Source organism: Opisthocomus hoazin, chromosome 8 (genome assembly GCF_030867145.1).
Source record: "Opisthocomus hoazin isolate bOpiHoa1 chromosome 8, bOpiHoa1.hap1, whole genome shotgun sequence".
Lineage (NCBI taxonomy): Eukaryota > Metazoa > Chordata > Aves > Opisthocomiformes > Opisthocomidae > Opisthocomus > Opisthocomus hoazin.
In genome coordinates this window covers 24,491,857-24,615,913 of record NC_134421.1, presented here as the reverse complement: position 1 = coordinate 24,615,913, position 124,057 = coordinate 24,491,857, and the positions used below count along the sequence as shown (strand labels likewise).

At 40.6% G+C, this 124,057-nt stretch overlaps 1 protein-coding gene and 1 long non-coding RNA gene across 11 annotated transcripts; one reads left to right on the top strand and one right to left on the bottom strand.

Annotated features, from left to right (window-relative positions):
• Window positions 1–5,185: 5,185 nt before the first annotated feature.
• Window positions 5,186–69,032, bottom strand: ATP2B1 (ATPase plasma membrane Ca2+ transporting 1). Of its 10 annotated transcripts, none has more exons than XM_075429330.1 (22): window positions 68,298–68,415; window positions 39,810–40,220; window positions 34,709–34,906; window positions 33,531–33,785; window positions 33,325–33,450; window positions 32,816–32,959; window positions 29,799–29,837; window positions 28,700–28,861; window positions 26,892–27,106; window positions 25,462–25,704; window positions 22,806–23,047; window positions 20,119–20,356; window positions 18,984–19,163; window positions 18,814–18,901; window positions 18,430–18,536; window positions 16,148–16,339; window positions 15,733–15,946; window positions 15,391–15,602; window positions 13,385–13,492; window positions 11,266–11,448; window positions 10,819–10,932; window positions 5,186–6,624 (listed from the first exon to the last, which is right to left on the bottom strand). In XM_075429330.1, exons 2-22 carry the CDS (start codon window positions 40,012–40,014, stop codon window positions 6,313–6,315), a joined length of 3,777 nt encoding a protein of 1,258 aa, XP_075285445.1. In that variant the 5' UTR covers window positions 40,015–40,220; window positions 68,298–68,415; the 3' UTR covers window positions 5,186–6,312. The 10 variants fall into 10 exon arrangements, with proteins under 10 accessions (XP_075285445.1, XP_075285439.1, XP_075285437.1 ...); XM_075429329.1 differs by having other exon boundaries at window positions 6,510–6,624; window positions 10,781–10,932; XM_075429324.1 differs by lacking the exons at window positions 10,819–10,932; window positions 68,298–68,415 and adding an exon at window positions 68,928–69,032.
• A 1,396-nt stretch (window positions 69,033–70,428) lies between these two features.
• LOC142362303 (uncharacterized) lies at window positions 70,429–75,549 on the top strand. The gene is made up of 3 exons (XR_012764934.1): window positions 70,429–70,628; window positions 72,470–73,107; window positions 75,483–75,549. It is a non-coding gene; the product is annotated as an uncharacterized LOC142362303 (long non-coding RNA).
• Window positions 75,550–124,057: the final 48,508 nt, after the last annotated feature.

Sequence of the window (124,057 nt, the reverse complement as noted above, 5' to 3'; positions counted from 1 at the left end):
TATATAGCTACCTTACGTTGTCTTTGCATTTATTTTCCCTATTAAGTCCTCATAGGCTTTTTGTGTGTACTGTCAAAGTCCTGTCCTTAAGACTTTTTACTAGAAGTGGGTCTTCAAGATATACCTGACAGAAGTCTACTGGAAAGGCATAATAGTTTTGAAGTTTCCTGCCCAAGACCCAAATTTAAAAGTGTTGTCCTAATTCTCAGCACCTGTGCATCTGCAAGCATGACCACAGTCCCACTATGTGTAGAGGTGGAACCTTGTCTATATAGCAAGGTGCTTTCATACAAGCAGGCACAGAGGCACGAAAGAACATTGAGGGCTCAGCTAGGTAAGTGGTTTTCATGAACTACCTGGGAGAAACATTTGGTCTTAAATGTTCATTCTCTGCTGTGCATTCTTATGTTCATTCACTGTTCATTCCTAGTCTAAAACCTAATTCTTCAAGCCTTCACATCAATTATAAAGTGGAAGGAACACATTAAGGGCTGTGGCACACCAACAGCGATGTTGCACAGCGGTTTTCTGGTGTGTTTACTGATAGTGGGTGAAGAAGAAGGCAGAAGAGAAAATTGTCAGGCAGAGTAGAAGGATGATAAAGGATACAAATGCACAATTACACCTCTTACTCTATCTGTCCTTCATTGATTCCCTACAATAGTCCTTGACAGACTGGAAGGGAGAAGAGGAGGAAGAGAGAAGATACCAAGTCGTAGGTCATATCCATACTACTGCCAGATTTATTAGAAGACAGCCTAGCTGATTTGGTAAAAGGAAAAATGCTATTCATTCAATCCTTTTGAATGAGGAAATTACTCATTCAAAAAGGAGTAAGCCATCTTTTTGGAAATTAAAATACATCAGAAAGTACTTTTTCTAGAGTATTTTTTTTTTAATTTAAAAACACTAGAGTGCTTTTTGAATGATGGTACTTAATGAATTAGACTGTTACACTGATCAGAATATTAATGACCAATACATGGCAAGTGAGTAAAGACATACCTTCCTATCTTTAAAAGTAGTGTTGTCAAAAGGCAAATCCTATTGCTTCTTACAAAAAAATATTAATTCTAAGAGCTCCCAATTTCATGTAACCTATGTCTGACCCATGTATCCTTTGACAGGTCCTATGATAAAGATCTGAATGTTCCAAATTGATAGTTTTGCAGGTTCCTTCCTAAAATGACACAAAACACTATGCAGTAGCTGCCACCACAGTATCAAAATAAGCTCTGTACTTCCCTGCATTCATCAGCCAAATAGTGGTTGATCTTCAGGAGATCCAAGACTAGATTAGGTCATAATTGAAGATGCTTTATACCTACAGCCATCAGAGCAACCAACTTGTGGAAGAGGGAAAACGTCAAGTTAAATCCTGTATTTGTAAAACTGAAATTGTCCAAGACAATTAGGGTTTTTTTTGTAGAGTGTTTTGGGGTGTTTTTTTATTGTAGTATCTTAAATCAGAATTTTTGGGAGGCTGTTCACATGAATTTTAGAAGCATTTGAACTGTACACTCTGATTCTCTACAGGAGGCTCTGAAAGCTTGTGAACAGAAAAAGCTAGTATTCGCTTTGTGCCTTAGCAACTGTCATATAGCAACGCCAAGATCACGTCTTTGCTAAAGAAGAAGACGTAGAAAGTCTTCCATATGATTGTACTTACGGTCTTCCAGCATACTTCCGCTTCATACCCTGTAAGAGAGGCAGCCTAGGAAAGCAGGTGAACTTGTTCAGAATACTGTTAGATACTGCTAGCTTTGCAATGAATCAGAGGGATACAGAATGCATACTTGCATTTCAGCAAGCAACTGCTGCTTCATAGTTGGATTGACACTTGTCACTACACCAGAGTTCAAGATGCCAGTTGATGTTCCAGTATTCCCGAATATACATTCCCATCAACCAAAAGCTGTTAGTTCTCAGAAATCCCCTTGCTTCTCCTTTTTCCAAGCTTGAATTTCCACCATCTTCCAGCTGGGGCAAGCCAAGTAACCCTCTTCAGCCTAACAATTTTATAGATTTTTTGAAAACTAGGAGATGTCAGGTGCACATAATAGTTGTAAAGAGTTATAGAGGAATTCATTAAATCTTGAAGATCGGATATGGCTGAAGCAAGCTACTGCCCATCTTCTGCAATGCTAGGTGTCCTTATCTATCTTTTAAAGGAATACACCCAGAATCCTAAGAAGAGCTGAAGTGGTTGTATGTGGACACCAAACAGTTGTATGTGGACACCAAACAAAGTCCTCTACCTGCTCCATACAGTGCAGGAGAAACCTGCTTGCTTCCTTGCAGCTGTGCATGTTTTGGACATAAACTATGCCAATCTCTTCTTCTTTTATATATAATCTCCTATTAATGCTGCTGAATTACTATGAAAGTGTAATAGCCACATCCAATTTGTTTCCCCTACTGAGGAATACTCCCCGGTTTGTTAAATTTGCAGTGTAAGCATCAACTCTAGGCTTTATGTTTTGCAACTAGGAAGGTGCTGCTGCTGTCTAGTGAGCTACCTTTTTCATGACATCTTCTTTCAGGTGTTTAAGCCCATCTCATAGTTTTCTAAGCAAATCCTCATCCTAGACCTCACTTTGAACAAAAAGGACAAGTAGTACCTGTAGGAGGCTTTTGGTTTAGACACTGTGTAAGCCATATCTCCTTGATGGATGCTGCAATCTCTTGAAGACGGTGGTTAGGTAATTCTGTATCCAGTCCCCAGAAGAAGATAAGAAGGAACAGCTCTAAGTCTCTTGATTCTGGCCCAGAATATCTCATGGCATGGTCCTGAATATCAGGCCAGTTCAGGCTGGAGATAAGTCGGAGTTGGACCCTCCATGCTGGCCAGGCTCATCCAACAAAGTTAAGGTATTTCAGTGAGGGCTTGAAATCTGTAAGATCAGAAGATATGCACTGCATGGGGAGAGGGTGGAGGTAGAAAAAAAGCAGGAGCTCTTTAGAACCAAGTATTTGCATCAGAAAAGCAATATGGACAATAAGACATTCTATTTTAATTTATGCAAGGCTTAATACGAGCTGGATTCTTCCAGGGCTCTGCAGAGGCTGGCACTACTGGCAGTAGAAACTGAACTTAGCAGGCCTTTGAAATATAGCTTCCCAATACAGTAGGCTCTGCATGAGTTATCCTTCTATGAATATTGCATTTGCTTGCTTACTTTGAAACACGTTGGACAACTTCCTGCTATTTTAAGAAAGTCTGAGAGCATTAGTTCATATTTTTTGGCTGCTTACACTTGCTGCAGAGCCCTACATTTACCCATTGGTTTGGCATTAAGGCATTTGTTTCCATTATTCTCTTCAGACTACTCCATGAGGCAGCATTTTCCTCTCCCTGTTAAAACCAACACAGAAAAATGAGTCCTCTTATACAGCAATTTTCACCCCTCCCTCAAAGCCAAAATTAGGTGTCCTAACATTTTTCTTATGCACAAGTATAATAGACATCCTACCCAGGATACTGAATTTTAAGCCACTTCAAATAGTAGTCAGTCTAAACCTGCATTTATGTTAAAGTTACTATTGCTTGATCATAACACCATGTACGCCATGACCTTCTGAAAGGCAATGAGCCTAAAGTCGTAGGAAGAGCTATTTTATAAAATGGGCATGCATTTTGGGTTTAAATCAGTACTGTACTGACATTCAAGAATTTCAGTCCCCATACAGACTGAGATGAACAGCACTTTTATTGATTTCAGTTACAAGAAGAAAGACAAGTAAACCTTACAACCAGAAAGGCAATGAAGGCCTCATGAGCTTAATAACCACTTCATAATCTACGCAACATGTTATGACTTCTTGAAATCACAAAGAAAGCATACTCCCCTCTTAAACAACTTTTCCTTATTTCTGTATGGACATTTCCTGTAAGAACAGCACGCCAAGGTTAACAGAATCAGGAGGGACCACCGATGTACAAAGCCTACATTCACCCTCTCCCACTCCCCCTCAAAAGGCTTAAGTGCAGACTTTATTCCAAAAAATATAACACGCAGTCATTAGCACAGCTAAAAGAGAGGGGGAAATATTAAAGTCTGTTTTCAGATGAAGTCAAATGATGATGCGTTAATGAAGTTAAATGAAGATACTTTATCACATGGCAGTGTACATGGGTAAAGAAACTCTCCTCATTTTTAGCCAGCGCTTATCTGACTTTTGTAGTAGGGAGAAAACAGATCGCATAAAAACTGATCCCCCTACCAAGCACTCTAGGCAAGAACCATGACGTAAGGGAAGTGCTAGAAACGTGGGAGAAATTGCTATACAGTGTCAAGTGCAAAACCCCCTTGCCTAGAATTCAGTGTATTTACTTAAGTACAATGGTAAAGATTGAATTCAGGAGTGGTTGACAGCGGGATACAGTGCTACAGGTCGAACACTAGCCACTAAAGGACAAACCCAAGCATGCCTGTATCCCACCACAAGGGAGAGATATGCTTGAGCTTCCTAACCTGCTAGTTTCTGCAGTTTGCTCTAGTATTATCTCTCCCTCATTACCAGCTTAATTCCTGCACTCCTTTGAAGGGACCCCTTTAAAAAATCTCCAAAAGTCTGGACTATTTGGCAAAAAAATTCACTTGCTATTTTGAAGAATACAGAGCTGGAAAATAAAGAAAAAAAAAAGTTTACAACTCATCTCTTCAGTTGCTCTTCTAAGCAGTATTGGACCTAGAAAACGTGAGGAAGTACCAGATCAAGTACTGTTCCAGCATCCTTTGCTGTTTAAACAATACAGTTGAGGTGAAGTGGACCATAACTTCTTCAGTCAATCACTAGCAGGTCAGTTTTGGTGCATAAGATATTAATCAACTGAAAAATGTATTTTCACCCATGCTATATGTTAGTTCTCAGTTTCCCCTCACTTAAGTGGTCAGGGATATATTTATTACACAGTACTCACAGTAAGTCTTGGAATTTCAGTCAGACCTATTCAATCCCAAGGAGCATCCTTTTGGCTTAGTGAAGACTTTTGATTACCTTAGCTTACATTCATTTTCGAGGCAGCCACCATGATTCAATTTACCCAAAGTACTATATTTAGTGGGGCTGTTACCATCTTGAAATTGCAGTTTAAAGTTAACCAGTAATGCAAAAGAGTACTTTTCAGTGTTTCCAGTGAAGGAGCTGAGAAAAAAAAATCTGTAAGAAACCATTGCTGCAATTTTATTTTAACAAAAGGGCAGATTTATTCATGTTTACAAACAAGTTTCAAAAACAAAAAGGAGAACATGTATGCTACCCACTAACAACCTTTCAAAATGCCAACAGCCCTCATGCTGCATGAAGGATTCTATAGATTAGAAAAAAATCACAGTTCCACTCACAGTTCACCAAGACAGCACTAAACTAACATGTTTAGACAAAAACAAAGGACTAAGATTCTGATGTATTTCAATTTAATCCATTTTGCCCGATAACAGAATTATTTCAAGCAAGTTCCATCACATATTGATGTCCTGCATTAAACAATCCTACTAAGTTCTGAACAAAAGTTATTAAGTTTCTCAAAATTTTTAAAAATTAAACAGTTGTTTCAAAACCATTAAGTAGTAAATGTATTTAAGAAACTAATTAGGACAGAGGCCATAACTTCATTAGAACACCACTGCTCATGTTTTTACAAAGCATTAGTGTTATCTATTTGGCTATTAGTATTAGCAATTTATCTACAATATTTAACAAGGTAAATTGCAGGCAAAATTTAGTACAGTTTCAATAGAAACACCCTTTTCCTGAAAATACAGCAGTATTTGAAGGACTAGTTTTTTCGTTTTTTTTGTTTTTTTCCTCTGCATCATTTATAAGGAAGCTTCCCATCTATGAACAGGAACAAAAAAAAGTATCTACAAACCTTGTAAACAGATCTGTATCATTTATAAACATAAATAATCCAAATTATTAACAGCCAACAGCAGAAATTAAAGTATCAATTCAATGATCCAGGGCCTCCTTGCCCTTCCCAGCCTTCCCCTCAGAAAAGGATCATGATAAACTAAAGCTCTGCTAACACACTGTTCAGGACCATTCATAAGTACAACAGATGATCCACAGGTCACTTATGCCGAGTTACTGTTTATCTGTCAGAGTTCATTATTACTCCCACCCCCAGAAAAGCACCCTCCAGTCTGGCAGAAAGCTTTTTTTTTAAAAAAATAAATCTACATTCGTACAAGTGTGTCTTCTGTTGAAGTCCAAGACAAGAATACCATCTTGTCCATCATAATGTGTGAAAAGACCCAGTTTCAATTTCTTTACAATGCAGCTAGTGTGTTAACATTCAGCTTACAATCAGAGTGATGTTTCCAAACTATGTAGCGGGCTCCCTGGGGATGAAGAGGTAGCAGACTTGTTCATGTCTGTTGTAAGGTGAATTCCACTGTCAACCGCATTGTTATTTTTATTGGGAGAGGGTGGGGGACTAGAGTTGCGTTTTGTTGGAGCATCATCTTCAGCATCAGTATCATCAATAAGGGGAATATGAGGCTCGGAGTCTTCTATTCTAAACTCAGGATGCGTCATAAAATTGTGAATTGAACTTCGTGTCTCAGGTTTCTCTAGCCCCTCGTACAAGGAGCTACGAAATGCATTCACCACTCGGATCTGTAAACAAAGAAAAAAAGGTGGTGTAAGTGCTGCAGATTTACTGGTAATGGCATGGTTCTTATGAGTTTGAATCCACAAACAGGTAGACATGAGTGAATCGAATTTGTATGTGATGCAGTGGAAGTTGCAATAAACTGTAAAAAATGAAGAGCATTTCAGGAGAGCACTGCCAGTCTACACAGCAGGAATAAAAATTGTAGAAGTACTGCAAAAAGCTGAAGGGCCTAAAAATTCAGACATGGCACTAGAATTGTTCAATTATTTAACATGGGCTAAGCATTTTTCAGAAGTGAGGCCAACGATTATTTACTTATTCACAAATTAAATAAATCTCAATGAGTGTTTTATTGAATACTTGGGGTATGGGGGGAGGGGAGAGGCTGAAAATAAGTTAGAGGATAAAAGGGTTACTAATTCTCATGCTAGGAATTGGGATGTCAACTGACTATGAAAAAGCCAAGCAAGTGTAAGCCAATGTCACAATGACTGGACATTTACAAAGAGTCATGCAAAAAAGGATACCACTGTAACAGCTGTAAATATTCGAGTATATACCCATTTACCACACTAGAGAAAGTTTCTTACTGAAGAGTGCTTTGGAAACTTAAGACCAGAACTAGGAAATCAAATACTGTATTGTACAACTAAGTAGCCATGACAGGTTGTAATTTTGAAGAGGCTATTCAAGTAGCACAAAGTATGAGAAAAGCAGGTGATCAGCCTTTGCTTGAGTCTTCAATTTACATAGAATTCATGGACAAAATTCCCAGGCTGAGTATTATTTCAAGTCCCTCCATTTTTCAAATCAGAAAACTAAGTTTACAGAATTCATAAATAGATGTTTTGGAATGAAATTAAGACAGAATAAAGTACAGCTTCATTTTGCAAATTGTGCATGTCCAGGTTGATTTGAATTTAAGCTTTCCAAATTGTAACTTGAATGATGAAACCACTTGCCCACACCCCTTTTCTCCTCCCATGTCCCACGTTTCCCTGACCAACTACAGGAATTCAGGATTCATTTGTGAACTGATAAAACAAATAAGGTTAGGCAGAAGTCAGGGACCACTTCATCCAACATTTTCCTCAAGATACAGTTTCTCCCTTCTATTAGCTCTCTCTTCAGGTCTCAACATCTCTGTTCTGAGTAAGTCTCCGGCAAAGCACAGTTTCATTCCTAAAGCTCCTCTGCCGTATAGCAAGCACCAGAGCAATGCTGTAGTAAACAAGAACTTACTGTTACAAACAGCAAGTCCCATTTAAAAAAAAATGTTGTGTTTTTTTTTAGCACATCCAAGATTACTAGTTTCAAGCTAAGAAATATGTCATGACTAGTGCTTCCGTAGAGTTGCTCAACAGTAAAAATAAAGTGACTTCCAGGTGAAGGAATGAAGCTGGAAGATCAAGCAGACCAGGGGCAGAGACTTCAAAACAGCTAAGACACATCAAACCACCTCACTATTAACACAGTGAAGGGCTCCCAAAAAGTGATGCTTTATCAGAGTTGTTACCACAGAGTCACTGCATATGATAAAGTCTTAGGTCCTGACCATGTTCTTTGACCTCCAGAAATAGTGTTGTTCCCCCACCCCTACCACCTCAGAGCACTTGCACAAAGAATTTTACTCAAAAGCTATCATGTCCCCATTTTTATACTGCAGGTACATGGCTGAGCCCCGTTAACCATGGAGACCACGGCGGGGGCACGTGCACGCACAGGGGAGGACATAACTACCAATAAAGGGAGGACAGGGAATAGTGTGAATGTGCTTGAGAAGTACAAAGATTAGAACAGCAGCTAGCACTTTATTGTTCGTCATAAGATAAAACTGAGCACGCTGTTAAGGAGTTGGCTGTTACAAGAGCTTTAAACAAGTCCAGCAAGCTGTCTAAACTCTCTCAGCACTTACCAAGAAAATCAGCGGTGACAATGCCAGACAAAGTTTGCAACGCCTTTATTTGGCATGTTGCGTCCCACTGTGCCACTGATTTGTGTAGCGAAATGAAATATGACTGCCTCGTGGGACTGGTTTTTCATGACTTACAGATGGTAACTTAGAACATAAGCAGTAATGGAAAACAATTTTTGGCTTAACAGGACAGCTGTAATTATCATAAGAATACAAGCATACCCACAATAAAGGCTTGATTCCCATGCAAAATGCATACTAAACAAGTGGTCTAGACAATCCTATGAACCCATGACCCTCAGAGTCCAGCCATGAATGCAGAAAGCAGACTATCAGCATGCTAAGTTATACTTAAAAAGGGAAAATCTAGCGTTTCAAAGGCTTTATGCTCAACTACTCAGGATAATTAGATGAGAGATGTAGCTATAAATAAATTGCATAAGTGAGGACAAAACAAGACAAATTTGTTATATGTAATTTATACTGTCATCAGGCCTTCCTCATATTAGTACCAGAATAGCAAGGAATGCAGTAAGCACTCCAAATCCTCCTAGCCAGATGGCTGCTTAAGAGTTGCAACCTCACTTCATAGGAGGAGCTGAACTGTTTTCCAAACAGCTCCAAAAGAGACACACGATGAAATAACACATCTGCTTCTCGTTAATACATATTAGTTATCAAAAGTTCTTCTACTGGAGGATGTAGCAGAAGACTGTACTACTTAGTGAGGATCAAAAACTAGTTCTCTGCTATTGTAGCTCCATATCTGCATTGGTCATTTGATGCAATGAGATGCTGCAGTGCCCATTAGATTCTGCTCAAATGGCAGCATGGCATGAAGTTGCTCTCTAGAGAATTCTGAATGTCTAATGTTCTTAAGAGTAGTTAGGGATACAGGTTACTAATTAGCATTTTAACAAGGAGATGCAATCCTGGGCATCCTTATTGTTAAATTTACTTTTCATTTCGTGTTCTTGAGGCATGCAAATTTGTGACCTAAGCTTCTCAATACTACTGCAAGGTAGCAAAATACCTGTCTTGCCAAAGGAGAACAAGTACAGAGGTAAATACTTGTGCAAGCTTACGCAAGAATTCTGGCCAAGCCGGAGGGGGGGGGGGGGAATCAGAAGAGAACATTTCATTTAAGACAGTTCCTGAAATGAAGGGTCTTCATCCATCTGGTAATCTGAAAGTTTAAAAAGCACGGGGGGGAAAGAAGCCCTCAGAGTTACTTTAAAAAAACACAACGATTTAACCAGTCTCTAGGAATTTAGAACATGGGAATTTAAACATGTAATATATAATTAAGATGGAAAACTCTTTCAACAATAGATACTAGCTATCAGTATTCAACTACAGCTGTTATGCATCTTCAAGCTCCAGAGTTGAAGCCTGTGTACAGGAGTACTTAAATCTCTAGCCTCTACAGACAGGAAGGCTGAAACTGAAATGCCACTTAGAGCACAATACAAAGAGGGCAAAATTAAGGTGAGACAAAAACTTCACTTTCACTGATGGCTTATGAACTGCTGCCAGAAGAACCTAGAAAGGAAAAAAACCCTTCAAATTTGAATGAACGTTTCACTCTTCAATGCTCAAGCATTTTTTTTCCTTTTTATATTAGCTAATTAAATGATTCTTCTGACTTGTACACATTTTAGAAGCCTTGTTTCGCCACCTGAATCCTGATGTTGAGAAAGTAGTGTTATTCAGTAAAAAAGGGTCCAACAGAAGCAGAGATTCAGAAGTTCCTTACAGGCTACAAAGAAAATGGATTTAGTTCTTCATGTGCTAACTACATTCATATTTTTAACATACCATTTGCTTTTCCATCAGCTTGTTTCCTTAGATATAATTTATGCTGCAGTGCAAGACATCTATTTTTATTGCCCTGGGTCCGTGATTATGCTGTTAATTCACTTATTCAATGTAAGTCACCCTAAGAGGCATATACTCGAAAATTTACAACAGTTTTCCCAGTTATCTTAAACATCCCCCTGTACACGAATGGATGAAGGCACAGGATGTGCAGGCTCACAGCTTTCACATTAAAGTCTTTTGTTGAAACTGTTCCACCTGTTCTCAGCCCTCTAAGAAAAAAAACGTCTTGAGGACTCCACTTTGTGGAAGAGCTCTATAAAAGCCTGAACGATGATTTTAAGTACTAAGGAGAAAATGAGAAACGTTAGGTACATGAATTAGGAAATGTTAATTTCATGCACTTTAGGAACACACACTCACACCCCACAGTAGTAGAAGCAGTAGTAGAGGAAAACACTACATGTGTAGGGGTAGAAATATTTGTTACATCATGGTGCTGGCTGGCGATGGAGGGTTGCCGCCTTAGAGCCCCCTGAATGGTACTTCCACTCTGGAAAGCATTCACTACATCCATCTGCAAGGAATCAGAGATTGTGACAGCTTGCTCAGCAAGAGAAAGAGACAGAGACAGAGAGAGAGAGAACAAGAGAAAGGACCATCCCATCTATAACACACAAAAAGTAAAGAAAAAAGGCACTTTTTTTTTTTTAATGGAGCAGATACACAAGCAAGAGATGCATTTAGAGCTGAAGAAAACAGAGGTTCCCTGAGGGATTACATTTTCATCCGTACCCCCTTTTGATACTCTCAGTCACACCAGTTAGAACTGCCACCTTAGTCAAAGGATTGGAGATGGAGAGATTTCCCTCATAACACCCACTGCATCCTACCTTTTTCAAGACCATACCTGAGTTTGTATCCTGTTTAGGCCCCTAAACCACAAGATCTGACCGCGACGTAATTCTCTCTCAGCATGATCAATCTCCTCTACATCTTCTGCTAGTTCTTCTTCAGGAATCTCTTCCTTTTGTGTTCCATGACCAGCTTCTTTAAGGAATTTCAGGCGGCTGGTTGGAATTGTTGAAATCAACTAACGGTGAATAAAAAATACAAATCAGGATTATTCTTTAAAAAAAAAAAAATATTGTAATACCAGACTTAAGGCTTAACATAATATCCTGCATACAATTAGCAAAGTTGAAAAAACAAATTATGTAAATCGGATGACTGTATTAATGTGGAGCAATCGCTCCAGCTGAATAGCTGCAAAGCTGTGAATATCCTCACCAGCTCAACTGAGGTGTGAAATTAAACTTGGACTACAAACCTAGCAAACAAGATATCCTTGCTAGGGACAAAGAATTCTACTTTAATATTACTTGACTATGCCAGGAAGAAGCAGTACCGAAGCTACGAGAGCCATTCATTCTGTAGATTGCGCTTGTTTCTAGAACTTTCAGAGCTCCATCAGTTTGATGAGCATGATGTACTACCTCAAGCGAGAACTACATCATTTAAAGTAACCACAGATAATTCAGAAATACAAAACAGACATGCATTCTTTTGTGACCTGGAAGGTATCAATCCATTTGCAAGATGAGTGATGTGTCCAAAACCCTTATCCCAAACTGTTACTTTGCTACTTGGTATACAGTAGTTCATCTATCTTAAACTAAACGAAAGCTATGTATGGCTGTTCCAGCTTTCCTCTTCATCCCCACCTTCAGGGCTATTCTGGTGAACTATGTAGTTAAGGGGAGTCATCTTTTGATACGTCCCATCTAGCAGATCCAGATCAGTTCCAAGACTGCTTTCCTTGATCATCACAAACCTAGAAGACCATTTCAGCAGCTGCAGAGGAAAAAAGACTGCTCCAAAAGCAAGATAAAGAGCCTTCATGCTGAAATTGCTACTATGAATGATCCCAGATCACACTTCAGTCTCTACTATTCTCAGAAAACCAAGATCTCTTTGACTTTAATGAGATGCTAGAGCAGCATGAACTGCAGCAGGGAAGCTTTGCCCTTGCAAGACACTTTGTGTCAAAGGTATTTCAAGCCATCTCGATTCTCTTCTAGGGTACTTTTAAACCTCAGAGTGACTCTATTTGATTTTTTTTTTTAAATAATTAATTTTCCAGAGAACCTTATTAAAAAGCTTATACCCCACCTTTAGAATATGCATCTATGTATGTATTTACAACTAAAATTCACCCTACCAATTTTACACTGAAACCTGAAGTGTCCTTTACAAAATGGAAGGAAAGAAACTGTAATGGAAAACTCTTCATGTGGTATGAAAAGTTTAGACAACTATGTCATTGAATAATAGAAAACTCTGTAGGTCTAAAGTTTCATGTAAATAAGCTTGCTGGCTACAAGTGCTATTGTGCATGCAATAGTAATGAAACCCTAAGGGGGGTGGTTGTGGGTGTGTGGGTGTGTGGGGGTGTGTGTGTGTGTGTAAAAATGCAACAGTTTAATAGTTGAGAGAACTTTCCCATTATTTCATAATTATGTAAATGAAGATTAAAGAGAAATTTTTTTTTAGTTTTGCTGCATTTCTTGCTACTCCAGGAATTTTTTATATCAAGAAAATACTAGCACATTTAACAATTCTGGTTTTTCAAGAAAACCATTCAACAATAAGCTATATATATTTCAACATTAACATGTTCATTGCACCTGTATTCTTACAGAACTTCTTCTAGTACTTACCTGGCTAAAGATATAAATTTCATATTCAAAAGGTAACTATGTCTGCTTCTAGTTAAAAGTTACTAAACATATATCAGCCATAGCATCAAGTTATGAAGTGTAACTTATTGACCAAGTCAGATTAAGGAATATCCAACTAAGGAATTTCTAGCTATTGAGAGTCAATTTTAATCAGTATTTACTGTTAATCTCCATCTGTTCATATAATCCACTTCAAAGATCTGAATGTTAAAGACAGCGTATTTTTATTTTCCATGTGAAGTATTCTAGTGCAAGTAGATACTTAGCATTTTGAAAAAGCTAGTTTACCTGGCCCCAGAGTAGTGTTCCCATGCCCAGGAAAATGGACCATAGCCACTGTTCAATTGAGAGTTCTGAGCAACTGAAAGGCTTCCCACCAAACTGCACAATAATTATCTGTCAAGAGCAACATCGTTAAACAACACATTATCAGTGACCTGTTACTAAAAAATTCCCAGACGCTTCAAGATCCCTACATACAACTTTGCATTAGAACATAGGATTTCCCATCTTATTAAGCATATACTTCCACTATCTCAGCCGTTGAGCAAGTTTCCAAACGTAAGCCATCTTTTCTCTTGCTTTTCAGTATTTCAAGAGCTACCCATTTAGCTATTCTTCAGAGGTTACTCACAAAAACCTGTTGACTACTTCTTTGTGCTTGCAGTTCTTCCCCTTCATTTCACATTTACAGCATGTATTCAATGCTACAAATTCATAGTGATTATTTATCCTATGAACACCCATCTCAGAACCAAGTTGATTAATAAACTTCTATTAACACAAGTCACAGATCCACAAGACACGAAACATTTCAGAAATAAATCAGCAGAATATTACTATCTATCCCAGTGTTAAATGTCAGACAAGACATGAAATATTTCAGAAATAAATCAACCGAATATTACTATCTATCCCAGTGTTAAATGTCAGACTTTAAATCCTCATGGTGCGGCACATATGTAGCAAGTCTTGGGGGGAGGGGGCAGAGATCTCAAAAGCTAAATTAAATGAGCTCCTACTGACTTACACATGAAAGTCTGCCCTGGAGAATCAACAATTCAAGTAGCAGGGCAGGCATGAAAAGGAGACAGTATTGACCATTAAGTAGGACACCTGACAGCTGAAAAGCCCAAGTGTATCTTTCTTTTATTAAGACAGAATAAAACACTGAGATGACAACTCAGGAGTTACTTATTTGGGAAAGCATTCAGTCTGCCAAGTTCATAAAGCAAACAGGGCTGCAGTCGGGAGTAATTTCTACATATTTGGATTTGTTGCACAATAACAGTCCGTCTGCTGAATATGCAACCCTGACGATAAAAGTAGCTTCTGACTAAGTGTCATCTAAAGAAACGTAAACCTGGGAGAATACGTGAACTAACTTTACATGAAGTTGAGGTGCATACATTTGCATTGCTTGAACCGCTATGAATCAGGTCAACTTCATGGAATCCCAAGTCTAAGGAGAAGCTTAAGGCGTGCGTTATATCTTAAGTCTGAAATAACTTCAGTCAAAAGGAAAGAATTCTGAAACAAATAGTATACCGATTTGTTGGTTATTTCTTCTGATGAATTAAAAGTGAAGAGCACTTAGAAGGTGAAACTATTTCTTGTGAACTAGTTTATTTGGATTCAATTTTGACTTGGTTTTCTCAACTTCAGTGTGTTAACCCAATCAATTTCAGATAGTTTCATCTGTTAGTATACACTGAGTTAACTAACTAACTTTTACAAATCTGCCTAGATGTACCAACAGAAGTTCCCTAGAAATCAGTGGTTTTCACATAAAAATAACACCTAAAACAGTCTCATCTATACAGGTAACTGATTTCTACATCAGGAAGATAAAAGCTGATCCTGAAGTGTCTGAAGCTTATTTATGTCCTAATCTCCTTAAGAAGATACGAGAAGTTGTAACTTTTCTATAATTGTTTCAATGCAGCTTCGTTCAGATGCGCAGGCAGATACTATGAGGAAAAGTTCTGCCTAGGGAGGAACATACAGCTTCTTAACATTTTGTCAAGAAAGTAGAACACTAAGATCAAATTGAAGGTCTAGAAAATTCAAAAGGTACATACAAGTACTTCAACATTCCAATTTTGCCAGTTTCAAAGATCTTACCCGAAAACCCTATCAAGCAGCACTTTGAAGTGATGTATAGCATTTGACACTGAAGGTTTTGCACATTGCAGAAATTAAATGCCTGGCACTAGTTGATTATCATTCCTAAGTGAGCAAGTAAGTCAGTCTACTAAGTACATTTTCCCCTCACCCCCCAAGAATTTACTTACCTGCACAACAAACGTCCCCAGAACAATAGAACAGAAGATAGCGTTGTTAAAGATTCCCTCAAAAACGTTTCTTTCACCATGAATTTTTCGGGCATTAATTTCGTTAAAAAGCTGCATCATCACAAATGTATTAAATACAATAGTATAATGTTCTGAAGGAGGAGCATGCAGAGGTGCATTTCTTCCACTGTCAATATCAAAAATTCTCTCACCTGTGTATAAAAGGCATTTATCAGCAGCTTAATTGGTGTCTTTACACACACACACTACAATAAAAAAGATAGTTTTAAGATCACATCTCTGTACAATTTTTATAACTTTGTAAAGCCTCAATATTCTTACCAGCAAACAGGAGTGTGAAGACCACTACAAGTTGGTAGAACGCATGACCCAAAATGTTCTTCATCATTGTGCGAGAAATCAAAGGTTTATTTCTACCATAAGGCTTTCGCAAGAGAAGAGCTTCAGTGGGTGGTTCTGTTGCCAGGGCAAGAGAAGCTAATGTGTCCATTATGAGATTTACCCACAGCATCTGCACAGCTTTAAGTGGAGAATCCTATAAAGATAGATACATAAACCCTACAATATGAGTGACCAAATTGAAGCTATTAAAGGCATTTATTATACAACATGGGCATGTTCTGAAGAGCATTGTGTTCTTTGGACTAGTATTTAACTGAAGGCTTGAATTCAAGAGTTAGTCAGTCATGGCATTTTCAACCTTTATTAGCTGAAATAATCCACCACTAGTACGTACTTGTGTAATGCATGCTCCTGTAAAAGCAACAATTACTGCTACTACATTGACAGTAAGCTGGAACTGAAGAAATTTGGAGATGCTGTCATACACGTTCCGTCCCCACATAACTGCTTTAACAATACTTGTGAAGTTGTCGTCTGTAAGGATAATATCAGAAGCTTCTTTAGCTACATCTGTTCCAGCAATACCCTGGTAGAAAAAGAAAAACACTATGAAATATAACAGGATGCACTGACTTACGTAATAGAAGCTTTTATTATATCCTTGGTCAGCCTTCACTTTGATGCACAATGTCTGAAGGACTATTTTAATGTAAGCACCCTAGATTCTACTGAGTCAAGTTCTGCTTGCAAGTTCTACTCAAGCATGGGAAAATGTAAACAAAAAAAGGTAATGTTGTCTTTAAAAGAAACACCTTAATAGTAAAAATCCTCAGGTTGACAACAAAGACACTACTTAAGTTCTCCCAAAGAAATGTTACTGAACCCTGTTCAAGTTAAAGGCCACCAGATGGTGCAGTACTACATTTTAGTCTATGTCCTAATGAATTTGCTGTACGGGTTTCGGCAGTCCGGCAATGCATGTGTTCGTAACACAGTAGCATGGTACACATTACCAAAAGCCTTTTGCAGAAGAGCATTGGCATTAAACAGCAGCACGTGCAATGTCATTTCATACAACACTGCAATGCAATATGACATTCTGAAGTTTTAAGCACTTGGACTCTCTTAACAGTACCCAAACAGTTAAGCTGAGTTCTGTGTAACACCTACTTCAAGGATATTTATTTAGCTTTTGGCATTTCAAAAACACTAACTCAACAGCAAATTCAATGATCGTTATTCTTGCAATATTATTTTGCCAAAGAAATGAGTCACCTGCACAGTTACGTGTACACCTTAAAAGGTATCTTTAAATATCGTAGAGTAGATGGTATATTTTAAGTGCTATTTAGGTAAACAGTTAGAGAAAGCAGTTTCTTACACAGATGAATATTGATGACAACTGCAGGGAACATTTAAGCTCTAGAAGATGAAAATAAATCTGCCCCTGACAGTGCCAACTACAGCAGCTATACAATAGCAGAAAACAGATACTCATTCAAACAAGACTGTTACAGTCCGGAGAACATTTCATATGTAGCTGTCAAATTTGTAAGTTATGCTGTTGAAAAATGCTCCTTGAGAATGACATAAAAGCTCTTCCTCTTTTCATATTTTTCTTCAAGATTAGCATCTGACTCAGTGCATCTGCATGTGGTGTAGGAAGAGCGTGATGATATTTTTTCCTTCAAATGCTTAATAACGAGTTTTTAAAGACAAAAGTGACCTACTAGCATGAAAATGTACCTTTTCAGCTTAAGACCAAGGAGGAATCTTAAGGAAAGAGGATGCTTGAGGAATCCATCTTGCAGTGTTTTGAAAGAGACAAAAGAAAGCTGAAGCCTGCCTACTTAGGGTATGAGTCTATCTAGTATTGGCACTTAAAGATAAGTTTGTTTTAATTGAGAGCCTGCAATAAACTAGTGCTTAACACAAGGTAAATCTAGGATAAGAAGTTCTACCCCGAGCAGTTGATTTTCATGGGTTCTGTCCAAGACTTTGTTTGGCTACCATCTGAAAGGGTGTTTGAGAATTTAAACTGAGACAGCCAAGTAATCTAATGAACCACCCAGATGAATGCAGATCCTAGATTGTCATAAAATGCTCTTACTTCAGTTGTACTAGAGATGTCTTTTAGTATAGCCTCCAAAGCCATTTTAAACATCAACTGCCAGTCTCTCATTATAGTCTCCATATTCCGATGCATCATTTCATGAAAAGCAGATGAATAAGCTCATTCCATATTGCGTATAAGCTTTACTGAAAGTCAACATGTATGCTGTTTACCACCTGAAGTCACTTTGTTATACACTGAACAGATCTCATTTCAGAAATCTTCAGTATCAGTAATTCTGTTCCTACATTTTACAACAAGCCTTTGAGTAAAAAGGTTTTCATTTGCAAGTGGCTGGGGATCTGCGGTTGTTAAGTTTTATTCAATGGGAAATGCCACAAGGACATTTTCCATCAAAGAAAAATATGCTTAAGTTGGAAGACTGAGGGAGGAAGAAAAAGTAATTAGTATTATGTGTGAGAGATATTGACTCCATTAACTTAATTGTATATTAGGCTCATGAAACAAGCAAGGCTGTTTAATCTTCTTTTAAGTGATTTGATAAGCTATTTTATCAAAATAGGTCTCCAAAATACTGAAGATAAAATAAAAATAAATCATACCATAGCAAATCCAACATCTGCCTTCTTCAGAGCTGGACCATCATTGGTACCATCACCAGTTACTGCTACAACTTGCCTCTGTTCAAAGACAGTGCTGTCAATTATACCTAAAATGAAATGACATCTCAGTGTTACAGTTCAAAATTGACAACACAGCACAGGTTAAACCCAAAAGAGAAACACAGTTTTGTCTTCCTGAGAATCATAAAAAATGTCACAGCAGAGTTCTAGTTGGCTCCATTTCTAAAGCAGGGGGTGGAGAGGTGGGGAGCGGAAATTGGTTGGTAAATGAAGACACACTCATAGGTTTTTCCCTCCGCTCAGTCATAGATTTTTTTTTCCCTAGAAGCGCTTTACTTAGAAGCTCAGATAGCTTTTACTTACCTTTTACTAGAGTGTGTTTGTCAGTGGGAGAAGATCTTGCAAGAACACGAAGCTTTGGCCAAATTTTATCTATTCGTTCTTGCTCTATCTGCAAAAGAGAGCACTGGTTATATTTTAGTTAGGAGACTTAAAATATCTGCTGATCTAATTTACGTTGTCAGTATGCTTACCTCTCCTTTTTCATTGCGTATTCTCCTGTTAAAGTCTTTGCCCTCTAAACACAGGAAGTCTTCACCGGGATTCAGAATACCACATTTTAATGCAATAGCACGAGCAGTGTTAATGTTATCGCCAGTGACCATACGCACAGTTATACCTGCACGCTGACACTTTTTTATTGCATCAGGTACCTGTAAGCAAAAAAAAAAAAAACACAACCAAAAAACAACCAAAAAAAACCCCCATCAAAACCCAAAGGCTCAGAGACTATACATTGGCTGAATAAATCTAGACATGTGAGTGAAAGGAATGTTTTTGGCTCAATCCAGAATAACACTTTTATTACAATCAAGACTGTTGCCATGGAACATTTTAAAAAAATTAAGTAGCTTACCAAAATTCTTTTCCTGAAAAACACACAAATGGCAATTCTGGCAAATGGGTTTTGCTGTTGTTATGTCATGTCCCCTGCCTTGCGACACCCCTGCCTTCATTTTTCAAATACTGCAGTATTCAAAAATATACAATAACCCTCATGACATATTAGGCTGTAGTATTCAAAATTACTGAGTGCTGGCTTTTCATTTATGATTATGTGAAATAAAGTACCATACACTACTTCACTCACGACTTTCAGTGTGAAGTGATGTTAGCATAGATCAGACTGGAGTTCTGCTTACATGTGGCATAAAAGCTTTCACCACTGAGAAATACTGCCCTCCTAAGACCTCGACCACAAGCCGGACTCCCTACCTCAGTTCTCAGGTGACAAACCCTCCCTTCCCTCACTCCACATGAGAAGCTGGCAACAAGCACAATGGCTAACATTATCCTGAACAATACTTCCTAATATTTCAAGTGGCAAAAAAATGACAAGTTTTTCCACCTACTGAGACCCTGCACAGTAAGCCCCTTAAGTCATTAGTTTGTACAGAGCTTCAGTAACTCAGCATAAGTTACATTAAGAAGTTTTAATCTGCTTTTACAGCTCCATTAACTTCCCCCCCAAGAAATTAGACTTCATTTATCAACTAGGCTTAAGGCATACAATAGCAATTCAGTTTCTTGTACTCTCTGCATGACAAACAACAACATGAATCAAGATCCGTTCTAACAGAATCACCACAGCTTAGTCAGCAACCCTACCTCAGGTCTCACAGGATCTTCAATCCCAACAACAGCAATGCACGTCAGACCAGTAACAATATCATTTTCATTGTCCCATTCTGGCTCAGGTTCCCCTGCCGGGAAGTCTCTGAATGCCAGGCAGATGGTTCTGAGCCCTTCAGAAGCCATTGGCTCAATTACAGTTTTCACGATATCATCGCGGTCCCTAGGTCTAAATACCTTTGGTTCTCCATTAGCACTCAGTATTTTGAAGCACCTGAAAAGGAAGGTTTAAAGAGTTATCAAATTTTAACCAGAAGTGAGCCCATTCAGTCAACTCCAGCAAGTTTCCACAAGCTTTGTTTTCACTAGACTCACACACACAAAACATACTAGCTGTAGTAGAAAGTTACCTGAGCCAGTCATCCTTAGATGAAAATAATGCCTAAGGGATTTAGGACACAAACATTGGTTACCTCCCAGAAGTATCCGTTTCTCCATTGCGTGTAAATGAACTAGTGTCTGCACTGGTTGAGTCAGTCAATCCAATTCAAGTTCAACAAAATAGTCCCACCTTGTTAACAGTTTTACAAGTCTCAGAAGTACAGTACGCTTTCAGAACATGCATGTGGTGCTTAAACAACTGTAAGCACTAAACTAAAGAGCACTACAAGCAAACTCTAGTACTATGATGAACCAATGCCATCCTCAAAAGTAGTAACATTTCCCCGCCCCCCCGTCTAAGCGCAGAGAATTCAGAGAGCATATGGCACAGAGTTCTTAATGTGAAGTAGTAAATGAAAAACAAATACAAAAATCTGATGTAAATGTTTGTACAAGATAGTAGATTCAACACTATGTACTCTAACATTTCAGCACATGCTCTTCTAGTTATGTTTCTTCATGCCAAAGATGCCATTGCTTTCACAGACAGCGTGTGTACTTCACCAATATTGGTGCCATGAATATGACACTACCAAATATTTTGAACATTTAAATTTAGTCTTGTTCATCTGCATCTTTAACAAAGTTTTGCCATAAAGCAACGCCATAAACATTTTACAAATTAGTACTAGTGTGGCACTGAAAAAAAAAAAGATAAGAATTTATGACTTGTTGAAAAATATCAATTTCAGACCTGGCAGATCTGCTAAGATGAATAATGTTAATTTAAGTATTTAGTCCAAGGGTTTAGGGAATTCCCAGGTGCAAGACAAAAACATTTCCACCTCAGCCAAGAAATGAAAATGAAGCAGTCCCTTCATAGTATTCATCATAGCTGAAATTTGAAGTCTATCCAAATTTCCTGATTTTGATTACCTGTTCATACGTCAGCAACTACTAAGGATATCTTGTGTTACCTGCAATCACAGGACTGCATACATAGTGGGTAAAGAAAGTGGCTTATGATGCTAAGACTTTTTCCTAGCTGGTGCATACTCTGAAGTAGTTTTGGAATTACAGCTGTTCCAGTGGTATCTAAATCAGTATAAGTTTTCTTGTTCTTTGCCAAATTTCCTTATTATTTATTTTCTTATCTCAGTTATAAAGCCAGGCGGACTACATGAGTCTGGGCTGAACGAGTTCCAGCCACTTCTACAGTTCAACTGCTCAACAAGATAATAAGGTACAAAATACTTCTGAGGGTAGAAGTAATGCAAATATAGGCATACTTATTCACTGATGAGATTTGGCTTAAAACATAGCTATCAAAAACTTCACATCTACATCCAAGTTCTGTATTGAAAGGAACAAGAGTCCTTTAAAGATTCACCTTCTGTTGTCAGCACTAAGTTGAGCAGAAGGAAGATTTCATCTTTTTTCTTTAGTGCGTTAGTACTTTCCTAGATAATGATTTGGGGGCGGGGGGCTATTAGCAAGCAAAAAAAGTATATTGAACTGATGAGTATGATCTATGTGCTACTCTGACTAGAAATTGTGCAAAATCAATGGAACCAAAACCAGACTGGCTATACAGCTGCTGTTCCGAAAGAACATGACACATGCATGCTTGACTTCTCACCTAGTTAGGAGTTACCACAGCTGCCTTCACACCTAAAAGTTTGCCCCAGCAGTGATTAATCTCTTGCTAATAGTCTAATCTCATTCTAATAAATCCTCTATAGATGCATAAGGAAGCAATTTGCTTTGTCACATTAAAAATCCTGAAGTTTCTCCATTGGCCAGGTTCAATCTCCTATTAAATTAATCAACTTGGAGACCAACTTGCACAATCTTTTGAAGCTGAAAGTAATCATAAAAGTAATCACTTTCCAGAGGCACAAGACCTTCCTGGAATTTAGGTACATCAGCTTTCGGAACATTACTGGAAGGTGGGTGAGAATTTTGACCAAACACACCTATACACAACTATAATAGTTCAACTAGAGAACAGATCAGTACATAGACACTTTCCTGTATCCGAGCAGAGTTCGCAAGTTAAAATTAACCACGACCAGCTCTTTTTTGAGAATGGTGGGGGTGTAAATGTTGAAGTAACTGAAATGCTAATTGCCCATCTAACTGTAGAAAGTCAAACAATTGAGGGATACAAGCTGGGAACCTGGCTGCAATCACACAGTTATTGGACTGCTACACTTGTCTGAACAGCGCAACAGAAATATTTTGCAGACTATGGCACAATGTTGTATAGCACTTCAGTCTCATCAATTATCACAATATTTAGCCAGATTTAAATGCTGAAGTACAATATTAGTTGTTCTTACTTTTTAAGAACTATCTCAGAGGCACCTTTACTGAATATCCGGAAACTGCCATCAGAGTTTTTTAACACAGTACTCATAGATTTTCTAACAGAGTTGAAGGTGTACACTTTGTACAGATCCTCTTCCGGTATCTCATTTCTTACATCCTGATAATCACGTTTTAAATCCAAGAGCAATCCCAGCAAGGCACATTCAGTTTTATTTCCAACATGACGTGGTAGGCCACCTTCTTTTTCAGGAGGCTGGAAGAAGAACAAGAACCTTCACTGATTAGGAGGTTAACTTATGAACCACTGAAGTACAGCATATAGAAAACAAGGAAGCTAAGGCCAAGCTTTGCTCTGAGATGGGGAAGTTTCACTTTCACAATGATTACTCTGTACATTCCTATGAGTCATGAGCCAAAGTCATACTGCTGTTTTTTGTAAGTAACTTCTGTACATTTTTTGGATCTTTCAGTTCCCTTCTCAGATTCAAAAATCACCCATTAAGTTTATATCAAATCCCAGTATGGCCTTTCTAAAAGGCACCTTCCACTGCTTGAAATTTCTATCAATTGAGTGTAGTCCCTGAATAATTACTTTGCATTTTAAAAGTACAGGTAAGTTTAAGTAAACTGATTTAACCAGCTAAGTGGCATTATTTCTACTAAATTAAAGTACCTTCTCTTGTAATAACTCTTCCTCAATGACTTAGATTACAATGACATCACCTGTTAGCCTTCTACGGAACAAACTAATTCTTTAAGCTTCTTAAGGCACACTACAAGTTCTATTTTCCAGGCCATGGCCTATTTAACTGACGAGAGTTCACAAACAAGTTTCCAAACCTTTAATACTAGAGCAAGTTTCTTACCTTAGCAGTGTGGAATATGAACGTACTAGTGCTATAATTAAAGGAGTATTTCTCTCAAGATACTTCTGAGTTTATGTAGCTATAACATTGCAGTGTAGTTTGTAGCAAAAAAGGCAGAAGCCCTTAGTCAGCCTGACATGCCTCAAGCAGCTAGAGCTGAACTATATTAATCATAAGTCAGTGATCTGTTTTCATCGTTCAGAGCTGCAAGACTTTGGATTTGTCTGTACTGAATACTCACACTTTCAAGATAATCACTTTAATGTGCAGTTTAAGGTGTTCAGTTGCGGGCTTCCCAGTACAAGAGACATGGACATCCAGGAGCAAGTCCAACCATGGGCCACAAAGATGATAAAGGGACTGGAGCACCTGACATATGAGGAGAGGCTGAGAGAGCTGAGGCTGTTCAGCCTGGAGAAGAGCAGGCTCTGAGGGAGGAACTGATCAGTTTGTATTAAGTGCCTGAATGGGGCAGGTGGGTGGAGCAATGGTGACGACTGCCAAGCCAGACTTAGTGGTGCCCAGTGAGTGGACAGCAGACAATGGGTACAAACTGAAACTCTTGAAATTCTGCTTGAACATAAGGAAACACCTTTTCACTCACAGGGTGGTCAAATACTTGCCCAGTATGCCCAGAGGATGCAGTCTCCATCCCTTCAGATTCTTAAAACCCAACTGGACACAGCCCTAAGCAGCATGCTCAGGCTGACCCTGCTTTGAGCAGGTGGGTGGACCAGAAGGTTGCAAGAGGTCCCTTTCAGCCCTCTGTGATTCTGTAAAACAGACTAACTCTGACTGCATTGGATGTAATTTGACTAAAACTGTAGTAATAAGGGACCTGGCCAGTTTACATGCAGCTACATTTTTTTTTCTTTCTATAAAAAGACTTTTAGAAAATAGACTGTGAAACTTCTCACATGCTGTAACTCGTTAGTAGTATTTCAGTCTTGTTTCAGAGAATTTGCTGCTAGTGATCTTGATGTGCTGCCTCAAGTACTGCTATCGTGGAAATTCTTGCAGAGGTACCATCTTTATTGGCTGAAAAGTAGCTTTTGGACTGGGGTTTTACGGCTATTCCTGTACAAAGCATTCATAACAGAGGCTTCTACTAAATCTTAAAGTGCTAATTTATTTGTTTTTTAAAGCTAAATTCTAATTATTACTTTTACTGTCTTAAAGAACAGACATTATGCAACACATTGGAGTAACTACAGCAAGGAAGCTATGTTTGGAGTTGCAGAAAATTATACACACGAAAGTGCTAAATAGTCCATTATTCTTTATATTTCAAAATATTTTGGAAGTCTCAAACAAGGTATAAGCAAAGACTTTACAGTTTTAAGGCCTACAAACTCATACAACAATATCTGGAATAAAAATCTATCAAAATACTCGTCTGTATTTGCATTTTCTCATTAAGTTCTAGCTAATGTTATGCTACTTTTGCATGTTTACTTTGAAGTAGCACTCAAATTGAGCCAAGATGCTCTTCAAGTAAGGTAAACAGCCCCACTTATAAAAACAATTTTAGACACAACTGTGAACTTTAAGGAAGTTGTCTTCCTGAGATTGTATCTTCACATCATCTGTTCAAAACCTAAGTTATCAGTTCTAACTGAAATAAGCTATTTTTGAAGCTTAGTCTCAAATGAACAGTTGAGCAATTTACAGCAGATATAAAATACCTTACACTGCATTTTGCCACATGCTTATACTTAACTGCCTACCATGTAGCCACCAGACAATTTGCATCTTTCGGGGAGGTTTAGTTACCTTGATTAGAATGAAGAAATCCACTTACCAGTATTTTGGAAGTATAAGCACAGTTAACAGAAATTCCTGTCACAAGGTAAGCCATAGTTTTCTCTGGAATAGCTTCTGGTTCTGGAATTTTTTTATAATGTTTTTCATTGATGTAGGCTTGGACCACTGTCATTCTGTTCATGGTCAATGTTCCTGTTTTATCTGAGCAAATAGCTGTTGCATTGCCCATTGTTTCACATGCATCCAGATGTCTCACCAAGTTATTATCTTTCATCATTTTCTAAGGAAATAAAAGCAGTCAGCATCTATCCATGACCATTACTTCACATTTCAGAATTTCTTATTTAGGGTGACCAATCTTACACAGCAGTTTCAGAAGACACTCAGCCTTTAAGTCATCTGACATCTTACAGAGGAAGAATTTGTAGCTGCCATATTCTGTAAGGATTCCTTTAAGTCTATTTTGTCACAGTAAACTTCGTTTTGAACAAGGTTCATAAATACAGTCTTAATCTCCTGTATCTGCCTGCCACACTGACTACTGATACTATTCAGACTGTTACCAGCAAATAGTTCATGATGATATTTAGAAAAGGGGGGTGGGGGGGTGGGGGGTACAGACTATACCAGATACAACACTAAAAAAAGTCTTTCTGCTCAAAGAAAGATCAAGTAAGCTATGTTACAGACTTATCCAAACATCATATGATATATACTTCAAAGATACTAGAGTCAGACCTAAAATCAAATATAAACTGGAAGCCTAATGTTTCAGCCAAGCCAGTGAGGACTACACAACTTTCATAGGTCAAATATCACTTTAAATTCTTTATTTGACAGGTTTGAATAGTATTTTCACCTTGAAGAGGAGAGTAACTTCAAATGATACAATACTAAGGCCACTACTAGTTAGTGCTGTAAGTTATTAAGTTTTAGAATACAGCATAAGCAGCCACTGTCTTTACAATTAGATTTTCAGATCAATAACCAGTCCCAGCATGTTAAAGCAACAAGATAATTAAGAGAACAAAGTGCATAAGTTAAAAAACATGCTGTATAATAAATAGAAAGATGTATGTTCTACAATATTCAGTCCTCAAGGAGAATCAATCTGGAAGTTTTGGTAGTAGTTGCCTAACAGGTCAGGTAGGTAGAAGTTCGGGTTTATACAGAAGTTTGTTATTCACAAACTCTAACACATCTATTTATTATAAGCAAATGCTACAATGTTATCAGCTAAACCCATTCATCTTCAGTTGGTGACAACAGGCTGTCACTGTTCATGTTAGCGTGTATTCAGAGATTATGCAATATACTGTGGCGGATTTCTTGTGCAGTTCAGGGAAATCAGAAAATTTTCTCCCAGGTCTGTTTCATATATGTGATGCAGCATATTTCAGCTGAGATTTTACAGCTGACAAATACACCCAGCCACCTTTAAAATTTGTTCCCCATCTATCCACTTACCTTAACAGAGTAAGCCAGAGATATAGTGACTGCAAGTGGAAGACCTTCTGGTACTGCCACCACCAAGACTGTAACTCCGATAATGAAGAACTTCACAAAATATTGAATATAAATTGGTGTACATTCAGCAAGCCAAGGTCTCTTCTGAACCCAGAAGGTATCAATTACAAAATATAACACAAGGATAATGACTGTGATTGCAGACATCAACAAACCTTGTTGAAAAGAGAACAAAGAATTTTCAGCAATTATCTCAAATATTTGGCAATACAGACTGTGGATAAGTGCAAATACTTCTGCCTTTATAGAAGTTAGTTTATAATTAAGATTTTAAGCAGGCAAGTCAAGAAACATTGAGGTAGTTCTCAAAGGTGTTTCAACTTCCAGTGCAAGTATTTCCTCATGCATTTCACCAAGAAACTTCTAAAACATTTTTTATTTTTCCTTCCTATTTAATTGAAAAGTGTCAACTTAATTTAGATATTGGTTTCTCCTGTCCATACGTCAGTTGACTAAGCAGAATAAGAACTGAAACAATTCAGCAGGCCTTCAATGATTGTACTGCTGACAGTCTGTACTCTGCTTCCTGCTGAAGGTGGGATTAAATATGGCAGCTAAGCACAGTGTTTGATGAACGGGGACTAACCGGGAAGACAAATCAGAACTGCTGTTAGCAAGCTGAGCGGCAAACTTAAGACACCACATGAAAACAGTGAAGGAAAATGGACCTGGCTGGAATAAAGGAACAGAAGTCACTGAAGTGTCAGCTTTTTACAGAAAGATGCTTCAGGTGTGCATCGTCCCAGAGTCAGAAAAACGCATGCATGAAGCAGATGAGCATTAAAGGCGCGTGGAGAATTACAGTTGGTCAAAAGGTGCATAAAGGAAAACAAGAGATCTTACTCATAAAAGATGTGAAAAAATTGTTTGACTAGAACAGTATTTTACACTAAACAAACCACGGAAGCTTTATTCAAGATCTGTTAGTATAAGTTTCTCTGTAAAATTAACATTGTTATATATAAACTATGGAGTGCTAAAGCTAAAGGTTTAATTGCTTCGTCCTCACACCATTACTGTCTTTATGACATAGATGCTCAAATCAGCCCTTTTTGAGCTGTGGGCTGGGCTACAAGACTTCTAGAAGTTCCTTCTGGCATAAGTCTTTCAATAATTCCACATGGACCAAAATAAATCCTGAAATATTTGAATTAAACTTCTACATACTAGATAAAACAGCCTGAAACTTACACTGAACTTCATTGTTATTTTGGTCTACTTTCAAGAATCAAGTTTACCAAATGTTTTGACAAGCTGAATATCAGCCAATAAAAGAGTAACAGAAGCAGAAGGACAGTAGAAAGTCAATACAAATATTACATATCAGCAAGGCAAATGTTAAGTGGAAATTCCTAAGCCTCTGGAAGTACCAGAGAACCTGGTCGACCTTGCCGCATTTTCCAGACTTCGCTCAATTTATAGCTCTCTAGATACATCACTAAATGCCATATCTTATCTAAAAACATCTTTCATAACAGTTGCCCAATGTTATGAAGTTGGAATTTTCTCTCCCAGAAGCTGACAAGCCTGAATCTATTTAAAACAAGGAAAAATAAAAGCCGTCCACATGACACAGTCTGAGAACCCACCAGCACACTCAGGCATACTTGCATGTATTGGAATTTTGCACTTCAAATAATCGAACTGGTGAAGGCTAGCTACTTACTTTATCCCCTCACAAACTATGCATGTTCCAACTTTATTCAAGTGTGTGACACAAGCATAAGGAGGGTACTGATACATCATACCTGCTTTGCCAATCTGAACTGCAAGCTTTGTAAGTTTGCCTTGAAGAACCGACTTTTCTTTCTTTGGCAAATTTGATCTCTTCTTATCTTTCTCATCTCCATCTCCACCATCCTCACTCTTCAGCGGTTGCATTTCCATGGCTGCACCATCCTGAGCTTTAGCTAGAAGTTAAGATCAAATAAAATTTAGCCACTGGGGAGTCCCCCAAATCAATGATACTTAAAAAGCTTAATAACATCAGGCTCCACTGACACCAGTACTGCGTAGTACCTTGTATCTGGAGATGCCATACTACACACGAATGTTTAAACATATGTATGGGGTGTAGGTGCCTGTGAAGGGCCCATGCCAGAGCAGGGTCCTGGCAGGGGCTGTGGACCATGGGAGACCCACGCTTGTACAGTCTGTTCCTGAAGGACTGTACCTTGTGGGAAGGACCCACATTGGAGAAGTTCATGAAGGACTATATCCCATAGGAGGGACACCACAGTGGAGCAGGGGAAGAGTGTGAGAACGAAGGAGCAGTGGAGACAAGTGTTACACACTGAGCAAAAAAACGCTATTCCCCATCCCCCTGTGCTCCTCAGACAGAGGAGGTAGGAGTTGGGAATGTAGCTGAGCTTGGAAGGAAGAGGAAGTGAGAGAAAAGTTGTGTTGATTATTTTTGTTTCTCAACATCCTACTCTATTTTTAATTGGCAATAAATTAACCTTCCTCAAATTGAGTCTGTTTTGCCCATGAGAATCATCAGTAAGTAACCTTCCCATCCTTATCCTAATCCACAAACTTTTCATCCTGTTTTCTGCCCCAACCTGCTGAGGAGAGGGAGTGAGAGAACAGCTGGGTGGACATCTGTCAGCCAGCCAAGGTTAACTCACCTCAACAAGATAGCTTGAAAATCATTGGTAAAGATTACTTTTGTAGTATCTAGCTATGTGAGACTATCAAGTTCATTTAAGCATTTGTTTTGGGCAGATTCACTTATGCTATCTTCACCATAAGCACTTGGAACTAAGTATTCAATATGCATTTTCACAGGAAAGTACGTATTCATTACACACACGACTTGCAAGAAAGGAACAGAGAACCTGCATTTACCTTTGTTACGGTTTTCAACAGCTCCATCTTGCTTTTTACCTATCAGAGACGAAAAAGATGTGTTTTAGATTGGCTGTGCAGAGTTCATTTCAACGCCTATGTTTATATTTAATGCATACATTACCATACACTGAAACAAGCAACTGCATTTAAAAAAAAACAAAAAAAAAAGTAGAACAAACCAGAGACAGAGGGCTGATATAACTGAGGCTTTTAAAAGTATAAGTCAACTCGCAGAAACAGCTCATAGCAGTTTTTTGGACTTTATTTTTCCCATATAAGACTGCTCCAGTGCTATGCTACCAGTGAAGTTTGCAAAAATTACCGATACAGGCATTTATTGCTTGTGAGGAAAGCTTATAAAAGGCCTGCCTAAACATTTTTCTAGGAAAGAAATTTGTAACACTGAAGTGATTCTTGTGGCCTCAAGTCTTGCTCTCTGTTCTTCCAACACTTGGCATCTGTATGTGACTACTACTGTAAATGAACTGTAGGATCTCACTTCCAAAATCAGTGCTTGTGTACAACACTGCAGAAGCTACTGTAGTATAAAATATTTATAAATCCACACGAAAGCTTAATGGAGGTACAGCGCTGGATTACTGGATCTATGCTAACCCTATTTACGCAAGCATGAACATAATCCATTGGCAACATACCAATATAGAGAATAGTTCAAGTTCATAATAAAATATCTCTCCTACCTCTGTTCAGAAATGGAGTTCAAGAGATCATAAAGGACAGTGAAATAATAAGAGACATTAATGAGTGAAACATTAAAGGTAACTAGAAGACTGACACATCATGTGTAGCTCATTGGGGCAGGGGGAACACTACTTCTTTAGTTTGGGCTTTCAGGTAAAAAGGTTTAGATACTACCTTGGCAAGTGACAAATTTTTCTCCTAAGTAGAGAAAGCAGGGTTATAGTTACTACTTGCAATAACCTGAAATGAAAGCACAAAATCGAGGAATTCAGAATAAACCCCAGAATTTTTCAGTACCACTGGTAATTCATAAAATCTTCAGCCTTAGGTTATGTAGACTGAAATGTATGAGAGTACTTAGTTAGAATAAAATCAAATTATCATGCAGCCTGTCTGGCATGACATTTAATACCTCCACTACATTATTACTGTAGACATACTCTAACTTCTATGCATAAGATTTCCCTCCGAGCATCCTCAGAACACCTGAGAAAAAAAAAAAAGCTTGTTCACTCTCCCCAGAAAAAGCCACTTCAGACTTCTTAAGAATTCACTACTGTATCCTAATTTAGTATTTTTTCTTTCCTGGTTCCCCTTTCGCTCTTGTCCCTTCCAACCCCTAACATTGTGTGATTCTGTGAAGAGCAAAGTTCTACACTTCAGTTACTTCTAACTCCTTATACATATATTTGCCTTCACTCTGAACCAAGCCACACACAGCCAACTAAAAATAGCCACTTTAATCTCCTTAACATTCACAGAGAAGCTAATTTAGTCTAACTTGAGTTTTACCAAGGAGAATCTTATCAAGCACCTAACTTCAAGGAAACAGGAAGTTGTCTAGCTGTGGAGACAAAAAAAACCCACAAGTGTTCAGGCCCTAGGATACACCAAAACACTACTTGTCAAAAATACTTCTGCTTCTAGAATAATATACACTGGCAGAATATTAACAAAAGCTATCATCTTCTCCATATTTCCTGTAGCAGCTGGGACTGTTGATTGCTTCCTTCTCCTTCTTCTGTAAGGGAAAGAGAAAAGGATGGTTTCACACTAATCCCTGGAAGTGCTGCAGGTCAACTTTTACGCTTTACTACCACGCTTGAGCTTGAAACTAATTTTGAACTTTAAATTCCTCTTGTAAAAATTCTTGTAACATACTTCTGAAGAAACTTATTACTTTAAGCTTCAAGAAGGGTCAGAACTGTAAAATGTTTGTGGAGTGGGACAAGAAGACAAAAAGCACAGTTCAATCCTATTTCCTGCACAGATCACACGTTTCAACAATTGCCTGTTTAGTTTGAAGGCACTAACTAAAATTCCTAAGCAGATTTCTGTATGGCTTTCCACTTATAGCTTTCCCTTACTGTTTCATATTCATCTGATTATAAAGTATCATCTTCTGCCAAGAATCCTCAGACTCAGTCCCATTCCAGTAGACCTCACAACGTTTGCTACAAAAAGTTTTGCTGTGGTAAAGCTGAGTCCTGAACATGCCTTGTGAGAGCTAGTATCAAAATATCACTGGCTAACATTTCTAAGCTTCGATTCTCAGGATAAAGGCTATGGCTTAGCTAACTGACCTTAGTTCCAGCTACTGAGCAGGTCCTTCAAAATAAGGAAGATAGCCCATTTCACAGTTCACAGAAAGGCTCCAAAATGCTCTGGGTTACAAGCCCCTCATCTGTCCAAAAATAAAGTTTATAGAAAAGCGCTGCTAGGGATTTGCCTGGTGTATATCTCTGAGCATTCAAAGTTTCAGCTCTGGAAGAAAAGCAGTGGCAGAAGCAGCTGTCTGCTCACCTTGATCAAAATCAGTCTTATATATGTTTAAGACACCACAAACTAAGCAGTATCAAATGATACAAGCTTTTTCCCTTGAAGTGTTATAGAAGAACTCCCTACAGGACTTTTTCTATCTGTCAAAAGCAGAACTCGCTACTTATTAGGTTGAGTTATTGGTAATAACCTGTTTCCCATAAACAAATATTTGGTGTTAAACATGAGTGTTGAAAGTTACACAAGATGGCAGTTTAACAATTTATACATGGTATGGCTGGTTAGGAGTTGTAAACTTTCCAACCTCTAATTGATCAGTAAGATCTGCAGTTTATTTAAAAATCCACGTGACGAGTTATTAGTAGTGGTGTAGTCCCAGGTCACTGGACCGGAGGTTTTATTCCTGTGAAACCTACTGAAAGTATGAGGTTTAAAAAAAGACTTCTGGCTCCAGATGACTAGAAAAGGTTTTTATCAGTAACATCCAGGAGTTCACTCCTCCCTCCCCAGGGATTTAAGATTATTATGCCTACTTTTCTTGTCCTTCTTCTCTTTTTCCTTCTCCTTCTCCTCTTCATCTCCTCCAGCCCCAAGTAAGGTAAAGATGATTCCAGTCTGAGAGTTCACACCTACAGCAGTAACTACCATTCTTCCAGAGCCTTCCATCACGTGTGTACCTGAAAGATTGAATCTGGTTTTCCACTGAGACTTGAGTAGTTATATGGCAGAGCACAAAGGAAATGAGCTCTCAAAACTTCACGTTGACCAAACCGCAAGATGTATATGTATACCACTGTGTTCCTCTAGAGCTTTAATTGCCAAGACTATCTGGAAAATAAAACCATAAACAACTACACAAAGTGTTTGTCAGTTTTAAGTTTGCTCACGTTGGCAAAGTTTTGTACTAGTTGCACTGGTTTTGGATACTTTTTAGGAGTCAGCCTAGATATGGTCCAGTTCGCCAGATTTTAACCTCAAAATTTTAAATAACCAGTTTACCCTCAGAAACAACTTTCTTTAAGAACTGTCAAACGTTACACACCTGACAGCAGCATAGGATCTCTGTCCAGAGATTTCTTAACATGATCAGATTCTCCAGTCAGTGAGCTTTCATCAATTTTGAGGTCATTTCCTTGAATGAGTACACCATCGGCCGGTAAAAGATCACCTACGAGAGATCACTGGGTATGTTGACTGCATTTCCTTTTTTAAAAAGAAAAGAAAGTTCAACTTTAAAAATATGTTTACCATATTTCACTTGTGCAATATCTCCAACAATTATGTCAGCTACTGGTATTTGGATGACTTGGCCACCTCTGATGACTGTGAATTTCTGTTCTTGTTCAATACGGCTCTGCAATCCCCGAAACTGTTTCTCTTTACTCCAGTCATTGAAAGCTGTTACTAATACCACACAAACTACAGATAGGAGGATTGCTGCTCCTTCAATCCAACCTGCTTCAGATTCCTCCTCTTCTTCACCAACATTTACTGATCCACATACTGTAGAAAACAGGTTTTAGATTTAAGAAGGTTCATGCAGATAGTTATATCAACAACAAAAAAGTTCTGCCAAATAGAAGAAAAAACTAATAGCTGCTAAATATTTTCCGTGCTAGCCTTCTTTGCAATTTTAGATTTCTTTTCAGTAAGGGTAACACAGAAAAAAGCTAAAGAACCTAGTTAGAGCAGCTCAAGGAAGTTAAACCACCTAGAATTTACATCCCTTATCTGAACATCAGAGAAGTTGATATAGAAAGTTACCTGTCCTTATTACCTTGTTAAATGATGGTGTAAGAATGCCAGACTAGACAATTAGTTAACCACCTTCTGCTTTCTCAACAATTTCCACTTTACCCTTATCTTAACAAGCCAGATATCATTACAAAAATTCAGTTCAATGAAGGCCAGATCCCTTCATCTTCCACTTACAAGTATAAATATAGCTTCAATTCTTAAATAGGAAAGTTACCAGTGTCATATTGCAAATCAAGGAAAATTTAAGACTTGGTCACTCCCCAAAGAAAGCACATGACCACAAGCCATAAACTGCTTAAATCTTTGAGGCAAAGCTAAAAAAAAAAAAGAAAAGAAAAGAAAAAAAACCAAACAAAAAAAACCCCCAAAACACAAAACCGACTGCACAGAAGCATGACTGGATCTAAGACAGGTCTTTTTTCCTGCTGCCTGCACTTCACCTTTGGCATTATTTTGGTCAGAATCATACCAGCTCATGACCAGGGAAATCTCATGTTGCCCTTTCAAGGCAAGCTAGAGTTCTAGTAGTGTTCTCTCAATAAGGAACAATAAGCTGCTTTTCCACTGACTTACTGTCTCCCATCAGATTTACAGTATAGGCATTTTGGACCAGGAAAGTCAGTAGTATAATACAGGTAAATACCTACTTCTTAAAAACGTTTACTCACGTGATTCATTTCCTCCTGGAGGCTGGTAAAAAGAAAGGCCCAAGGATACTACAGCTGCAATTTCTAATATAATTAGTGTAACGTCCTGTAGTGCTTCCCATACTAACTGAAGAAATGTTTTTGGCTTTTTAGGAGGTATAAAGTTCTTCCCAAAAACTGCTTCTCTCCTTTCTATATCTGCTGGATTTCCGCTTAAACCTAATTAATAATAAGACAAAGTTAGTGACACTTATTTGCATTTCACCCTCACAATAGAAGTGATTGAGGTTTCCCATTCACGGAGTCAAGTCCCACTCCAAATTTCAGTAACAATACTGAAAAAGCCATATCTCAAATATAATCGCATAAGTATTATCCTTAAATCACAGTCACTACAGAAAACCAGCTATATTTTATCATTCACACTTTGCCAGTGTAAACTGATGGTCTACCTACTTGCACTTAATATGACATAGCAACAGAGTAATAGTAACAGACATACCTTTGTACAAAGTAAACAAGTTTGCAAGACAATTTCATTAGTAGAGTTACTACTATCGAGACTGAGTAGCACCATGCAGCTTTAGCAAGACCACAGCCTGTGAAGCCAGCTCTGGTTCCCACTGCAGGGATTCTGTATTCAGAGATAACATCCTAGGTTCCTACAATTAATGTAACATTTATAATGAAATATTTAATATAATTCATAATAGAAGATACTATAATTATTATATTTGCATATTATTTAATTATCAAATACTGTGAAAAGCTGGTGAAGCTCTCCAGCCATCATGTAGAGAGAGGCAGCCACTTAATGATGCTGCTTCTGCCTGGACAGCAAGTTGTTTACTCTTCTGAAGTTTCACTTTCTATCTCCTCTCACACAGAGAAAGCCCATATTTAGCACTGTGCAGGGTCCGTCACCTCAGCTGTGTACCTATCTTCTTTCTTATACAGCATATTTCTTTCAGAGTCCTCTTCTCTGTCTCAACTCTTGTACCATCCTTAAGGGACATCAGCAGGCAAGAAAGAGGGCCCTTCACTAGAAGACACTGCATGCTCCCAAGAGTTAGCCCAGTCCTTAAAAATCAAGGTATACCAAGTATATTCAGTGCAGTGTCATGCTCTCAAGGCCTTGCATAAGTACACCTCCTGTTTACTCCTTCAACAATTTCCAGCTGCCTAACCCACCATTCAGAATTTAAGCTGCTAGTTCATTTCTCAAGGCAAAACGGCCAAGTGTCCAACTGTGTTCAGAGCAAAGGTCTGGATATTTCAACCACATTGTCCCCAAAGTTATGATCAGCACCTGCTTAAAGACAACAATTTTCCTAGTAGCAGATTTTTTTAGTAGTTAACCCAATTGCTTGGTGATATCAAGGCACTGCAAACACGCTAGGTAATCTCCAAGAATAGCGACTTCTGCAACTGGCTTTCATAATAAGCAGGGTATTTAACACCTCTAACAGACATTTCCTAGAATCATCACATGATACTTCAAGACACATTGCAAAGACAACTGAGCCGCAAAGCTCAATTTTAAATGCTAACAACTGCTATGGAATCACTTCACTGAAAAGCAAAAAATTATGTGCAGATCTTTTCAAGAGTGAAATGAATTAAACATACTCTTAGTGTATATAATAAATTAGATTTATCCTAACACTCTTAGATTCACCTTGAATTTGTGGCTTTGGAGGTTTAACACAAAGGAGCAATTTTACCGGTTAGCCATAACACTGCAGCTCTTGAAGTTCAAGCTTTGAGGTGCTTGCTTTCACCCTCTACTGAAAAAGCACTGCAAGATCATTTTTAAAATCAAGCTATAGGAGATGAACTAGAGAAACTCCAGATAGCTTGGCCATATTTCTATTTTGCAACAGACACCATTTCTCTCTTCCTTTCAGCATGGCAGAGTTTGGAAGATTCTTTACATAATGTCAGCAACACCACTTTCCTTCTCCTTTCACAGGATGCAGAACATCAGAAGTATACACCAAAGGTCTTTGAAGAATGAAAAACTTTTTCCACCAAGGCTATATAAAGTCAAGCTACTATCAGACTCACTTAGTGAAGATTAGTACATAAGCCTAGCAAAGACAAAAAGCATTTACATTTTTAATATTTGCCATAATGCATCATGCACCATTACTGAGCTTGCTACATTTACCACACGGCTGGCTATTTCACAGTTCGCGATCTACAGGTCTGAGGTCAAAACTACTGCCATTGTATTGTTTATTATATATTTTAACTAGGGTAATTGATGTTATTTGCGGTGAAGTTTGAAAAATACTAGCAAGGAACTAGTTAAAGGTTCATATACAAATTTAATTAGAAAACTAGAAGCTCCTAGACAATCAAAATTATGTAGACCTGTAGAAATATCGATGGTGGTCCACCTCTCCAGAACAGTGGAAGGACTTTTGCTACTACAGATGTCAAACAGTCATTTATTTACATTTGTATATGTTTGTACACATGTAAAGGACACAATAAACATCAAATACTGAGCAGTAAAGTCTGCTCAGTGTCTGTTTTTAGTAAGACTGGTAATGGACGGTTCCCATTTCTCATTTATAATCAGGTAGGTCTGATCCACATTTTGCCTGAAAACAGACATGGCCTTACACTGTTAACAACTTAAAAGCAACAAATGATACTAGCTGATCTCATCCACTGCGTAGCATTTCAGAACTACCTGTACTTTTGCTGTGAAGCCACTAGGAATTATGGATGTCAGCATTTCACATCAAAAAGAAAGCTTCTGAATAGGAAGAAGTGTCATAGGGCCTTACAGGTGTACACATGAGATTTTAGAGAGTTAGAACTAGTGTAACACATAGCAGTTTTTTGCATAGATCTTGCCTAGATTTTCTCCATTAGAAATGTCTCCATTTCTATACTTGCAACTTGAATTTGACAGAAGAGACCTAGCTCTTCTTTCACAAGAGCTCTCCAGTACTACCTCTGAGAAATTTATAGCAGCTTATCTGACACAGAGGCTGGTTCTCTAAAGGTTCAAGTAGTGATTTATAGCCAAAACAACACCTTTGTAGAGGACGCTGCTCTAACTCATCTTACTTAACCTTTTCCAAGCTAATTCTCATATTCGACTGCAGAGGCCTTGCTGTGTTTATGAGCTGCTCTCACACTTCAAAAAAAAAAAAAAGATGATGGTTCCCATTTATTAAGTTAGTGATTGTATTTAACTGATTGCAGGACAGTACATCTAAATGTCAAATCCTTTTTAAAGGGAAAGGCCTTGACCACACAGTCCTCAATAAAGCAGAATCAATCTGTGGGAAAGGGCATCTAATCCTTTCTAGTTTTAGTGCGCTGACACTCATCATTCCCATGTGTTAACCTGCTTGTTACATTAGGGGACATAAAGGGAATCCCACAGTATCCCAGGTATTCGGTGCTTAGTGTGTCATTGCCACCTACAACTGTACGTCCACTAGCTTGCAGTAATAACGGGCTTTAAACCTTGCAGATTACTATAAAACAGGATTCAACTCTCTGTTGCTGACTGTAGAAAACTACAGCTCTTTTCACTGCAAAAGAAATTGCCTTTCAATACTATGCAACAGGTCAACAGGTTAACGAGAGACTACTGCTCCTATCTAAGAAGTGCTACACTGCTTGCACACAGCAGTGCTTTGCACACAGGCACTGAAGTTTACAACTCCATTCATGCCAGGGAACAGAAGTTTTGAAGTCCTCATGTGTTACAGATTTCTTCTTCAGCCTGAAACTGGTCTACTCCCATTCACCGGTGGGTCAGGCCTGAGAGCTGGCTACTTTCCATTTGGTAAGGGGAACCCAGCTCATGTACTAGAATAATTTCAGGAGTCTGGCTTCAAAAGCAGATCAAGCCAAAACATGCTAAACACAGATGCACTCAGAGATACCTTACGGCATTAGTAGGCTGTTCTTGATCCAAGGAGACAAACCTTTCCATAGCATTTCTGCAGAACAGAAAGCAACAGCTCTCCAGGATTAAGACAGCAGCTACTTCACTGCCACCAACATGACAACACACCGGTTAAAAGCTATGCGAGTGCTTATATGCTGAGACAACGCAATTTTCTGAAATCTTGATTTTGATACTTCTCATTCACTACCAACAGCAGGACTTCACATTGAGCTAATATTAGACAAAAATGCATAAATATATTTGTACAGGATACTACAGTTTAGATACCTTAAGTGATATGACTTGCATCTTTCTTCCACAAATTAAAGCTTATAGCTTTCATTTACATTGGAAGAGAGTAGTAAGAGGGTCAGATCTTAAGGAAAACTTCTGCAAAGCTCCAAGGAAGGAGGCTTGATACATTTATTTTCTTCTTCACATTTGTAAGTGTAACTACTCCGTATCTTGGAGTAGTAACTCTAGAGAGCAAAAGCATCAGGTAGCCACACTTCAAAGAATGCCAGCAAGTCCAACACGGCAAAGACTTCTTTAAAGATTCTTATTTCTAGAGAATAAGATCATGTGATCACTTTGCAAACCTTCTACTGTGACAGTACCTTTTAGTGCCTAAAGCTGTATTGATAGTTATTTTGTATAGATCAAATGAAATCTACAAAAATACTGTAGATTTAAAAACTAGATCCTGCTATTAAGAATTCAAAGTAGTACAAATAGAAAACAGAGGTCACCAGTTTTAAAAATTGTTGCATTGGCAATACAAGAACTAGGTAGCAACACAGAAGCATAAGTCCTGCATTAGACTATTAAAACCTTGCATTCTATGACAGCATGATCTGAATTGTGAACTATAGGTCACATGAACTATTCAATTACACTTTCACAGTAAATTAAACATTGCTGTGTTGCATTGCTATTTCATATGTGGATGCCTACATCAATGAACTTTATTCCAAAGTGCAACTTCACCACTAATCCAACATCTCACGTGCAGTTAGACCAACTGAAAGAACCCTTGCTTACTTATTACCATTGAATACCTCTACCTTATAGGAGTAAGATGCATTATGTTTTTAGGCTAACTGAAATATTTTTAATAACAAAGTTTATAAAAGCATGTACTTCACTTGACTAAGGTTTTTCCTAAATGGAGTTTCTTCAATAGCAGTGTTAAAATTGACTTACCTTCATTTGGTGAAGTTTTCAATTTTGTACAGATGCCATGCACATCTCCATAGCATTCCTGTATTTTATGCAGTGCATCTGTAGCTCGAAGTTCCATAAGAGAACGGAGCTCTGCAAGAGTAACTCCAAAATCTCCATGATTAGCTTCTTTTACAGCATTTTTCACGCCACTATATGCAACCGAGTTGTTTGCCATATCACCCATGATGCGTGCAGTCTTTAGTGTAGACAGTTTCCAGTAAGGAACAAGATTTCAGCTTGAAATATTTCCAAAAAGAAAATAAATCCTTTGGGTCTGAAGACAGTCAGAAGAGCAGACACATCACCCAAGTAAGAGACCCCGCCTGGAGAGATATCTTTGAGGTTGTCCCATGGCGCGTTCTGTTCCCCAAGCCAAATGGCATGTGCAGTCTAGGGAAAGAATAAATATGCATTCAGTTACATAACAGCTATACTGAAATACACTGTAAGACAACCCTGCTCTTCGTGTCGAGGTTACAGGACAAGTTTCTGCTTAAGGGCAATTTCTTCATATTTCCTATAATATTTTTAGTTAGCATTCAGCTGGCAAGAATGACAAGGCATAAAATGGATTTTTCCCATCCCAAAAATAACCTTGCATTATTCTACTTTCTTAAATCATTAACCTCTTAGAACAGCTGTTGCCTTTAAGTCTTGCATTTTGCTTGATGTATCCATACGGCTCAGCATTAAGAGGAAACCTTTAAAAACACCTGGAGGTAAATCTATTTCCAGTGAAATGGAGTTTGGGGCATCCACCACCAATGTCACATTGGGTAAGAACATGCTCAAGTTAAACGTCCTGACTTCACCAAAGCTTTCAGCTCAGAGTTCGCGAGGAGCAAGCTTTTGTGTGTTCCCATGAATTCATTTGTGCAAACTTCAAGGAAAACAGTTTCAATGCTAAGTTAGCACTCGCATGAAGTACTTTGGTAGTGTAAGTAGGAGTGTATCTTCAGGCAGACCTAGGTCTTAATGCATTTTCATGTCCAAACAGTTTTAGCCCCCTCCAGCCCATTTCATCACAACTCAAGCCTCCCAAAGTATCTGCATTTAATTCTTTGAACACAGGGGAAAATTGCACAATACTGCCTTCCTACAGAAGGGATAGGGAGACTAAAAGCAGCTCTTCTGTCTGATTATCAGAGCACTGTAGCTGAGAAATTAACATCTACCCACAGGATTCTTAACCTGCACAGGCACTCTATACTTAATTCCTGATCGGCTGACACATCTTGCAAGTACACATATATGTACACAATAGCAAATGCACAAACACTTCATGCCTATGTGTCTGTTGTGTGCGCAAGACAGAAGTCTGATCATGTAAGCCAGCTTTATCGACGTAACAGGGCACAGTAAGCACAAGTAACAACATATTCCCCCATGAAACATTACAACTGCCAGGCTCACACGAACAATAACTTGGACGCTTCCAGGTCAACAAGACCCTCAGGTGTCATATACCTAACAAAGACAAACAGTTACCACAAACTGCATTGCTTTTACAAAGGCAGAAGGTCAAATAGCCGAGAAAAGATTTCTGGCTATTGCCCTGCCAGGTTAGAGGACTGCTCAGCTGAACCACTGTGTCTATGTCGAGGTCCATGTATAAGCACTTGATTACCAGAAATTTAAAGACTTGGTTCCAAGACAGTCTCAGTTCTTTGCTCTGGAAACAATCGGCTTCAGCTGTAGTCAATCTGCCATTTTAAGCACCGTGCCACTGTGGTGCATTTGCACTGAATACAACCACTGATGCTGAAAGACTGAAGTGACCCAACCACTAGTGACAGTCCCATCTCTAGCACAACTACAACCACTCTTCTCTTCCTGTCACTAGGAGATTCTGAGAAAAGCACTGGCTACGGCTCTTTTCTGGAGACTGACAAAAAAACATAGAGCAATCAATATTCATACACTTAAAACTTCAACATCCTATAACATCAAGGTACCTAATTTAAAAACTAATTTTAAATCTTCATTATTTTCTCTGTTACTTGCAAAAAAAAAAAAAAATTACAACAGTTGAAGAGTCCGTGATGACTGTGTTAACCTCCATGCTAGGATGCAGTTTTGATTAATACACATTCTTCAGCTGACTATCTAATGCTCAAAAGCTGGATGCTGTTGGCCAACTAGTAGCCTAGGAGGAATTCAGTTGGCATCTTTTCACAAGCTATGACAGCATAACAAGAAGCAGATCAGGCAAATGAGTTTGTATAGCTATGGAGAAGATGCTGCAACTGCTAATTAGGCAAAAATAGACCAAGCAGAATGCCCCACAACTAATTACATCAACTAGACTAAATTTTAATTAAGAAAAGCTCTGTCCAAGCCTCTAGCAGGAGCCCTGCACTGGAGGCCCAAATACACCCAAATCCAAGTACAGACACGAGGTTAGGAAAAAGCTACAGCTCTAGTCACTCCTCACTTGGCATTGAAAAGCTTTGAGACTGAATACTGGGTCAGGGCAAGACCTGCGTTCATGTGCAAGTGATCTTAAGAGCAATAACGTTGAGCAGTCGTAGCTCACACTGTGCTTTGCACTCCGGTTCTATCATCTCGATGCATCTAGATCCATTTTTTTTTTAAGATGTAATAGTCCAGTAATAAGCTATTGCTAACAGTTTATACTGAAAGGAGTTCTTGGATGTTCTGAAGTACCTTGGTGGTGTCCTAACATACCAACGGACCCTCAGGGCTCACAGAGAAGTTCGATAAGCTTACATTAACACTACAAAACTGGTGTGGTTCTGCAGATCAGCCTGAGTAGTGTTGCAGACTATTTAGTAAGTCCATGTTAGGAAATAGCTGAGGAAAACTGAGAGGAATAGTGTTAAGACTCTTCAAATTCTGAATACTGAGCAAGAGTATTTTTGCTCCAAATCATAAAAACTTGGTTAAACAGTAGCAATTGTTACATCAAATCACTCCATGAAGAATCTGCTCCAGTAGCCCATTTCTACCAGGCATTTCAAAGGACAGTACAAAAGCCTCTTGGAACACCGGCACAGAATAGACTTACTTTAACATTGTTTATTTGCAGCTTCCTACAGAAAAATCTCGCTACAAAATTTCTTTAAGAAATAGCCTTAATGCAGTTTTGATGTCAAACCTTGCAACATTCAATTGCTTCCTGTTACAGGGAGTTCCAACAGTCCACTTTTGTAACAAAGTGTCGATTCATAATGCAACTGTAAACAGTGAAATTCAAGTATCATAAAAGAAAGCAGGTTTTTAAGCTACATAGATCATCTACTAATATTTAACTCCAACTAGTGGAATATTTTATTTGTTTTGACCAGTTCTCTACTCAATTCTTGCAGCAGCCATTTGAGATACATTATTTGAATAGCACGAGCTCTGAAGCACTACAGTTAAAAACTACTCACCTCAAAATTCCAATCTGCTAATTTTTCAAATAGTAAATTCAGGAAATAGTTACCAAACTCAAAACCACATGCACCATTGCTGAAGTTCCACCTTAAAGTTTAATTCATTTGAAGTTATGTTAGTGTCCAGCTTAAATAAGCTGCACACAAGATGATTAAGAGAAGTCTGTCTTTCCTAAGGCACATCAACTTTTGGATAATCCTTTGTTTACATATGACTCAGACTAGAAGGAACTTTAAAGCTACTGCCTGTCACACTCAGGTGACTAAAAATCCTGTACTGCAGAGGTATCTTACAGCAGCAGCACATACTCTCATAGGCAGGATTCAGATACTGGTGCAAATCTCTCTGCAAAGACCCTGCTGCTCTATGACCAGTAGCTTCACTGACATTTCACGTCACCATGGCTGCCTATGAGGAGTACTGCATCTTCAATTCCTTTCTCAAATCAAACTGATATTTATCGCTATGTGAGTGTGCTTTGTTACCAAAGACAATCATTCAAAACCATAACCCATGAAACAAAGGTTAGACAATTTTACCAGTGTTAGAAGTTTGACAACCTCACGAGCCTCTGTAGTTGAGCTGGAAAAAGGACAAGCTCTAAACAGAAGTCTACATGTAAAGATATTTACCAAAGCATAAAGATAATATACATTACAGCTCTGTTTAGTGCCACTAAAACATAACTGTGTTGACCAAGCTAGCAGAAGATGTAACGTTTCTTTAAGTGTTCTTGTAACAACACTTTAAACATAAACCTATGTTAATCCCCCACCCCAAAAAGCAGCTACTATTGTGGCAGCCCTGAACTTTAAGCATGCTTCAAAAAGACTTCAGAAGTAGTCCTTCACAGGCAAAAGTATTTAGTAATTAGTGATTTAGTATTCAGTAATTCCCTCTATTTGGACGAAAGCTATGATCTGTGTTCTACATTCATTAAAATTAAGGCTAACTTCAAGTGAATTTGCAGCAGCCATGCACTGACAATCAGATGTGAACAGCAGAGCTTTAGAGTGGCATAATTGCTATTGCCCAGATGCACAGGACCTAGCATACCTTAGACTCCTATCTGAGCCTTTCCTGTTACTGAATTTGCACTTAATACTTGCTTCACCTACCTACGGGAAATCCATTTTAGTATTAATTAAAAGCAAATCTTAATATACTTAAGCAAATTCATAACTCAAGAGTCAAAGCTTCAGGCACTCTATTTCATGCGTCATTCAATTTAATTCATACATCTGCTCTAGCACTATGCATTCAGATACTAAGCGTTAGCTCGTACTAGCATTTGACCTTCAACAACATACTAAAGCTGGTTGCTGCAATATAGGAAAAGGCTTGCAAAGTGATTATCTCAGGAAAGCCTTTGTTTAATCTAATTAGTTCAACGAAGACCGGACAGATCTACATACCAAGAGGTTTCAGGGATAAAAAACAGTCCCCATATGTTTCAGTTGTCATGCTAGTTTAATCTGTTTCAAAAAACAGCATTTAAGTTACTGAAAAATAGAATATGCCTTTGCACGCTTTAGTCTGAAACCCACAACACTGGGTAGGTTCCTCTGCTTCAAGCTATCGCATGACATTTTTCCGGAGCGGGGCGGGGGGGCGGGGGGAAGTTGTCTGTAATATTATTGTAACAGAAAGTAATTGTAACTGAGAAAGTGACCTGGAAATCACACTGAAAGAGTCAAGGTCTTCTGCTCTGCTCTGGAGGGTCAGTTTTCTTACTTTAAGAGACAGACCCTCATACCTCCTTCACAGGCTACAGAAACTCACCAGCTGCTTCATAAGAAATACGAACGACTGCTAATAAAAGGTTCATACAGAACAGTACGCATTTACAGGTCACTATCCTATACGTTAAAATGTGCCTAACTGAACAACTAGGAGTTAAATCATTTCAGCGGCATGCTGTTGTTTTAGAGCAAGCATCTTGGAGAGTCTGGCTTATGAAGAGACGATCACCAGTAGGTTGAACTGCTAAGAGGAAGAGGGCACGATCAGGGAAGACACATGATGCTCTGCAGCAGGAAGTTTTTAATACATCACCTTCAGCCTTAAATGTGCCCAACAGCACTGTAATGACAAGTTTCCCTTATTACAACTCCTGCGTTACAAACAGTAAATTCGTCAAGGTTACGAGCTTTGCTGAGGTTTTAAAAGAGAAATCTGACTTCATTCTAAAGCTTAATCTCTTGGGAGGCAGATGTACTTGTCTAACTGAAATAAAAACTGGCTGCTGTTCCTAGACTCTGCAGTGGATGTAAACACTGGAATTTATCATATTTAATCTAAAGGACTGCTGGCGCCTACCATGATTGCCACTTTTGCAGCAGCAGCTTCATTCAGTGGTAGTTTCTTTAAGACCTCAAATTATTTCTTACTGAAGTGACGGCTAACAAATTGGGACTTCTGAAGTCAATTCAGTAGTACAAGTTAGCAATGTTCATGCAAAGGATTCCCGCACCATTTCCTTCCTATTTTGGTAGCAGCAAGGGAAAATTGTAACAGTCTTGAAGGTGAGTTATTATGGCATCAAAAACATGAACTTCTCTTAAGCAGCAGCTCGCTCCACAGTCTCTCCAAGGAGCCCAACAAGCAGTCAGACATTGTCTTGCACCATGAACCAACCATGCAGCCTTCTACTGCCCTGCCTCTCCCAAGCCATGGCCTTTCCATGCTTGTGAAACAAGTCAACTCTGACTGAAATGACAGCTGGACTGAGAAACAAGATTGGAAAGTGCTGTATAGAACAGCCTGAGTAGAAAAACTATTTTATCAAAAGCTTAAACTAATCATTAGCTGTCTGAATTTAAGGTATTTTAACTTGAATATGAAAGAAATAAATAAATAGATCCAACAAGTAGACCTTCAGAAAAACCTATGAACACTTTCAAGGAGCATCAGCCTGAGACATACTGGCAATCCCTAGAAAATGAAACCAATGTGATTATCATTACAGAAAGCATCGAGTGTCCCATGTATTTAAAATACTAGGCTCCCATACTCTCCTATTTCGTACCACAATGCTGAGCTGTCCGCAAGAAGCCAAACACTTCATGACGTGCAGAAAGGTTGAGTTTTTAACTGCTTAAAACACTTTTCTGTAGGCAGGACTTACTCACTTCAGATACCTATTAACAGAGAAGTGTCTTGAAGGGTCTCCTACACTCCACAGCTCTGACCAGCATTCAGACAGCTTCTCCCTTCTCCACCTGCAGGCCCTGAAGCTTCCTTCTCAGCACTCCCTTTCACTAGGGTCATCTACTTTTCGCTCTGCGATGACATCTTAAACTAAAACAAAAAAAGGCTAAATTTGACAGGACTATTTATAATACCAGGTAATTCCAAGTTAAAACAATAATCCCAGAGAAAAAAGCTTTAACCTCCGCATATGACTGTCACATTCAGCATTGTTTCTAGTGTCTTCAAGTAGCTAAGATGCATTTACTGTGTGTCAGCTTCCTCAGATAACTTGAGATGAGTAGAGCTGCCAAAATTTGGACTAAGGCATCTGACAGCTGGAAGCACACCTGGGATACCACAAATCTCCACCTACTGATGTTTAAAATGCACAAAAAGAAAAGTTTGCCTAGCACCCATCAACCTTTTCCTTCACTTCAGATCCACTGGGTCCTAAATAGATGACTGAGGATTTAAAGTCTCTTAATCCTGCACAGTTCAGGCTTTTATCCTGTTTATTCAGGTTAATTATGCTGTCAAGTATGTTCTGTTAACAGGTCTGTCATATTAATAACTCTATCTATAACCTTAAAAGCAGATTGGGGGGGGGGTGTGTGGTGTGTGTGTGCAGTAAAGTCCTCCATTAAAAAATATTCGCATTAAGTTCAGAAACAACTTATCACACTTCTCTTATCAATACTTATTGAAGTAGTATTGGCAAAAATTACAATACAAAAACCTGAACTTTTTTAAAAAGAGATGGTAGCATGACATCCTACTTACTAAAATTATCTTATTAGACTACAACAGAGTCTGCTTGCATTTCAAATTACAAGATGCATTCCAGCCACAGACTGTGTCAGGCTTATGTTAAATTACGCATATGACATCATTATATGCAACCAAGCTTCAAGTAAAGGGCAAGTGAGATGGTAGCAAATTTCACCCAACAGAGCTGGAATTGGATTCCTGGATTTTAGTCACTTGGTGCATGCCTGTAAGGAACGCATCCAGCTGGCCAGTTCTGACAACAATTATGACTCGGAGCAAAACAGCAGCTGACTTCCTCATAAGTTATTCCTACAGGTATACTACTTGTCTTCAGAAATCTTTTTACCTTTTTCCATAAAGCCTTTAACTTTTGCTGCTTATCCTTAACCCTGCTTCCGACACATTTTGAGCTAAACACACATTTCAGGTGTTGCCTCTATTTTTACTTCCATTTTTTGATTATCACAATACTATGCATGCATACCACTGACATTGCTTTAGTCGGTTTGAACAGCTATTTTCTTCCCTTTCGGTGTTGTTAGGCAGCAAGTAGCATTAGCGGAAGCGTCTGTGCTCTGAAGCTCACCTCAACTTCAAGAGTTCTTAACACCAGAAACTGTTTCAGAACATGTTGCGCCTATTTACATAGAAACATATTTAAGTTAAATTGCATGTAACACTTCAGCCAAAACCAGATATTTACCATCTCATCCTGATCTGAACACTCCCCCCCTTTTTTTTGTAGAATGTATTATTTCTTATTAATGTCCATTAATAAGTTGAGCAATATGCTTTTGACTATAATCATGCCTCTTGATATCAAAGAGGTGCCAAAAGCTCTTTAGAGCTTTAGACCCTTCAGGCAAAGAGCAAAAGTCCATTCCTACCCAACCCTTCTGTATTCAAGAAACCTAGAGAGAAATTTAAAATTAGTCTAGACATAAATATTTCTTAGTAATTTCAAATCACATTAAGCCAAATTACTTCCATAAAGTCACTCTGCATATGACTGACTCCTTTCTATTAGGACAGTTAAATTAGCTTACTAATGTAAGTTTTAAGGGTTTTTTTTTTTACTACCTTGGACTAGCTTACTGCTATGTAGAAACAGTACTACAAAACATTGCATATGCTCATTGAAGTGTAAACACATAATATATGAATAGCAATATTTATGTGGTAAATCATCCATTTATGATCCTCTAAATCATCATCCTCACCAAGCAATGGTTTGGAATGTAAAAGAAACAAACAAAAAACCAAGCTCTGGTCATCCATCTCAATGAGCACAACACAGTATGATGTTCAGTGGATATCTGTTTTGTTCTCTTGCAGCCAAAGTTTAAGAAGCTTCCCTCTTGTCCTGTAACATACCAGTTTAAGAGCCTTCATCTTCAGATTTTTCAAGTCTTTTGGAAATACAAGAACACAGTTTATACTTATCCTCAAAGCCTTACTTCTTGAAAAATGTATCACTTCAAAGCTATGCTAGCTTTCCCTTCGTGACATATTAATCCCTGTCTGCCAGAAAATACACCAGGTAAACTGGCTAAAGATGAGTGGTCGGTGAAGTGGATAGAGAACTGGCTGAATGGCAGAACTCAGAGGGTTGTCATCAGCGGCGCTGAGTCTAGTTGGAGGCTGGTAACAAGTGGTGTCCCCCAGGGGTCAGTACTGGGCCCAGTCTTGTTTAACTTCTTCATCAACGACCTGGATGAAGAGTTAGAATGTACCCTCAGCAAGTTTGCCGACGACACCAAACTGGGAGGTGTGGTAGATACACCAGAAGGCTGTGCTGCCATTCAGCGAGACCTGGATAGGCTGGAGAGCTGGGCAGAGAGGAACCTGATGAGGTTCAACAAAGGCAAATGCAGGGTCCTGCACCTGGGGAGGAACAACCTCATGCACCAGTACAGGCTTGGGGTGGACCTGCTGGAAAGCAGCTCTGCAGAGAGGGACCTGGGCGTCCTGGTGGACGACAGGTTAACCATGAGCCAGCAGTGTGCCCTGGCTGCCAAGAAAGCTAATGGGATCCTGGGGTGCATCAAGAAGAGTGTGGCCAGCAGGTCGAGGGAGGTTCTTCTTCCCCTCTACACTGCCCTAGTGAGGCCCCATCTGGAGTACTGTGTCCAGTTCTGGGCTCCTCAGTTCAAGAAAGATGAAGAGCTACTGGAGAGAGTCCAGCGGAGGGCTACGAGGATGATGAGGGGACTGGAACATCTCCCCTACGAGGAGAGGTTGAGGGAACTGGGCTTGTTCAGCCTGAAGAAGAGAAGGCTGCGATGGGACCTTATAAATGCTTACAAATATCTGAAGGGTGGGTGTCAGGAGGATGGGGCCAAGCTCTTTTCAGTGGTGCCCAGTGACAGGACAAGGGGCAATGGGCACAAAGTGAGGCACAGGAAGTTCCATCTGAACGTGAGGAAGAACTTCTTCCCTCTGAGGGTGACGGAGCACTGGAACAGGCTGCACAGGCAGGTTGTGGAGTCTCCTTCTCTGGAGATATTCAAGACCCGCCTGGACAAGGTCCTGTGCAGCCTGCTGTAGGTGACCCTGCTTCGGCAGGAGGGTTGGACTAGATGACCCACAGAGGTCCCTTCCAACCCCTACTATTCTGTGATTCTGTGATTCTGTAAAGAGTCATTCTGCGAGAACCGCTTTCAAAAACTGCAATTATGTTTGCTATCTTCCGTTCTTAAGGATCCAAAGTTTGCTCTTTTTTTTTTTAATTCAAATATCATAACTAGTCTACACTTGAGTAGCTCTTTCAGAACTACTGCATGTTTGCTGTTCCTCCTGATGGTGGGCAGAGGAGGTTCAGGCATTTCGGTTTTTGATGGTGTTTTTTTTTTGTTTTTAATCCTCAGTACTTTAATTTGTGGATCCACTGTGTGGCTTTACAAGAAAGATAGATGTGGAATCTCTCGCAAACTTCTTCGTTATGACTATACTGAGCATCCCTTTAGCTCTTTTTGATAAATCTTGAGACCTTAGCTCACTAATCCATTCTAGTGGGCTTTCTCTTTCTGGTACAACATAAGAAGCATCTTCAGTAAACTGAGCCTCATCGCATTATCTGATATGTTTTACCATTTAGTCAGGCTACATACTGCTTTATCCTTCAGGCAGCTCTGCAGTTTCAAAACTGGTCCTTCTCCTGATCATACTACTTTGATCTTTCACAAGCCTGATACCCACTTAAAGGCTAAGTTCTCATGCTGCCTGCACTGTCCTGTTCTTTTAGCTCCTCCTTTAAAGAACTTTCTCATTTATGCAGGGTTGGTTGCTGGTTTGGGTTTTGGGTTTTTTTTTGTATACACTTAAACATTACTGAAATATAGCTATTGGTACCTGTCCATAGAATAACATTGAATTAAACGCTTTGTGATCAGTACAAGATACAAAATTATCCCTGGTCCACCAGTCAACAGAAGGTAATAAATTCCTTTCTTGGCAGTTTGTTTCTTTAACATAGCCAGGGAGTGTGTAAGCATGGCTAGAAAACAGGATGCACGAAGCTGAGATTCCTATTGTACCACTTTGTAAGGTCTAACTATGCAAGCAGCCAGTCCTTGCATCCTCAGGTGACCAAGGTAAGGCTGTGCCACAGTGCCCAGCCGTAACACTTCCACCCACAGAGGTCCTGAAGCACCTCTCATTATTTGACACTAATAACACTGCAACTTACACCTGCCACCCTTATCCTTTTGCATTGGGAAAAGCCACCTACATTAATTGGCAACAGCATTAATGAAGTAATAGATTATGTGAAAGCCTGCTGTTGCAACAGTCACGCAGGCAACCCAGGGCTCAGAATGGTAACTGCTTGCAAGCCTTTTTACTCTTATTCCACAGCACCTCAGCCACTGAGAGACAGCACTGTGTTTTGGGTCCTGCTTTAAGTCTCTCTCTGTCTCTCATGGGACACACAGCACTCCAACCAGTTTTGGCATCCCTTCCTTCACTAATAGTTTTTCCACTGCTGTTGCCTTCTCCATGCACTTGTGCCACCATTTCCATGGTCTTTAAGAACCGTTGACTTTTTGACAGCAATGCGATCTGCCCCTCCGGATCCAAGGAGATAGAAAGCACCACACGTATTCCCAAGCCCCCCACCCCCCCACTAGCTGTGATCTCAGCCATGCATTTCACTTCTCTACGGTCTAAGTGTGGGCTACTCACAGCAGCCTTGTGCAGAAAGTAGTCATCCAAAAAGCATTCCCACCCCCTCAAAAAAATAAAGCCAAAAGAATTAAATATCAGAGTTTCTACTGGCTGAACAAGTTACAACAGATTTCCCAGAAGTTTTTCCACAAGACGCTAGAATAGCTGATTTATTTGTAGCAGTCATAAAGGCAATGTGGATATGCCAACTTAAGGGATACACATTCAGCCATTGCTGGGAGTATCTTCATCACGGAACTATACTGCTGCCACCTTCAAGACAGCATTTATCTCCATTCAAAGAAAGGTTCATCTTCCCTCTGTTATTTCAAATAAAGTGACATGCCACTAAACAAACTGCATGATATTTCACTTTACTGCCAAGGCCAGACACCGCTTGAACTGAATAGCAAATTCACCAGACCATCAAACGGCAGCTCAAGCAGATTTAGTAAACTCAATTCATTTTTCAGTTTTGGTAGGCTGTTTAGTAACTGCTGTACAAAATGCCTATGCACAATTAACAATTGCAGCTTCATTTATAAAGTCTTCAGGTGTGAAGATCTGTACTGTGCATAACTCTTTGGGTTTGTGAGAGCACAAAGACATCACTTGTACGATTAATTCACTAGAAAAAAGTGACTGGGGAAATGAATGCAAATTAAGCCATGCTCCAAGAGAATATTCAAAAGTCCTATTCCACCCAATAAAGGAAATCCCTCCCCAAGTTTCCTATAAACCAGAGGTCTTAACTCTTCACTAGTTTCAGTGGATCCTAATGCAATTTGTAGATGACTATGCTTCCAGTCTAAACAGCAAATTAGGAGGTGAACTAGGTATCTGTTTAGCTCTGGTGAAACGCTTATTCCTCTAGGCAAGGAAAGACTCTGCCTTGAAAAACTTCATAGCAACCAGCTGGACCTACTCAAGTCCTGACGACTGGATATTTGTTTGCCTCACTCCCATGTCCAGTCAAAGCACAAGGCTACCTGAAATAATGCAGTAAGTCAGCAGGCACCAGCGTGCCCAGAGCATAACTACCATGGGCATACATATCGAGATGTCAGTCTCCTGCTAAGGCAGCGCTGAATCTTCAGCAGGAGGAATTCCTAGTGGCTACTTCAATAAGGGCAATATTCCTCCTTCCAAAAGACGGTATCTGAACTGGGACCCTACTGTCATTAGTCCAGCTGCAGCTGACCCTCAGGGTCAAGAGTCTACCCATCCATTAAGCCTACAGATTGTCCTTCCGACTCAGCTAAGTCAGACCTACTTTGTTCCTTCTACAGAAAGCTACTTCCCACAAGCATTTGTTTATTTTGCAGTGGCATATAGTAACATTCTGCAACTTCTGCAATCAGGTTGTTTTTAGCAACAGCATAAAGGGAATTGGGAAGGGCAGTATCAGCTCCTCCACTCAAGTGACAAACTTCAAGCAACCTGCTAAACTGTTGAATATGTGCATGTTAGAGTGATTCCAACTGGCCACTGATCAAGGCACAAACTCTTTTATGACCCAAGATTTGTATGTCCAGCTCATGGCTTCCAAGGAACTTCCCCAAGAGGCCACTGCAATTACCCATCTGACTGTAGTGCACCTCAGCTCAGTGTGAATTTCTTTCCCCATACAGCCAAGTAGGGGCTCACAGACCAGCCCTGGTAAGTCAGAAGCTAATTACATTTTCAATCGAACCCCTGCAGCTCATAAGTTTCCCTTACTGCAGTAAACAGGTAAAGCAGAGTGGAGAAGCCAAGTGCTTCTTCTAGAGGTTAGCAAGACTCAGGGAAATTACCGTTTCCCCACTGGAGGGAAGTGACCAAGAAGAGCATCAGAGCATGACAAAACAAGAGTCACACAGCACCATGAAACAAAAGATACCGTGAATTAGCAAAGCTCCCACAGTTAGGGACCCAGTCTTTCTCAGGGTAGTTTTGGAAGATCCACAGAGGTTTCCTCCTCTGCCTCCTTCTGCTCCACAGTTTCCCAAGCAGCCTCCTGTACCCCTGTCTTATTCCCAGGATACCATCATCTGGTTTCTCAGCACCTTCAATAGACCCTTTAGCTTGAAGGACACCATTTCTAATGTAGAAGAGAAAGAGCGCTAGGAAGCAGCTGTGCTAGGACTGTTCTCCAAAAAATTGTTTATTATTTCAGTCCTATTAAGAATGACTTATTTTAATTAGTTTGTCAAGGGAAGTACAGAAGAAGCCATCTGAAAACCTTTATAGTTAAGGATCACTTCAGCAGCATTTCAAAAAACCTACCTGAGGTAGACAACGTTGAGGAAAAAAAAGGTGCAAGTATGAAGTCTGTTATCCTTCACAGCAAACAAGTTTCAGACTTCAGAAGTTCTCTTTAGGCAGGCTACCAAGTACTGGTTAGGAAGAACTGAAACTTCTTACTGAGGAGTCCTACACATTGACAAACAACCATACCACTTGTTTCAAAGTTGTGTGACGAATTTGGCTCATTTAAGTTACATGCATATTCATGTCTGTACATTGTGTCAAGCAGGTTGAAAGACAAGTTTTACCATAGTCTCTAATCTGTGTTTACTTAAATTCTTAGTTTGAGTCTACTTCCAGTACTTCACAACATTGCTTTCTATTTTCTCCTTTTCTGGAGGAAAGCAATGCTTTAAAACAGACACAAATTTATGCCAACAGAGTCCTGAATATCCTTCACATGTTTAACATTCACAGGTATAGCAGAGCAGCTTATAAACAGTGCTTCCAGTTCACCTTCAGAACGAACATACAATTACACTGAATCTTTATGTGTAGTTCTGTATTTTGCACTTGCAGACTCAATACCAGAAGCTAGTAGCTTTCTCTAGACTACTAACAGCAAGTTCATTCTTGATGTGCTACAGGAGTCAGATTTTTGCACATGTATCCATTCCTACTGAAATCTTTCCTTCCAACCAAAACAGCATGAAACTGAGATGACAGTTGGTTTTGATTTTCGGTTTGATTGATTTGTTTTGTTTTTTTTGGGGGGAGAATATCTTACTTTGTTCGTATTTGAACAAAGTTTAGAGCAGTAATCTAATTAAAGGAACTCAGCAATATGATTGAAGAGTATACAGCCAGAATCCAGAATCAGAGTGTAAAGGAAGAAAATTTTAGACAGTTACACATCTGTCTGTCAAAACCACAATCTAATTGGAGGCATGATGCTTTATGCACATAATTAAGACTAAACAGCTTTTGAGACAGCTTTCTTCCTTAAAACTCAAAAAGTATGTACTTACTAAAACATTGTTGTTGAGGAATTATTAAAATAAGCCATTAGCTGTCAAAAAGTATTTTTCACTGAGAAAATTTTATCAGGTATTTAAACAATTGCCTCACTGCAAAATTGCTCAAAGAAAGAATAAACCAAGCTATTATAAGCTATTTTATTATTTTAAGCTATTTTAAGATTAGGAATCTCCAACTCCTTAATTTGGAGGTTTCTAAAATACGCTAGGCTTTCCTAGAAAATGGAAGTATTTCCCTGTGCGCTGAGAATCCTCAGCTGTTCTTCCTTGACAAGATTAGGGTTCAAGGCAGGCATTGCTAAGCTAAATTTTATGGTGTGTACTATGCAGGTCTACAAGTTTTGGTGTACTCATCAACCAATGGGAACATTATTAAAATACAGCTTTGGTCATTAAAACAAAAATTACTGGGCATGGCAGTAAAACTCTAAATTCCAATTGTAAGTGGGGGATATCCAAGTCATAGGGCTAAACTTCAAGACCTTAATCCACAACAGAGTGCCCAAAAGGAAAAACTGAGGAGCAGGATATTTGGTAGGGGGAACACACTTGCTGTGAGAAGAAGACATGTTCGAACCTTTGTGTGAGCACCTGGGCTACTGCCTTTTTTTACACAGCCAAGCAGTCCCCTCTTGGTCCAGCAACGCCTAAAGACATCTGCAGACAGCCACAGATATACTGAAAGGGAAATCTAACAGGAGGAACCACAGAGTGTTTGGTTGCACCAAATTCTTAAATCAGGTTTGCACAGTAGTCTTACCGTTTCTAAATGCTGGACAGTCATGAATTATACAAGCAAACGACTGGACAAAAGACTGGGCTTTCCAGGAAATGCACCTTGTGGGTGCGAAAACCCAGAAAACATTCTCAGACTTAGCAACCAGAAGCCAGATTTTCCACACCACAAGACTCAGCCATTCTTGTTCAGGGATAGCCTGAGCTAGCAAATGATAAAAAGGTAGTTTGGCTTGTTACTCTACTTATCTATCTTCAGACCAGTTACTGACCAGTATATAAGGGTGGGTTATTCTCTTAATCCTCCAAAACAGTTAAACCATTCCTCAATTCCAGAAAGCAAAAATAACTAGAATAGTAGTAGAACAGTAATAGTATCAGAAAACAAGAAAACAGAATTAACTGCATTGGCATGTAAAGATGTCTGTTGACTTCCAAGAGCAATTGTCTTGATTATGGACTTAACACCTATCTATATCTAGACCTTGTTCAAGGCCTGAACTTCTTCCATTCTGACTGAGAATTTTACTATCTGATATCTCTTCACAGAGGAAGAAAACAGTAGTCTCAATAAGCAAGCAAGTGTACAGAGTACTGTAATTTATGGAATTATATCTTTCCCCATTGGAGGCTTCCAGATACGATATCTCTATGTACATATAGCACACAATACCTATAAAAATAGGGCTCAGATGTATGACTAGATGTACAAGTAGTGGGCATCTTAATTTGGATACCCCCATCCAATTATTGATACACAAAAACAGACCAGACTACAATTACAAAGGTATATACAACACCAGTGTTTACCATTATAGCAGGAGATAGCATCTGAGACACCTGATTAGCTTTCAGCAACTATTTGTTGACCTATTTTCAGGAAAATCCCTCTTCCTTTCCTTACACTGTTCTTTACTCAGAATTTCATATAGGTATATTTGTAAGAGGTGCTACTCGACTATTTAAGCTCATGAAAGCTATTTTTTCAGAGCCAGCAGAGGGAGTACAGACATCATTTTACTTATCAGCTGTGGAAAAGATACTCACCTTGTAAGAAAGCACTAAAAAAAGCTGTGCATGCAAACCTAATGTGGTTAGTTTAAAGCATGCCAAGAACTTCCTCAGGCTTTCACAAGCATGTATGTCAACGGCCAGTAGGGCCGGTGTTTTGTTTCTGATCCCCATCCAGCAGTCACATCACATCTCAAAGTCTCATATCTGACAAAAATGGCAAGATCAACACTGACAGTGCTACCAAGTACCATAAGCTTGATGCTCCACATTTCAAAAAAAAAAACCCAAAACTTTACACAGCTGTTGTTCAAGCTAGTCAGTTTTTATTCCTATGGATTCTGTTGTTTCTCAGTTTCAGAAAATCTAAAACCTTTTGGTTGTTAATTTCTTAAAAAGCAGCTTCACCTGGATTTCAGAAAGTTGAGAAACTCAGAGTACAAGACTACCCACTAGCAAAGGAGTCAGGAGGTACAGCACGGTGTTGGACTGGAAGGTAATGAGCAGCTAACCTTTCTGCTGGCTTTCGCAGAGGCACGCACCTACTGGCAAGTCTGGTTTTGCACATCTTCTGAGGCAAGAACTCAGATGCTTTATTTAGCATTTCCATTGATCAGCCTGCTCTGGAGTTGGCAATTACGGCTGAACGGTGTTGACACAGCAGCGGCTGTGGAAACAGTTTGAAAGAGGAACAGGCTTTAAGCAGACAGATTGATAGCTCATCTCATGGAGGTGAACACTAAACTCTAGGCTAACATGAGACAACATACCTTCATGGCAAAAGCTCCAAACAGACGCTCTTTGTTTGATTAGACTGCAAAATCTTTTTTCTTTTTTTTAAATAAAGTCAGTATTTCCAAACTTGTTGGTAAGAGACTAAGCCAATATAAAATCCTCACCAATCTTAAGCATTTATGAAATTATTTTATTGGGTGGCTATTTCTGAGCTTCACTGTTTAAAAGCTTGTATACGAAAAGCTCACGCAAGTGCTATGAGCTTCTCGGTCTCAAAATTTCCTCTAGAAGAGCAGCAAAACACTCTCCTCCCAAAGAAAAGACAAATGTCCATCATCTTAAACTTCACATGAACTTTAAAAAGCTGTGACGGCTTGAATTATTAGATTTTGATTACTGCCTGCCCAAGAGGAAGAATGTGCCTGCAGCTATGGAATTTAACCTTCACTTGTTTCAAGTTTTGAAAATAGAAGAATCACCCTTCAGCAAGTTACATGACTGCTTTTGCTCCCCACTTCTACAGGAAAGCGGTGTTCGCTTCTCAGCTTCATTTTCATGTAGCAGATTCATGAAATGAATAAGTCAAAGTGGACCAAACTGTATCCCATCTTACAGAGCTTACGGTTTAATATTGCATAGCTGACTAAAGTTTCTCCCCTAGCATGGGAGAAGACCACCTCACAGTTTTGTTGTTGAAATTCAGGGCTCCAGCAGCATTTTCTATTTGCTTGCTGTGCCTGATTGGTTGCCAGGACTCTGGCCAGGGTGCTCAGAAGGCTTTATATGTAGGGCAACCACGGCAGGAAATGCCCTGTCTCTTCTATGACAAACACGGTGATGCCCAAGTATAAGGATCCGTCCCAACCACTCTGATCATCCTGGTATTCCCCAAATAATTGCTGTCTCTTGTGACAACAGTGAAGGTTCTGCAGATACATGAGAAGCTGATCCAGACAGGAAAACTGCTGTTTTTATCTAACCAGACTCACCACACAGATAATCCAATACCAGTGCCAACTCAAAACAGGGCACAGAACTACACTGAAACTGCTTCAGTCAAGCAAATGTGAAACCATACTTGCAGGAAAGATGAATTTTTCAAAAGACATGACTGAATATATGACTACGAAGTGGTAAACAGGTGGTATAAGCAAGGTGAATGCCAAAAATCCACATAGCAATTTATTGGATGAGTACAATACCACAACTCTAACTCGTCATGCAACAGAAGCCTCATTAAGATCCCAAATAATTTAGTATCCTTCATTATTATTTAGTATCCTAGCTTTTTGTTTCTTCTAAGCCCTCCTTTTTCTAGTTCAAAAAAGATATCTCACTGACAGCTGAATGTACTTCACCTCAAGCTTATGTATTAGTCCTAAAAGAATGTGAACTTAGTAATATAGTGTATATTTACGTTTATAATACATTTTACATTTGAGAGACTGAGACTAGGCCTCTAATCAGCAAGTTAAAACATGCAATACATTTATATGGAACAGGTAGGGTAGGGGGAAGCACTGAATAGTCCCTTGAAACATGAGTATGTTTGCAGTGCTTTTCTTCTTAGGTAAGTTTCTGCAACAAATTCCACAGAATTTTACACTTTATAATTTCTACAGCTGCCTTTAAGGATCTGCAGAAGTTTGTTGTTATCTCAGGTTTTAACCTAAAAAGCCTAAACCTTACATTTAGTATACAGCTGAACAATTACCGATTCCAGTATTAATCACTCCCCAAGATTTAGTCATTCAATAATTAGTAACAGACAGCATGCAGCAGAACCAAGAGTTTTTTCGGAAGCCAACGCTGAAATTGTGCTCTTCCCCATCTCACTCTCATCTTACCACCTGGATGTCCAATCAAAGGTTTTGAAGCCTGTTTGCATTCCACAAGTTAGAAGTTTACATTCCTCCCAGCTCATGCAATATTCACCTGACCAAAAGGTAACACCTATACCTAAGGTAGACATTTTATGCTTTTAAAAAAAAAAACCTAAAAAATAGGAGATGGATAAATTATAACTTCTCTGCTGAAAGATTAAATGTAGCCACCTAGGACCTGAGCTGAGTCACCTGAATCTCATCTTGGCTGTACTTGTGTCTCTTCAGCAACAGCAGAGGCCAGGAGTGACCAGTTTCAGTTCTTGAGATGTTTATGCAAGTGGCCGGGATGTCACTGCTGAGGTTCAGCGCAGTCAGCCAGGCTGGATTCGCCTCTCAGGCAGCTGCGTTACCATGTTGGAGCAGGCACAAGCAAGAGGAAGGATGTGGTTTCACAGTTTGTTTAGGAATATCTGAGCCTCCGCTACCGGCAGAAGGTATGGGCCTGCACCCTGGCCCATGCTGACGCTCACCTGACCTCAAGGTCAGGGGACAGCCCTAGATGAGAACTGGTGACAAGAAAGACAGCAGCAATGCCGGTGGTTCCTCCTGCAGGTCACATGGGTGACGGGGACTGTCCCCTTCCAGGGCAGCTCAAGTTGATCATGGAAGCTCTCCTCCTCACCCCCATGTTCATCGTGGGAAAAAGAAGAGCCTGGCTGCACCTCCTCTGCGAGGCCCAACTGAAGACCATCACCAGGGTCCCTCCTTAGCCTTCTCCCTTCTAGGTCACACAAAGCCACCTCGATCAACCTCTCCCCACACACCACATCATGGGCCCCTAACCAGCTTAGATGGAGGGCAATAACCCACCAGCCTGGCCATGCCCTTGCTGAAGCAGCTCAGGGTGGGCCAGTCCTTGCCAGCACAGGGCCACCCTGCTGACTGGGGCTCCTCCGGCCAGCGGTGGCCGGGACCTTTCCTACAGACCTCCTCCCACCCCAGCCCCACAGTGGGGGGACAGGCTCTGGGCAGCCAAGGCAGTCCCAGCTTCCCCCTTTGCCCTCACCCCCGGGGACCTAGGCCAGCCAGCCTCCCTCCCACCACAGTCCAGCACCAGACACACATTGCCATTTCCAGCTACTCCCAACCTCTGCAGCAAAGAGCTAAGCCCTTCAGTGGCAGTTTTGCCAGCTTAGTAATGCTCAGGAGTGGCCTTCAGAGACTTCAAACAGGCCTGGTTTATGATCACTGCCTCAAAGTAACATGCATTTACGCTGTCCAGTTCAAAGCACTTTGCCCATGGTTATATATATATATATATATATAGCTTTATTTTCCGTATTCATTTCTCTCACTTTAGATTTGACAATAGGATGAGAACACAAAGCTTCAAGCCTACACAAATTCAGTGTTGCAGTTTTCGAGTGAGTAGTCCACTTTCCACAATGTTACTACAGTGTCTTCCCAGAAAATCCAAAGTAACACCCTCAAGTATCCACCTCTTGTGTTTTTCCATCCAGTAAACTGATTTCCTGAGCTTTGAGGTAGCTTAAGCTCACACTGCAGCTTCAGGGTATCACACTTTGCATAACCATGACAACCTTTTCTAAGCAGTTTTGGTAAGGTGGTTTGAGATGCTGCTGTCCAATGCCCAGCAACACCAGGATCAACAAGGAAAAAAGAAAGATACATGAGAACTGTTCGCTCACAGGCAGACAATATTCTTAGTATGTACCACTGCTTTATATGCTGGTATTTCATTTTTGAGAGTGCATGTTTGAACTAAAGCTTTTTCAACAGATTCCTGTAACCCAGTATGCACCATGAGCAGCATCTCCATCTGAAGGATAGCTCCACCACGAGTGCCTCCACTAACAGAAACCAACTAACATGCAAAAAAAAAAAAAAAAAAAAAAAAAAAACAAAAGGCAAGAGACCCTGCTTTTCTCAAATCCTAGACAATTTCGTGCTTTATTACCAAATCCCTTTCAACTCACTTTAGAAATTCAGATCCAGTTTAGAAACAAAACCCTAGATCTGCAGTCACCACAGCCAGATTCACCTATTGCCAAAACACACATCTGAAATCAGACTTTGTGAAGACGTTAAGGCATTTCACTATGCAAAGCAAGCTCACTGCAGAACCCGAAAATCTCTGTCACTGTTAACTACATGGATTTCAGAGCTGAAGTAGGCGAACAGAAGCTCAAGTGATCTGAGTTGTTAATAAAGCAGAAGTAAAGCAGTTGTGCTAGCAGTGGTAGAGCACCTTCCCCACCCTCTCCAGCTGTCAAGTCTCTAGCTTCTCAACTACATATATTAGAAAGCCATCTGGCACAGATCCTGCCAGCCAGTTTAAATCATTTCACATTTCACACAACCTCACCGGAGTGAGGCTGCTAGACACTGCTCTAATTTGAGTATTGATTTGCATGGTATTCCATAGGGTTCATGAAGTTTTGTACCAGCTGAATTCCTGAGTGAAGAAAAATCAGCAGACCCAAGCGACATGAAGCAATTTAAAGTGCAATATCCGCAGTGAAAGCAGTAGCATCTAGGTGGAAGTGAAAAAACTCCTGCTCAGTATGCAAATTAAGATCCTGCTTTAGTCTCTACTGTACCTAAATAGCCAGGAGATGTTAAAAAATACCACCCTTTCTCAGATAATTTAAGGGCTAACCAAACATGTAATCTTTTCTACCCATTTGTTGTTACTATCTCCTAAGTCTTATCTAAGTAAAAAATCTCAGAAAGCAAGTCTGGACATACAATACCACAAGAACTTTTTCATTTCCTCCACTGCATTATCAGAAACCAGCTAGGCGTATAGCTAATGTGCTGTAATATTCTTTAATATTTTACTTAGTATGAAGAACTTCATGGACAGATCCAAATAATTTTTTCTGGAAAGCCATTAGTTGAAGGCTGGCACTCAAACTATTCCCCAATCTACTGTCAGAACAATAACTTCAAGTTCTTCTACACAAAAAGGTTAAAACTCTCTAGGGAATGGTTTCACATGACGACTGTGCAAGGAGGAACCTTCTCATCCCACCTATCTGAAGACTTGTGCAGTTTCCCTCACAGGAGCCTTGCCGAGCCCATTCTGTGCACGAGGACTGCGTAACACAAGTCATCTGCTGGTGCAGTGAGCAGATGCAAAGGAGCAGAGATTGCACAAAGGAGAGATGGGTTACTGAGCTGCCCAGGACAGGGTGGAAAGTAGCTACCAGGCCACCTCAGCCACCCTGTGAAACTTTCCACTCGTGGTGACAAGCCAAATAAGCGAGTACAAATGAAGCTGTCTCACTGTCCTCACCGTCTCTTGGACTATGCTGATCAACACAGCAGCTTCAGAAGGCCATGATAAAAGTGTGCCATAACTTTTGGATATTAAAAAAGCAATCAAGCATATTAACAGAAATGACTACCAAGTCTTTTGATCAGGACTTCAAACACTCCCATCTCCTTATGGCTTTGTATGGTTGGTGTTCCAGTTTTCCAAGCTTTTGCAGAGTCACAATGGCCATCCTCTTAATTTCTTCTAATATTCTGGAAGTATTCCTACAAAAAGTTTGCAGAAGCTACAATACTTTACCACCAGTGGCTAAGCTCCTTAGTTCATCGCAGAGCGTAGCACTATGGCTATTTCCTTCTATGGTGGAAAAACTCCATCAAACACAGCTAATGTCTCCTCTTCCTCCTTTCCCCATATGGAGATATTGGTTGGTTTTAATTCATTTTAAATCCAGACAGATATTCAGATCTGATTTGCAGACAAAGTTTATTCTATCATACAGCACTGTGTGTTTTCCTTTTTTTTTTTTACTTTTTTTTTTTTAAGAGATCTATTATCACATAAGACCCAAGATATCTTGATTTCATTAGAAATGCAGTCATTCAGGAAGCCAAAGTACACACCGCAAGCAACACATCCTTGTATTTGCATAGACACAGAAGCAATCCTGAAAGAGCCATGTGGACAAGCTGCCAGTCACTTGTTGAATAACAAGCACAAAAAAGGAGGTGTGATCTCTATGCAAGAGCACATCTGTAACATTCCAGCGAAAAGAGCACTTCATTTCTTCTTCCACTGGTGCATGTATTGTAAAGGTGATTAAGATAATCTCGGATTCAAAATCTTAGAGTGAATACCGAAGTTGGAGTTTCAGTGAAGACAGAAGACAAGCAGACAAGCTCACCACTGTGAGCCTTGGGTTGAGTCCCAGGAAGTTAAGACAATTGCTCAATGCAAGAGCGGCTGAATCATCCTCTCTGCCTTGAGATGGGGTGTGTCGCTGTCGACCGTGCAGAGCACGGTACATCCCGGGCCTCCTCTTCGTAGACCAGACACTGTACACCAAGTGGTCAGAACCCAATAGTGTTGTATTCCCTGCTGCCACCTTATCTTTCTGAGAATATAAGGGCACAAGTAAGGGTAGCAGATTACAAGTGATAGGCTCCGCAGAAGAGTGTTTTAAGAACACGGTGCTTCCTACGCTCACTGGGAATTAAGGAGGCATCCAGCTCATAAGCAATATTCAAAACCTGAGACATGCAGACCACTGAAGCTCACCATAAGTAGGAGGCCATGCAGGAACTTACCTAGGTCCCTTCTTCTGATACTCCTTTGAAGAAAATAGCCAGCCATAAACTAACACTACTCTTAGTGTGAGACACCGGTCACGTGCTAGGTGGCAAAACCAGCCAGGCTTAGTGGCCAGCACCAAAGCTTATCAACTCTGTCATCCTTGAAATGCATCCACACACCCCGTAACTGCACAGCACTGTTGCCAACGGCAGTAAGGGGATGGTACACCCTCTTCCTCAGTCCAGTCCCCTCCAAAAGCAGGGCAGATGTTATTTATCTTTCTTGTAACATGCAGTTACATCTTATCTCTTACTGGACAGAAAGAATTTGGATTTTCAGAGCCATTTCTGGCTTTTTTTTTTTTTTTTAAAAACGCCTCCTACATTTTCTTTACATTTCTTCTCCCACCAGACTTTTGAAATACCAACTGAGAAAGCCTCATGCCTACTTTGCAATTCACCAAAATTAAACTAATAACACCTCCTGCTGTCATCTGTCAGTCAGAATAAGATTTATAAGTGGCAGCAGAAATCACTTTCATAATGTTTGCTGGCATATGAATAGCCTGAACAGGCAGATCCCTCAAATTTACTGCTCGTATCAAGTTAAACCTGTCATGAAAACTAGAAACTCACTTTTATAAACTACAGTTGAAAGCCTGAGAATTTAGAAATAAAAGACAAACTGGACAATACCATGTACTTGCATTGACATTACATTTGGTTTGAAAAGTTCCGATCGTTCCAAGATGGGTTAGTCCAATTTTTTGCCTCTTGATTTCACTGTACATAATGCCTCCCAGAAACCTTCCTTCTGTACTGCTTATTATCATCGCTTCCATCTTCTGTAGGCAGCTGCCCTGTTTCAGAGACGTTAAACATGTTTTTAGCTTTTACATGAGGATACAAAGGTTTGGGGTGGTTCATGACAAAAAATCTTTCCTTCCTTATTCTTTATCACGCTGCTGTGCAATTAGCAAACACAGCCTTTTCCACAACTTGAAGCCAAAGCTAGGGGAAAACTAACATTAGTGACAGTTATTTAACAGTGAAGAAATCTAAATCTAAATACAAGCCATTTTGAGTTAGATTAGTAATTCTTAACGCTTGTGAGAAATACCCAACCCAACTTTTACATAAACTATCATAGGTTCACTTCTTTTTCAAACAGGCAACAGTATCACCTCATGCCCACCACCCTCCTTTTTCTTCAATCAGTTGACTTTGTAAGGAGAAATAAAAATGATGCCTTCAAGAAAAAATTCAACAGGTTTGACTAAAAAAAAAAAAAATAACCCTACTTGAGACTGTTGCACACATTACAGCAAGCCAGTAGACAGAGGTAATCTTAGCTTTTTAGACACAATACTGCAACTTTTAGATTTTTATCTAATTTTTAATTAAAATACTGTACAGAGAAAGATCGTTATCTCCCAAACAGCAGCTTTTAACAAGTTTTATTATTATAATTATTCATATTAAGACAAGTTGAGAATACTAAAGAGTACAAATTTCTTGCAATTTTATTGATCCTTTCAGAGGAAAGTAAGCATGCATTTCTATAACAAAATCTGCCATAGATTCAAGCAGTCTTCCGTATTGCTCAAAAGATATTTACATTTAAATGCCCTGGGCTAATCATGGCTGTTCATTATCCTGCATTAGATTAAATTTTGCTAACTGAAAGCTGACTTCAACTCTGAGCAAAATATGCATCCTTGCTGCACTAGTGTTATTTTCCCTAAAAACAGAAGAGAATATATATTAAAATAAACAGTTCAAACACTGAAAGACATGTCTGAGGTCACATTTCAGCAGTAAAGAATGCTCAGTGCCATTAATATTTAGTCTACCTTAATGGAAGAAATTTGAGTTAGAAGATACTTTAGGTTATCTTGTCCACCCTTATGTCAAGGGAGACTTGCTTGCTATGGCATGTTATTGATTGCTTTGCCAAGTCCATTCTGAACTTGTCAGTTAATATTGAGTTCCCAGCTCTAAAATCTTAAATGTTGGCAAGGTTAATTCTTCCAAAGCATCCATTTTTTGAGGTGGCTTCAACAGATCCAGCCTACGTTTCTTCCTTCTTAATATCTTCATCTTACGACTGTTTCCAGTTTATCAAACTCTTCTGAATAAATTCAAACATTAAAAAAAAAAAGTAATTACTAGACCTTCACTACTGTGAGCTGCAGGACATTTGCATGCCACTCGGCTTCCTGTTAAGCTGCCACAACACCGTTTAGAGGTTCTCAATTTTAACAGCTGACAGAAGTTCTCTATATGATGGTCCATGAAAGAACCACTTTCTAAACGAAATTTGAACGTTAGACTGCAGGGCATTTTAATTGGTAGGATCATTCACAGATTATTAGCTGATTGTGTATTACATGAATGGGGATCCTTTGCTTATATCATTATCTGTATGTAATACAACTTTGTAAGAAAGCAATACACAGTTTACCCAATGCTAATGTGACACTAGTCTGCTTTCTGCTTCAAGTTCCCAAACACGTCTGCTTAATATGCAATAGTGAGTCACTCTCTGTGTGCATACACAGAGCACAGCCACAATTCCCTTTAAAATTAGTTTTGACTTGTATCATTTCAGTTATCTACATCATAAGTAGCATTTTTTCTTTGAATGCATTGAAGCAGTAATGTTGCAATTCAGCACCGAGATAGCAATATTGATTGGGAAAACCTGCAAGTGTCCGCACACAACACAGGATCCCCGTTTTCTCCAGATACCCCAACCTGGGTGGGTTACCATAATGAAGCAAAAGAGCAGCAACACACCGAACGACCCAACGGTGCTGTTCCAGACTGAAAATTTCACACTGAAGTGTACGAGTTTGGGTTTTTTTTTTTCCCCTCACTGAATTCAGTGACCACTTTTTCCACTGACACCGAGAGAGTTTCCATTCATTATGCCATAAGTATTAAAGTCCTAGTACATTGGAAGCTATTCCTGCCAAAAAAGCCAATAGTTTAAAGATACACGAGTTTACTTCTGTGGAATTCACGATTTGTGGTGTTTGGAACAAATCCTTGAAAAGCTCCAACAAACAGCAAAAAAAAAAAAAAAAGGCACTGGCTATAGCTACACTTACCACCTTCTGAACACACCGGGGGATGGACCAAGGAGCTGGCAAGCTACCTCGCCAAGATCTTTTCGAGCACCTAAAAACGCTATTCCAACTCAAATTCATTACGAGCCACGAGTGTTATGCAGATGCAGCAGCCTTCGGAGGAGCAGTGGTTTTCCGAAGGCGCTCGCCACTTCTCCCCCCAGTAAGTCAAGACTGCCAGTCGCTAACGATGCAAGACGCGTCTCACTGGTACGTCTGGCTTGAGACTTCGCTTCCAAGAAGTGACACGATTTGAGCATTCACCCAGTTAGCCACCCCTCTAACGCCGTCAGACCAGGTACCAGGGCAGACAACACAGACCTGGAGAAGGAAACCTCCGCACCCGAAGACACAAATTTCAGAATGTTGTATGCAATAGATGTTTAGGGATTTCTGTAACGAGGATCTTAAAATGACAAGAAAAAAAAGCCCCCGAAATGTTTTTGCTGTACATCTTTTCTTCCCCTCCGTCCCCTTCTTGTACATTTTAAAAAGTGAAACGGAAAAAAAAACCAACCAACATTTAAATACTCGCAAGGATTTATGTCGAGCGTGGACCACGCACACCACCGCACCGACCCCTCCTACCGCTGCGCAGAGAGGTCGCCCGCGGGTCGGGAGCCCCGGGACAGACCCACCCACAGCTCCCGGCCTCCAGACGCTGCTCCGCGCCGAGGCCGACACCCGCACCTCGCCGGACGACACGCTCCCGCGGACCGGGCAGCCGCCCGTCCCCTCCCCTGCGGCCGACCTTCCTCCCGAAACCCTAAACCCTCCCGACCTCAGCCTTCTCCCGCAGCCCGAGGAGCCGGGCGGGAGAGCCGCACTCCCGCCGCCCCGGGCAGCGTCCGGCCGGCCCCCGGCGGGGGCCCCGGCCTGCTCCCGACCCCGCGCGGTGCCACATCCAAAGGTTACCCGCACCGCCGGGACGAGGAGGACACCGCCGCCGCCGCCGCCGTTAGAGGCGCTCCCGCCGCAGAGCGGGGCGGGCCAGCGCGGGTTCCACGCTCACCCGCGGAGCGACCGAGTCCCGCGGGGGCTCCGCATCCCTTCCCCGCCCGCCCCGATCGGCAAGCAGCCCGGCCGGGCATCGATCAATGGGAACACGGCGAGCGGCGTGAGACCCGGCCGCGGCCGAAAACACCGCCCCGGGGCCGCGCCGGGCGGGCGGGCGGGGGAGGCTGCGCGGGTGCGGGGCTCCCGGCCCCCGCGGGGCGGCGGAGAAGCGCCCGGGATGTCGGTGTCGTGCAGCCGCAGCGGGCTAATCCTGGCTGCTTAACCCGGCGTGCGGCGGGGGCTCAGGAGCATCGTAATCCGCGGCGTGTGCGCGCCCGTCGGGGGGCTGCGGGGCCGCGGCGGCGCGCCCGGCGGCTGCGCTCCCCGCCGAGGCTCAGCCCCGCATCCGCTGCCCTCAAGGTCACGCCGCGCCCCGGCTGCGCGGCGGCGGCCAGGTGCGCGCTCCGGTTACCTGCGGGGAAAACCGGCGAGAGCCGGGGAGCGCGGCACCCAGCCCCGCCGCCTCCCGGGGCCACGGCCCGCAGCCCCAAGGCGGGAGCGGAGCGGAGCAGCGCCGCACCTGCAGCCGCCCGCCCCGACGGGCCGGGAGGGAGGGAGGGAGGGAGGGAGGAGATCCGCCGCCGCAGCCGCGCTTACCTCGGCGCCGCGGGGCCGACCCCGCCGCCGCCCAGCCGGGGGGTCGGAACGAGGCACCCGCGAACCTGCCGCCACCCGCTCGCCGAGCGCACAAGGTCCCCGCGCTCCCCGCCCTGCCCACGGCCGGCCGGCCCCGCCGCGCCGCCCCCGCCCTGCGGCCGCGGGGGGAGGGAAGCAGGGAGTGGGGGCGGGGGGGAAGCGGCGACCGAATTGGGGAGGGAGGGAGAGAGAGAGAGAGAGAGGGAGGGGGCACCGGCGCGGGGAGAGCCGGGGGAGGAGGAGGAGGAAGGAGGGGGGGGCGCGGACCGCCCGCCCCGCCCCCGTCGCCTCACCGGCAGGAACCAGCGATTCGCACTCCTCGCGGCCGCTCCCTCCGCCGCCGCTCCCGAGGCCCGCCCGCCTCCTTCCCCCTGCAGGCACCGGGCAGCGCCGAGCGCGCCGCCGAGCCCCAGCGCCGCAGAGCAACCGCTACAGGAGCCGGGCGCCACCGGGCGGGGGGGCGGAGCGCAGCGATCCGCCCGCCCACGTCCTCCGCCCGCCGCGGTCGGTCACTCGCCCGCCCGCCCGCCCGCTCCCGCCGCCCCCGCACCTCCCGGCGCCGCAGCCGCCGGTCATCGCCGCCCCCCTCACCGCCTGCGGAGCGCTGGTCACGTGACGGGGCCCCTCGCGCAGCCGGGGAAGGGGGGGGTCCCCGACGTGCGGCGTCTTCAATGGGGGAGGAGGAGGAGCGGCTCCGATAGGCACGGCGCCTGCGGGGGCGGGGCCTCGCGCCTCTCCCCGCCCCCCAGCCGCCGCCACTGGCGGGCGGGAGGGTGACGCGCTTGTTTCCATGACGTCGGTGGGCGGGGCTTCGGCGTTTGATGGAGCCCGGCGGGCTTCGGGGGTCGGTGACTTTGCCACGAGCGGCTCCCGCGGGGCGTGGCGTGTGTGTGTGTGTCCCCCACCCATGGGTGCCGCGCCGCCGCCGGCGGCCCGGGGGCTGCCTCGGGGGGCGGGGACTGCCTCGGGGGGCGGGGATCCCCCGCGGCGGGAGGGGGTGGCGGGCCGGAGCCGGTCCGCGGCGCCGGGGCGCCTCGGTTGCCCCGGTGGGTGTGGGCCGTGCGCGGTGCCGGGCCCGTCCCGGGGGCGGTGTCGGCGGCGGCGCTGTGAGGGGAGGCGGGGCCGCCCTAACGGTCAGCCGGCGCGGTCTTCCTCTGCCCCAGGGGGCGCGGGGACGCCGTGCCGCGCCCGCCCGGGCGGTGTCGCCTCACGGCCTCCCCTCCCCGCCCGTCCTATCGCCAGGGCAGCCGGGCCGGTGCCTGCGGGAGCGGCGGGGCCCGCACCGGCGCGGGGAGCCCGGCGGAGCCGGGCGAGGCTCTGGCGTGGCGGCAGGGATGAGGAGGGCGGCGTCTCTGGCGGCGGTGGGGAGCAGCGGGTGCAGCCTCCCGTCAGGCGTGCCCGCCTCTCGGGGAGCCCCTGGCAGCTCCCGGCGGGGGCCGCAGGTGCTCAGCGCCTCCCATCCCGCAGCCCGGGGCCTCCTCGTTGGGAGAAAGAAAAACAAAGGGGGCCGCGACCGCCCTTCGAGCCTTGCTTGGAGGCCGTGCCCGCCCCTCCGCCGGGCACCGCGCCGGGGCGGCTGCCCCGCCGGGCCGCCGGGCGCCCCGGGCCTGCCGCCAGCACCCCGCTTCTCCCTCGGTGCCACTGGAGCCCGCTGGGGCCGCGGAGGGAGGAGCTGCGCTGTCACTCCGGCTGCAGAGCCCGGGGGTTAAAGCGACGGGATGGAGTCAGCACAAAGCCCGCAAGGGCTGACAGATAAATAAATCATCCTAACGGCGTCATTACCGTGGCTTGCCTCGGCTGCGTTGTCTCTCTCTCTCGTACCTGAATGCCTGTTAACGTTTTTCTACTCCTTGTTCAAGAGAGGCAATCGAAGGAGATGGTGAGCGGTAATTGGCTCCTGCCCATTTTGGATGTTGCTAAAAATGCTGCCTTACCTCTCCATATCTAGAGGTCAATTGAAAAATCAAAATACTGAGGTAAGCAATCCTGCAGACTGTTCTGTTGAGGAGATTTCTTGTATTTCTTCCCGGAATGAGAACTTGAAACTGTCTGAACACACACAAACCAAATTCTCTTACGTTCTGTCTGCAGTTCAGCACCCTTCTCTGCACTGACGGCTGTAGCTCAGCGACGCTTCCCCGGGCACTTGGGAACCGCGTTTCTCCATACAGCTTTATAAGACTGGCAGATGTGCTCTGCACAGTCCTGTCATACCTCCTCGCTCTCAGGCAGACAAGGTTCGCTTTGGTGCAGCTAAGAGGGAGATGATGGGCACAACACATTACAGTTCGGGTATGTGTCTGTACCTGCTTCCCTTTGTCTTGAGGGTAGGTAGGTAGGTTGTGCTTCAGTTCTTTGTCTATGAAATGGGAATAATATCCCATTTTCTTCTCAGGAAGGAAGCAAAGGTGGGAGGGGTACATATCAACATTAATTTTTTGAGATACAGTTATGGTAGAATTCTCTAAGTGGATACATTTTTCAAGGCACAAAACAGTTACTGTTTAATGCTCCTCTTGCACTGATACACGAGGATAGCATAAAAACATGCAACACATTGGCTGAAAGTAAGAAATTTCTTCTAGCTCTGCAGAATCTTTTCCCTCAGGATTTCAAAATGTTTTCCAAATTAATCCTCAAGCTACAACACTCTTCATGATTTTTCTGAGAAAATAGGCACTCCTCCTATTTCTAATGGTTAGGATGTGTAATTGACTAACAGAAAACATTCCATATAATGTAGGTCACCGATTATATAAAGCAAGCAAAACAAAGATGCACAGAGGAATATTTCTGGAGCTCTTTCATTTAACTTTTGAGGAAACATTACCATTTCAGGAAAACTCAGTGTGGTTTGCAGACAATTTGGAAAGGCCAGGCTTGACAAATCAGTGACAATAGCTCCACTCATTCTGTGACCAATGCTCTAATGACAAGTATCCTACGTTTTAACAGAGGCAGAAAATGTGTCACAGAGTTGTGAGCTGCCTGAATCTGATATACTTGTTATAAGACTTCAACATGAAGAGTATGAATCAGAGTATTTGGATCATTACAATATTTGGTCAAAAACGAGTTAGGCGGCCACGGTCTGAGTGACACCTCACCATCCCATACAAACTAGGGGCCTTTTGGCAAAACCGCACAACAGGCTTAACCTGAGAAGAGAAAGTAGAAGGCAGACGTTTTCTACTTTGTGCATAGTTCTAAACTTTATTTCATTTTGAAACTGTTTTCCTGACTATCCTGCTAGTGCTGATCCTGTTCAAACTGAGCCAATTAATTAAATTTGATTAAACTGGAGAGTGGAGAAAGCGTGAGAAGTTGGGAGAAGGTTTGTGTGTGCACACAGAGAGATGAGTTTCCAAAGCTTCTACTGGGCTTGCAGAGCCAATCATTTTCCATACCAGCTACACTTTTCCCAGTAAGATTTCTCAACCCAGTACTGCTGTTGGACCACTCTCCACAGGCCACCGTGGAGAAGATTCCTGTTCCCTGTGCTCCTGGCTGGGGCTCTGCCCCAGTTCCTGCGGGAAGGTGGAAGCTGCATCTGGTGATGGCTCCAGTATCCTGCATTGTACCACATCAGTCTGTTGCCTAAAAGACCAGGCAGCCATCTAGATAAGCAAACAATTGGCTGCTGGCTCATCTTGTTGGTGTCCTGATGGCCAAATTGCTCTATGATCCACCCACGCATCCTAGCAATGACCTTGTGAAACAAAACAATATCACTCAGTTTATCCAGCCTTTCCTTAGGAAAGAGGCCTATCTGTAAGCATTTGCATTTTTATCAGCTCAAAATTCTTTCTCTTGAGTGTTCAGGAGCTCAGGATTTCTGCATAATGTGTTTCCTGTTGTGAATGCATATGATAATTTAAAATACTTGAATTTTTTTTTTGCTCTTTTCCATTTCCCTCTCAAAATTTTTCGTTTAATTTTTTTGTTTAGTTTTATGTTCTTTCACTGTGATAGTGCAGGATCAGGAGGGTGAAAGATAGAAATAAACAAAGGAACGTGAGAAGCAACAGTTATTGCACAGATCACTTTTCATTTACATAATACTTGAAATAAATAAGAAAAAAATACACTGGACTTTGTCTGTTAACTGTTTCTTCTTTACTTGTTCTTTTCAGGTGCCATCACAGCACAGCAGCATTACAACCCCAGACCAGATGAAAGAGTAGAAAGATATTTCATGAACAAAGGCGCAATGTCTACATGCAAAGAAAAAAAAAATAACAAAGCAAAATATCCTGGAGTTGATGGAGAATCTGACTTGGAGAGAGGAGAATAAAAAAAGAGAGTAAGCTAGGATAACCATACTTTACACTGCTATAAAGAACAGGAAAAAAACATGTTTGGGAAGCCTTTCATGATAAAATGTAAAAAAATAAAATGAAGTATCGATGTGATGAGACAGTATGACCATGGCTGCCTCTTAGAAAGGAAGAAATGACTGGTGAATGAATGTGAGCTAAATAGCATACCAGTAGAGCTCAAAAATGCATACAGTGAGCACCCAGCTACCTCCCCTGCAGCGGCTTTCCTACGTAGTACTACCCTGGTTTGGAGCTGATACTTTCTCCCCCATGGCTGGACCCTTGCTGCTTCGTTGCTGAATTCCTAAAGGATGGCCACTCTCAAGCAAGGCTTCTCCTGGAAAGCAATTCGGTCCAGTTTGCTAGGAGAGTTTGTTAAAACAACACTGCTGTTGCCCATCTCCCTGAAGCTGCTACAAGCCATCATCTCTCCGTGCCTGTCCTTGTTATGGGTAAGTATCAGTCAGGCAACTTACCTTCACCCCAAGAATCAAAATGTGGGAGTGTCCATTATAATTACCAAGGTACAAATGTACTTTTGGGGAGTTCATGGTATGTGCAATTCCACACTGAAATAAAAACTGTTAGTTCATTTGATTTATGCGACCATGGGTAATTTTAGGTGTGTTGCTTTTTAAGGCCTCTCTGCTGAACTTTTCAGATCTTTGAGAGCCTCTCACCAGCTGATGTTAGTCTGTGAAGCTTCATTGATTTCACTGGTTTTGTGGGCCTATTCCAATTCATGCTGACTGAATATCTGGTTCATAAATTGTGGCATTGTGATCCTGCTCCTCTGTGATCAAGTGACAAGGGTTTTGTTTATTTTTCCTCCCCTCCCCAAGATAAGAAACAACAGGGGTAACCATTCTATCTCTGAGGCTAACATCAAGATCACTGACCAGTCTGAGTCACAATCCTGACTCACAAAAATTAGTTTTGGGAAGAATAACCGTAGCCCCTCCTGTCTCTTGTCAGTGCTGGGTAATTGTCTTGAGGAGAACAATAAATTGTCTCTCAGCAATGCTACTTCAAAGTCCTTTGGATAAGAAAATAGATAATTCAGTTAAGCCGCAGGTTCCTTCAGCAAACCTTAGCATTTCTGCCCCTTGGCGATCGTTCAAGATGGTTTTGAAACATTTAAGAGTCATTAGAGCTAATAGCTCCCATTCTGCATTTCCTTCAAGGAGGAGTATCAGAAAAAACGCACTACCTTGTTCCCACTACCTTAATCAAGAATAAATCATTCAAATGATAAACAATGACCAGAATATGCTTGAGTAAATTATTTGTTTTCTTTGTTCATCAGATACAGCTCTAAATCATCCTGGCTGTTTTTAAGATACTAAGAAAAATATCCCACTTTACCTAAAACTGCAATTTAAAAAATATTAAGAATGACTTATTTCACATGCGTAGTTTAAAACTCTAGGCTCAGCCTTGCAAGTCTTATTCACGAATAATCGTTTCCAGATTACAAATAACAGATCTGAAGATTGTCAAGGTGAAAATTTGAATATCTGTGAAAAGGTGTGGCTATAAAATATCTAGTATCAAAGTCTTAAAATAAATCACTCTTCATAGTATAAATTATAGTAAAAGCATTACTTAAAAATGTTTATACTTGTGTATAGGGAAAATCAAGTACGCTTAGAGTGCTTAAGTGTAGATTATGGGCAGTCAAAAGAGCAAAGTCTTGACTAGGGCATTGTCTCTATTATCAGGTAATAATACAACTATAAATATTAAGGTGAGTAGGAACAAACTTCTAAAGATAATTTAGAATGTTTCTTGCTAGCTCATAAAATCGAGGAAAATTAACTCAGTTCTTGTGGCATCAACTATGTTTCTATTATGTACTAGTAGAAAAGATCAATAGTATTTTCCTCTCCCTAAGTTCCCTTTTATCAATTGGATAGCATAGCAGCCTTGTATTGAACTACCAGAGTTTAAATACATCATGTTATGGGCACATCGAGTAACAGGACTGTGGGTTATTTTCAGGCTACAGCATGTTACGCAGCAATAAAGGCAATTTGGTTTAGGACAGAAGTGGATTAAAAGACATAAAAACATTCTGTACATGACAGCAGTCCAAACATTGACAATTTTGTTATCTTCAGTTCTGACTGGATTCAGTGAGAGCTGCACATGCCTAATAATTACTAAAACTGACACCTATGTTACTAAAAATAGCTTGGATTACTACAAGGGATTTAAAAATGAATCCACATAAAAGGCTTTGACATCTATTCAATTTAGATTTAAAATAAGTCTTAATTTTGTTTATCTTTCGTGTTTTAGTCTATTTGCTGTTAAAAACAACCAGATCTGTTTCACTCTTCCAGCCAGTTCTCGGTGCCTTTCACGTTCAAGCCCCTAGCCCCAGTGGTGGCTTTTGACCTGCAAGCCATGCACAGAGAACCGTCCACCAGCATATCAGAAAGGGCCCACAGGTGGTCTGTGGGACTATAGTCAGGAGTAAATGTATGAGATGTCCTTGACAGCATATGTAATAGTTTTCAGAAATGATATGGGCTGGTGATAATCCACTGGTCCAAAGTGTCTGACAACCACTACGCTAGCACATTTGTGCAGTTTTTGGCTGTATACATTGAAGACATATATTTACTTGCTGTTAATGAATCAGTCTTTACAGGAATACTTGCTCTACAGGTTGGTGCAGAAGGGCTCGTAATGGGAAGTTTAAATCAAGCTCAGCCAAAATCGCCTCTCCCCATTGTCTGCTCTGGACTAAAAACACTAGAGGGGAGACTTTTGTTTTATGATGAAGATGACCCAAGTGTTTGTATTTTTCTGCTGTACATAGGGAAAATGCGGAGGTGAACCAATCAAGGATTCAGTCACATCATATTGAGGTTTTGGAAACAACTGAGGTAAGCATTTGGGATCTTCTAGAGATCTTTCTTCAGGACTTGCCCAGCCCTGCACCAAAGTGCTGAACCACACTCTTCCACTCCCTTTGTTCCTTTGCATAAAACCCTTTGCCTCCTTTCCCTTTATGTACCTTCTCCTTCACTTTTCCTTTGGTTCAGCTTTTTTTTTTTTTCCCCCAAGTGACACCTTTCCCACACTTCCTGCCAACCAAGCCAACCCAAGCCAACCCAAGCCAACCCAACCCCAAGAACATCCCATGGAACTAATGCATCAGATGATGAATTTGCAGTTTGTGCTGTTGTTGTGTGGTATTTCTCCTCTTGTCAGTAGGATGGGATTCGTCTTCATATTGACATTTAAAAAGGACACAGGGATACCTGTACTGGTAACCCTAGGCTCCTTTTATAGTCAATGGTGAGAAGACGCAGCCTCCAGCAGGCAATATATGTCATTCCAAGTTTAATGTTTAGGATAATTCTGCAGTTGTCTATACCTCTCCTTTAATTCTGGAGGCAAACAAGGGTGAGTAGTTTAAATTTAAATGTCTAACTCTTAGAAGTTTAGCAAGTGGGTATGTGAGATAAGCTTCTCTTTCAGACTGTGTGATTTTTTGGATGCTCTTAATCTACCAGCTGTTACTTTTAAGTGGCCACTGAACTGGAGAATGTAAGCCAAGAAGCCAAAAGTAGAAAAATATATTGGGAAAACCAGGTTTTAAAACTATACTTAGCCAGTGATTTTTAATGAATGCAACTTGTTTAATGAGTGCAACTTTTGCTAACAACTTTCAGTAATTAGAGCACAGAAACTTGAATTGAGGTGAATAATCTCTGTGAAGTAAATGAGGTGATCTTAAGTAACGACCTGAGCAGAGCAGGTCTGAGTCCAGTGGAGCTATCTGTGAGGAGAGGGATACTGGTATGCAGAAGGCTTGCAGGACACGGCTTCTGTCTTGAATTCCACCAAGCTGGTGGGTTGTACTCCTGGTAGACTCGGTTTAGACTAAACTCCCCTGAGACTCTATTCTTTGTTGCTAGACCAGCCAGCGGTGAGTGTGGGTCCCATCCTGGAGTTTCTTAAGAATAAGATTTGAGATGCAGTGTCAAATTGCCAGCACTGTCACAGCCTGTTTTGAAAATGACGCTGAGACTTGAGTGACACTGAGACTTCAGCTTTGAACTTTCTGATCACTGTATGTTTGCTTGCCTTCCACCTTTATGTGGTTCTGCGGAAGTCCATGATGCTCTGCCAAGGTGCAGGGAAATGTCAGCACTCGGAAAAGTGTCAAGAATCCCCCTCAAAAATAGGGTGTTGAAGTGTATAAATAAATATAAAAACATACATATACATGAAGAAAACTTGCTTTAGAAGGAAACTGTTATCTAAACATATGTCCACCTTAAACTCTAAACCAATATTACATTTAGCAAAAATAATAAAAAATTAAAAATTATAAACCAACAGTAAAATGCCCATAAATTCTGTTGGCATTAGAAAATCCAGCTTGTTACTGAAACCAAAATTGTTCCTTTCCTTATTACTGATCTTTTCCTTGTGCATATCTTCATCCATTTTAATTTTGCTGAGAAGATGAGCAAAAATGTCCATTTTAGAAAAAGGTGGGTTTATATGGGAACCATACAAAGTTTTGTTCTTTTTTTTAAAAAGGAACCAGAACTCTTCTTGGTAAACAATGGATGTTAACCATGAGAAATGAAAGAGTTATTTAAGACCTCTAAAACCAGAAAACAGGTAGTGTTGTGAAGATAAGTTTTTTCCCCCTGATCTTTTCCTCTTTTCTAAATTAGATAAAAAACTATTTGAAACATTAAATTGGCAGACAAGTAAAGCTAAGATAAAGTACCTCTTTTGAACCCATAATGCCAGGAAATTCAGAGATGGAGCTGCAACATTACTTTTATTCCATACTGCAGTACTTTTGGTGTGTGGCATTTCTCATTGTTGACATAATACTGAGATAGGTAAGAACACATGATTTTTTGCCTTCCCTCAAATTTTTTTCTTTCAGGTTGAGGGGTAGGGTTTTTGAATAGCTTACTACAACATTTCTATTTTCTCCTTCAATGTGTTCTGCACATTGGAATGTATTCTTATTTTATTTTTGGCTTTATGGTTGACCAAAGTCAATAAAATTATGTGAGAGAAAGCAATGAATATGATATATATCTCATACCTATATTAGATGAGGGTTTTTTATTGTCCTACTGCAAGCTCCAAAGAGAAACATGTATGTAGATTAAGTTTAACTTGTGCATGCCTTTGCAGGTTTAGGACATAAACTGCCTAAAGGAACTCATGAAAATACATTGCTTGCGTTGTATCAGGGAGTTTCTGCATCTCTCTCAGTATAGTCATTGTTTCCTATCTGCAATATTAAAAAGCATTTGCCAGAACTCCAGTCTGCTCCTTTGAAAATTTAAACATGTGCACTTATTTTCCGTTGTTATGAGAATAAGGAATGGGTTTTTTTCTTAATATATTTCAACTTTATTGCACTCCTGAAATACATCAAAGAAATATCCGATCTGAAGCCTCATAGTGTGGGTAATTTTCAGCAGGGTTATAAGGATCAGCATGTATTTTTAAAATAGAAATCACTGGGCAGGTCCAGTTTATTTCATTGTTCAGCTTTTCCCAGATTTCACCTGTGGCCCACTGTGTGGAAAGGATGAATGACTTTGCAGAGTGTTCACCTCTTCCAAGAAGTGGTAGGAGGGAGGGAGGAAGGAAGAAAATTAATCAATGAAGTCCTGGTTCTATACATCCCTACTCAGCTACCACTTTGTGTATGTTGACCTATTATAGCAGAAAGACTTTTACTAATTCTTCGGAGTAAGGAGAAGTCAGAAAGGTAATGGATCTCAGGCATGAGCTTCTGAGTCATTGTATCTTAGATACTCATTCACGGAGAGGTGCAATCTAGCCATCTCCTATTTTTCAGGTCTGTCTTTAGAGGTACTCTCTCAGTCTATAGGAATTAAAAACTGAGCACAAAAATACAAAGAATTAATTATAGAAAATGCATTCACCTCTATTCCAATTCTTTTCATCTGTGTTTTGAATCATCTGTGAAATAAGAGGTGTAATAAATCCAAGTATATCTAAATTATGTTTCAAAGTGTTTTTTTAGTGTTTAAGACAGATATTGCATTTTTATACCTATAATCTATATTAACATTGATAGCATGGTTTGTTTCCACTTCGTTTTAGTCACACGAGGTTTTTTTTTTTGCTTTATTTTGTTTTTAAACATGACTCAGGAAGTTTCTTTATGCTTCTTATACAATACTTCCTCTGTTTGTCCTCTATTTTTGGCTTGCTTTTCTGTTGTTATCTCTAAATAATGTACATTAAGTTGATGACTGGAGGACCTGTTTAATACAACAATTACAGAATAATTACCATATTTTGCTATATATTAAATGTCTTTGGAAAAATAATTTTTAGTATTTGGTGCTTTAATTTTATTCTTCTACAGTGTCCCTATACCATGATACATTCTATGCATTAATTATGATTTATCTGCTTAAAGTCCAAAAATAAGTTTAAAATATAGTCAGGTTTCCCTGAAGAAGGAGAAGTTTCATGTTATCAAAATCAAATGCAAGAAGGAGTAAAAGGTGATATTTTTGTAAACTGTGGAAGACATATCAAAGGTTCATGAGGATTCAGATGAGCTAAAATAATGTTTGTGTACACTGATAAGACAATATGCTAACTTTTTATTGTGGCTGTAAAGGGAATGGCCTTCTAATGGACTATCAATGCAACAGCTTTCAGAAAAACTAATTCACTAAATGCCAGATAGTACCAGTTTAGTAGCTAAATAAATAAAGCAGTATTCACCCAGAATGAGCATGGCAAAATCAAGCTTCTAATCATCTAAACAACAGCTGGGGAAAAGGTATCCACGTTTATTCTTGTCTTCTCGATATTTGCTTTCTTCCATAGTTAATATTTATTCTGACAATGGATTTAATACTGCTTCGAGAAACAGATGATACAGTGAAAGAAAATATGTATCAACAGTGTATAAGATCTTTTTGTTCTCTAAATTTTAAAATTCTACTCACCTTAATGAAGTTTACAATCTTTACTTTTAAAGATAAAATCTAATACACAGAGACCTTTGTTATCGTTTGGTACACTTTAAGCTTCATGTATTGTTCACTCATTAAATTTCATTTTACAAGATAATAACAGGGATATATTTTATGAATATAGTTTGATATAATTGCTACTCCTTATTTAATGGTAGTATCACCTTGCAATTAAACAATTTGCTTTACCCATACAAAAGGTTTCCATGATACATCCTTTTCTTTTTGTCCACTGAATTCCTGCCCATTCTTAGGTGAAACTGTTTGCCTTTTCATCACACTCTTTTATCCTCTCATTTAACGCACACTTAAATGTTCTCCTGAGCTCTGGATGCTTGATGCCAGGCTTGTAAGGTTCAAAACATTTGATTTGTTGGGTGATGTCCTTTGGAAATGGAAAACACAGAAGAAAAAATAGTGTTGCCCATGAAGACTTGAACAGGATATAAATTGTCTTTCATAGCCAGTATAAACCTATGAGGACTATGCCTCTGCAGGATAATGATGAGACACTTCAAAGGAGAAGAATTCCAGTTTCTGTTTTTGGTGGATGGTTGTCTTCGTTTAATTGTACCCAATGTATTTTATAAGTTGTGTGATTTTTTACTACTAAGGTATGTAGTCTCTCGCTACTGTGTTATGTAGTCATTCAAGAGTTCTGTCTGTAGTACAGTGTCTACTCATCCAATCTATAATCAGGCACCACTTGTATAATGGTCTGAAGTGCTGTGGCACAACCAAGTTTTTACATCAGCCTTACAGTCTGTCTGACAGAGACCGCCGCATATTTCGGATATGTTTTTCAGAGGCACTCTCTCCTGGTTTGTTGTTGTTGGAGATGCTTTAGCCACAAAACACCTTTTCCTCACGTAATAGCTTGAAAGTCCTTTGAGCCTATTCCCTTTGGAAGAGGGGACTTGCACACAGTCTAATGACAGTGTCCATCAGCGCTTCTGCAGAAAAAAACCCTGTAGTAAAGGAAACACGACATTGAAGTGCTTTCAGGAAATGCATTTCATAAAATTATCCTCTGGATTGCTTATGCTATGGGGAGGCTTGTGGTAGGGAAAAATAAGGCTGGAATTAACAAAGCATAAAGCCCAAAATCTTGGAAAAGTAAATCCAGTATCTATCTGAGACATAAGAGGGGACCAAAAGACATTCTGCTTCAGCCTTACCTCTTTGGAAAATGTCCTTTGCTAAGGTGAGAAAGAAAACTCACCTGTATGTCTATTTGACCATACCATTAGTTTATTTATAAATTCATCGCTCTTTTACTTGTACCTATTCATGTTTGTAGTTCTTCAGTAACTTACAAGCAGTAACCAACACACATATGTGACAGCACAGCTTACCCACTCCAGCTTGAATCCTGACTAATGGCTAAGCCAGGTTCTTAACTATATTTTTCTGCCTTTTGTTCAGTTTTTGCATCAAACAGTGCATATTACATCCAGATTTTGATAATGCAAGCCACCACTTCAGCCAAATGGCCTCTATGAGTAAGGCAGAAACATTTTTTATTTTCTGGAGCAATTAATTAGGCATCCACACTGTCACTCCCACACTTAAATTAATCTCCATATGTTCAGTTATCATAGGAAAAAAAATAAATGAAAGAAGAAGCTCAAGGGAAAATTCATAGCCACATCTCTGCAATGCTTTTTCAGACACCTAAATTTCTGTCAGAATGTTGGGAATTCATAACCTCATTATTACATACTTAACTGATCAGCACACTTCATAATTTCCACACAAATAATGGCCCTGTCACTTTTCATCATATATTTAAAACAGAGAAGAAAAAAAAGAAGTCTCACTCATGAGACTTTAGCACTTCTATTACATGCAGTTTAAGACAGTTACTATTTACCTGTGAAATACTACTTCCAATTTAAATGGCACTTCTCAAGTCACTTGTTTTGTGATATATTGTCTTTGGTTCATTTAATTTCTTGTTTCATTTCCTTGTTAATTTGAAAAAAAATCCATATTTTCTTGATCATTTTTCTGAATTGCCAAAGATTTTGTTGGAAACCCTTTTAGATCACTTTTTAAATTAAATGTCTTGTGTGATGTGTAGTCTCGGGTAAAAAAAGAAATATGGAAATCACATTTACACTAGTGAAGCACCTTAACACAGGAAGGAACTTGCAGCTAGTGAAACGTAGAAATATATCCTGTAACAGCGTATGTATCCCTGGCCTGATACAGTTGTTTTCTCTGTGTAACTTTCCTGTGTTTTAAGGCATTAAAAATGTTCACAGCCAAAAGTTTCCACCCTTGCCCCAGCATTTCAGTTGCACGAGACGCAGTCTGACTGATCAGTACATACCGGGGAACAGACTTTGGCATACAGGCACGAATCTTCCACCCAGCAAGAGACAGACTCGTCCCCTCTTTTAGGCTGGTGCACACTGGTGTTTCGGATGCTTACCACATAGTTCTGTCTATGATAAGGAATATTCTTCTCCCAGCTTTTGGACGCGAGTGTGACAAATGAATCCTGACCCTCTGCTGAGGCTGTTGAACCCTGCCAGTACTATCATTCTTTGGCTCTACAGCACTTCAAGGTATAGCAAGTACTTGAAACCCCATAGTCTTTGGAAGTTATCAACCTGCAGGATTTTCTAGTCTCAGTAAACAAAACCAGATTAAGGAGGAAAGGGGTCAAGCCTTTATGTAAAAAATCTACTTGATATGCCTTATATTAGCTCTATGACCTTCCTGTCTTTAAAGCTTCACTTTTAATTTCTGCATTTTCTTGAATTCCAGGATCTCGTTGCTTACTCAGTTCAATGTTTTCTTTCAGCTGCTACCTATTTGCTTGCTTTTTTAATTCCAGCTAGGTTATTCTTTACATATAGCTTTAGAACAGAGAAGACTGCTTAGTTATAGACACACCTTTGTTTTTTTTCGTTTAAGGAGATTGCAGAAGGGCGTTGGAGCTTAATCAGTGTCACTCAGAGGCAGAAGGCCTCCCTCACTCCCTTTCTTCTTCTCTTCCTGCCTTTCTCCCCTCCCATCCTTCCTCCCTTCCTCTCTTCTTCCTTCTCTCCTGCCCTGTCCATAGAACCACTAAGGAATTTAGTGAAATTTCCAAACTGATTGTAAGCATAAAACTAGACATTAAAAGAATTGTTCTTCTGTGTAAGGGCAAATAAAACAGGAGTTTAGTGAGAAGATTTCCATGGAAACATAGTTCAGTGACAATGAAAAATATTTTTCACCACAATGTGCTAAAAATAACTTCACAAATAACTTTATAAAATTGAGCAATTTTTTACTGATACCATGGCAGGCAAAACCATTGTATTTTTTGTCTGCAGGACAATATGGCTCTTTCTAAGTTCTGCATTCCTAATTCTTGAATAGGATAACTTTGCATTTGACAGCCTGCTTTTTTTAGCCTATTCTGACATTAAGTATTCTTATTCATCTAGGTACAGGTATTACAAAAAAAAGTGGGCTACATTGTGTGCTTGGTTGCTTGCCACTTTCCAAATTCTTCTGCATTATTGCTATTTCACAGCTATACTACGATCGATTCCCATGAAAAGAGCAAGCAGCTTGGATCTGCACATTCAATTTGCTATTGCAAGAAAGCTGTGTCTTCTTTTACCTTTCCTACAATTTTTAAAGAAAGAAAGGTTGATTGGCAGCTCCTCTTCAAGGTACAATAGAGCAGTTAATAAGCAGTCTTCCTTCATGAGAACTGTCACTGTACCATATATGCTGCTGCTTCTATCATTGGGCTTATGAAATTCCCTTTGGGATCTCAGTTTTATGTTAATATCTCCAATAGTCATATATGTCCTCGGGGTTTTTTTTCTGCATTTGGTTTTCAAGTACAAACACATAAGCTCATATCTGTGATGACTTGTGCATTTAGCAATATGTAGTTGATTGATACTGGTTGATGCTATAAGGTATACATAAGTTAGCTGCAGACTCCATCTCTGTTTTGTCTGTAACAGTTGTACAGTCATACTTTGTTTTCCCATGGTGTTTCACTTTTTTAGTGAACTAAAATTTCACTGGAATTATCTATATAGGTTGGTTTGTTCAGCTAGCTGAAACATTGTGGTCACAGAGGAAGGAGTTAGTTTCTATGAGATGAAGTAGAACTGTACAGATCACTTGGTCAACGGATTTGTCCAGCAGGGTTTTGTGGTCATCTGATGGGTCTTGTCTGACAGGCAGACTTGAAGGTATAGAACAGAAGGAGCTAAAGTAAATACGTATACTTTTTTCCATTTTTGACAGCCTACTCAAGGAGAAATTGTCTGCAAGAACAGTTTGAAGGAAGAGGAAATATTCCTGTCTTCTTGCTGACTGCTGGGCCCTCAGTGCTTTCAAGATGAATGGGCTTTGAAGTCCTGTATTTAGACCTGCTACTTCTAAAGGATTCTCCGATTATCTTTGTTTTCTTCTTTAAGTAAATGAAACTGTATGCTTGAAAAGGTCACACGGAAGCGCAGTTGCTCATAATCACAGTGTGTTTTTTCTGAGAAGTGGTATGTCTACCTTATGGTGGTAGATGGAACTAGATCCTATGTAGATATAGCTGGATTGTGGGTTTGGCTCTTAGGACAAATGTTACATAGTTGGTCTATGTTCTCAAATGGAAAAGTAGCACTTGGATTCTGTCCAGATGGCGGAGGTCTCAAAATGGGAGTCAGTAACTGAATCTCCTCAGTTACACAAGAGTGTCCACAACTGGGTGCTTTACAAGGTGTTAGAGTAGTGAGCAATACAGGTTGTGTTCTTGTGGTATCTTCTCCGCCAAGGACCCGCTCCTCTCTGTCTGTTGGTGAAGCACTCCCAAGAAGAAGTATGTCAGCAACTCAAGTGCCTTAAGAAATGCCTTACAGAAAGTTAGGGAAACTATCAAAATTCAAATATGTAAACATTTAAACATGAACAGTCTTTTGGGCGTTGAGGTCAATGTACCAAGACTGCATAGCCTTCTCCAATCATATGATTGTAAAGCAAATCTAATGCTCTTTTTAACACAAAATTCTGAAAAAAAATTATCCTAAGACGTAAGATGGGACATGCAATGATGAAATAATGACAGCTTTGTCACATTGATAAAAAAGAATTCTGAGGATCAATATATTTTTCTTCAATGTTTTGTCCATCTATATAGTAGGACTTATTTACTTTTAGAGCAGTACAACTTAAAGTTGAATATCTGTGACATATGTATATACTAGTGGGAAAGAAAAAGCCTAAAATTTGGATCCTGAAGAAGAAAGTTGAGACAGAACTCTCAAATGAAGGTTTGACTGAAAGAACAGATTGGAGGGGGAGGATATACTCCTTATTTACAACTTTGAGGCAGAATGAACACAATATCTGAGATCACTGAATAGGGCCAGTATAGAAGTGCAAAGAAAATTAAACCTGTCTTAAATGGAATTTCTAGGTTAGGTAAGGAAAGTATGAAGCCTTGTTTTGGCCATTCCACACAAGGTTTCGTGACTGACAAAATGGGTAGGGCCAGGACCCATCCATCTTGACTGTCAAAAATGCCTTTAGTCTACTAGTGGCCTTTTCTGGAAGAGCAAATTGCATTTAAAACTGCTCTTAATATGCAGGTTTTACTATGTAAGCATGTTCTAATCAGGAATGTCTGCACTGATAGAGCGACTTTAATTTCTTTCTGCTTACAAGTTTCGTGGCAATCTCACTAGTGATCATGCTGAAACATACCTGCTTTGAGTAGACAGTCTACTCTGCACAATGCATTTAATAAACACCCTGAGCTTCAGCATTTGCAGTCAGAACTCCTTTTAGGTGGATTTTGGAATGTCAGATTGAACATACCTTCCTGCCTGCGATCCAGAGCAGTCACCCATGTGAAAGGTTTTTAGTCTGTATTTGTTTGTGCTCTTGGCTCCACTGGCAGTGGTCTTGCACAGTCGATTTAAGCTGACTGTCAATAACCAGTTTTCTTTGCTACCCGTTAAAGATACTGGTAACGGCTTATGCAGAATATATAGAATGCAGCTTGAAAACCTTCAGCTTAAGACACTGTTACACATATGACATATTAAACAGTATGTAGTGTGACAGGTTTGAAATGGGCTTGTAGTAATAAGCATCTTAAGCAATAATTATTTTAACTAGAACCCTTTCTTTGTGTTACGTGAGCCTTGATCCAGAAAAGCATACCTCTATGTGTCTTCGCTGATAGTTCATTTGACTCTGATACTGACCTTCAGCCAAAACCTAGTAGCCACTTACATTGCATATGCCTAAGCTTTACTCTAGCAGAGACTGTCTTCATCCTGGAAGATCCAAACATCCTCCCCAGAGGCCAACCTTGTTCCTGTGAAATTTGGAAAGTGAATGCATGCTGAAGTGCTATTTATAGGCTGCAAATGTAGGTAATTAATTCCAAAATATGGAACTCTAAACTTGGCATCACCTGATACCTGTATGGAGATAGGTCTGTTTCTACCAGCAGAGTTCCCCAAGTGGGCACAGGTCTGGCCTGAGGGTGCTCAGAGGCACCAACAAACTCATAGGGCTGAAAGAGTCACTGAAATGCATAAACTAGGCATCGGCTTCCAAAGTGTGGATATTCATCTAACCCACTGCATATATTCCAGAAACACCAGCTGAAGAAAACCTACCCTAAACCCTGACTGAGATGGTGGAACAACCCCTTTTAACTGCTAAGCTGGTGGTTAGTTGTCTCACCTGTTAGATGGGGCACGTGAGTCTGGTTTCCTTCTGTAGGAGATTTCAACCTGCCACTTCCTGGTGAAAGTCTGAAGATCAACCAGTAGGATAATCTGGGTTGGGCTCTTGCAGCCTCTTCTGATGAAAGATGAGAAAGAAAAGCCATTGTGTGGAAATACAGTGTTCACCTGTGTGAGGCCACATCCAGGGTGCCACATCTCTGGTGGGTACTTGAGCATCTGTTGTGACCCTCCTCCCAGGCTGATAAGAAGGGGTCCCTCTGCTTGGGCTGCTTCAGTTCTTCAACTCATCCATTCTTCTCACAAAGGATGTGAGGCTTTCTTTGTCCGATGTTTCCCAGAAGTGAACTGGCTTCCTTCTGTTCTTATAATGAGGATTTTTTTTTTAAAGTATTCTAGCATGTAGCTATTATTTGGGATAGGTTGGTTATTTTCTTGCTGTTTATATAAATAGGTTGTCGGTGTTTCATTCAAAACCAAAATAAAGCTGAGAGAAGAGGCAGTGTAATCTAAAGGAAAGGACTGAAGGCTTTGTTAACTCTTCTCCAACTTGGCAGCAGAAGTTGCTTGAGGGAGATGGGTCAAACATTTCTAGAAATCTAACTTTCATCAGCACAGGAAAATGTTGCAAACCTGTCCCAGTGCTGCTAACAGTTGGTTTGCTCCTCAGGTGCTGGCAACGTTTAGAGCCTTGGGGTAAACAAAGCTGCCAGCATTTTCAGCATTGTTATCTATTTAGAGCAGGCCAAATCAACACTGCTTAAAATGTTAGAGGCCGTCTGTGCGCTGTTTATGCTATGGCTCTCAACTTTACTGGTAGCAGGGGAGACGAATCAGTCAAGATTTTAGGTGTTGCCATGGTTTAGAGGCTTATCGTTCATTTTTTACTGAGGCCTGCTCCCAGAGTGCAGAGCGCCCACTCCGCTTCCACTGGGCTGGCTGCACTCTGCAAGCTGCCTTTGCAGCCTGGAGCTGTAGTAACACATTTTAACTACTCCCAGAGAGCTGGGACGGTGGTGAAAAGTACAGGATGTTCTGTGAGAATGCAAGAGGTGTCATGTGGTAGGCCTTGGAGAAAACATGCTTGTAATTTTGATCCAGGCAGGAGGCTGCTCTTTGAGAAGAATTGCCATCAATTGTCAACAACGATGTAACATAAATCTTCTGTTATATCACAACAAAAATTGAAAATATGTGACTTTCTTGTTTTTGGTTAAAAGTCGATAAATGAACTTTTCTTCCTAAGCTTTAGCTAGATAATGAACCGGACTATGTCAACATGGTCCTTTGGACTTCGGTTGGTTCAGAACACATTTTCACAATATTAAACTGTAGAGGACTCTATTAAAACTTTTTGTGTTCATTGAATCAAATTCTTAGTTTCTATGACATAAACAATATTCTGATCATGTGAATGCTTACATATGGTGCTTTGCACTGTAAATCACATATGCTTTTCAATATACATTGTACTGCAAAGTAGAAAACATTTTTCAGAGTCAGAGATTGAAAAAAAAGGTTGATATAAAGCGCAACTGGAAAACTTCACGGTGCCTTTTAGTGTGCCTTACATGACATAAAAATATATCTGAACATAGGGTGATAAGGACAGAAAACTTGATGGAGGCCTGTGGCTATTTTGATGACACCTCAACTGTCTGCTTCGCTATGTTTGCTTTGGTTTTGTCTTGCCTTTACTGAATATTTCATATTTTTAAAATGTTAATGTATTTCTCAATGTTATTTTAAGCTTTGATTTCCTTTAAGTTATTTGTATGTATTTCAAACTACATTTTGTCATAGAATTATCAGAGTGTAACTGGGAGGAGTGGTAGATATACCAGAAGGCTGTGCTGCCATTCAGCATGACCTGGACAGGCTGGAAAGTTGGGCAGAGAGGGACCTGATGAGGTTCAACAAGGGCAAATGCAGGGTCCTGCACCTGGGGAGGAACAACCTCATGTACCAGTACAGGCTTGGGGCGGACCTGCTGGAGAGCAGGTCTGTGGAGAGGGACCTGGGTGTCCTAGTGGACGACAGGTTGACCATGAGTCAGCAGCGTGCCCTGGCTGCCAAGAAAGCTAATGGGATCCTGGGATGCATCAAGAGGAGTGTGGCCAGCAGGTCAAGGGAGGTTTTCCTTCCCCTCTACACTGCCCTAGTGAGGCCCCATCTGGAGTACTGTGTCCAGTTCTGGGCTCCCCAGTTCAAGAAAGATGAGGAGCTACTGGAGAGAGTCCAGCGGAGGGCTATAAGGATGGTGAGGGGACTAAAGCATCTCTCTTACGAGGAGAGGCTGAAGGAGCTGGGCTTGTTCAGCCTGAAGAAGAGAAGGCTGCGAGGGGACCTAATAAATGCTTATAAATATCTGAAGGGTGGGTGTCAGGAGGATGGGGCCAAACTGTTTTCAGTGGTGCCCAGTGACGGGACAAGGGGCAATGGGCACAAACTGAAGCACAGGAAGTTCTGTCTGAACATGAGGAAGACCTTCTTCCCTCTGAGGGTGACGGAGCACTGGAACAGGCTGCCCAGGGAGGTTGTGGAGTCTCCTTCTCTGGAGATATTCAAGACCCGCCTGGATGAGGTCCTGTGGAGCCTGCTGTAGGTGACCCTGCTTCGGCAGGGGGGTTGGACTAGATGACCCACAGAGGTCCCTTCCAACCCCTACCATTCTGTGATTCTGTGATTCTGTGATTCTGTGATTCTGTGATTCTGTGATTGGACTTCATTCTTGCTTGTTAAGTGAGATTCTTAGGGAGATTCTCAGTTCATTTCTACTGACATGTTTCTTCAAAGTTTTAGGATAACATTCCTAAAAATGGATTTTTAGTCTACACAGAAATTATTTGTCACTGACCTTTTGTATTGCTACTGTGCCAAGTTCAAAGTATTGTAGCTTTGTCCTTTTGTCTTGTTTTTTTCTTCAAGTTTTATTTGTTGCTAAGTTCCCACCACCATATATGGTGTCATTGTTTCACTTATTCTATGTATTTTTGTGTTCTGACTAGATGTAATGGAACAATTGAAAACAGACAAGTTCTAAGCATGCTTTGTGGGATACTAAAGCAGTATTTTATTTCTGGCAACATATTGTAGGTATTATCTCAGCTGTGCTGTAAAAATAGGAAGAAGAAAGAGGAGAAAGAGGCAAATCTTGCTCTCCCTTACATGGTTGTAGAAGACAGACAAGGGTGTGGAAAGAGCAAAGAGTATCTCATTTATTGCCTGTGTAAAGGCTTTGGTAAGACCACAGGGTAGCTGGTGTCAGTCTGCCCGTCCTGAAATAGACTTGTTGGAATACAATGGAGAAGAAGCATGAAAAAAGGTCACTAGTTGGTCTGGATGAATGAATATTGTACTTGTCAAATAACACACCAGTTGAGTACCTGTCCTCCCTTCCTCCCTTCTTGACACAGCAGCATTATCTCAAGAAGATGCTGTGAGTATAAAAATGCTTCCACAAGAAACCCTCAAGCATCCCAGAAGGTTGCAGAACCAGTTTGTTCTTCTATGCTTTGCAAAAAAACAAAAAACAAACAAACAAAAAAACCCCAAAACAAACACAAAAAACAGAAAGAAAAAAGACATTAAGCATGGTTCCAAGCATGAAGGTCTTCCAAAAAGGTCAGCTTTGGATGACAGAGAATATGAAAACTGTTCAGAAAGGGGAAGGCATGAAAAAACCTGGGTAGGCTAGTAAAGGTGCAGTGAGATAGTGGGTTTTAAATAGGGCTTGAAAGCAAAGAAGGATGCTTGGCTGACAATGAGTGGGAGGTTTCCAAACATAGGAAACAACATTAAAGAATGTAAAAGTTGAAAGAGTCAGGAGGATAAAAGAAATGAAGAAAGCAAAGTTGAGCATAGGGACACCAAGGGTCACTTGAAGATTTTCAGTGCTACTATATTTTTTATTTATTTTTTCCCCCTCAACATCTCTATCTCTTCAGTTATTGAACTTTTTGTGGCTTTCTCTTCTTTTCTTTCATTTTGCAATGAGTCATGTATTAAACATTAATTTCAACATATTTGTGTTTAAAGTCACTTGGCAGTACTGATTCTACACCCTCTTTTCCCTATTCTGATAGTGGAAGAGAACTTAAAAACACTTTTTTCCATCTGTTTGTGAAGCCAAAATGAACAAGATTGAGATCTGAGACTTAGTACTCAGCACCTGAATAGCAACTCCTTTTTAGCTGGAAAAAAAATACATTGATCTGAGACTTGGCTTGTCAGGTTTTACATTTTCATTAAATATTGATATCAAACATCATCTCTGTTTACACTGCATGCTGCTTCCGCTAGGTTTTAAACAAAGTGGGGTTTCTGCAGATAGTGTTGAAGTCAGGAGTTCGTAACAACTTTACTTATTGATGTCTGATAAGATTTTATCAGTGTGTAGTGAACAGTATGGATATACCCAGGTATTGTGAATGATGTTTAAAAGCTGTGTTTTTTGTGATATTAGGTTTCTGAGTCCAGTCATCTTAGCGAATACTTTCAATTCAATCAGTCATAGTCCAATAAATAATCTGTATAAATGTCATGTTAGGTTTGGTCAATGCACTAGAGTGCAAACAATAAACTTGAAGGACATCAACATCTGAAATTGATTTAATCTGCCATCTTGTTCCAAAGTGGTTTTTATTGTATTTACTTTCTAGTGACACATTTTATGGTGATTTAAATGAAAAAAATTGCTTGTGTGTATAGCCCTTTAGTTTTATTTTCCTGTTTTCAATAAATTATAATGTTTTATTTTCTGTTTGTCTCAGGGTTTAGGGAGAGCTGTTTAGAAGTAAAACTTTGAGATATTGTGAGGATAAGCAAGGCCCTGCTTGTGTGTTTAGGTTCCCAAATCAGAGTCGTATACTTCCTTGAGGTCATTACAACAGGGTAAGTTGGCTGCAGTTGGCTATTGCTGCCCTGTGGATGGATGTGCAGGGATTGCACAACTGCACAACCGACAAGTCACTTGTAAAATGACTGGAAGCAGATTTTGCTTGGGGTATGGTGGAAAGGGGAAGGGCAGCCTCCATCTTACTTCCCCATATCTCTTCTAATAAAATCACAAGAGGGAGAATTAAATCAGCACTTTTTCGCTTGTTGGTGATATCAGTACCCTGCAAGTTCATGGGAATGGAAAGTTCAGGATATCTGCAAAATCAGCAATTCAAAGGGTGGTGCATGGGGCACGGTGATAAAGTTTTCATGTTGCTACATCAGCCTACATTTAAGTGGTCCTGACTGCCACACAGACCAGGTGAGAGCATCGAGCTGTACCATGAATACCTACTACAAGAGTAATGTAAGATGACACCAATAAGACTGTTAGAAGGCATAGGCATAAGGTAACTCTGTCTTACATCTTCTCATAATCACCCACTCAGAGCTCTTCTTGCTTCCCTTTCTTGCGTACAGTAATTTTGGCTTACCCTAGTGCCATCTGCAGCACCAGAGACACCTATGCTACATTACTATCATATCACATATAGCCACCTCTTACCTGTGAAAGGTGCTGGCAGATATCATCCGCTTGCTAAAAGGAAGCTGGTTGAATCTGATGCAACCTCAAGTTACCGAGAAACATCCAGATGATACAACCACGGCCTCCCTGCCATCCTCCTTCAGATGGCACTTGGGTTGCTGAGGCCATCGTCCTCCTTCTGCGCTCTGCTGGACTGGATCCACTGGTCTTCCTCCTCACACTGGTGTTGATGACCCTCAAAATAGATGTAAAATAAACTAACTCAAGAGGGCAAATACAAATGTGTCCAAGATAGAGAGCTCAGAGCCGCAGATACATATTACACAATCCTGATGGACTATTGGAATGATTTGTCAAAGGATACAGTGGATTCTCTGTTGAACCCTTACAGACTGATTTTCATAGAGACACTGTAGTTCAATCAGAAGTTATGAGCTTCCTGCAGAGATTAGTTGGATTAAAATTGATGACCTAGATTATCACTGTGAATGTGTTTGTTTTGCAAGCAGAGTCCATGCAATAATCTGCTTATATCTAGCTGCAAAGAGTAGGTAGGCATCAATATAATTTAAAGAAAATAAATCTAAGCATAGATGCAAACTCAAAAAACACCCCTGAAGTCAGTAGAGCTATTCTGATGTAAACTGGCATAGGTTCACAGTGAATCACAAGCAAGTCATAAATACTGTTTTGAAAGGAAAGAAGGCATATGGAATATTAATATCTTAAACAAAGAGTAAAGGTGAGTTACTATCACCAGCTCATTTTGTTTATGACTGGCTATGGAAGGAGGCAATTATTTCATCATTTTCCATGAGTAAGTTTTTCCATTGTATCTTTTATGCCCACACATAACAATCTAAGATGCAATGAGGAGTTGTAAAATGGTTTCTGAAACTGCATGCCACTGGCCGGCTCAGGTCAGAGGTAAATGGATTCAGCTGCTGCTGCACGGGGCTGAGCTGTGCTCTACAATCAGGGAGTTCCTATTGCCCTGAGCTCCAGCTTGTGCCTTCAGATGCATCACCAGCATCAAATCTGTTAATCACTGCTAACAGGAGCCTGACATTTGAATGCCAATAGTGTCAGTCAACAAATCTGAGAAAAGCTAGCCAAAGAAAGATGATGGTCTAAGCACAGCCTAGATCCTCTGTGCCAGGGAAACTGGGCAATAAATGAATTAACCTTCACAAGAGGCACAGAAATCTGGGCATCCAAAAAAAGAGGGAATTGATTGTTGAGTCATGCTTTCCACTGGACTAAATAACTGATACAGCTAATGCCCTGAAAACATGCACCATCCCTTCCACTCGTTGGTGTGTGTCTGAGAGGGGGAGAGGGAAAGGCAGCGAGAGAGCTGGGGCATCATGCACTGAGCCAACAGATCTAGTTTTATTGTCGTCCATTTGTGCCTGGTTTATTTGCATGTTAGCCTTTGGCTCTGGGTTCACTAATTAGATCTTTTCTTTTTCCTTTCTTTTTTTTTTAATTTTGTTAAACATTTCTTGGAGATATCTTGCATCTGTTTCTTAAGTTGAATGTTTCGCGGCGAGCTAATCCTCTCTGACTGCGTGTAACATGCAGACTCAGCAGCTCAGCTTCTCTTCTTCTCATGCTTTCCTGAAATGTCAGACAGTAGCATTTATATCTGTGCAATGACAGGCCACGAATCAGCCTGAAAAGAGAGTTTCAGTATTAATGCGGTTCTAGTTTCTTTTCTTCTGAGTGGAAAAAAACTGATTTTTTTTTTTGTCAATTTTAATTGTGAATGAAAATATTTTTCTGTACATACATGTGAATTGTGCCACCCTGACAGCAGCAAGGCATGGAAATTAATGCAGAAATCCAGCTTGACACTATGCTTCAAAAATAAAAAACTGGTTGATCAAGGTGGATTTACACTGCTTCATATTGCCAAATAAAAGAAAGATATGTTTGGTAAAAACAAATACATCAGAGAATTGCTCAAAAGTTGTAGCCAGGCCATGTTTTTCTGAGTTATCTTCTTAATTGTTTGCATATTTCTGTGGTCTGAGAAATGCATCCTAAGCTTTGCGTTGTGATGGCAATGGGAATTTTGATTACTGTGTGCACTGCTGAAGAGATCGTATAATTTTGTTTAGACTTGAGACAAAAGAGTGGTCAGAAAAAAGTGCCAGAGTCAAGAGATTATGAAAAATGTATTTATAGCAGTTACATTTGACTGACATAAACTCTGTCTAATTGAGCTATACTTGGGGGGAAGCACTCCTCTTTTCTGGAATGATTTACAAGTCGTAATAACAGCTATGAAGAAAGAAATGAGACTTGATCTAATACAGAATTGTGGGTTTGAGCAGCCTCTTCATGTTCAGTATGGCTTTGTCTACAACAAAGTACGACAAGTCATATTTAAGCTAGTATGATTTCCTGATTGTAATGAGATCTGTGATCTCTACCATCAGGCACAAAGTGAACAGGTTGTGGCCTCTCCAGGACAGAACAGAGTGGAGGAGGTGCAGAGTATATATGCATGAGGAACATGATAACAATAAGACCACACTGCATGCTCATAAGCAAAGAAAATCAAGTTAGTAAGAATGCAAGAGCTTTAATGGCTTCTTTAGTCCTGGTGCTAGAGAAAATAGAGAAAACATGCATTGACTGAGAATTCATTTTGCAGATGTGTGAACTCTTTTCTGCAAAATGCTGTTTGATCTCTTTTGACCACACCTTTCCTGTCTTTTAAAAAAAGCTAAAAATATAAACGAGGACTTGTGGTTAGAAACTGACAACACTCATTTGGTTGCATGGTTACAGACTGTAAGCATATAATATCTGTTAGGGTAAATGGATTTACATTATTGTGAGCTCTGGCTGTTTTGTGAGGTTGTTTCTAGGTACAGTCCCAGAAGCTGTTGTGCAGATCAACAGAGACGTAAACAACAATTACTGTTTTGACAAACAATTGCTGAGTTTGGTCAAAAAGGAAAACGAACGACTGAGATAATAACAAGACAAGTTCTATATGCTGAAAATGAGAATACTGTTTACATCTTACTATAATTTCATTGGGGGATTAGTGGGATTTGGCTCTGCATTTTTGAAGGGAGAAGGGCATGAAAGATGTCTTACAATAGCAATCACAGAACATAAACTGTGCATGACTGTCCCTGAATATTGAAACTGTATTGGAGCTTGTTCACAGGGAAGAGTTATGACGTCTTTAGGGCGTACCTGCACTTTAGGCTAATGTAGTTTGAATGTGCTTAGCATGCAGTATGCATGATATAGCTGCTTCCACTTACAAGCATGCCACAACCTGAAAATGAAATAAATATACCTTCAAAAAAAGGGGGCACAAAGAGCAATACCAGAAGTAGAAGCTTGGCTTTTGAAATGCAGTGTAGGCTTAGGTCTCTATACTAAATAATGCAATCTTTAAAATGGAATAAAATAAAATAAATAATATAGAAATAGACCTGAAGGACCTGAACAGGAATCTTAAATTACTGAGGAACCTAAGTTTTCTGCCAAAACTTTCTTGCGGGCAGTTTAGTGGTTAAGACAATATCCTGTGAGGGGAAAGGGGCTACTCAGCTTCAGGTCCCTACTCGGCATATTGCAGGAGTAAAAAGTAATGTAAAATTCAGAAAGTTTCCTGGAAACAGATGATATAGTAATCCTTCAGACAATGTGCTGTTGATTTAGAAACAAATGGGGCAGAGGCTGAGGTGGAAGCAAGGCAACAGGACAAGATGTCACAGACACTGTTGTGGAAATCTTAATAGTATTCTGTCCTGGGTTTGGCCAGGACAGGGTTAATTTTCACCGGACTCCAGCAAGGGGCACAGCCGGGGGTTGGGGACTGACCCCACCTGGCCAAACAGAGCCCGGTATTCCATACCATGTGCCGTCACGCTGGGTTCCGGTGGAGGGGGGGCGGCGCGGTGGGGACTCACTCCCGGTTTGGGAGGGCGCGGCGCTGGTCCTGTTCGGGAGAGCGACTGTCTGGGTCGTGCGGTTCGTTGTTGTGTTTTCTCCTTATTTGTATCGTTGTTGTTCCTGTTTCCCTCTGTTTGCTGTTCTGTTAAACTGCCCTTATCCCGACCCACCAGTTTCTGCCTCTTTCTTTTCATTCTCCTCCGCACTCCGGCGGGGGGAGGGGCGGCCGCGTGGCACTTTTGTTGCTGGCGGCAGCCGAAACCGAAACATACTCACAGATTGTTCTTACTCCCATTGCAGTCACTGATAACTTTGTTGGTTGTTCTCAGAAGGCTGAGTAGAAGTGATCCGGGTGTGTAAGTACTGAGCCTGTCTAACAGAACTTTACTTCTACACTGGCTTTGATTTATGGGGGTTTGGGATACACAAAGCCTCACTAGATCCTCAAAATTTGCTTGCTAGCAGTGAAGATGCTGACTTGTTACCTGGTTGTTATGACATCTTCAACCCTACAGCTACCAGACTTAGAATGAAGGCATCTATTCAACCTGTCTATAGAGGGACAGTAATAACATGACACTTACTCTCCTAGAACTATCCTGTCATTATTATTAGGGACAAATGCAGTAAATGGAAGACAAGACCTCAGACTGTCCAAAAAGGGCATCTTTGCAGCAGGGCGTTATACCGTGCAAACTGGCATAACATTCATTGACTGAAATGGAAATAGGCTGATTTATACAGGAGGTGTGATCTGAAAAGGAAAATCTTCTTTCAGGAGTCTGTACTGCTCCTAAAACTCTTGGAAAAAAAATGCAAGTAGACCAATGGAAACAAGAAAAAAAAAAAGCACAGATGTTTTAAGATTATTACATTAATTTTACAAAGTATCAATATACATACTGCTAAAATGAGTTGTAAAAGATGGGCTAGTGGCAAAATGATATATTAGACGATGGAATAAAAAACAGGTGCTTGCAACATTAAGGACATGATATTTCATCATCATCTATACATTTGTCAGCATTGTGACTGAGAAAGCACGTAATTTGCTCCTGAAAGTATTCTCCTACAGTCCTTGGGTCTTCAGAAGTCATTAAAGCAAATTAGCAACACAATTCTGGAGATCAAAGATAGGCTGCCAAATATCTGGGCATGGATTTTCATACCCACAGCTATAGTAATACCAGATAAAAATCTTAATGTATCCCTACAGTTGTAGTCCACGGCAAACAACAGGTCTGACAATGATTATATTGCAGTTGAAATTTTTTTCCTGAAAAATCTATGCCTTTAATAGACATTACATATTAAGTTCAATAAAAGCATATATTTTCTTAAAAAAAAAGTGGCAAAAAAGTTTTTTTGTTTTTAAATTTTTAAAGGCAATCCAGCTATTACTGGTACGCTTAGCAGAAAATGGATGTGGTTTAGGAAAGGTTGTTGGGAAAGGAATGTGGTCAGAGCATGCAGGGATGCAACAAAGAAGGCCAAGGCCCACCTGGAATTGAAGCTGGCAAGGGATGTCAAAAACAACAAGAAGGGTTTCTTCAAGTACATCAGTAGCAAACGGAAGACTAGGGACAATGTGGGGCCGCTGCTGAATGAGGCGGGTGTCCTGGTGACGGAGGATGCAGAGAAGACAGAGCTACTGAATGCCTTCTTTGCTTCAGTCTTCAGTTCCAAGGCAGGCCCTCAGGAATCCCAGGCCCTTGAGGTAAGAGAAGAAGCCCTCAGAGAGGATGACTTTGCCTTGGTCGAGGAGGACTCCGTGATGGATCGCTTAAGCGATCTGGATGTCCACAAATCCATGGGCCCCGATGGAATGCATCCACGAGTGCTGAGGGAGCTGGCAGATGTCATTGCTGAGCCACTCTCCATCATCTTTGAGAGGTCCTGGAGGACAGGAGAGGTGCCTGAAGACTGGAGAAAGGCCAGTGTCACTCCAATCTTCAAAAAGGGCAAGAGGAGGACCCAGGGAACTACAGGCCGATCAGCCTCACCTCCATCATGGGAAAGGTGATGGAGCAGCTTATCCTGGAGGTCATCGTCAAGCAAGTGGAGGAAAAGAAGGTTATCAGGAGTAGTCAGCATGGATTCACCAAGGGGAAATCATGCCTGACCAATTTAGTAGCTTTCTACGATGGCATGACTATCTGGGTAGATGAAGGGAGAGCCGTGGATGTTGTCTACCTTGACTTCAGCAAGGCTTTCGACACAGTCTCCCATAACATCCTCCTAGGGAAGCTCAGGAAGTGTGGGCTGGATGAGGGGTCGGTGAGGTGGATTGAGAACTGGCTGAATGGCAGAGCTCAGAGGGTTGTCATCAGCGGTGCTGAGTCTAGTTGGAGGCCGGTAACTAGTGGTGTCCCCAGGGGTCAGTACTGGGCCCAGTCTTGTTTAACTTCTTCACCGATGACCTGGAAGAAGAGTTAGAGCATACCCTCAGCAAGTTTGCTGATGACACAAAACTGGGAGGAGTGGTGGATACACTAGCAGGCTATGCTGCCATTCAGCGAGACCTGGACAGGCTGGAAAGTTGGGCAGAGAGGAACCTGATAAGGTTCAACAAAGGCAAATGCAGGGTCCTGCACCTGGGGAGGAACAACCTCATGTAGCAGTACAGGCTTGGGGCGGACCTGCTGGAGTGCAGCTCTGTGGAGAGGGACCTGGGTGTCCTAGTGGACGACAGGTTAACCATGAGCCAGCAGTGTGCCCTGGCTGCCAAGAAAGCCAATGGGATCCTGGGGTGCATTAGGAGGAGTGTGGCCAGCAGGTCGAGGGAGGTTCTTCTTCCCCTCTACACTGCCCTAGTGAGGCCCCATCTGGAGTACTGTGTCCAGTTCTGGGCTCCTCAGTTCAAGAAAGATGAAGAGCTACTGGAGAGAGTCCAGCGGAGGGCTACAAGGATGGTGAGGGGACTGGAAGATCTCTCCTATGAGGAGAGGCTGAGGGAGCTGGGCTTGTTCAGCCTGAAGAAGAGAAGGCTGCGAGGGGACCTAATAAATGCTTATAAATATCTCAAGAGTGGGTGTCAGGAGGATGGGGCCAAGCTCTTTTCAGTGGTGCCCAGCGACAGGACAAGGGGCAATGGGCACAAACTAAAGCATAGGAGGTTCCGTCTGAACATGAGGAAGACCTTCTTCCCTCTGAGGGTGACGGAGCACTGGAACAGGCTGCCCAGGGAAGTTGTGGAGTCTCCTTCTCTGGAGATATTCAAGACCTGCCTGGACGAGGTCCTGTGCAGCCTGCTGTAGGTGACCCTGCTTCGGCAGGAGGGTTGGACTAGATGACCCACAGAGGTCCCTTCCAACCCCTACCATTCTGTGATTCTGTGATTCTGTGATTCTGTGATTCTGTCTACTGGATCCCACTCTGTTACATATAAGCATGAAGGTTTCATGTCTGTGGAATCTGCAGTATTACAGACAGGAAAAACATTTGGCAGGCAGGAGTTATATGAAAGGGAGGTTAGAGACTGCATAATGCTGGTAAAATAAGCTCACACTGTTTATGTCCGTAGCATATGGCCGATGTATAAACACAGTAGTTCAATACTTGCCTCATTCTTCCCCGACATTCTCTTCATCTTATTCTCATCTTCATTTCCTTGATGTCTTTTACTGTTAACATCAACAGCATTGTCTACAGACTAGACAGGCATGAGTACTTAGAGTTTTGTATAAGGCTGTAATTCCCATTACTGGCTTTTTTTTTCAGTGGTCAGCATCTTGAGCTATTCAGAAGTGTCTACTACACTTAAACATGTGGACATAAATTCCTCAAGTCCAATTAGTAGCTGATTTCATTGGAACTATGCTAAAAGGTAATCTGACCACTCCTGGGTAAAGAATGAGTGCCAAGTAACAAAGAAATATTGTAACAGGTTATCACAGACCGTGTTGACAGCGAGTGATTGGATGTTAAGTGATCAACAATGAAGGCTAACAAAACCATTCTCCAACTGAAAATGTAACCACAGTGGGAAGATGCACACTGGTTCTACCAAATCATGTTTGTTTTAATTGCTTCTAGCTTGGCTGATGGTACCTGCCAATGGAATAGTGAAATCGTGTTGCTGCTGCAGTTACCATCCTCTGTGATTCTGTGATTCTGTGATTCCTTTTCCATGCCTAAGAACAGGTGATTATATTTACTAGGTCCACCCTGTCTTATATCAGCTAGTTAGGATATGCAAGCAGAAGCTGTTTCCTATTATCTTTGTGTAATCCCATGGACCTCAACTGGCACTACTAATGCTGATGAGACAGACTGTATTGGAAGTAACAGAAAGATGGAAACCTGTGCCTTTAAACCTACACACGCATATTTATTTTTCATATTTGCATGTACATTCTGGAATATATGAGAAGACTTATCAGGCTGACAGATGAAAAAGTGTGTCGCAACATCAAAAATTTAAGGGTTGAGTGTGAGCCAGCAGTGTGCCCTGGCTGCAAGGAAGGGGTTGTACTGACAGGAGCACAGGCAGTAAGTAGATCAGTGTAAATGATTATCCCCCTTTATTCATGAGACCACATCTAAATACTGCATTCAGTTTTGGGCCTTGCGGTACAGGAAAGACATCAGTGAATTGAGTGAGCGCAGCAGAAGGCCACCAGGTTGGTTGGGCCTGGAGCACCCGTTGTGTCAGGAATGACTGAGGGACCAAGGCTGGTCCAGCCTGGACAAAAGAAGCTTTCAGGGAGACCTAATAGTTGCCCTCCACCCCCCCAGTGCTCAGTACCTGCAAGATATCGAGAAGACAGAGCCAAGTTCTCCATGGTGATGCCTAGTGGGTGGACAAGAAACAGTGGAGATAAATTGAAACAAGAGGGTTTAGTACCTGAGAAATGTTGTTTTTACCGTGAGGACAGTCAAGCAGTGGATGCTCTAAATAGTGTTTCACTGTGAGGACAGTTAAGCAGTGGTTGTCCAGAGGTTGTGCAGTCTCCATCCTTAGAGGCTCTGAGTAGACTAGTCTGATCTCAAAGCTGAATCTGCTTTGAGTGAGTTTGGATTATAGACTTCCTGAGATCCCTCTCAACCAGAATTATTCTGTGATTTTGTGATTCTGTGATTCTACATGGATGAACATATTTACTATCCTGAACTTTAAATTCAGCCCTATTTAAGCAAAACAAAAATGGAAGTAAAATTAATAAATAATAAAAAAATAAATTCTATTATTATTTGTGCTGTGGTAGTAAAGCTAAGATGTCAAGATCTAAAATAAAACAAATTAAATTTCAATTAAATTTAAATTTCAATTAAATTTAATTTTGGAAAAACTCCTCCTTACAAACTAGAACTCAATTTCTTGAGAATTTCTTGAGAGTACAGCAAATGTGAAATGGCAGACTTATTGCATGCACGTAGAAGACTTTATATCAGAACAGACTTATTACATAAGCATGCACAGAGAACTTTACATATTAAGTGTTATGTGTTGAATTTCCTGGTATTAGTTATTCTTTTGGAACCATGTAAAAGTAGAGAGCAGAAGCCTGGTATCCTGTAGAATAGCTTTACCTTGTCCAGCTTTCTCCTTGAGGAATGAAGAAAAGGTCACTTGCAACGTTTTGCCTCACTCCAGGTACATTAAATGATGTTCAAAACCTGTACCTTTAAAAATTTATAAGCATTTCATGTTTCTTATATTTTAAAGTATAACTGTGTCAATAAACAAAAGGATAATACAAATAAGAGTGGCATAATAGAGGGAAAGCAGCAAAGTTACTGTTCTCTTTACCAGACTCGAACATTTGATTTTTATTTTTTTTTTAATTTCTCTGAAGTTGCTCTGGAATGCCCTGTTCAGAACAGCAGAATTAGACCCATTTGTACATGTCATTTTGAATAAAGCAAGATACAATGAAAAGTGCTATTCTGGAATCAAGGAATGCACAGGAGATGTTCAATTTTTCTTCATTTTCATTTGCTCAAAGTAAAATCTCTCTGCTATGGCAAGGGGGAAACTGATTCAAATGCCATTTATATCAGATTCTTCCAAATGAGTAAAAATATCAGAACTCTTTTTCATAGAATCATAGAATCATTTAGGTTGGAGGAAACCTGCAAGATCACCGAGTCCAACCTTTAACCTAACACCATCAATTCCGCCACTAAACCACGTCCCTAAGCTCCACATCTATAAATCTTTTAAATATCTCCAGGGATGGTGTCTCAATCTCTTCCCTGGCCAGCTGTTCCAACACTTTACAACTCTTTCAGTGAGGAAATTTTTCCAAATAACCGATCTAAACCTCCCTTGATGCAACTTGAGGCCATTGCCTCTTGTCCTATCACTGGTTACGCCCACCTCACTACAACCTCCTGTCAGGTAGTTGTAGAGAGCAATAAGGTCTCCCCTCAGCCTCCTCTTCTCCAGACTAAACAGCCCCAGTTCCTTCAGTTGCTCCTCATAAGACTTGTTCTCTAGACCCTTCACCAACCTTGATGCCCTTCTCTGGACACACTCCAGCACCTCAATGTCCTTCTTCTAGTGAGGGGCCCAGAACTGAACACAGTACTCGAGGTGCGGCCTCACCAGTGCCGAGTACAGGGACAGGATCACCTCCCTACTGCTGCTGGCCACACTATTCCTGATACAAGCCAGGATGCCGCTGGCCTTCTTGGCCACCTGGGCACACTGCTGGCTCATGTTCATCCAGCTGTCAACCAGCACCCCAAGGTCCTTTTCCTCTGGACAGCTTTCCAGCCACTCTTCCCTGAGCCTGTAGCATTGCATGGGGTTGTTGTGACCGAAGTGCAGGACCTGGCACTTTTAGTCTCTTTCTTAACAGCAGTGGACGAGTTGGACCAGATGAGAGAAAATCTGGTTCTACCCAGGCAGCATTTCGCTCTCTGAAATTATAGCATGATGGATATAGTGTTTTCCAAGGACAAGCACAAGCTTTAGTACTGCCCGTAATTTAGCTAGTGATTTCAGAAGAGCAGTGGTGTGTTTGATGGTGCTATAATTCATAGCAGTCATTTAAGTAAAGATGGTAGAGCAGTCTCCTGATCAAAACACATTCCTGGAAATGTTTAGCCCCATTACAGAATTTGGTATATTATCTAAAGCAGGTTAATGAGTGCTTTTGTACTTTATGGAATGCTGGTATGCTTGGATATCCCAGGTCTGTCTGGACTGTGCAGGACCTGGACATGAAATGAGGATGGTAGATGCAGTCTGTACACCTCGTTCATGGCTCCCTGCTTCCAGAGGTACCTGAGAACCATTCTGACTGTCATATGTGACCACTTCAATCACAGATCACTCTTGCTACAGAATATGAAAGGTACACAAGCGTTCTGGATGCACCCATTTTTTCAGAAAAAAATTTAGGCCTACAAACATGTACTAACAGATTTTTTTCTCGAAGGAAATTTCTCTTTGCTCAAATATCTATATTTATGTGCCACTTACACCACTAAACAAGTAAGAGTGATGTTAACTGCTCAAGGTTACACAGTGAATCTGTGGCAGGGGGACTTAGCTCAGATCTCTTGGCCGCCAGTCTATTTTGAATTTAGCTGCGAAGGCATTGGACTCACAGGTTCTGAATTCTCTTACTATATAATATAAACACTTGTGCTCAAACCACCATCTTTAACGAAATTTGTTGTTTTAATATAAAAGGCTTGCATTCTTCTTTAAAAAAAATAGACTGACTCTGCAGTAGAAATTTCCTTGCTGATCAAATCGTATTCTATTTTAGAGACCGACTAACTTGTTGTGCTAATCGTTCGTATACTCTTGTTTGTGATATCCTTATCACCAAAACATTGCTTGCAATTTATTATAGCTCTAGGTGAGAATCATATTTAATTATGGTTAGTATTACAATAGTACATGCACTCCAAGCAGAACTGATGCCTCATTCTACGTAGGTACAAATGCGTAGAAAAGATTGTTCTGCCTGTGAAGAGTTTTCATGATAAACTAGATGTCTTGTTATTAAAGACACATGATATCTGTATTTCAGCCAAGACAGGGGTTTAAATCCATTAGCTGATATTCCTTAGATGTCACTCTACGTAGAGGACTCTGGGTTCGTACATACCGCCCTCTGTTCACTTTCAAAACCCACTGAAAAACCCTCTCTTCACTTCATACCCTCTCAAATCTGTATGTAAAAGAATGCAACAGAACAGAAGTGCAACTGTTCCTTGTTTATTAAATGAGTCGTCTCAGAATTACAGAATTACAGAATAGTAGGGGTTGGAAGGGACCTCTGTGGGTCATCTAGTTCAACCCTCCTGCCGAAGCAGGGTCACCTACAGCAAGCTGCACAGGACCTTGTCCAGGCGGGTCTTGAATATCTCCAGAGAAGGAGACTCCACCACCTCCCTGGGCAGCCTGTTCCAGTGCTCCGTCACCCTCAGAGGGAAGAAGGTCTTCCTCATGTTCAGACGGAACTTCCTGTTCTTCAGTTTGTGCCCATTGCCCCTTGTCCTGTCACTGGGCACCACTGAAAAGAGCTTGGCCCCATCCTCCTAACACCCACCCTTGAGATATTTATAAGCATTTATTAGGTCCCCTCGCAGCCTTCTCTTCTTCAGGCTGAACAAGCCCAGCTCCCTCAGCCTCTCCTCGTAGGGGAGATGTTCCAGTCCCCTCATCATCCTTGTACCCTCCGCTGGACTCTCTCCAGTAGCTCTTCATCTTTCTTGAACTGGGGAGCCCAGAACTGGACACAGTACTCCAGATGAGGCCTCACCAGGGCAGTGTAGAGGGGAAGGAAAACCTCCCTCGACCTGCTGGCCACACTCTTCTTGATGCATCCCAGAATGCCATTGGCTTTCTTGGCAGCCAGGGCACACTGCTGGCTCATGGTTAACCTGTCGTCCACCAGGACACCCAGTTCCCTCTCCACAGAGCTGCTTTCCAGCAGGTCCACCCCAAGCCTGTACTGGTGCATGAGGTTGTTCCTCCCCAGGTGCAGGACCCTGCATTTGCCTTTGTTGAACCTCATCAGGTCCCTCTCTGCCCAGCTTTCCAGCCTATCCAGGTCGCGCTGAATGGCAGCACAGCCTTGTGGTGTGTCTACCACACCTCCCAGTTTTGTGTCATCAGCAAACTTGCTGAGGGTACATTCTAACTCTTCATCCAGGTCATTGATGAAGAAGTTAAACAAGACTGGGCCCAGTACTGACCCCTGGGGGACACCACTTGTTACCAGCCTCCAACTAGACTCAGCGCCGCTGATGACAACCCTCTGAGTTCTGCCATTCAGCCAGTTCTCTATCCACTTCACCGACCACTCATCCAGCCCACACTTCCTCAGCTTCCCTAGGAGGATATCATGGGAGACTGTGTCGAAAGCCTTGCTGAAGTCGAGGTAGACAACATCCACGGCTCTCCCTTCGTCTACCCAGCCAGTCATGTCATCGTAGAAAGCTACTAAATTGGTCAGGCATGATTTCCCCTTGGTGAATCCATGCTGACTACTCCTGATAACCTTCTTTTCTTCCACTTGCTTGATGATGACCTCCAGGATAAGCTGCTCCATCACCTTTCCTGGGATGGAGGTGAGGCTGACCGGCCTGTAGTTCCCTGGGTCTCCTACAATATGAACCACCTATCTCTTCACTGGAGCCCCGGTAGTATTCAAAGTGCTTTCAGGAGCTTTGAATTAACTAGCAGGGGTCCTGCTTAGTCTTGTAATTTACCCATTTTAGTATGGAGTTGTTGATTTCTTCTTTCAGCTGTCCTCGTGTCAATGTCTGATTACCCGACAACTATTCCTGTCCATTTCACTTTCATCAGGGAAATAGCTCATAGTACTGATAGCATTTTAACTATTTCTGTTCTGTTTTGAATCTGTAAATCCTCCTTCTCCCAAATGATTGGCCTGCTGAGATTAAGTTAACCCTAATTTGTACTTGATTCTTCTTCTCATTACAGCTGATCTGTAACATGTTCTATTCTGTTGTCCTATACATTGCCACAGAATGAGTTTTCTTCTATTTACCTCATCAGGTATTTGCTGCTATTCTTTTAAAACCTATCACAGAAGCACAGAGCTCAGAATAATCTAATTGCCTTATCAAGTGGCACATGTTGAGCTCCATGCTACTCTACAGAGGTGACTACCGGAATCTACACTAAGTAGAAGGTTAATGCTGGCTTAAATGTACGTTTTTACAGTGCATTAGAGGTGCTCCTCTAATATGTGTCATGTCATTCAACACCCAAAATACCTGATGTGATCTTTTATTCCCTTCCCTTCAGTCATTACATTTAGCTCACTCGTGCTATTGCTATTCTGCATACCTTCTAATGATACTAAGGAGAAAAGTAGGGGCAGAGAGTGATGTTAACCCTATTCCTAGCTCTATCTCAGCTCACAGGAGCAACGAAACTAAAGAATAGGTGAGAAGAGACATCAGACACTAATTACTATAAAAACAGTGGCAAGTGTAAATATTTCATCATGTGTCTGAGTGACTTTGGATGTATTTTCTTAGAAGTGTAATTCTTGAAAACCAATGACTTGGATTTTCAACATTTCTTAAACCAGAAAAAAAATGTTCCTAACCTTCTCCCTTCGAAGAGAAACTTGCAAATAAGCCAAAATTTCATCCTGAAGGCTCAGAAAGTGAGACATAAAAGCATGCAAATATATAATTAAAAAATAAAATATCATGATTTTTGGAGGGAGAAGCAATTCATAAATTTTACGTTTGAGGTTGGCTGTACTGTCACTACCACACTTAAGTAATACACTGAACCGGGTACTGCAGGCACTATATCCTGTGCTTGACCTCTGGAGAGTGTGGAAGAGAGCAGATGAGACCCAGTTCAGATCACATGAGAAGGACATTGCTGTGGCTCAACAAAGTAGTGTTTAATCCTGAAATCACTTAAGATTCCTGTTTTCTTTTTAATGCTTGTGAAAGGCATTCAGTTGCCAACTACACAAGAAGGAAAGAGATTCTAAACCTTGTTGAGGCTACGAGTAGCCGATAACAGCAGGAGGCAAAAGATGGATGCTAACAGAAGTAGCAGATTCCTTCAAGCACTGCCTACTTCCTTCCACCACCTCCTGCCCTTCTTAATACAGCTGACTTCACCTAGGGCTTGCAAAAAATGTCGTATGTAGCATTTGTTAAGTCTGACTGGGTCCAAAATTTTTTATTACCTGTCTGCTTCTTGTGCTTCAACCTGGGCTCATAATCTAAGACAGTGGCTTCCTGAGTATATTTAGTACTTTAGCAAGAAGACAGCAGTTCAGAATGTGGGCTTCTCAGGTGGATTAGTGACCTAAGGGTTCTATGTGTGCTTAAATAATAATCAAGTTAACATAACAATGAGACCTCAACTACAAGTACCTTTTTCGGTCTTTTGATATCGTTGTTAGAGAAAATATTCCTTGTCCTAATTCATTCAGATGACAATGCAATTGAATTTTAATGCTGTATGACTCTAATCTTAGACGATGTCTTTTCTTTTTTTCTTTATTATCTTTGCATATTAAAGAAGACATTAAAAATTTTAAAAACACATTTCAAATGAGTTACTCAAAGTTAGTTAATTAACTTCCGTGTAAGGTCCGGTGCAATATTTGTGAAATATGTTAAATATCAAAGTAGCTCTTTCATCAGCAAATCTCATGAAACAGCTGGGAGGAGAGAAGCAGTGGACTTGCACAGAGCAGTAATTATATGATATTCCAGCTTGCTCAAAGGTCAGGTCCCTGTCCTCGTGTCCACTCGCACTAAAGTTCTCAAGCAGTGCGAGGCAACAAGGAATCTGCTCTTAGCACAGTCAAATCCCTGTTACTAGCGACTTACAGTCCCTTCATCTTACAGCCACGCAATCTTAAATAAGGAGTAGACAGCTTTTACAGCACTCATTCGTATGATTCTGCCTAAGAGAACCATTTTAATTGGAGACTTGGGTTGTGAGGAAAGCTGGGCCGCAGCCTTATGGACTCATCTCATTCTGGACTGGCAGAGGGGTTCTTCTGGATCTGCTGTAGCCAGAAACCCGTGGAGCCTTGGACAACCTGAATTATTCCACAGATGTTAATCCCAAGGTGGTCCCAGATTGAGGAAAAGCAAAAAGGAGATTGAAGAGTCCATACTGGTTGTAACCATGATCACAGATTGCTCAAAGTTCTTCAACAATGTGCAAAAATCCGAGTTGTGTCTCCTGGGAAAATCCAGGCTTGGACAGTTCTTCCATGTGAAGGCAAGATGCCCAGAGCAGAGCTTTGGAGAAGTCAGTGTACGTTTTTTTAACACAAGAAGTGTTAGAAAGTGTCAGTTCTGCCAGTGTCTGGCTCTGCCTGGAAAAGATGCCACTAACACCCCTGCTCCTAATCCCTGGTTCTCCCACCTTTGATGGTTGCAGCCACAGCTGACCAGCATACTCTGACTCTTCCTTCTCAGCAGCAGCTACAGACCTGGTTTTCTAGGACTTGAATAGCCATTTGCTGTCCCTGGCTCTACTATCATGGACAACTTACTTCTTCACCTGTATCTATAACTTGCCCCAACTGTACTGCCATTGAATGTCCAGTCTGAAGTCTTCTAATTCTCTAAGTATTTTTAGGCCAATTGAGAAAGCAGTCAGCATCCCCCTAGTATGCCTTACTCCATTGCTATTGCTTTTCCAGCCTTTTCCTGGTGAGATTCTTAATTTTTTGAAAGCAGTAATTGCATGCTTTTGGTACTAACTGACCTTGATATCATCTAGACTAATATCGCTTCATGCCTCCATTGCTATGGTTTCTCCACATAATTGAAATTAAAGGTCTCTGCTTATTATTGCTGTCAAACAAAGATCACCCCTTTCTCTATTCATATTGTAAAGGTTAGTCTAATGACTTCACAGGAGAGAGAGAGAATTTAGGTAGTTGTGTGGGAAGAATTGGTTCAGAGTGAGAAATCTCAGTGTGTTGGAGACAAAAAGGATTCCTCATATGCTGTCCTGCATAAGATTCTTGTTTTAAGATGTCTCCCAAGGCAGGACGTCATTTCATCACACATACTGTTCCCAGGAATATAAAATTGACTTACCCATATAATTATCCTCTGACTGCAAGAAATGTGTTAAAGGACTATGAGAAATGCCTTTGTTTAACGTTGTATGTTAACTTGAAATATGGCAAAAAGGCAGCATTTTTTTTTATGTAGAAGACACTTGAGCTTCTATCCAGAAATGTCAGAGTTTCGTTTTGAAGTATGTATTTCTTTCTTGTACTGGTGTCACAAGTGCTGGATTTGGAAGTCATACTGGCAGAATTGTTTGTAAGTGTGTGTATGTGCAAATGAAGATACTCATATGCTTCTGTGGTGGTGGATTTATAAACCTTGACACAGAAGAGGCTGACAGATTTTAGTGTACCAAAGTAATTTTTGAAATGTTTAATTCAGAAATTAAATTTTCCAATACTAGCCTATTTTTAAAAATAAAGTCCTTTGTGCCATTGTTGGTCAGTCAACTATGTGGAGCTAAAGTACTAAAGAAGAAACAAGACTTTAAAAATGGAACAATGATGTTGTTTGTAGTTTTGAGGTGACTAATTTAATATCCTTAAATAGACCTGTTTTTTTGAGAGAATATCTTCATTACTTTATGGAAAACTAACATCTATAAAATTTCTAAGTGTGGATATCAAAACACTGAGCTCTCCCAAAGCATCAGTTTCTGCTGGATTAGAATAAGTGCCCAGAAAATTATTGCAAATAAGACTGCATAATAATCTTGTCCATGTAGCATTGTATGTTGCAGTAACAACAAACATTTCTAAAGCATGTTATTTATCTTCTGCTTTTTTACAGTCTTTTTACTTGATTTTTTGGTAAAATTCTGTATTGATTCTGATCTATCAACTGAATTTAAATCACTTTGTTCTTACACCTTTGTTAGAAAGTATATTAACATTCACAAAGGGGTAAAATTATATCTAGACAGAAATATTTGCAGAACAATTGAGGGGTTTAATTATCCCACTACATTGAACTCTGTTGATGGAGGTGAAGTAAAAGGAAAGCTTCTACATCTGGAGTGTTTAAAGAAGAAGAAATTTAAACTCCAGGGTTTATTTGTGTTTGACCCATGCTTCGAATATGCCACTGTAATTGAACACGTGATAGCCATAAAAAGTGCTAACTGACTTCTGTGTGTTGATGCTATAATAAGCACTTTTCTGTTTCATGGCCAAATTCTCTTCATCAACAGAAAGTTTTAAAAGTTTCAAATGCAAAATTATAACAACTTTCATGCCGGAAAAAATTTAGTACGATGCTGGTTATAGACAGCTTCATATTTCCTGCCAAGTAAGTAAAGCAGGTTGAAATATTTTTACATGAAAAATTTTCCTCTTGGAAAATCTGGTTTTGCTGAAATAAGAACTTTCTGTGGGAAAATGTAAATTTCAGTGCATATTTTTATTTTACAATTGGCGTAATCAAAATGAAATCCCACAGTTTTCAAGGTGACAGTTAGAAACAAAGATACTTTTCCACTCCAAATAATTATATGATTTTTTTTTTTTTTTAAAAGAAGCAGATCAAGTTACACAGGAACTTTTGTTCCAATTACAGATGTGGTAATTTTTCACTTTGACAATTTTTTTTTAAACTTCTCATAGTTTTTGTCCTACTTTTTTGATAATCCATTTTTTCATTCTGCTTTGAAGTAGAAATAATTTCCCATGGAACAAAATTTTGTTTCCTAACCAAGTCTACAAGAGACAAATCAGTGAAGATTTTCAGTAGGAATAAGGGATAAATACTTTATGAATATATGTATATCAGTTACAGTTACCTGTCTGATCTCCCAAGCTGTTTTCAAACAGCTGAGGAGAAAATGGTGTCATTATCAGATGTAGAGAGCCTTTGTAAGCAACATTACACATGTGAAGCTGTTTTAGATTTAGCTATGACTGGGTTACACACACAAATACTTCAGAAACCATCTTTCTTTGAATCACTTCAGAAACCTTCCTCAGATCTGTCACTGAAGTCCATGAGAACTAGGGACAATTTTTCCATGTGAGAAGGATGTAAAGACCTCACCAACACTTTACGTTCCCTAAAGGACATCATCCTGCATGATCAGTGCCCTTCTATCTAATTGCTTTTTCTTATCTCATGCAATTATATATGTTAACACGTGTAGTCAAGGATCTAACAATTTGAAAAATCATATCTGAGGTATCACCTCTCTGATTTCCACTCCACTCAGTAAATAGGTTCTTTTGTTCACAAGTCCTGCACAACCACCCTTTCTGTCATCTACTATGAACAATGATCTACCCAACAAATACTATGTAAACCAAACCTGAAGAATGTTGTAGATGACCAATTAAATTATTATTATAACTACAGATGATCAAGTGTTCTGTAAGAAGTAAAGTATTCTCTAAACATAGCTTTTACTTTACCTGATCTCTCCTATCTAGACTTTGCTGTCTGGCTCCCAGAAGTACAGAATTATTTTTTACTTGAGTTTTAGTCTCTGATGTTTTGAGAATCGATATGCTGAAAAATGTATCTCTAAAGACTGTACAACCATCTCACATATGTTGAGAAGATTAGCCAGAAAAAAATGGGAATTCCACTTATTATGTTATTGTTTATGATTTTCACTATGGTGGTAGCAGATCAGCACCATTGTGTCTAGGAAATGACATCTAACAAATATCTTTTCCAGCCAGCAATATACCCAGTGAGGTGGAGTGCTGGATGTTATTGAAGAAGAAAATAAATCTGTCTTTGTTTCTGGAGGCCATACAGTTAAAAAGAAGTATAACACTATAAACAGCTTGTTTCAGAACAAGAATTTTCATTGCAGAAGATATGTGGTATTTTCCTCATTCTTTCCTGATTCATCCTGAGTGTAGACTTTACAGTAGCATCTAAAAAGACTGCTATTAGGTGTAAATAACAGGTACTGCTTCCTTAACCATATCATAAAAGTCAACGGTTTGATTAGCCAACATGTGTTTAACAGAATGAGTCAGAGCGCAAGACGGTTCCTTGCAGTTAGAACATGTTCTTAAGAAAGGACTTTGGGAACAGCTTGTGGGACTAAGATTAAATGTCTTATATGCACATACATGCCCATGCATCTTGGATATATATTAAGATTCAGGATGTAATCACTGGAAAATAATCAGCTTTCCCAAAGTGTTATAAGATGGAATTAGACAAACCCAGTTCCCTGATGGGCAAGGGAAGGAAGCCTTGCATAAGCTTCACAGTTTACAGCACAGTGTATGGTTGGGCAATAATTAGGGTAGCTGGCTCTCAGTGATAGCATTGCTACCTGGACCGAACCCTCTACAGAGTTTGTGGATGTTTTATTTCAGTCCCATCGCAGTTGATGACAGTCGTGTTTCAATTTCGTTGTCTCAGGCTGGGATGGTCAGAAGACTGCTTGAGCAGACATCTTTAAGAAACATGATATCTACAGGAAACAAGATACACAACACACTTCTTTCTGAGACCTTACCGCTAAACCATATATCTGCTATGATTCTGTGAGGATTTTTATGTTACTGCTGGCCTACAAAAAGTGCTCAGTCTCTTATTATACTGTTGGAACACTTGGATGTGCCGCAGTTCATCAGCACTGCTTGAGGAGGGGAGAAAACTGAAGTTCAGGTTTTACTTTACTTCGATGCTCCCTTCCATGATTTCCAAGGGGTGCCAAAGTTCAAAGAGGGGACAGTTATCTAATTTTCTTTTTCTGTAAACCTTAGGAAGAAACTATGTATCAAGTAAACCTGATGTATCAAATAGGAGCTCTAAAGACAGTACATGATTGACATTTCTTTTTCTATCACAGAGGTTACACTTTTCAACAAGCAGTTAAACCCATTTGGGAAGGAAAAAACATAGTTCCCTGCCCTAATGCAGTAGGCTACTATCCAATTAAAAACGGTCTGATAAAAACACTTTTTAACATTTGCCACATTTTTTGCCTGTTTGTGATACAGCCAAAGAATTTCTATCATTTTCTGAATGCAACCAAGATGTAACTAACTGTTGCCATACCAATAACTAGGAAGAAAAAGAACCTCCTCCACATGGACTACCCACACAGCTCTGACGGGCAGTTTGTGAAATGCCTTGGGAATAAAATGGTGTGCTGACTGATAGTATGCACATGGCTGCTGCAGTTGGATCTGGCCTTAGATTTACACACTCTGAGTGTGTGTATGTGTGTATGGTGCAAGTGTGAATCACTGAGGCACTGTATCTGCTCATGTTCCAAATCACATCTCCCATATAAGGCGCTGGCTACTCTTTTTTTCCTCAGTCTATCAGACGGTACTGAGGTACAGAGGAGCTGTGGGCCTGTGGCTGACTGTAGCTCTCTAACAGCACAACTCATGTGATCCTCACAGCAGAAAAGTAAATTAGAATTTTCTTTTTTTTTTAACTCTATCTTGAGGACAGCTTTGCCTCTAGATCATATTGAGTTCTGTGTTGTCTATGTGTTCAGTGATACCTGTTCACTGACACTAGATGTTGAGACGTTCATTTGTAAAGTGAAAAAGACATTATACACTGCAACTTCCACATATTTTCACTTCTAATATGTCCACTAAATTTCCTTCTAAGCAGCATTTCTTTTCCCCTTGCTGCTCTCTGTCTTCTTGGCTGTTAGATTGTGAGTATCTTGGAACAGCATTCAGCTATTTCTGGATGATTGCAGTGGGCTTAGCACATCATGAATACTAATACATATAGATTTTAAAAAGAATAAGAGTCTGACAAAGTGTCTGAGCTACTTATTTCTCATTTATGTTATAAAACAGTAAATAAAATAATAAATAAATCTCTGTAGTCCATGGAAAACACTCAGTAGAAAAGAGAGAGAAAAATATACAGCTCCTTAAATTTTTAGACTCTCGAAGATATTAAATTTACTACTCAGATATTGTTACCTTGTAATGCCAACTTTGTGACATGACTTCTTGTCAAGAATAAATATAGTTGTTGAACTTCCAACACTGAAAAAATTAGGCTAGTTCAAATAAAACCAGATTTTGCATGAGAAGGGAGGATTTCTGCAAAATGAAAAAGGAAATCCCATACTGCTTCATTTTCACATCAGTCAAAAAAACTTAGTCTGAGATAAAACACCATTTGGTTTGGGGCTATTTAAGACTTCTAACCCTTCATTCCTTACCTTAATCTACTATGAACATTTTTTTGTTTTGAAAGCATAGAAAGCAAAGATTTTGGCCTTTCCAAAATGAAAATTGTAAAAATGTTTTGACATTTAAAAAAATCCCTTGATTTTTTTAGCTAACATTCTTCATCAGATCCCACCCACACTTGTAGAAAACTTCTGCCATGTATGCCCCTTTCCCTCACTGAAAATGCCATTAAAAATAATAGTAACTTCACTGATCATTGAAAGCATGTACCCCCATTTTAACAATGGAGCCATACTTTTATACACACTGAAGTGTCTGCAAGGTTTCATAAATCATGTCCCAGTGCAATATATGCAGTCTTTTGAAATGTGTCTAATGCACTCTTTATTGAATTCAAGCTTTTATCAGTCACAAATCTGTCCTCACTATATAGGGAAACTACAGGGATTTTTATGCAGTGCTTTTTTAATAACCAGACTATTTTCACTTATGTTTGCTAGCAAAAATGTCTTCTAAGATAGCTGATAAGAAAAATTCAGAAGTTTAGGATGCATTTACTTCTTTACATTCCTGTCTCCTGGCTCCTCATTTCCCGCTTGCTGTGTTTTCCTCTGTGAGAATACAAACTTTTTTGTTGCTCAGATAGCTTTAACAGCAGACAGATTCTAGTCTATCTTTGCCAGCTGTACACCATCTACTATGTTTGTGCAATGTCTACTGTATCACTTCTTGCAAAAGTATAGACAGGTACCTTATCAGAGTTTTACATAAGAATATCCAAAGAATACGGGATATGGCGTATGGCAGTACAAGCAATTCATGGTTTCCAAGTCATAGAATCATAGAATCACAGAATCACAGAATCACAGAATGGTTTGGATTGGAAGGGACCTTGAAAGGTCATCTCGTCCATGCCCCCTGAAATGAGCTGGGACACCTTCAACTAGATCAGGCTGCTCAGACACCTGTCCAACGTGACCTTGAATGCTTCCAGGGATGGGGTATCTACCACCTCTCTGGGCAACCTGTTCCAGTGTTTCACCACCCTCACCATAAAAAATGTCTTCCTTGTATCTAGTCTAAATCTATTATCTTCTAGTGTAAAGCCATTACCCCTTGTCCTATCACTACACACCCTTGTAAAAAGTCCATCTCCAACTTTCTTCTAGGTCCCCTTCAGGTACTGGCAGGCAGTTATAAGGTCTCCCCAGAGCCTTCTCTTCTCCAGGCTGATCAGCCTGACATCTCTCAGCCATTCCTCATAGGAGAGGTGTTCCCTCTATCTGATCATTTTTGTGGCCCTCCTCTGGACCTGCTCCAACAGGTCCATGTCCTTCCTGTGCTGATGGCTCCAGAGCTGGACGCAGTACTGCAGATGGGGTCTCACCAGAGCGGAGGGGCAGAATCACCTCCCTCACCCTGCTGGCCATGCTCCTTTTTATGCAGCCCAGGAAACAGAAGTGATCTTCTGTGTCATTAGAGATCATAGGATTCACCCACTTAGATCCACAGTGGCTCCAGAAACTCACAGTGAAGAAATTTGCACAGGGCATCTTCTGTCAGATTTGATTAAAACTTCAGCTAAAACATCCATTCAAATGGGTCAGAAGTTTTAATGGTAAATCTATCAGATTAGGGCTTTTTTTCTGGGGTCATGAACTTTGAAGGATTTGCTCCTTGTGGCTGTCAGTAGGTTTACTCTTCCAGAAAATAAAAGCAGTATTTAGCTAAGGATCCAGCTCTTCTGGGACATACACGTATCACTGTCCAATTTCAGTGGGGCTTACGAACTTGTACCTGAGGATTAAATGAGCTCTCTAACAATTACTTGTGAAGATTTTTATGTTAACTTTAACCCGTGCTGTTCCAGTTAAAAGTCCCAAAGCAGAACCTTTGATAGTAGCAGATCAAGTGGTAGAAAGGCATCAGTATCTTTTGTCACCTGTTATAGTGGTCACAGATAAATACATAGCAACTCTTTACTGAGGTTAAAGGGAAAAAATATGAAATGTAATTTCTCTGTCTCCTCGTTGCTGTTCTTGTAGGAAGGTTGGCTTTGGTTTTCTGTAGGAAATTTCAGCTCCAGTGGAGCCATCATCTTCTTGGATCTCTACAAGTCCTTCTAAGTTATATAGATGTGGATAGTACAGGCCAAGAGCAAAGGGAAACCCACCCCACATTTTACTGGAGTGAATTAGGATCACTGTATGCATGACCTCTTCTGCAATTTCCTGCACCACAGATGGCTACGTAACATCTGTGTTTCTGTTCTCCTAATGGCACACACAAGTGTATATGTTGGACTACAATCTGATCTTAAACTAACTTTGCACAGTTAATAAAAAAATCATTTCTTTCCAGTTATGATAGCAGGACTTTATTGTCAAAGCACAAGTATTTCCCTTCAAAAAAGTAAACTTCATAATGGGTTCAGGGTTTTGCAAATGATCCCGCAAGTTCATGTCTTGGTACTGTATAATGATGTACTTTAATGCTCCTTCATACTGACTTTCTGTTTACCTAATAGAAAGCTGTTTAGCTTTTGGAACTTTGAATTTTGGCATAGTGAAAGAAACCAACCTGCTTTATTAAATTCATGACTGAAGGAAATAACTATAAGCCTAATAAGATTTGCATGTTTCCATTCAATGTCAGCAGGGAGTCAGATTAAATCAAGGCTGAAGGTCTCAGATGCATTCGAACCCTTGATCAAGCTACTAATGATCAGTTTGAAAAGTATGACAAGATGATTAGAAGATTTAAATAGCCCCGTGCTTTTAAAGATGGCTGATATCATTAAAGCAATCATTTTTTGCAGTCAAATTATGGATTTCTTACAGTCATATTAATAAAATGTGGTTTGTCAAGTCTTTCAGTAAGGTGGTTTAATGCAGAGTAGCTTATTTTGTTTCTTTTGTTTAACACAGTTACCTGTTATAGAAGTTGTCTATTACTAAAAACATAACACCTGATACTTATATACAGTTGTCCTCAGAGCATTTTACAAAAGAGGTCTGTGTGATTATCCTTTTCCATAGATACGGAGTGCAATAACTTTAATGTTACAGTTATTGGATTACAACCCAGGATTTCAACATCTATGCTGAACCAGAGTGAGTAGGGATTTGTTACCTTTTGAGGTCTTGTTCCATAAATAAAGCTAAAATACATCTAAAAAGGAGTCATTTAACCTGCTTTGAGTGTTTGGAAGGATTTTCTTGTACCATCTGAAGATAAAGTAGCATTAGTTGGTATGCTTTCATGAGGGATGGTTCAAAGGCTGCCCGTGAAGATCTACAAACTGACTCCTCCTCTTTACTTCTCCTTCCAAGGCAAGACCAGTGCTTTTAATGCCTGCTGCTACCCATAGCATTTGTGAGACTTATAGTCAAGGACGGATGTCTGAAATTTTCAAGAGCATCTGCCAGATTTAGAAACATGTGTTTTATAATTTTAATGGAATAAAAGCTATCTTCAATCTACTCCAATTTATGCAAAATAGGCTTGGATTTTGGGCCATTAGCATCCTGCTGAAGAAATCCAGGGATGTGAAATGAAATCCTGGGAACCTTACTTTCATGAGCTGTATGTGATGAAAATATTGAAATCAGTCAATCAAACTATGGTTCTGATAAAGCACACGCTTCCAAAGCCAAGATGATTAATGTACTTTTTATCTCAATGTCTGCAAACCAAAACTGTAATCCCTGACAGTCAGTCTGGGAGATAAAAACTGTAGATAATGGATGGATTTGTGATCAAGTCAAAAGATAAGCCAAGCATTAAAGAAAATGGTGAATATGGAGGGTTACAAACTCACCTAGACTTTGTCCAGACTAAAGTCCTTTCTAAACCACGCTTTTCTTCCTGCATGAGGGTAGAAGACCGCTACGAACTGATTTTGTCTCGACATTGCCGTTGTCACCTCTTCTTGGCCTCTGAAGAAACTGCCACAACAACCTTCAGGAAAGAACCACATTGCACTTGCGTGCAGACCAGCGCACGAACCGGTTTTTAGCATTTTTCTTCTCGTGGCTTTTCTCCTGGAACCACCCCTCGCTGGAACTTCTGCACCTGCATAGAGACTGAGATGAATGGACATCGCTGGATCCGTGGGGGTGGTAACTGAGCTCCCCTGCACTCCTTTCCTTGCCTGCTTGGGCTGTCTGACTTTACTCCTTTCTGTCTTTCTCTCTCCCTTTCTTCTTTTCTCCTCTCGTCCTCCCCCCGCTGCGTCCCTGCCCAACCTCCAGTTCCTAGTTCACCGAAAAAAAGTTTACAAGGTTGCACGGCATCTGACTCTCTTTGCATCTTAATCTCACCCTTGGGATCATATCGAAACCTCCCCAACATTGTATTGGGACAATGAGCTGAGTGATTTTTGCTGGCTTTGCAGGTTTGCAGTGCTGTGCAGCTTTTTCTGAAAACTGATCGACACTGCTGTAAAATGGATGCACAAATCAAACTTTGCTTTGGCAACAAATTAATTTCTAGTTCTTTCTGGGATTAAATGATAATCATATATGGTGCTCCCTGAGACGATGAAAGCTGGCAGTAAAGCTGGTTTTAGACATTTTATTATAGTCCAGGCACCTTTCTGAAATTTTAGCCTATACTGGACTTCTGCACAGGCATCAAGAACTTGTGTAAGCAAATGGTCAAGATCTAATGATGTGCTGCTAGAATTTTTCTGTAGAGAAAGAAGTAATGGGAAACTGCTTCCTGAGTTCTCATCCAGACTACAGGGAACCCTACCACTCTGCCAGGCAAGGTGGATGTGGCGGGTAGGGAAGATCACGGATTGACACTTCACTGGGTTAGATCATTTCCCACAGGAAAGATTTAGGCCTACTAGAGTAAGAGGCATTGTTGCTGATAATGTCATGGAATTGTCTGAACTGTAATCACACTGCACCTCGATAGCCTGGGAGGTAAGTATTTTCCCCTTGCTCTTAGCAAAGTGGCAGTTCAGAACTCTCCTCATAATGTTTTGGGTCACTGAAAGCTATTTCCCCCTCAATGAACATCGAAAAAAAAATGATAAGCAGATGGACAACTCACGACTGTGTAGTCAAGGATCCTCTAATGAAGCAAAATGTTGTGGGCTGATATAAACTCTCAGTCTCATCCTCTAATGCTGCTGGCTGATATAAACTCTCAGTCTCATCCTCTAATGCTCCTTGCTGGTTTGTTGTGGCTGTATAATGTTATCAGTCTACTGTACTTTGAGAATGTTGATATATAGAGATAAGAAGTTTCCATTTTTTATCCCAAACAGATAAAAGTAATGGCAGTCTTAAATACAAGTCCCACCTCTAATTTCAAACTCTATGGGTACACAGTTTTACATGAGTAATGTTCGTTGTAAAAATTTCAAATAATGCAATGACTGAAGCAAGAAAACACAAACACAGTACATACTAGATGTACTTGAGCAAGTACTGACTGACAAACTGCAGCTCCCTGGCAAGAAATTCTATATGGTTCAGGAGTCTTAATTGCAGAAGTGTCTTAAATATGCAAAAATGTCCTTTATGAAATGCAGACATACATGAATGATTTATTCTAAATATAGGAAGCAAGAAATTATATATATATATATATATATATATAAAATGCTCAGCATGACTGAAAAAGTGGCAAGGATAATGGGACGTGTTGAAAGTAAACTCTCTCTTTTTTGTGAGTAAATCAATAGGGGAGTATTTTGCAAAGCTATCCAGTGAACTGATTGAGCTTTTCAATGTTGCTGTAGGCTACTAACCACAAAACAAAATGCTTATGCATCTGTTTTGCTACAGGCTGTGTAATGTCGTCTTTGCGTAGGATCTGTTTGATGGTGAAGGCCTGGTAGAGGAACTTCACTTATTCCTGCATGAATTTCCTATTAACATGAATGCCTTTTCTCAAGCAGTACTCTTGGCTAACACTCTGCAGTGACTGGCCAAGCTCACACAAGTGAGATAAGACAGCTTCTGAATGGCAGGTGTCAGCAGCGTAGGCAGCTGCGTGATGTGTGGCTGACATGGAAGGAGCAGGCTGACTGCCAAGACCTCTAAGCAGCAGTGTGCTTGAGGTATGTGTGAAACGCTCAGTTCGGTGCTTCCTTTGTGGGGCTGCTCTGACCCATTTTGTGCTCACATATGGAATGTGTCTGCAAGTACCAGAGGTAAAGCTGGAATAAAGCGAGATCAAGAGGCACATGTGCATCTCTAGCACTGAGCACCCTTAGATAACTTGAATGGACTCCAAAGTGGAAGGAACTCATGTCTGCTGTGATAAAAGTGCCAAATGACTAAGGGCTAGACTGATAACTGGCAATGCACAGGCACAAGGTGGGCTCTGACATACTCAGTGGAGACCATAACCTTGCTACTAACCCCTCTTTTCCATAAGGATTGAAACCCAGTGACTCCCGTGAATAAATACAGAAGAACGAGATTCTGTCAATGACCATCCTGTCTTCAGATTCCCATAGACACTCAGGCTCAGTAGTCAAGACTTTTTCAGATGCTAACTGCTAATTTACAGAGAGAGAGAAAACTGCTGTGACTGTCAAATAGATAGCAATGACACAGATTCTAATGCTGCCAGGCCTTAACTTATCTCTAGGACTTATGAACTACTGCGTGGCACACAGACTCCCAGGGTGTGTAGGAAAACACATGCTGTGTGCTCCCCTAGCCTCTCTCTCTCCTCTGCTTTCCGCTCTCGGGAATCATTATTCTGCCTTCTGGCTTCTGGAGTGTTTGAGGTTTTAATCTGTAATGTCTCTACATGCTGATTTTTGTGTCTAGTACCAACAGTAATGGATGAAGTGTCTTTTTTCGGTAAGTTACCATATGTGTTTATGCAATATAATATCTGTATGGGACTGCTCTGAATATATGTTTTTTTCTGCTGTGAAAGAACAAAGATCTTTATTTACTGGCACATGTTGTCCACCAGTATTAGTGGAATCCATAAATTAATAGTCTTATCCTTAAATGCAGAAAGCCTTATTCTTCCTTTGTGTTTATCCTCATGCAGAGTTAAGACACCTTCATACCTGTGTAAAAACCAAGAAGGGAACCCTTGTCTGATAGGGTTCACCTCCTTCTGGAGACATTGCTGCATGGTCCTTGTTGGGCAGCTGTTGCAGGTTAGCATGAGGATGCTTGTACAAGCTCCGTCACATCATAGCTATAGGTGTCTAACTGCTCTTCGACTCTTGCCTTCCAACGTTTCTGAAAGGATTGCATTTATTCTAGCAACATTGATTTTGCTGTGCAGTAGGCCTGTTACTACACCTCTTCTGTTGGAATAAGCATACAGGTGGAGAGATGCTGCAACTCTTCTCTGTGCTAAAAGTAGGGTGAGAGGGTAAGTGGAGGGACAGAAATTGTTATTGTTTTTAAAGTGTTTGCTAAAATTAGGAAAAAAAGAGCCATTTGCTCAGATAAAATTTGAAATCTCATTAATTCAAACCAGCATGACAATGAGGACATAGTAACCTCATCACCTACATCTTTCATACAGAGACAGTAAAACATCAAGGATAGAAAAAATGCTATACATGTTCTTGCTTAATCACTCCTGCCTGCAGCCCTGAACACAAACTAGACCTGTTAACATTCAAAGCAATTCTTTCCTGTCAAATGCTGTCCAAAGGAGTTCCTGCAGAGAAACCTTTTTTTTTTGTGTATGGAAAGGTTCAAGAGTGTACTGGCTACTTGGATACAAAGCTGAGGCTCCTTAGTGACTGTAAATCAGTCCCATCTTGTTAATGTCAGTAAGGCTATGCTAATTTATGCTTGCTGAAGTACTCAAACCTGTCAACAGGCACCTGGTTAAATACCTGTGTTTAACCTACTGGAGTTGCTGAGAAGCAATTAAAGCAGCAACTACTCCATTAGATGTGGAAGGGTTAAAGTGTCACCTAGTTCAAGTCCCTTTCCCACTTCAACATCAGGGGCATTAGGGTCCTGGGAGGTGTCTTCCCAACCTCCTCATCCCACTAGAGCCTCTGATGGAGGTGTGAAGGCAGCGGTCTATGGATACTGACAGTGTGCTATAGGAGCAATTGTAGAAGGAAGCTAAAGTCTTGCTGAGACCTTGTCCTGCTGTGTCCTGTGCTGAGTGATGGTATGATTCAAACCTGCCCTGCTATTGCCTTTGCAGTCCTTACTATGCTTTTCCCTTCTTGACTTGCCGTATCTCTTTGGTCTCTTTCCTTCAGTTCTTGAGCGCGTTTTGTTTTTGTTTCTAATTATCACAAAAAAAAAAAAAAAAAAGAAAACTCACCTAATGTTTGCTACTGCTGCTAGCTCTGCTTACATACTGCACACTTTTCCTCTCTCTCTTTTGCATTGTCTACTTGGACTGTAAACTCTGAGCACTATTTTTAGCTAAAAGTGCTACACAAATAATGGAGACCCAGCCTTGGTTTGTCCTCAGACATTACCGTAATAAGAAAGGCATTTCAATCTATTGCAGTATCGTAAAGATGTGCCTGTTCTTAATGAGAGGTTGCCTTTGCTAGCTTCTACCAATACAAAGCAAAGAGAGACTGGAATACTCAGTATGAACAGTACTTCAGCACAATCCTGCTGTTTCATTGCCTTCTGCAGTCTGCCAGCCACTTTTTTTTCTTACAAAATGTACCTGTCTAACAACAGCTAAAATATTGTCATGAAACTGAGCAAAAAAAGTTATTCTAAAGTGGCAAGTTTTGCCTTTGCAGAGCTGATGACACAAATGATAAAAGAAACTTTAATCAAGCAATTAGAATTAATGTTTAAAATAACATATCACTTCAAGAAATTCTTAAAAAATATGATCTTGCAAACTAACAAAGTAACTTTCTGGAAACAAGGCAGTTCATTTTCCTGTTTATTTGTTTCTTTCTTGTTAGCATCCACTTTTCTGCTTTATATAGGATACTACTTTCGTACAGTAACATCAACTTCTGCTGGGGTTTTGATTTTGATTGCTTGACGGTGATGTTTCGTGTTAATACCAGCAGTTGTGTGGTTGTTTTCCCCTTTGCAAATTGTTCATGGAAGGTTTTAGCCTAGGCAATATCAGAACAACACCACTTAGAAATGTTAGTGTAGTCACTTACATGGAAAGAAATGTTAGGGTGGATGACTTTTTCAATGGAAATCAATGTAACTGTGATATCTTTATTAGATGGAGATATAAGACATCTCACCTAACTGTAAACACTCACACTGTAGTTACCTCCTTTGAGCAAGTTATACTACTCCTTTTATAGTCAAGGGAAAGAACTGCCCTATTTTAGCTATTTCCGTTCAGATGAGATACATTACACCCTGTAACTGCCTGTTTCACCCTCTTGACTCTAAAGGCCATCTAGACTACAAGCTCAGATGGGAATGTTCACAGTATAGATACTTGCATTTGAACAACCGAGTTCTTTTCTTGATGTTGGGTCTGTAAGCAGTGAAGAATATGCATCTTTGGAAAGGCTTCACTCAACATGTACCTATTGTTCCTTCTGTTCACCCCAGGCTTGGACCAGAGCTGGGTCATGGCTTCTGAGTTTGAGGCAAAATTGAAAATGGCCGAGAATGGAAAAGATAGCCAGACCAGAGACTGCAGTACAAGAAGGAACAGGGCAAGGATGGAAAAATCTAGCAGACTGGGCTTAATGGTCCCACCATCTCACTCCGCTATCGTGGCTGCACCACATGCTCTGACACCTCTCTTGGCTGCCGCAGGCAGCCTGGTCTCCAGCCCTCTGGCACAGGGAAGCCGTGCTCTGAGCCCACGACCTTTCTGACACCTCTGCTGATTGCTGCTTCTGGTGTCTCTGACATCACCTAGCTTTGGCCTGAGAAGAAAAAGAGGTATACTTCCAGACCAAATGTTCTCAGGGATAAGTCCTCTTTCCTCATTCATCTGTCCAGCTGCAGTTTTCACTTGCCACTTATTTGAAAGATTTTGATAAGTGGTAATTGGTACAAGATAGTACAGTCAGGCATCTGCCTCTGCTAGTAACAAAGGGGATGAAATGAAGTGAAGGAATTCTCTTGCCTTCAGAAACTCAATTCTATTTACAGGCCTTCCTGTCATTCTAATAACTAATCTTGGAAGGTGGGACAATGATTGGAGGTTATAGGAACAGTTAA

Excerpts from the sequence above, each read along its gene's own strand:
- ATP2B1 (XM_075429330.1), bottom strand. The coding sequence starts at position 40,014 with ATGGGTGATATGGCAAACAACTCGGTTGCATATAGTGGCGTGAAAAAT. Across the intron at positions 33,786-34,708 it reads TCCAGGAGGAAATGAATCAC|TATGTGGATCAGTAAATGTT; the intron begins GTGAGTAAACGT and ends TGTTTTCTACAG. Across the intron at positions 32,960-33,324 it reads AGATCCTATGCTGCTGTCAG|GTACACACGTGATGGAAGGC; the intron begins GTGTGTAACGTT and ends TCAATCTTTCAG.